The sequence below is a fragment of the Arvicola amphibius genome, chromosome 6 (genome assembly GCF_903992535.2).
Source record: "Arvicola amphibius chromosome 6, mArvAmp1.2, whole genome shotgun sequence".
Lineage (NCBI taxonomy): Eukaryota > Metazoa > Chordata > Mammalia > Rodentia > Cricetidae > Arvicola > Arvicola amphibius.
The window spans coordinates 89,432,259-89,554,154 of NC_052052.2; the positions used below are offsets into that span (position 1 = coordinate 89,432,259).

The 121,896-nt window shown below is 43.7% G+C and overlaps 2 protein-coding genes across 2 annotated transcripts; both read right to left on the bottom strand.

Moving 5' to 3' along the window:
* Window positions 1–17,113: 17,113 nt before the first annotated feature.
* Window positions 17,114–21,789, bottom strand: Bambi (BMP and activin membrane bound inhibitor). Its single transcript, XM_038333729.2, has 3 exons — window positions 21,442–21,789; window positions 18,294–18,578; window positions 17,114–17,891 (listed from the first exon to the last, which is right to left on the bottom strand). Exons 1-3 carry the CDS (start codon window positions 21,515–21,517, stop codon window positions 17,473–17,475), a joined length of 780 nt encoding a protein of 259 aa, XP_038189657.1. The 5' UTR covers window positions 21,518–21,789; the 3' UTR covers window positions 17,114–17,472.
* Window positions 21,790–72,338: 50,549 nt separating this feature from the next.
* Window positions 72,339–110,759, bottom strand: Cul2 (cullin 2). The gene is given in 25 exon segments (XM_038334832.2): window positions 72,339–72,908; window positions 73,680–73,796; window positions 75,472–75,573; window positions 75,922–76,124; window positions 77,567–77,633; window positions 79,936–80,013; window positions 80,245–80,397; window positions 80,667–80,753; window positions 80,841–80,932; window positions 80,935–80,968; window positions 81,409–81,426; window positions 81,428–81,469; window positions 82,652–82,759; window positions 85,441–85,565; window positions 87,201–87,363; window positions 89,196–89,251; window positions 89,254–89,289; window positions 89,292–89,304; window positions 89,392–89,488; window positions 90,378–90,460; window positions 91,046–91,154; window positions 95,355–95,449; window positions 97,420–97,522; window positions 98,417–98,557; window positions 110,584–110,759. Coding segments are annotated over 24 exon segments (2,232 nt in total). The 5' UTR covers window positions 98,536–98,557; window positions 110,584–110,759; the 3' UTR covers window positions 72,339–72,776.
* Window positions 110,760–121,896: the final 11,137 nt, after the last annotated feature.

Below are 121,896 nucleotides of genomic sequence, written 5' to 3' on the forward strand. Positions count from 1 at the left end.
CAAAAGCAACTTAGGGGAGGAAGGAGCTTATTTCATCTTACACTTCCAGTTCACAGTTTATCACTGGGAGAACTCAGGGTAGAAACCATGAAGAAACTCTGGTTGCTGGCTCACTCAGACTCATGCTTATTTAGCTTTCTTTTATGGCCCACCACCACCTGCCTAGCATGGTACTTTCACAATGGGCTGAACCAATGAGACAGCTCATGGGGCAAAGGTGTTTGCCACCACATTCAATCCCTGGGGCCTACAAGACAAAAAGAGCAAACAGACTCCCTCAAGTTGTTCTCCGACCTATATGCACATGACACACAGGGAGGGGATTTAAATACATAAACTACTAAGCAAAAATAAACCTTAAAATAAAGACACACAAAATGGATATCCATTTTGTTTTGTTTCCCATGTGTTTGGTTTTGGAGTTAGGGACTGGTGCAGGGCTGCAGGCATGCTCAATAGAATGGTGGACCTCCAGCCTCCGTTCTCTTTGTCACCAGCACTGCTGACAGACATAAAGATCACTCCTTCAAATTGCTACAGAAGTGCCTAAGTGATTTCTCTCAATTCTTGCACTTAGGTCGTGAATGAGTACCGGTCTGGAGCACAGTCCCAATGTGGTACACCTCACATCCTATCGACCTGTCCTGGTAAGTAAGGGCAAAGAAAGTTGGGAGAGCTATTAAAAATGATGATGGGGAGCCAATAGCCAAGTGATGGTGGCCTGCCGGGGCCTGACTTGGCACTGAATCCGTTTGAATTCCCGGAGACAAACCCTAGCTGAAGACTTTGCATGTCCTTAACTGGGATCTAAACTCAAGTCTCCCCACACCTATCTGCCACAGGAGTCCAAGTGAGACCGGAGGTTGCTTCCAGTGCCTGTTATCCGGTCCCATTTGTTTTCTGCTTCTAGGTCCAAGGGGAAAACTGATTTCCTCTTACTCTTCTCACATTCCTTCATGTTTTCTTTCTCTCCCCGCATCCCTCCTCTGGCTTTCTGGCTCTCCCCCTCTCTCTTCCCTTCACTCCCCTCATATGCATTCAATTCAAGTGAAACTTGGAGAAGTTAAACATTGACCTTTGATACAGTAGTCATTTCAGTGACCCTTTCAGGCTAGCCTCTGGGGGAATGTTCCATATCACCTGACATGTCATCTGATTCTAGCATTTTCTCAGTGCCAGACAATCCCCACCACACTACTGCATTGTGTTCTAAGATATCAACCTCTTCACTGTCTAGCGCGGCTCTGGGTTGCATGGCTCTGAGATGCGTGGCTCTGAGCTGTGTGGGCTGTGTGGGCTGTGTGGCTCTAGGCTTCATGGCACTGAGATGTGTGGCTCTGGGCTGCGTAGCTCTGAGCTGTGTGGCTCTGGACTGTGTGGCTCTGAGATGTGTGGCTCTGGGCCACGTGGCTCTGAACTGTGTGGCTCTGAGATGTGTGGCTCTGAGATGTGTGGCTCTGGGCTGCGTGGCTCTAGGCTGTGTGGCTCTGAGATGTGTGGTTCTGGGTTGCGTGGCTCTGGGCTGTGTGGCTCTGAGCTGTACATCTCCAGACAAACTGTTGATTCCAGAACAGAATACCATCTCTCCCCAAATTCAGCTTACTGTCTTCTGGAAGAAGATTCTTTGGGGTTTTGTTATCAAGAAAGTGAATGGATTGTTAAACTATGGCTGTAAAGGAAGTTATTTGAATCTCTTTTGTAAAAAAAAAAAAAATTGACTTTGGGGATGGAAATCCAGTGCCTGAGCACTTTGAAGATTTACGAATACAATTTACATCTTATGATTTGCAAACTGCATCCTGACACTAGTCACTGAAATTGTACCACTCTCTTATTTATTTTGATTTCCTCTATTTGTCTTTGACAAGATCTTACTATATTTCTCCGGTTGGTCTGGAATTCGATATGCAGACCAAGTTAGACTTGAACTTGAAAGACTCCCTTCCTGCCTCAGCCTCCCCTATGCAGGAATAGAAGCATTATTCAATACTCTGCTCTTCTTTCCTAGAAATTAAAAATCAAAAGCTAGGGACACAGCTCAGAGGTAAAGTACTGGCTTAGCACACATGAGGGCCTAGGGTCAATACCTAGATTAAAAAGAAAAAAACAAAACAAGCAAGCAAAAAACACACACCAAGACTCTTCTGGCCTGGGAACATAGTTTAGCAAGTATGAAGTGAGGGTGTATCTCCAAGAGAAAGGGCTACAACAGGACCGTGGAAAGAGTAAATCTAACATAGCATCCCTCCATACAGTTAACTCCATTTATTCCCACGGGGGAAATTTCATAGTTTAAAAAATGTCTTAACTGGGTGTGATGGCTCATGTCTATAACCCCAGCACTTAAGAGCCTGTAGCAGAGGGACTAACCCCAAGTTTAAATCCGGTTTGGACTGCATAGGAACTTTGAGTCGAACACAGGTGATGGTATGAGAGGTTCTCTCACCAAAGCAAACCAAGCCCTTGTCACAAACAACTTCACTCACTAATACAAAGAAGGAATGGCACAGAACCTGGTGCTTTCTGCCTCTTTGACTTGAGAGGCTGATATTCAATTCTAATGTTTTTCTCTCTCTCTCTTTTGATTTTTTTTTCAAGACAGGGCTTCTCTGTAGCCTTGGAGCCTGCCCTGGAACTAGCTCTTGTAGACCAGGCTGGCCTTGAACTCACAGAGATCCGCCTGCCTCTGCCTCCCAAGTCCTGGGATTAAAGGCATGCACCACCACCACCTGGCTGAGGCTGATATTCAAGAAAGAGGAAGTGACACTTTTTTTCTCTCTCTTCTTTATCAAGAGTTGAAAAAGAAAGGGGGAAAAGGTTAATAATGTCCTTCCCTTATCCCATTAGACAATAGCTCTTTCCCTACTATTACCAGACCAACACATAAAACATGGAACCTTCCCTCTCTCACAAACTGAAATTGAAGAGAGATTTCTTCTCATTCCAGAAAGAACAGAAGCAAAGAACCCCTTCCTGGTTGTCATGGTGGAATGGGACAAGAATTTGTTTGAATGCAAGGTGGTGTTCCCTTCCTAAAAGGTAGACACTATGATGAACCACCTTCACTGTCAACCCTGGCTGAACTTGGAGTCACCTAGGAGACACAGCTTTGTGGGTGTCTATGAGCATATTTCCAGATGGTTTCACTAAGGAGGAGAACCCTGCCCTGAATGTGGGTGGCACCATCCTATGGGTCTCATCCTATTGAGATCTTAGAATGAGCTTAAAAAAAAAGAGGATGGACAGGAACTGGATCCCAGCATTCACCCCTCTACTTCCTGGCAATGAGCAGAATGACCAAATGCCTTAGCTCCTCCCACCATGCTGCCCTACCTTGTTAGACAGTGAGCCACATTAAATCCTTCCTCCCTTAGGCTGCTTTTGTCACAGCTCTGAGAAAGGCAATTAATACAACACCATATGTCAGACAAAGTGCTATTGTAAAGTTTACACCCAGAAATAAAACTTTGTGAACCTGTTTTTTAACCTTCTCACTAGTTCTTAACATCTGTTAGGAAGAATGTAGCCAGCCAGAGTGTTCTTGGATAGAACCCAAGTCTGAGTTCATAGTATGTCTGTGGGTGAGTCACTCAGCAAGTGTTTTTTAACTTCCAGGTAGGCCAAATACTCAAACCTACAACTGCAAGATATAAGCTCCTGTGAGAAGCATTGCTGTGGAATAATCCTTCTGTACACACTGTGAATATATGTCACTTTGATTTGTTTAATAAACAAGCTGATTGGCCAATAGCTGAACAGGATAAACTTAGGTGGGAAAGCCAAACTGAGAATGATGGGATGAGGAAGGTGGAGTCAGAGGAGTCCCCAGCCAGACAGAGAACAAATGGAACATACAAAATGAGATAGATGTAAAAGTCACAAGCCTCAGGGTAGAATATAGATTAATAGAAATGGGTTAAGTTGTAAGAGCTAGCTAGTAATAAGCCTGAGCTATTGGGAGAGCATTTATAATTTATATTAAGTCTCCAAGTCATTTATTTGGGAAGCGGCTGATGGTTTGTGAGTAGGCAGTTAGGACAGGAAAACTTCACCTACGAAGTATTAAACATTTAGAGGGTGGAGGATACAGCATTTGCCACCTTCATGACCCTGGGTTTAGTCCCCAGCATTACAAAAACAAAAGAACAAACATTTAGATACACGCCATTAAGAAACACAAATACTCCTCCTTTCTGTCTTAGCCAAGCCCCAATGTACTAATCTTAACACTTCTGTTAATGGGAGAAAATTCTCAAATACAAGACTAGTCCATGGTCATAGAGTATTTGTTTTGTGTAGAAAAAAGTGTAAAAGTTGAAGCTATTTTTAAACCTAATTGTTGCTGTAAGTTTCTTTAGTTTGGTGGTATTTTTAAAAATTGTTTGTTTTGTTTTGGTTTTGAACTTCGTGTTTTGTTCCAGTTTTTATTCAAGAAAGTCTAAGAAAATCATCACGATTGTTTCAAACTATATACAATAACATTGTTACACTTCTGTTAGTTATAGAACTGGGAACATTCTCTCTTTTCTCTCAAGTGCTCTAGTCCAAATCCTGAGTCCGAGGCTTATTGTAAATGTAAATTCAATTACACACAATATTCCAAATGGGCAATGCTTTGTTGCTCAAAAGATGGCCCCAAGCATAGAACTTTGTATACCACTTTCCATCTTCTTAAAACAGACTTTATTAGTTTAATTATAATTAGAGAAAGGAGACATGACTCCAACCCTATATTGAATGACTAATGAGAGCTAAAAGTACAGAAGAAATAAAAGCATGAAAACACATGAGAAAAAGCTTATCTGTATTTCATAGTAGCATTTTAGCAATAATTTCTACTCTGTGATTTATTTCCCAAGATCAAAGGGCTCCAAAGGTGCTGGAGGATTCTTAAAACATACATTTGTGGTACAAGGAAACCACTGTGATTTCATTTTACAAGTGAAAAGGATGTTAGCTTTGGGTGACTATAACAAATACTTAGAAAATCAACTTCAAAAGAGAAAAGGCTAATTTTGGCTCACAGTTTCCGAAGTGCCTGCTGGCCCTGTGGCTGTCAGCCTGAGAAAGGCCTCACACCTTACTCATATGGCAAGCCATATGTGGGTGAGTGGATGGCTTGCTTAAGGTACCCAGGGAGGAAAGAGAAAGGAAGAAAAGACCAGAGTCTCTTAATTTCCTTTCAGGATGTGCCTTCCATAACCAGAGACCCTCCTAATTAGCATCCACCTCTTAGTGATTCCACCACCATCCAGGAGTACCAAATTGGACACTACCACGTGGCCCTTGGTGGCACAGACCATGCATGAACTGTAGCAAGCCGGAGGATACAGAGTGCTTGACCAAGTTGCTGCTCTTTTCAAACCTGGAAGTGGACTTCTTTCCAATCACACAGCCGTGACTATGAGCCAGGAGAAAGGCGCTGGTGCCATACGTAGGCTGTGGCGGCTTCTCCTGTATCATCTGTCACATAAGCAGTGGTTTGGGATGTGCGGGGAAGCCCTGCAATCCCCAGCTACACACAGCTGTGCTTCCTGGTAGCCTTAGACTGCTGCTTGCAGCCCAGCCCAGAGTAGAGGCACAACCTTCCTGCGGGAGTCCCACTTCAGACCCTCTGAAGACATCAGGCCAGGAGGGGCACACTCATCCCTCAGCCCAGGTGGAGTAAGTTGCCACCATGAGCACCAGTTTGGACAGAATACCAGGTAACCTTGTCAAGCAGAGAGTTAAGTGGCCCTGTTAATTTAGAGTGTAACAATAGTAAGTGGCAATTTGTGTGCCTTGGAGCTGTAGCACGCTCCCAGCTTGTGGCAACGGGCACTTGGTAAAGCTTATGTAGCAACTGTTGCTTACAACTCTCCCAGAGCCCTACCTTTGTTTCTTGACCATCTCCAATGATAACAGGAGAAGGGCCATGTTCATGTCCCCAAACCAGACTAGAGGTGTCCTCCTTGCTATTTCATTATGGAACTAAAGAGAAGGCTTTAATGATTTAATTATTGGTTTTAATTGTCAACTTAGCACAACCCAGAACTGCCTTGGAGGAGGGTCTATGGGGTGCTCTCTAGATTAGGTTGGCCTGTGGTCCTGTCTTTGGAGAATTAGCATGGTTGTATTAATTGACAAGGAAAGACCCAGCCCGCTAGGAGCAGTACCATTCCCTGGTTTGAGGTCCTGGACCAAGTAAGAGTGGAGAAAGACAGCTGAATAGCAATCACACATACTTACTTCTCTGTGCTCTTGATTTGGGATGCACTGAGGTGCTCCGGGTTCCTGCCTCGACTTCCCCACAGTGAAGAACTGGGAACTGGGAATGTAGCCAGGACATTTTAATCACAGCAGCTGGAAGCAGACTCTAACGGTAGGTGTTCATAACTTCTTCCCAAAGCCAGAGTGAGGGCAGTTATACAAGAGAGCAAAGGAAACCGTAGATGAGGTCCCTTAGTAAACATGTGTCAGCTTCCAGGGCTGGTGACACAGCTGCAAACCCTCGCTGGCATTTCTTCAGTCTTAACAACTAAGTCCTTTCTCTCAACATTGTCTTGACCATGGCACCGGCTGGCATCACCATGTCTACATTCATGGGCACCAATCTGCGTTACTGCTAGGTAAGAAGGTCACGTGAGGAAGCAGAGGGTCATATGTGTCACTGGAGCTTGTTGAAAGTTAAATTGTGACTCATGGTTATGTGTGACTGAGGCACACATGGGCAGAATGAACTGGGCTGGTCCAGACTGGCCTGCAAGCTTGATATGATGGCACCAGTGTTTACATGAGAACTCACAAGCAAAGTACAAAGTCAAAAGTCCATGTCCAATCCAGTCATTAGAAGACAAGGAGGCAGCTGTGTTCAGAACCCCAATGTGTTACAGGAAGAGAGAGAGAGCAGATGATATCAGAGCAGAAGCAGGCAGAATGGTCCCAAAACAGACCCTAAGAGAGGGCCTGAACAGTAGTCACAAGCAAGAAACATAAAGCCAAGGGTGTAGTCGAGAGTGTAGTGTCATCGGCACTAAACATGCCTGAGGAGGACAGAAAGAAACCAGCCAGGAGAGAGACAAAGACAAGAAATGCAACAACAGTGCCTTCTGTGTCTCACAAGTCCCATCAGCCCCCAGGAGTGGCTATAAGAAGACGTTGAACAAATGAGAGACATATGGGTCAATTCCTGGGCTTGGCAAACCCAACCGATGCATCAGTACCTTACCTAAGACACGTGAGGTTGACTTAAAGAACATGCATGCACCAATGCTCATGTTAAAGAGCAACCACACTGTGCAATTACACTTTGTTCTATTAGTAAACCTGTTGTTTTTAGCCCAACAAATGCCTTAGAAGCTCATGTTCTTGGTAACTTTTTAAATCCACATTTACTTATTTTAGTGTGTGTGTCTCTCTCTGACTGTCTGTGTTAGTGTCTCTCTCTCTCTGTCTGTGTGTGTGTCTCTCTCTGACTGTCTGTGTGTGTCTGTGTGTGTGTGTCTCTCTGTCTATGTGTGTGTCTCTCTGACTGTGTGTGTGTCTCTCTCTGTGCATGTCTCTCTCTGTCTGTATGTGTGTGTTTGTGTGTATGTCTCTCTCTCTGACTGTCTGTATGTGTGTATGTGTCTCTCTGACTGTCTGTCTGTATGTGTGTGTGTCTGACTAGCTGTCTGTCTGTGTGTGTGTGTGTCTCTGACTGTCTGTATGTATGTGTGTGTGTCTGACTAGCTGTCTGTATGTGTGTGTGTCTCTGACTGTATGTGTGTGTGTGTCTCTCTGGATGTCTGTCTGTGTGTGTGTTTGTGTGTATGTCTCTCTCTCTCTCTCTCTCTCTCTCGCTCTCTCTCTGACTGTCTGTATGTGTGTATGTGTCTCTCTGACTGCCTGTATGTGTGTGTGACTGTTTGTATGTGTATGTGTTTTTCTGACTGTGTGTGTGTGTCTGACTATCTGTGTGTGTGTGTGTGTGTGTGTGTGACTATCTGTCTGGATATGTGTGTGTGTGTGTCTGACTAGCTGTCTGTCTATCTTTGTGTGTCTCTGACTGTCTATCTGTATGTGTGTGTCTCTGTCTGTATGTGTGTGTGTTTCTCTCTGACTCTGTGTATATGTTTGTGTCTGTATGTGTGTGTGTGTGTGTGTCTCTGAAGTGGTGGAGAGAGCGATGGACACAGAGGTCAGAGAACAGTTAATGGTAGGTGGTTCTCCCCTTCCACCATGGGGGACCCAGAGAACAAACTCAGATCATCACTGGGATTGGTGCCAGACACCTTTACCTGAGGACTCCAGAAACACATATTTGCATCAGCCAGTCCTCATTAGCTTACAGGTTACAGGTATGGTCTGGTACATGTTTTTCTCTGTCTCTTCCTCTCATGCATGTGACTTTTGCCTCACCTGGAATACCAAGACAGACATCAAGGCACACCAATCACGTGAAGCTCGTCCATTCATCGAGCTGTGTGTGCACTAACAAGATGCGCAAAGCCAGGTGCTTGTTGCAGCAGGAAGAAGATAACCTGTCCCTCCTGATTTTGAAGCTTTCTGAGCTACCCTATGTTGGGTTTTGTTTGTTTGTTTGTGTGTGTGTGTGTGTTGTTTTGTTTTTCTGCAGTGGGTGTTGAGGTTTCAGTACTTTCTAATCAAAATGGACCATTCCCTCACATGGAAGTCAAACTGAGTAAATTAAAGACTCACAAATTTAAAAACAAATTTTAACAACACTACATCACAAGATCTGAGGTTAAGAAGAGGCTCAGAGGTTAAGAGCACTGGCTGCTCTTCCAGAGGACCTGAGTTCAATTCCCAGCAATCTCACAGTGGCTCACAACCACCTGTAATGAGATCTGGTGCCCTCTTCAGGCCTTCGGGCAGAACACTGTATATATACTAAATAAATCTTTTTTTTAATCAGTAGCTTCTTAATTACATATATGTTTATATGTATATATTCATTTCTTGTATTTTGTGTGTGCCCTTGGGAGCCCATTGGTGTGGGCTGGTGTGTGCCACTGCGCGCGTGTGGTAGTCAGAGGACAACGTGTGTTGTTCCTCTTCTTTCACCATGAGGATCACGCACTGGCCATCAGTTTTGGTGACAAGCCCCATCGGCTGTTGAGTCATGTCATCCACCTGAGATTTTTAACCTATTGTCTGTGCTTCTGTGGGGTCCACTGCTGACCTCGGCCACTATGGGTCTTGTCCAAGCCTGTAGATCAGTTCCACTTGCACTATTTCATACCATCCTCCCAACAAAGTGAAGCTATTGTTACCAAATGCCATTGTGTGAGGAAATTGAGAAGCTAATTACCCTGAGGTGATGCCTTTAATAACATTCCATGTGTGAACTTGAACCCAGATCCTTCAGAAACAAAAAACAAAAATTGTCTATACCCAGAGCAGGTATTTCATCTGTGAGAACAGTGTGGTAAGCACTTGCACAGCGCTTTTGACTAAATGAAGTTCCAGCACAGACAACCGAAGTTAGGGCTCCTGGCAGATTCTACTTCAAGCCGAGCAGGAAGGTACTTTTTGCCAGGACCGGGATAAAGAACATCCCAAAGAATATAGCCCATCCATAATTTTCTCCCAGCCAAGATATTTATGTGATATTATGTGAAGAGTTATTTTTGTTTTGATTGTTCCGTTCAGGCATGTGTTGCTCTGATGGCTCCACATGAAGCCAGAGGAGCCTAGAAAGAAGCGCAAAGCCTTGCTGTAGGCACGTAGCTTTCCAGCAGGATCCGGGACTTTTGTGCAGTGCTTTTCTGCTACCAAAGCCCCCACTTGCCCCTGCGGGAATCCTAGAGACACTAATACCTGCCAGGAGCCACGGGAAAGAGCTCCATTAACCTGCTATTGAGCAAAGGTTGGCTCCTTTGCGACAACAAATTCAGATTTTCAGAGCAACCGAGGGACCTCCTTGCTGAACTTCCGTTCAAATTCCAGCAGCAACTTCCCAGTCAGAGGAGAGGTGACGTACCTTGGCTCCGTTGTCCACCCCAGGGTTGAACACAACGCAGTCTCTGGGAGGATTTACCTCACCATCAGGTGTCAGCATGGGGAATGACCCTTGACAGTGCTCAATCCCGCAGGATGGAGAGTCATGTCTCCTTCCAGTTTAGGAGGTGCACGTGAAGATCCCAAGCAGGGCCAGGCTTAAGGTCAAGCGTGATAAACACTACACCAGGTCTTACAGAGACAACCTGCTAACTTATTTTCAGGGGGAAGCTTCCATTTTACTAAGTTACTTATTTATTTGGACAGGGATGGCATTATCAGTAAAGAAATATTTATTTTCTAGTTAGGCGCTGTACCTCTGAAAATGCTTCCTGCCACACGTGCATATTATCGCCCAGAGAAGAGAATGAACCAGTCCGGTCAGGGAGGCTGGGAGTCAGGAAGCCCCTGGGGGGTTGAAGTAGGCAGTCGGGCTGCCGAGCTCTCAGTGGCTTGTTCTTAACTCTTTTTTAAAAAATATTTATTTATTTATTTATTTATTATGTATACAATATTCTGTCTGTGTGTTTGTCTGCAGGCCAGAAGAGGGCACCAGACCTCATTGTAGATGGTTGTGGGCCACCATGTGGTTGCTGGGAATTGAACTCAGGACCTTTGGAAGAGCAGGCAATGCTCTTAACCACTGAGCCATCTCTCCAGCCCCTTATTCTTAACTCTTTAGGGCAACTGATGACAACTTTGGGCATAATCAAGTTCTCAAAGTAAAATGCAACTCTTTCTTAGTTTAAAGACTATTAGCTGCTTTTCCTTACCTTAGCTTGGAATCTGCACCAAATTTAAAAGACAGGCTGACCTATTTGGCTTTGTGGTAATGTTTCATTGAGTTTTAGGTTCATTTAATTTTTTTTCCCTCCCTGACTCCCTTAACTAGCAATTTGTTCTCTTTTAGACTTAACACACACCAAAAAAAAAAAAAAAAAAAAACCCTACCATTTTTGCAGTGCTAAAAAGAGAACTCAGAGCCTGGAGCATGCTCAATTTTGCCAGAACTTCACCTCAGCTTGCCAACACAAAGTATAACATGTAAGACAATAGGTTAGGATGAAAACAGAAGGAAAAGGACAGTGGCATATAATTACTGACAACACAAACCCAAATGCCTGATGAGCAGACTGCATGATCTGTCTCTCCTCCTATTCTCTCTCCACGTTTATAGAAATGTAAAGGTCACATTGATCATAGTTGCTTGCTGGTCAAACGCCAATTTAACCCTTTAATCCAAATGAGACGTAGCCTCTCTGACCAGGTCTCTGGCTATCAAAACCACATTCACTGAATTTAGTAAGAATAACATGGACATCTAACACACATAAAGAAATCAACACACTGCCATTAGAGATGTGGCGGCTTCCTACCTCAAGAGTCCAAGGGGAGGGAGAACGAATAAACAGCTTGTAGATTTCTCATGGACTTAACTGCTGAAACAATTTTTGTTCCATTAGGTTTGTAACATTATCATCTTCAGAGAGAATTTACACGACGCCTCTCAGTTTATTAATTCATCACATCTAACTTAGTCTTCACCTGCCCCAAAACAAACCAATTTCCCTCCAGCTCCAGCATCCACTTCCGCAGTCCTTTAAAGCTGCTCAATGTAAACTTACTGTAGGGCCACAAAGCCTACTTGATTAGCCCTACGAGTTTGTCCTGTATGTAGTGTGATGATCAGCTCGTCTTTCCTGAGTTCTCCACAGATGTGGTCCAAAGCAACCTAGTCCACAACTAGACATTGGCTACTGGTAGAATGGCTCTTCTGGCTGACCTAAGGAATGCCAAGAGCCTTGAGATGGGCTCTAACTGCCTCGCTAAGCATCCCCAGGCGGTGCTTATCCATCCCTTTCCAGCTATCCTTTCCACACTTATAGAACGGGAAAACTTTGTAGACACATGCTGATAGATTCTCCTAGCTGCAAATACATCTAACTTCTTTTTCTTTACTTTTAAAAATTAATATTATCTTATGTGTATGAGCATTTTGTCTGTGTACCACATGCATGCCTGGTGCCTGTGGAGGCCAAAAGAGGGCATTAGACTCCCTAGAAACAGAGTTTCGGATCATTGTGAGCCACCGTGTGGGTGCTGAGAATCCACCCAGGTCTTCTGGGAGAGCAGCCAGTGCTCTTAACCACTGAGCCAACTCTCGAGTTCCTGCTTCCAGATTTTTTAAAAGAAGAGCCATTGGAAAATTGCCTTGCTGCAGGAAAGAAAGTCCTATCTAGTTAAATTCCACTTCGCCCCTTTCCAAATTTCTCAAACAAGAAAAGCCAATCACAATGCAAGCTGCACCGTTAGCAGATCCAGGAGGACATGTTTAAAGTCTAAACCATAGCCCAAATAAAGGGGTGACATTAACTGGAAGAGGTGTAAACGGCATCCTGGATTCTCAGGTCAATGACCAGCCTTTATGAGTCTGCAGTCTGATCGAACGAATTGGGTATAGAATACAGAATAGAATTACATAAAATTGGGTATAGAAAGCAGAGGGAATTAGGGTGAGTTGACAGTCCAGCACTTAATTTTTCATTTATGACTATAACCCAAAGAATAACATACCAGACTAACACCCTTTCCCCCAGAAATTAATAATTCACTTACAAACCCCCCGCTCCATGACAAAATTCCAGAACCCAGTACAGCAGCTCCTTGTGTTTTGCTGAAAGCACCGATAGGCATGTTTTAACTGATGGTGGTGATTGTACAAAATTAACCCAGCATCCAGGTGCTACTGAGATGTTATCTGCACCTCCCTGACGTTAGCCAGTGTATCTGCAACTCAAAAAGAAAATAGGTGCACAAGATTAAAATACTCTTCCGGTAGCCATACAGTTATCCCCAAAGGACAAAATTACAGTAGGCTCGAGAAAAGCATACACAGACACAACACAAGTACTAACAATCCTAAGTCCAGCGTGCAGTTCACTGAAAAGCTACCCATCTCAAATAAGCAAATTTGAGACAGTACAAAATCAATTAAAAACAACCCACCATATAAAACAGTCATTCAGTCCCAATTTTTAGGAAATGTTAGTTGAAGCCATCTAGTTCATCTGTGTATTTGTTTTTGTTTTTATGGGTTTTTTTATTGGTTGGTTGGTTTTGGTTTTTTGTTTGTTTGTTTGTTTGACAAGGTCTTGTTATATAGCCCTAGCTGACCTGCAGACCATGTAGACCAAGCCAGCTTCAATTCACAAAGACTTGCCTACCTCTGCCTCCCAAGAGCTGGGATTAAAGGAGTCCAGCATTAACAGTCAGTTTCTTTCTTTCTTTTGTTTGTTGTTTGTTTTGTTTTGTTTTTTTAGAAACTTTTCTTGGTCCTAGAGATTTAACCCAAGGCCTCATACATATTAGGCAAGTATTCTACCATTGAGACTGACTCTTCCGTGTCTACTGTGGCTCTTGTTTGTACTTCTTTTTTGTTTTGCTTGTTGGTTTTGATTTTGGTTTTGGTTTTGTTTTATTTGAGACAAGGTCTCTCTGTTTTGTTTTGTTTTGTTTTGTTTTGTTTTGTTTGAGACAGGGTCTCTCTATGTAGCTCTGGCTGTCCTGGATCTTGTTACATAGACCAGGCTCAAACTCATGGAGATCCTCCTGCCACTTCCCCAAGTGCTAGAATTATCTGACAACTTTTATTCTTAACAGAAATAGTTACTGCATCTCGCTGTTACTCCTGAGAGACTGAACAGGGACCTGGCACTGTGCTTTTCACCCTGATCTCTGGAGTTGGATCACTGCCCCCTTTCTCCAGGCAACAAAATGAGCATCCACCTTGATTCCAGTTTCCTGAAGCTCACACAGCTCTGAAGGTTTAGAGCTATTTAGGTTAAGAGGCACAGAAGAGGACCAATTAGACATTCTAAGGGGAAAAAGCTGCCCTGGCCCCGAGAAGGCCATGTTATAGCTACGATACTAGATGCCACTGCTTTCAAGCTTTTACCCTATAATCAACCCATATTGAAACCAGATTTCCGGGTGCTTCAGAGAGCTTTGTGATTTTCTGAAGCAGACATGCTTAGTATTTGAGAAGGTCAAACCCCCTGTGGTGAAGTGTTTTTAATAAAATCAGCTCAACAGAAATTAGAGACACACCAGCCAATTTCTAGGAAGCCTCTGAGCCATCCAAAATAAGAAGAGAAAGAACATAAAAGACACAATCATGTATGGATCAATTTCTTTCCAAAGGGGCAGGACTTAGGGGTATAGATACAGAAACATGACAAACTTAGGCCCATTTGCGTCTGGTTTGAGCAAATTTCCACTTAGAAAAGAAAATTACTTTGGGGAGTGCTCTGTGTCGTTTTAAACAAGGGCTGTTCTGGGTAGAACAATCTTACACAGCCCCCTCAATGTAAGCGCACAAACCTCTGAGAGAAAAATGAACTAATGAACCAATCATCACGCCGTTCTTGGATCTCCAAAGCAGATAGGCAGCCCCGCCTCCTGCTGTGAGTGCTCTGCTCTCAGGAGAAGGAAGCCAGAAGCCAGTCTGCACACAGTGCCCAGTAACCCAACAAGCAGAAAAACCTCTGGTGCTTTTCATTGACAGGGCAAGCTGGGGAGAGGGCCAACCAGTGAAGACATAACACAGGGTTTGCTCTCAGGAAAAGGGGGGTTATGTCATGTGGCTAAAGCTGGGTCCCCAGAAATGTCAGAGGGGTCATGAGTTCCTACCCCACAGAACAGATTGGGGTAGACTCATGAGTACCCCGAAAAAAACAGGAGGTAGGTCAGCAAACTCAGAAACACACGTCACTGCACTCAGCTTCCAGTGAACTCTCCCACCGGACAGGCAGACCCACGCCTTCTGCAGGCCCACGTGCACAGATGAAGCTCAAGGCTTCCTTTGCTGTTTTTTCCTAATGAGCTGCTGAGTTGCTAATTCACTCAATGTCCCTTGAAATTCATGAACTGGGACCGAACAGAGGAAAATGCGTCACCCACAGAAAAGATGACTACTTAACACAGCAGTTCTCAGCCTTCTGCTTCACCCCTTTAATACAGCTCCTGCTGTGGGGACCCCACAACCATGAAATTATTCCACCGGTATTTCATCACTGTTATTTTGCTGCTGTTATGAACCATCATGTAAATTTCTGATATATGACCTCCAAAAGGTCAAGACCCACAGGTTGAGAAGCACTGACTTAAAAAAAAATCACTGAGTGAAGGGAACCCTGATGGCTCTTTGGCCTGGAGAGGGAGGGAGTGAGGGTATGGGTGGAGGGGAGGGGAGGGAAGGGGGAGGAGGAGAGGAAGAGATGGAAATCTTTAATAAAAAATGAGGGAAAAAAAATCACTGACCTAAGGCAGGCCCGGCAGTGTAAGGCACTTGAGAAACGGAAGCAGGACTAACATTTGGTGCTCCAAGATCTTAGGTCAAAAACGGAAGTGTTTGTGGAGGGGGCTACTGACGCTGTGTGACGTGACAAAGGAAGAACAATGTACGAGGTGCACAAACCTCAGCCTTTAAGCAACAAAGTCACTGCAGTCTGTGCAAAAGCGAGGGTAAGGATGGAAACCGCACGGCCTGCCCATTCAGGCCACTGTCTTCCCTTGCCAGGTCTGAATGGTGAAGTTCAAGTCTTTGATCCCTTGAAATGACAAACATGGGGAATGAGGATGTAACAGGATGCACATAAAACCTGAGTGTTTTCCAAAAGAATTGTCAGGAGTGTGGCAGAAAGAGCTGTCAACCTCAAAAAGCATAAGGATGCTGCTGTTTATTAAGAGAGGAATTTATTTCAGAGCCTAAACTACTTGTGCTCTTCATCTACCGGCAGTAAAATAATCTAAATAGAAACTGGTTATAGTGGTGCATGCCTTTAATCCTATCCAGCACTTGGGAGGCAAAGACAGGTGGATCTCTGTGAGCTGGAGGACAGCTTTGTCTTACACAGTGAGTTCCAGAAAGTCAGGACTACCTAATGAGACTTTGTCCCGAGAAAATCTATGAAAAATCGAGGTACTCATTTCTTTGCTAGTCATTTCTGCTCAAATTATTCCTCTTAAAAGTCTCAAATTATGCTCATCTTAAGTAGTCTAGTGAAAGTATGCAGAAATACAAAGAGAAATCTCATCTTTAAATATGCAGGTTCAATTTTAAAAACCCAGGCACAAAAGAATTGAGAAAAAAACCTGGCAAATTCTCACATTAAAGACAACAAAGACCCATTTTTAGGGAAAGGTTCATAAGCAAGTCTTACAGGAGGCAAATACTACTTTTCTGGCTAAAGATCATGTTCTGTCAAGTTCTATTTGGTTATATTAGTTAAATGGTCATTTTGAGGAGGAAACCTAATAGTTGTGCTATTAAAATGTCAATTGAATGACATTCACCACTGAAACCCTTCTTAAGGATTAAAAAGACATTTAGAAACAGATACTGTAAGTATAATCATGTTTAAAGACCAGGAGCATTGCATAATAAAGTTTGGCAAATTTGGGAGACAAAATATTTAATTTGGTTCGAGACAAAATAAACTGTCAAAGTAGACAGTGGTTGACTTAGTAAAGACACTCTCGAGCTGGGGGAGGTGCACGTAGTGAAAGGTCCTAGCAGAGCAGATGGGCCTGACAGGACATTCCTTTCGCTATGGCAATGTCCGAAACTCAAGTCCTATCTGGTCTGGCACAGATAAGTGAAGAATTCTTAGGGTTTGGGGTCTAGCTTAGTGGTAGAATGTGCGCTTAGCACAAACAAAAGAAGTTCTTAGATGAAAACTAAAAGCAGGATCATTCTGGAAAACAATGTAGGTGAGACTAGACAGTGGTCGTTACACAAAGACAAATACCAGTTTGTGTAAGAATGAACAAGATCACAACGAAGCCAAAACCTACATTTGAGAAGTTTGAGTAATAGGTCTCCATTCATATAATGTAACACGTCCTCTCTTACACTTCCAACCCAAACGTACTGTTGTTGGTCGGTTAGTTTCTGTGGTGCTGAGGAAAATCAGACCCAGGGCCTTATCTAGACAAGCATTCTAGCATTGTGTTAGACCCATCAGCCTCCCCACACCCCAATCTAGGTTTATAATTCTACCATTGTGTTACCCCACCGACAGCCTCCCCACACCCCAATCTAAGTTTATAATTTATAAAAGACACCACTAAATTTTCGGACAAAAATATATATATTTTAAAAAATCTTTACAATAAATGAGGATGTAGGAGCTTACAGAGAGCACACTATTTCGGTCAGTCGCGGCTCCCTGGGATACAAGGAACCCTGGGAAAGTGTGCAGAGTCCTCTCTTTGCTTTTTATAATTTCTAAGCAAATTATTCCATTTGACTGTATTTGAGTCTGTGCAAATAATCCTTCAGAAGAAATACCCAAGATTCTCTTTCAGAGGTCATTTTGTCTCTCCAATGACTAAGTGAGTTAGTTAACTAGTCTCCAGATAAAAGTGCTCCTGTCCAGCAGAACTCAGAAGGCCTTCAAGGGTTCAGTGTATAGTTCAGATACGACTGTGTCATACGAATTCCAGCTTCCCATGACCACTGTACATGCCCCAGTGCACGAGGGACAGGATCTTCTCATTACTGAGCTCCGCTTGCCTCATTTTGTCACAGGTCAGACAACAGTTCTCCTGCCCACTGACTGGCACCATGCACTCCAAGTCCAACTTGGCAACCTGCCCCTTCTTGGAATGGTGTCCGTGAAAGCTGTAGTGCAAACGAGAGAGCATCTGCTGCCGCTGATCCTGCAGCCTCTTGTTCTCACTTCGGAGCATTCGCAAGGCCAACATGATGAGCAACACTAAGATCAGTCCGCCGGCGATGGGGACCGCTATCACAGCTGCGCGGAACCACAGTTCTTTGGAGGAAGTCAGCTCCTGCACCTTAGTGATGAGGTTTCTGCTACTGTCGTGCTGGTACCGGTTTCCTTGTCCTAAGGGAGTACAGAGAAACAAGCATGAACATACAACCGCTTCTCTTAAGAAAGTCCATTTAAACAGCAAATTACCAAGCATGTCAAGAAATGACATGTTACAAAAGTATCCAAAGATGCTTACAAATGCATCTGTTCACAGGCTGTCATTACTTGAATGTAATGGTCTTTTAATGTCCTCAAAATGTTGAAATAACAGGCAAAGCCTATTATGCAGAGACATCTAATGCTCAAGCAGACATAAAAGCCACTCAGTTAGAGACGGCCTTTGCATCCAGCCTTGCTCTCCCTCTGGTGTCTCTAATTACATTAACAACAAAATCAATGGCAGACATACAAAGTCGCTGCTGTCACAGGCCCACAGATCAGGCCGGCCCTCGGGTCGGAACAGCTTGGACCTACCTGAGGCTTCGCTCTTGGGAGGAGAGAGGTCATGCAGCCCTCGGTAATTGCACATGTCTTCGTGACAGCATTCCAACGTGGGCATGGCGGGGCCAGAGTGGTTTTGGGCCTGCTTGGCTCGGCAGATGTCTGCTGTGCTTGCCAGGGAGTCCAGGCAGCCGTGAGTGAGTGGAGAATTGGTGTTCTGAGGGTCAAGAAGTCTGGAGAAGCACGCGCTCAGCTCAGACTTACACATGTAACCCGTTGCCACACAGTGAGCGGCGTCACAGTAGCACCGGATCTCTCCTAAAAACAAAGAAACCACGTAAGCACCGGCTGAACCCTGAACCCAAAGGCACTTACGGCCATGAGGACAGAAATGCTTCCAAAACAGGCAGCGACCTAAATGGTAGGAATACGAGACCCAATAACAGATTTCTGAGGAGTTAAGAGTAAAGAAATATGCTGTGGTTTGAAGCAGAGTCTTTGCTATATTATCTTTTGTTATAAGGTAGACTCATGTTATTTATACGTTCTTATGTTATACAACCACACAACATAAAAACATCAGGCTTTGGGGTTTTGTCTATATAAATATTTGATCGGAACTACTGAATTGTTTGGCATCCCAAAGGACTGAGCCAAGTTTTAAGAGCCTGAGCTGACACCTTATTAAGTTATTAACTAGACACACAACAATCTAGAAACTGCACAGGTCAGGGGGTTTTCAAACTATGAAACTGGGCAGCTATCTGCGATCTCTCTAGAAAAAGGCAAACTTTGCCTATAAAGATCCTTTCATGCAGAGGAGCTTTTAGTCCGAACATTGTAAAACAGGAACTAGGCAGTTTACAATTAGTGGTTTGCTTGCCAAAGTCAATTTCTTTCAGCCCAAATGGAAAGTCATAAAAGTGGGGGACATAAAACTGCAAGGGTAACTTCACCTCCTCCTCCCCCCCCCCAGCTTTACATGCAATTTAACATGTGACCGAAAAGGGGAAACTCGAAACTGAAAATCCTCTGCTGCTTGAAGGAAAAATCCTTAAGGAAACCTCAAATTTTTCTCCAGGAAGTGATTAAAGTTTCCTATGTAAAACTCACTTTGGGAGTGGCAAGGCTCTGTTAACATCTTGTCACAATGCAAAATTTCAGACTTGGATGTGGACCTGAAAGTTATCTATCACAAGAAACTGAGATGCCCAACAGAGTAGACACCCATCACTGTTGGCTGCCACAGCTCAGGCTACTGTAAACCAAACTAATGCACACCTCGTCCCAGGTCCCAATCAGAAGATCTGTCTAGTTACTGAAACCTCCACTCTGACATTCAACACTGAGAGCTGCGGCTTTTCCAAACCCACCCCCCACCTCACTTCTCTTCCTCCTTTCTGTGAATGCCTGAGTAAGGTGTCTCATTGAATTATCTGTCCAAATTCCAGGCCACCACATGGTGTGCTCAGTTTTCACCCAGGCTGCTCACACTTGAGCTGGAAGAAAAGCCTGCCAGCCCAAACCTTGCTATCCTGGTTGTGGGTCCAGACCCCTCTCCTGCCTCTTCCACTTCAAGTAAGCACCTTAATGCTGCAGCAGTCCCTTTCTGCTTTCCCCTCCTTCCAAGTTCAGCCTATTCTTTGCATAAAAGCACACCAGTCCTCGGTGATGATGACTACATATCCCTGGTCTCACAAACTCTATACAGATTTAAAGTGAAATAAAACAGATTAAAAGTCTACTTTGAGCCTATTAGTCTCAGATTTGATGCAGAAAGGGAAAACCAAATACAAGGAAAATGCCGCCCCAGTGTTTATGAGAGCCTATTTAAAATACTATATTTTCAATGACCTAAAACAGTCTTAATAAAATTCTGACAGGTAACTGGGAAAGTTCTAAGACTTTAAAGAAAAATTGGAGCCACATTTCAACAAGGAGAATGGACTTCTGTGTTACTGTATTAAAACTGTATTTCTGTCATTTCATAAGGTTCTTCCTGTGGCATGCAAAGGCCAAGAGGGGACTGGTATTTTAAAACAGTGAACAATGCTCTTCTGTTTGGTTACTGTATGTAGTGATTAAACAAAAATGTCTGCTTCAGTCAAGATGGCTACAGCAGAGGCTGCTGGCTTCTTTTAAATAGAGCTTTTGAAGTCCACAGCAGTCAGAAATCTCTGATCCCCTAATTATATCATTATCAGGCACATAGTTTCGGTATCTGTGACTTCATGTCAGCCCCGGTCCCTCCCTGTTCTGCCTGCCTTTGATAGGGCCAGGAGGCTCCCCTCTGTAGGCTGCAAGGGCTGTTATTTAGAGCTAATTACACCCTTCCTTCCAAAATAAATAAATACTGTAGCACCTCATCCTTGCTGGGCTGGCTTATCCTTTAACCTCAGGCCTGCTACATGGCAATTAGAGAAAAGTGTGTTTGGGGGTGAGGGTCAGAGACTAAATAATGCTCCCCATTAAAAAAAAACTGGGTTCGCAGAACAGGAGGCAGAGTCCTGGTGGGAGTGAGGGGAGCCTTGAAATCTAGGAGTTATGAGAATTTCCATCTAAAAGGTGAGCCCTACTGGAAAGAAGAAAAAAACCTCTCCTTTTTCCAGCAGTGTCTGTAAAAATACAGAGTCGGAAAGGGGGTGGATGACAGCGCCTACTCCTCCCAGCTAGTTTAGAGCTGGGGACACACTTCAGCAGCCACCTCAGACTCCTACATTCCCAGGGAGACCTCACACTCTTGGTCCACAGAGATGCGTACTCCGAGACATTCGGACACGCGAAGATACACAGGACACTAGCTAGCACTCACTCAGAAAAAAATAAGACGCATGTTCAAGAACACAGACAAAACCAGCTCAGTCACAGACACCGGCAAACTTAAGGGCACTGTTAGACACACTCTCAGCCATCTAAAAACACACGGAGACACTTAGCGGCACTTTCAGGTCAGGCACCGAAAAAAAACCAGAGACTCCTGTCCGGCCCAGTTGGGATTTGCGTTTTCTCGGGACCGTCCCGCTGGGACTTGAGACCATCGGCATCCGGCAATCTCCAGGTCCCGAGGTCTGACAGGCCCGGGACAGTGAGGAAAACCGGCGCAAAGACACAGGCGGGAACCTCGGGAACGAAGCCAGACGGCCAGTCCCGCAGTCCCGGCGCTCAGCCCCGCGGCACCCACCTTTAGTGAGCAGTACTGCCATGGCGCAGAGCTCCAGCTGCAGCCAGATGAAGATGTAGCTGGAGTGGCGATCCATTGACGCCCCGCGCCCCCGTCGCTCCGGGAGCCAGGCGCGGCTGCACTACGACCCCCGGGGCGCGCCGCGCACGAGCCCGGGCGCCGTCAGTGGCGGGGCGAGAGCCGGAGCATGGAGCGGGACCAAGACTTCCAAGGACACGTTCCCGGCCCCGTGCGCTCCCCGGAGGTCTTCCCCTCGCCCCGCCACCCCGTGCACAAGCCACGAGCAGCGGACGAGCGCAGAACTGACCCTCAGTGAGCAGCGACTGCACCAGCCAGCCAGCCCGCGTCCGCGCCGTAAATAGCGCCCGGCGCCGGGAGCCGTCCAAGCGTGGCCCCGCCCTTTGCCCCACCTCCGCTCTCCGATTGGTCGATGCCTCCAGCCCCGCGGCCTGGCAGCAGGGGGCGGAGCCAGACGCGGGGCAGAGCAGACCTGCCTCCCGGCTAGCGCTGGCGCCGACTTCTAGCACCGCGGACCCGGCCGCAGCGCTCCCCCTAGCGGACGTCTGCTAGTGCAGCCTCGGGGGCGCCGCGGAGCCCCTCTTCTAGGTAGCCTCTGGGTTTCCTACGAGATTCTCCTGCTGCAGTCTCCTGCCTGCTGCCCCCAGCACGTGGCTTCGCTTTTGTCTCACCTGAACCCTGCAAGAGACGCTACATTCTCAATGGTCAAGTACCGGAGTCCCACAGAGAGAGAAGCTACTCCCCGGCTGCCGAGCCCCGACCCCACCCCAGGGATAAAGACCCGGAGTCCAGGAGTTCCACAGGGACAATGGCCATGCCCCGGCTTCCGGGGCCGGAAACCCTCAGGAACAGTGGCCATACCCCGGCCACCCAGTCCTGGAGACCCCCCCAAGGATTTGTCCTGGCCCGGCCCTCCCGAGCTTGACCGAGGAGGAGTCGAGTGGGGAGCCAGGAAGGGAGCGGCCTGGAGTCGGAGTCGACTCTCTGCCGGCTCCCTGGCTCCCCGGGGCGCATCTGCCCCGAGCCGGCCGCCTTGTGATCAATAAAGCCCAGACAGACAGACTGTTGATCAGTTGGAGCCGCTGGGTTCTCCCGGGTAGACAGGGGACCGGGAGCCTGCTAGAGACACTTAACGAAAATTAGCAAATCCAAAAGCACCCGGCGCCAGCTAGACGACACTGGCCGAGACTCAATTAACCACCCCCCAAACAATCGCAGGCAAACACACCCGCTGACCTGATCAATATCAGTCCCACAGCGATCTCTTTCCTGAGATACTAAGTCATTTATTAGGGCTTGAGGGGCAGCCGCCCCAACGAACCTAAAAAGGAATGGGATGCTGTTTGCTTGTCTGAAGGGGAAATGGACTTAAGGATTTTATTATCAGAGGGAATGTTCTTTTACGTACCCTCCCCCAAGCAAAAGTAAACTATCTGCAAAATTCACTTTTAGGGTCAGCCAAGATTTACAACGAGGAAAGATAAAAGTCAGGTCATTTAGAATGGGAGGGCAGATGTGAAAACTAAGCTGGGAGGCAGGCCTCTAGCTCAGCGTTGCTGGCCTAGCGCTTGAGGCCCTGGGTTCCATGCCAGCACAGCAAAGCAAACAAACACTTAAGGGGAAAATGTCTTATGGACTGAAAATCTAGGAGGAGCCTTCTAAACACCTAACATAGAAAATTTGCTGGAAGTCTTCAGAGACATAGGAAGTTAATGAAGCTACCTTCAAAAAAAAGTTTTTGTGTAGAAAAAGTAAATAATCCCATAGTCTTATACTCTTTTACTTTGCTAGGTCAAAATTACATTTTAAACAGAGGGAGGGAAGCTCATACTTATAATCTCAGCACTTAGGAAGCTCTTGGGTGGCTAAAGCTGGAGAATTGGCAAGAGTCGGAGGCCAGCCACCAGTTATGTAGTGAGTTCCATATCAGCCTGGGCTATAAACTAGAACCTGACTCAAAACAAAGCACCAGATAAAATTTTACAAATTTAAATATAAAGAGGGAAGGAAATTAATTGTCAGATGCACCCTATAATCACACGGTTTGGAAGATGGAGGCAGGAGACTTGCAGTTTTGAGGCCTTTACTACAATCAAGACCGTGTCTCAATTCTCCTCTCTCTCTCTCTCTCTCTCTCTCTCTCTCTCTCTCTCTCTCTCTCTCTCTCTCTCTCACACACACACACACACACACACACACACACACACACACGAAATGGGGATGGTGGTACAAGCTCAGCAGAGGTCTTCAGAGAAAACTAAGCAGATAGGGCACGCAGTAAACAGCAGGTCTTTCTGTAGGGACATCTGACAGCCCCACAGGAAGAGAGTATCATCAGTATTTCCTGGCTATTCTTGACCATTAGAACTTCAGGGAGTTAATCTAAGGGCCCTGTGAACCATATATTCAGGTAATGGCACACTCTTTTAACCTTGGAAAGTCAATCATTTGCTAAAAGGAATCTTTTCGAGCAGACTCATTCAGCCACTTCGGGGTTCCCACCAGTAGGCTAGACTCACACAATGTCCAGAATCACAAAGGTTTGGACATGGAGACAATGTGTCACAAGTCAAATAGTGGCCCAGAATTGTGTGCCTGATATTATGGAGCAGCCTAACAAGGTGAGCCGTCCAGAGATGATCTCCTGAAAGCAGTGACCTTAAGGTTGGCTCCTACTGAGTAAAGACTATTGGAGGAAGATCTCTTCAAGTACAGAGGACCACAGAAATTTAAGGATGAAATGAGTTCATTGTGGAGGAAGACGGGTGGTAAAGGAAGGATGGGTAGATGGAATTGCTGGCAATTCTTCGTGTCTGGGATAAAATATGGAGCAAGGAACAGCCTAAAACCTACTGAGGACTAATTCTATTTACTTTTGTTTCAGATAAATACTTCATCAATTGTAGGCGATCTAAGGAAGTGTGTAAATGAACGCCAGGTTGTAGTAGCCACTTCCTGTGTTCCAGTTTGTTTCAGTTAGTGTCCCCTTTCACACTGGGAGGGACAGCAGGACCAGGCTAGAAGACACTGCCTTCTTGCAATGGCCAGTCACACAACCCGCAACCTAATTAGGTTTTTTCTCTGGACAGAGATGCTGGCCAAGCTCCGGAGACTATTTCAAGAAAGATGTAAAAGTAGAGATGAGGGGGACAGCTGGAGTCTATCTGCCTGCAGAGAAGCAGAAAATGGGGAAGATGTGCCCATAAGCTAAGTTTAAATCCCAATGGGTTATCAATCGCTAGTCTCATGTGTATGTGTGTGTGTGTGTGAGAGAGAGAGAGAGACAGAGAGAGACAGAGAGAGAATGAGAGAGAGAGACAGAGAGAGAGAGAGAGAGAGAGAGAGAGAGAGAGAGAGAGAGCGAGCTGCTGAGCTAATGTGCCATAGGGCAACTACAAATGTCAGTTTTTCCCTTCCATCCTGTTTGATGTGCTCTGGCTTGGCCAGCATCTCTGAGCTTCTTAGGAGTCTCCACATGTGGGAGTTGAGAGTATAGGAGGCCAAGGGAGGAAGGTTCCAGTTCTTTACTCAGATAACATGTTCACTACCACGCCTGGTTTTTCTGCAGTTCTGGGCACGGATCTTAGATGCTCTCTCTTGTGTGTCAAGCACTTTACCTCCTGAACTGTCTTTACTAAGCACTAAACCTGTCTTTACCCTTTGACCTTAATGTTAACTCAGGACTCTTGTTGTTGAAACAGTACTTCATGTAGCTCAGGCTGGCCCTGAACTTGCTATGCACTCAAGGATATCCTTGAACTCATGATTCGTTTGCCCCCACCTCTTAAGTGCAGAGATTGCACCCATGACTCATCAAGTCTAAGAAACTCAAGAGTGTTAGAAGTTCCTCCATCCCTCATGCCTCCCCCCATTTCTTCATTTTGTAAAGCATGGAGTTGTTGTATGCCCCAGGCTGGCCTTGAACTAGAGCCCTCTCTCCTCAGCCTCCTAAGTGCTAGGATTAGAGGTGTGCACTACCACAGCCTGCTTTAAAGAACACTTATTTTATCTTTTGATTTCTGTGATGTGGGGATCAAACTGCTTTGCTCACACTAAGCAGCTGCCCTTCCTCTGAGCTGCACCCCCCAGTCCATAAAACTCTCTTCCATTTACACTTCTTTCATGGCACATCAAAGGACCCCTCCAAAACACTTGCATTTATCAGATTACTATTTGCCTTTTAGCATTACATATTTGTTAATATTATTAACATCTACATTTTAAAGTTTACATTTATATATTGGTTCAAATATAATTCAGGATAAGAACTTGTGATTCATTTCTCAGACCATAACTTCAACTCTTTTATCCTTATTGCTATGGTCAAACTTCTTAAGTGGCTAAAAATTAGTTTTAAGAAAAACAAGCTTGTACTTCAGTGGGCTTTTTAACTGAGTGAATGAGAGTGTTTGAATCAATGAAGAAAGCCAAAATTGGGTTAGAGATAATATGTCAATCAATAGTCAAGAGTATAGACAACAATTTTAATTCAATTTAAGATGTTTAAGGAAAATTGCTTCTCTACAGAAGTTTGTCTGTGCTTTGCGCAGGCCTCACTTAAGTATTTTCCTACATTCAGTGTCCTCCCATGCAAACAGCTATGGAGGTGGCAGTCTACAGATGGAGCTCACTGCTTCCCACATGCAAACAGCTACGGCAGTGTAGAGATGAGCCCACCGCTTCATCTGCTATATAGTTTTCTGCCTACTAACAATCCACTTTGAATTCCCAAAAGTAGCTTGCTTTTTTAAAAAAATCACTTTCTTTCAGTAAAAATAAGGAGTTCGGATCTGAAAAATTGCTTTCAGGAGACTAAGGTCAAAGGTAAGAGATTAGTTCAGATGAAGGAACAGTTATGAGGTTAGGGGATTTTAGCTGTCTGTTTCATTTGGGATTTTCATTTTTCTTCTGTTATGGAAAAAGAGATAAAGGGGCAGACGCCTGCAGAAGGCTGGTTGCAAAGTCTGGGTGGTAATATGATAAGACATAGAAAGAAAGTCAGAGACTGAAACTCAATTTACATTCCAGTATGTTCTTACAGGATCAAGAAACGCTCGGGGGTCTTACAAAAGTGAGTTATTACAGCGTTAAGGTTTTTTTTTAAGTAAATAACAAAACAAGACAGATTATTACAGTTGTGGTCCAATGAAATCTTCCCTGAAGATCACTGGGAACCCGACAATGTGCATTATTCCATCAAACAGTATCGACTGTACTGAGTCCTCCTGAGTCTCCACACACGCCTATGTTCGATCAGGTTATAGAAAGTTCACCTCCCATCCACCAACCAAGATAAAGACCTCTCAGAACGTATCCAGTGAGGAGAGCTTGGGGGAATGGGATGGTTGGGATAAAGGAAGGGTGGATATGGGAGCAGGGAAGTATATATCTTAATTAAGGGAGCCATTTTAGGGTTGGCAAGAGACTTGACTCTAGAGGGGTTCCCAGGTGTCCAGGGAGATATCCCCAGCTAGTTCGTTGGGCAGCTGAGGAGACGGAGCCTGAAATGGCCCGATCCTATAGCCATAATGATGAATATCTTGCATATCACCATAGAACTGTCATCTGGCGATGGATGGAGATAGAGACAGAGCCCCACATTGGAGCACTGGACTGAGCTCCCAAGGTCCAAATGAGGAGCAGAAGGAGGGAGAACATGAGCAAGGAAGTCAGGACCGCTAGGGGTGCACCCACCCACTGAGATGGTGGGGCTGATCTAACGGGAGCTCACCAAGGCCAGCTGGACTGGGACTGTAAAAGCATGGGATAAAACCGGACTCCCTGAACATGGCGGACAATGAGGGTTGCTGAGAAGCTAAGGACAATGGCACTGGGTTTTGATCCTACTGCATGTACTGGCTTTGGAGGGGCCTAGCCTGTTTGGATGCTCACCTTCCTAGACCTGGATGGAAGGGGGAGGACCGTGGACTTCCCACAGGGCAGGGAACCCTGACTGCTCTTTGGACTGGAGAGGGAGGGAGAGGAGAATTGGGGGAGTGGGAGGGAAATGGGAGGCTGGGAGGAGGTAGAAATTTTTAATAAAAAAATAATTTAAAAAAAAGAAAGTATCCAGTGGCCAGATGGCTTGACCAACCTGATGTCAAATAATGAATTCAAATCTATTTTGGTTTAAAACACTGAATCAATGCCTTACAGTTGAGAAATCACCTTGAATCATTTTCTAATCAATGGAGAACTACCATGGACCTATCTATTCCAACCCTTTAGTGGGTAACGCTTTATTTTTTTAGCATTAAAATTCATTTATGTATAAGCCATTGAAATCTGAGAACTTTGATATTTTCATGAGCTAGCCAAACATTTAGATCCTTGCTAACATCATATGAAAAACTTGACATTATTTCCGTTGCCCACTCTGCTGCCTCTTCAGGCATGTCTTTGATGGACCCCATCCGACTTCTTCCAAGCCTCTATTCTACAAACTGGAATCTCACTGACATGAGAAATTGAGGCCTTTTGCAGTGGAACTTTGCAAATCTATTCGCCATCACATTTTTTGCGACTGTTATTGTGTTTTGCACAATATGTTTTAGATTATTTTTTAATTGGTAGGCAAAATTGCATATATTCATGGTATGTAGCATAATAGTTTAAAGTATATATATTCTGGAATAGCTAATTCTAGCTAATTAACAAACGGATCACCTCACATAGTTATCATTTTCGTGATGACAACACTTAATTTCTACTCTCTGCATTTGTAATGACTACAGTGTATTGTTACAGCTGCCACACTATACAATCTACCTCTTCAACTTGTTTAGCCTGTCTACTTCTGCATCCTTTGATCACGACCTCCCAGCTTCCCTTCCTTCTAGCCATTCCAGTCTGTGGTAAGCATGGTTCTACTTTTAATTTTTTTTCTTTAAAAAGTGTTTTCATTACATCATATTTATGTGGAGGTCAGAGGACAACTGATGAGAACTGACTTTATTCTTTTACACTGTGGTTCCTGGGGATTTAATTTAAGCCATCAGACATGGAGCCATCTTGCCAACCTTTCCGTTCTATATTTCTTACCAGACTGATGTTTTTGTTATACTCATATGAGTCAATCAGCATTTGTCTTTCCACACCTGGTTTAAAATCCGTGTTACTATAGGATTCCTTTAGCATTGAATGGTATTCATTTATATATAGGTATATATTATATATTAATGTATATAATATCTTCTTCATTAATTCATTGATGAACACTTGGGCTACAATAAACATGGGGTACAGATCTCTCTTTGCAGAGAGAAATTGCTTTGGTTTCATATTCTTTGCATGTGCATTGGGTTTTAGAGAATACAGGGGCACTTTTTTGTTTTTATTATTTTTAATAACATTACATTATTAAATATGGGTGCATATGAGTAAAGGTACCCAGAGAGGACAGAGGTGTCAGAACACCCTGGAGCGGTGTCACAACAATTGTGAACCACTGATGTAGGCACTGGGAATCAAACTCAGAGCCTTTCTTCTGAAAGAGCAGTACATGCTCTATATCTCTGAGTTTTCTTTCCAATCCAATAATTTTTTCTTTGGCCTGGGTCTTAGTACATAGCCCTGGCTGGCTTTTACTATGTATACCAGATTGGTCTTGAATCCACGAGATCTGTCTGTCTCTGCTTCCCAAGTACAGGAATTATCAGTGTGCACCAACACACCCAGCCTCCAGCAACACATTTTTAATACTTTGAGGAACTTCCATGATGCTGTCTTCCATAGTGATGCTCATTGACCTTCCCACCAGCCATGTACAGGAAATCTTGCTCTATCCACAGGGTAGCCAATGCTTGATGGCCTTTATTCTTTCATCAATAGCCATTTCACAGAAATAAACAGTCTACAGTTTTTAATTGTGTTTCCCTGATTGGTGATATGGAGCCAGCCTTCATTATACCTGCTGGTCATTTGTTTGTCTTTTTTAGGCTGGAATATCACAACATTGACTAGTGGGCCTTCAACTCTTGAGCACAAATGATCTTCTTGCGTCAGCCTCCCAAGTAGCTGGATGACAGGTGCACACCGCCATGGTCAACTGGAATGTTTTCTTTTCAGAACAAACCATTTTAAGACATCACATAATAATCTCTGAGAAGCTAACCAACGATAAAGTATCATCTTACTTTACCATCTACAAAGTATCATCATGCACATTAAACTCTGATGTCCCAGACAAAGGAGCGTATCTTCAAATGGTGTGTCTCTTTTCCTTTTTTGGTTTTTTGAGACAGAGTTTTTTGTGTAGTCCTGGCTGTCCTTGGTCTACAGAGTGAGGCTAGGCTCGAACTCACAGAGATTAGCCTCCTTCTGCTTCCCAACTACTGGAATTAAAGGCATGCACCACCACAGCCCAGCTTTGTGTATACAAGTTTATCATTGAAGTGTATGCCATCATTTAATATATAATAAATAATAAGTAAATAAGTAATGTAACCAGGTGATGATGCAGAACTTTCGAGTCCACTTTGGACTTGCGACCTATCTGCACTAACAGCAAACTCCAAGGCCCTGACTTTTTAGTTGGTTAAGGTAACTAAAAGTGGTTTTTGTCTGCTTTCTGAGACAGATGAGTATTTGGAGGGAAACTCTCCCTGGATTTTTCCACAGGTGCAGTGTGGGTTTATGGGATGCTGGGAGGGTGAGGTGCCTGCGTGTCCGTGAGCAGATGTGCTGCCTGCCTGTGTATAACACAAGAGCAAATGCACCAACTTTCCAGTCACTTGCCTCCTCAGGGTTCCATCCTTTGTGTCCCTCCCTGTACCACTTAGCCAGATCTCATAAACGCTCAGGAGTATAAAAGATTTCTCTGAAGAAGTCCACACAGTTACCCAACTTCCTTTTTCATTTGGCTCTTCAAAGAGATTATAAAGCCCTTCATGACAAGCAAACATTTCTATCCAGCTGGAACTTGGCTTATTGGTAGAGCACTTGCCTCATACAAAACGTGTCACACACACACACACACACACACACACACACACACACACACACACATACACACAGTTCGATGTTTAGCAGACCCCCCCAGTCAAACGTATTTCCACCTCCTTTCTATTCCTGTTGATGTTTCCACACTGTAGTCCTGCATACATTTTGCTTTGAATGAATTACTATTGGTGGCAGAATTTTGAACAGAATAGATGTAACTTTGTAGTTAGGTGTGGTGTGGGGGAGGGTGTCCTCTGTGCCTCAGATTCCTCTCCCATTAAATGAGGAGACCAGCAGTGGTAGGCAGCCCCATCCGCCACCCTGGCGATTCCCGATAGTGCAGATTCAGATACTGGTGTAGTTTATATTATCTGCAAAATCCCATAGAAAATGAAGGATATTTTCCTAGAAACAAAGTCTTTGCTCAAAGTAATGTCTAATTGTCTGAATGCATTGATGATGGCTTGGGGACTTCACAGATGGGTTTAGGATATTCTCCTCCCTTGAGCTGAAGATTTGAAGTGTGAACAATGCCACTGCCAATCCAGCCTCCAGCTGGGACAGCCTGATGGTATCTCTAAAGGGCTGAGTCTTGCCAAGGAAGATTTGCTTCCACAGCTGGTAGGAGTCCAAGAATCAGGCAAGACAAATTGGTCAGCTAACTTACCATTATGCAAGAAGCTTAGCTCTTCACAGGCGTCTGTAATTCATGCCTCTACACTGGGAAACTCATGAAGGGTCTCCCACCTGTAGCAGGGAGCCTTTGGAACACCCACATCCCATTCTATGACTTGTTTTTTAAAAGAAGTCTTCTGCTGCTTATTCACCATCAGAGCATTACACAATAAAGTCACAATTATCTAAGAACATACTTGCATGAACATGTCCTGTATTTTTTTTCTATCTGAAAAAAAATCTGTGATCTCATGTAGCCCAGGCTGGCCTGAACTCAATATGTAGCCAAAAATGATGACCATGAACTTCTCTCTCACCTGCCTCCATATCCAAATGGGATTATAGGCTTGTGTTGTTTTACATGGTGTTGGAGATCAAAGCCCCCAACATGCTAGGCGAGTCCTCTACTGTCTGAACTCCATCCCCAGCCTCCAGTTATTAAAACTAGTGAGGAAAGTCATGCCCTCCAATTGCTTATAATCCACCTGCCTTACCTTAAGGGGCTGCCAATTTTATTATATTTTAAAATTCTTGGCTATTGTTATTATTTGATGCCTTGGGATGATCAAACTCAGGGCATCTCACAGACTAGGAAGCCTTCTATGCTGCCAGCCCCAGACTGCCAGGGAGTGAGCACCTGATATTCTTTTTTTCTTAGCCTTCAGTCATGAGGCTAAATATCCAGTTTTTCCTGGAACTAGCCCTTCTAAGTGCAAACAACTCTGGGGGAAAGATCTGTGGTTTGATATATTATCAGAGGTCATGGGTCAGAGTCCAGCTCCAGCCAGGACATAGAGAAGGAAATAAAGGTTTGGAAGAGTTAAGAGGGTGATGAGCACACATCAAGAAAACTGACTCCAGGTCTCTCTCTCTCTCTCTCTCTCTCTCTCTCTCTCTCTCTCTCTCTCTCTCTCTCTCTCTCTCTCTCTCTCTTTGTGTGTGTCTGTGTGTCTGTGTGTCTGTGTCTCATTCTCTGTGTGTGTGTCTCTTAGCTGGTTTCTGTATTGGAATGCAAGAAAGGAACTGTAGATACTAATTGTAAAATAAATGCTTACGTGGTGTACCTATAAATTTTCATTGAAAATGCAAAAAATAGCAGCCACAGCGTGTTTAATCCAGTCACCACCCGATTACAAACAGACCCCCACCATATCCAAGAAGACGATAGACGGAGGGGCCAGCGAGCTGGGAGACAGATGCTCAACCTCCAGCAGCGAGCAAGGAAGTGGGGGACTGAGACGTGGCCAGCTCCCTGGGGGGAATGCGCACGCTGGAGAGCACCAATTATCATAATTGAAGGTAATGGTGCCGAGGCGCCAAGGAGCGCCGCTCTGTTTTACTTCACTCAACCCGACCCAGACGCCGGGCTCGGCTCCTCCCCGGCCGAGCACTCACCCTCAGGGACTTTTCGGGCTCGGTCCCACCTCGGCTGCGACTCCCAGACCCAGCCGCCCTCAAGTTCAGGTGCGCACCTCCCGCGCGCTGGCCAGTCCTCCCGCCCGCCCAGCTGCCCGCCTGCCTCTCTACCCTCTAAAAGAACGATGAACTAGGACAGATGCTTTGTTCAGGACAGATCTCCCAACTCATTCAATAACTTAAGCCATCCCTATGCAGAACTTATAAAAACAAACAAACAAACAAACAAAAACCAAGCGGAAAAAAAAAAGCCAAGGGAACAGCATTTTGGTCCCAAATGGTACCGATGCCCAGCCCTTCCCCTCCCAAGTCTGAGAGGACTGACAGCTTTTGACTGGGAAGCTGTGGTTCAGCTTTCCCCACTCCCCACAAACAGGTTTCAATCAGCACTTAACTCAGAGATTCACAGTGAGGAACAAACACAGGGTCTCACAAAGGCTAGGCTAGCCCTGTACCGTGAGCTACACCTCCAACCCTAGGGGATTTGAGAAGAGGTTTCAAAAACAGCTCAGAAACACAGGGTGGGAGTGTGGTGGGCACGGCCAGCTCTATTGAACCTTTGTTTTTCTCCAAGATGGAATACCTGAAATTTCAATTTCAAGGAGTCTGAAGAGACAGAGCAGCACTTTTCCTGGCATTCTGGGTTCAGAGACAAGCAGAGTGCGGCGTATTTGTTCTTTTTTTTTTTTTTTGGTTTGGTTTTACCAGTTTTCTTTTATTATTATTATTACTTGCTTAAACGATTGATTGGTTATTTTTGGTTGATTGGTTGGTTGCCTGACTGATTTCTAATTACAAAAGTAACACATCGCTGTAGGCAACTTGGAAAATTCAAGCAAATAAATATGAGAACTCTTGCTACAGTCGGGCACAAGCTCTTAGACAAGCTGCAGTTCCGGGGACCCATCAATCACAGTAAGGAAGTGGCGGGATGGCGGGGTGGGGCAGTGTTAGCTTGGGGCTCAGCTACAGACACACCTGCGACTTTAGGCAAACATCACAACCCTCTCTAGACTTCTGCCTGTCTTTGTGGGGAAGTGCGAGGGGGTGTGTTTTGCCTGCATGTGTAGTACACTATGTGTGTGCCTGGCACCCGCAAAGGCCAGAAGGGGAAGCTGGATACCCTAGAACTAGAGTTACAGGGGGCTGTGACTAGAGGACACAGGTTGGGATCTAGGTGTGGAGAGCTGGCCGTTTGGAAGAACAGCCAATGCTCTTCTTGACTGGCTCAGGAGTCCTCCAGCCAGTCCTCTGATGACCCCAGCTCTACCCCTGGACCCACACAGTAGGAGAACAAAACAAACTCTTGAAACCTGTTCTTTGAGTTCCACACAACTGTGGTGTGCACCCACCCACCCATGCACATATAAGAAGTAAATTAAATGTAATTTTTAGAAGATCTTTGAGAAAATAGAGTAATCAATTTGGTAAAGGCAGTTAATACTCCATCCAAACAACACACAGGAAGGAAAAGCCTTCAGGAAGAGAAAGAAGTTATTTACGTACTGTAAGGGGCACACGAACCAGTAGGCACCAGGTAAGAGGAGTTCGGTGGGCCAAAAGTAGACGGTGGGATGTGTGCAGTGTACATTACATAATTCAGTGAAAACACCCTTGTGCAACACAATATCACGCACAATGGGGACAGAAGAAAAGAAAGAACTTCCCAGAAATGAGTGCTGTCTGAGTAGAGAGAGGCTAGGACTCCCAAGTGACCAGTTATTCCAGGGGAGGACGCACAGAGTAATTATAACTTTCCAAGTCTCTTTCAACATCATGGTGCAGTGATTACAGCTACAGCATCTAGTAATCATTGCTTTTACTATAGATGACAATGCTGTGTCATTTTCTGAACAACGAACAGTGCTGGGTGGAAAACTCATCGAAGGTGGAAGAACCAAGTGTCACTCCCCTGAGCTACTCAAGATCAGACATGGCAGCTGTAGAGATCAGGGTAGTTTTCCACTCAGAAAGGACCATGCAGTCTGTGGCTGGGGCTGTTAAGGGACACCCCAGTGTCTAACCCACAAAGAAAGCGTGCAAGGGACTTTCCCAGACTGCGGCCCCACCGTTACTCTCATAAGTAGAGCTCATTGGTGTCTAATTACAGGCAGGGCTATAGAGAGCCTATGTGTTACCTTTAGACTGCCGAGATCCAGGATCCCAAGAAACTTGGAGACACTCTGGAAATTGATGTGGAGTCTCCAAACCTATATTGTGTGAGGCATGTGCATGCTTGTCCACGACCCCCAGTCAGGTGTCTAAAAGACACTTCTTCACATCCACCCTTTTCTGCATTACCTATGGGAATACTGGCAAATTCTGCTTGGCAGGTTCTGCCTCCCTTCCTCCTGAGTTATTTCACACCCAGAGCTCCAGACAAAAGCAGCAGCAGCAGAAGACAATCTAGTGGGTCTGTCTTTTTGTATTCCAGTGCCGGGGATGGAACCGGGGGCCCTGAGCATGTGGACAGGAGTTTTACAGAGCCCTGCCCCCAGGCCGCTTGCTCTCCTGCAGAGCTGAAGTTTGCTCTCTTCTTCTTGCTAACACCCTATTCTTTGATGAGCACATTGAGAGGCCCCCAGAACCAGACCTCCAGAGGCAGGAAGAGAATAACTGTAGCAAACAGTCTAGCGGCTTTTATCTCCTGAAAACACTGTCTGCCACTGCCCCCTCCACCCCCTTTGGGACAAAACCAACAGCTCTGGTAACAGAGGTTTTGTGTCAGGTCATCTGATCCTCTTTTGTTACATCTCTGAATTCTTACCAGTCCATAATTCAAACTGGGTGTGTGAGCCTGTAGTTCCGGCACTTGGGAGACAGAAGCAGGAGGACCACAGGTTTAAAACCAGATTGGACTTACATAGATAAACCATATCACAAGAAAACCAAAGCAGACAGTGGGGGACATCTTTCTATTTATTTAAAATAAAGTGTTTATTCTCTGAAGAATAATCATACCCCAAACTCCCTACAAGGTTGTGAACTACCACCTGCTATCAATCAGTCAAGATCTGGGTGTGCTGTGGGACACCTTTGGTCCCCATTACTCTGGGAGCTGGGACAGGAGGATTGCTTGAACCTGAGTTGAAGGCTGGGGTTACAGAGCAAACCCCTGATCTTGCCATAGCAACCATTCTTTCTTAAGTCAACACAGGGACATTGGTATCTGTTACCACTTTTATTTCCAAAGAACAAAATGATTACAGCCGGCTGTGTCTCAGGGCAGGCATCCTCCCAGTCAGATGTCTTACAACAGAACTCTATCACCCTCTTGTGGTGACAGGGAAGCTGTGCCCAGCTAGAAAACCAGAGCCACTGCTGTTGATGGAGCTTTCATTGGATGGTGGCAGTGAAAGAGGAGCCCCTGCCACCAGTTTTCAGGGCTTCAGAGAGTAGCAGTCGAGTTTCCCTGTATGCATTAGGAGGAGAAAACATTCCTTCTTCGTATGCTATGAATGGCAGCATAAATAAAATAAAATGAAAGTACAAATAAAACCCCCTTTCAAATGCATGATGGTCAAAATACAATAGTGGACCCAGGAATAGACTCTGCACAGCCCCAGGCACCTAACTTTCAAGGTGTATTTATCAAAATACACTTTGGAAATCAGAAAGCCTCATCAACAAATGGCGCTGGGGAAACTGGATTCCCACATGTAGAAAAGACTGAAACTAGATCCCTACCACTTTGTACGAAATCAATTCACAGTGGATCAAAGACCTAAACCGAAGTCTTGGAACTTCCAGAGGAAAACAATTTAAGTTACAGGCATAGTAGCATCTACCCCATCTAGGTCCTGCTGGAGCTCAGGAAGGGACTGGTTGTGTGGAATGATACCCACAAGATCTCCAAGACACAGGATACCCCAGAAGAGCTCCAGTGAAGATCCAGTGAGGACGGTGTAGCAAAAACCAAAGGCCTTGAAGCAGAGCAATAACTCAGTCAAGCTGTTGGGTCGAAGGGGTACACTATATGACACACTGGAGCCTCCAGCACCACCAGGATGGATGAAGAGGTGATGGAGAGGTAGGAGAGAAGGAAAAGCAGAGATTTTCTGGTTTTGGGTGTGGTTTCTTGTTCTGTTATGGTTTATTGGGGGTTTATTTGATTGGTTGGGTTTTGTTGTTATTGTTCTTGCTTTTGTTTGCTTGCTGCTTTGTTTTGTTTTATTTTGGGGAGGATGCCACAGGATATGGAGGAATATGTGGGAGCAGGAGGTGAACAGAATTGGGGTACATAATCTGAAATCCCCAAAGATTCCATAAAGAAGTTTAAAAAATATGGCCCACCATGTTCATGTGACAGGGAAATAAAGTGAACGGTTCACATTATGAAAACTGTCTGTGAGTTGTACAATTGGTTACAAATAAATAAATATGAAAACAAGTAAACAAATGAAAAGGATGCGGGAATAGGCAGAGAAGCCCAAAGCACAAGAAATAATCCCAAGGGACTGACCAAAGGGATTGCACAGGACAAAAGGCACTGCCCAGCAAGGGGACACAGGCAGGGTAAAGTAGCAGCCAACTCTGCGTTGGGGGGGAGAGAGCTGGTATTTAACTACACAAAGAAATACAAAACTTAAACACCAAATAAATGAGTTTTCTAATCAGTCGGTGGATTGTGCAGACAGTTCTCAAAAGAATAAATAAAATGGCCAATAAATGTTTGAAAAGTTGTCCAACGCTGAGTCCTCAGAACAAAGCAATTCCAGCCTGCTCTGATAGTTCCTCTTGCCCCAGTCAGAAAGGCTGTCATCAAGATAACAGGTCGCTACTGTGCTGGTGAGGGTGCGGGTAAGGTTTGCCCACTGCCGGCATTCAGGGGCCTCAGAAGAGAACATCAGATGCCCTGGAATGTGAGTTACAGGCAGTTGTGAGCCACTGTATGGGTGTTTGGAACTGAACCCAGCCCCTCTGCAAGAGCAGCAAGTATTCTTAACTGCTGAACCACCTCTCCAGCACCCTCTCCTTTTTAATGTTCATAGTGGGCATGATGGGCATAAACTAACTGCACCAAAGTCTGAATGTGTTCACTGATTCTGTAAATTGTGCTGACCAACTTCATCTTAAAAAGCACAGAAACATGAGACCCCCCAGATACACTGAACAGAGGTCCTCTCCTTTCTGTGCAGTACAAGATGGGTAACCAACTAAGCATGGTTATGCTGCTCGAACATGAAAGCCTGGCTCAGACTCACAGGAAAATCCAGCCTCCAGATTGGCAGTAGTCGCCAGCCTAGAGTGCTCAAACCCATCAACAAGTCCATCTGGGTACCTGGAGCTGTGGAAGGCCACATCCAGCACTGTAGCACTGTTTGGATAATGAAAGTTGTCACATTTATCTCTGACGGAGTCGGTCAGGTGACTTCCATGGAGTCAACGTTAGCTGTCATGAAATCTGAGCTCAGGACACCAGCTACCATACCAAGGCCTAGAAAGCTACAAAGTGTCACAAGACTCACTGACAAGGCCAGTTCCTCCTCATCCTCCTCTCCAGCGTACTATGGAATATGTTGGAAGCCAAAAGGAAAAGGGAGGGGGGGACAAACAGGAGAGGGCAGAGAGGGGAGAGAAGGGGAAGGGATGGGGGAGACGATGAACACAGGAAGGAGAGAAAGGAGGTAAGGATTTCTGAGAACGAGATTTGGGGTATTTTCTTAACTCTCAGTTTTCATTGGAGGAATCTGCCTGCCAGGTGCAGTTGTCAGTTTTCCCAGTGTCTGATCTAATGGCCAGGCTCCTGTTCAGACAGTGCCTTTCTCCTGTGGAAAAATGCTGTCTGGGAAACCCCTGCCTTGACCTCTCCACTCCAGTGTGTTCATAAACAGGAACAAGTGGAAATCAAACTTCCACTCGACACTGAGCCTCCCACTAATCAGAAAGAGGCTCCAACAGAAGGAAAAACTCCATGGTACCCACATTTGCTTCTTTTCCTTTTCAGATTAATTTTTTATTTTTAATTGTGTGTATGGGGGTCTGGTGTGTACACATGACTGCAGATGCCTGGAGAAGCCAGACAAAGGTGTCAGCTTCCCTAGAGCTGAGTTACAGGTAGCTGTGAGGCACCCAATATGGATGGCTGGAAATCTTTTTTTTAAAAAACTTTATTTATTATGTACACGGTATTCTGTCTGCATTTATGCCTGAAGACCGAATGAGGACCTCATATCTCATTACAGATGGTTATGAGCCTAATGTGGTTGCTGGGAATTGAACTCAGGACCTCTGGAAGTGGAGCCAGTGCTCTAACTACTGAACCATCTCTCCAGCCCCGGGTACTGGAAATTGACACAGTTCCTGTTATGGTTAAGTAAAATGACGCTGTTCCCCGAGTGCCCGTGGGCATGAGGGGCAACAGATCCAGGATGGGAACCACATGTGGGTGAGAGATGGAGATGGGGCAGCCAATTCCACAGGAGCTGCAACCATGGTGGATCAGAGACAGACAGATAGGCATGACATGCAGAGTACGGTTGGATTGCTTATTTAGTGGGTTATGGAGGAGAAAGGGGGGAAGGGAAGGAAGGGAGGACAAAGGAAGAAAGCAGAGAGCAGAGAGAAAGGGGAAAGAGACAGAGGGGGGGGGAAGGGGAAGGGAGGGAGAGGAGAGGAGCCTGGCAGCAGCTACTTCTTTGGGAGAGAGACAGAAAAATAAAGACTCACAGCAGGCAAGAAGGAAGATCTGCCTGCCTTGGTGAATGGGGAAGGGAGTGGGCAGGACTTGTCTCTTAAAGGGACAGGACAGACCTTACATTTCCATCTCTTTTTTATAATAAAAAGGCAGGAAGTTAGGCACAACAGGTTAAAGGAATTGGGGTGGCAGATTCTCAAGACTGCTTCCTGCTTATTTGTGGGTATCATCTTGTGGGGTGAACCTGAGAAAGCTGGGTGCTGATCACATCCTGGTGTAGCTGGTCTCTTTGCTCCTGTCTGGTGTTTGTGGTATGGAAATGTCTGGTGTCTCTTACACCTGTTTAAGGTATTGGCAGAACAGAGGACAAAATTAAGTTTAGGAAAAAAAAATTTTTAGGACCACAGAATTGAAAGGGGTGTATCTGACCTGTTTAAGGTGGATCCTTCAATTCAGCACCCTGGAACTCACAAGAATTTTTTAGGTTTGTGAAAACAAAGTTTATTTAAAACAGCAGCATATCTATATCAGAATGACTGTGACAGATATTTTTGCACAATAAAAAGTATTTTTAAGACTATGGAAGGCAGCTTGAGAGAGAATTTTGATTAACTTGTATTTTTCCTCACATCTTTATAACTTGTAGATATATACCTTAATAAATTTTTTTAAATTTGTATTTTACTGAAATTGTTTGATGAAGTTGTCCTTTTAACTAACAAAACATCTTGGCTGTCAAACTGCATCAGAGATCTTTGAGAAAGAACAAAATTTTACTTAAGTTATAATTAGAAACAACAGAGAACTTACTTGGTTGGCACCTAGAGCTACTCCTCAGGGTCCCTCCATGGTCACTGGAGGATCATATTTGCATTTTGCTGTTTAGCGCAGGGCCTACCAGGCTCCAGAAGACCCTGTGGGCTAAGAAATCTGTAGGAAGACAAGCCTACCTTGACCTGAGCAGCTAGGCTGTCGATTTCCAGCGATTCTGTCCACTGTCTGGTGATCTTCAGTTTAAATGAAAAGCAGTTTTCCCCGTGGTCAGCACTTGGTAGTTGAAGCAAATTTCAGATGGATGTTGTTTTGCACCCATTTGTCTTCTGTTTTCTTTCTTTCTTTCTTTTTTTGTTTTTTCGAGACAGGGTTTCTCTGCAGCTTTAGAGCCTGTCTGGAGCTAGCTCTATTAGACCAGGCTGGTCTCGAACTCACAGAGATCCATCTGCCTCTGCCTCCCGAGTGCTAGGATTTAAAGGCGTGCGCCACCACCCGGCTTTGTCTTCTGTTTTATTTGGGAGGAAATAGAGTGCTGCTGCTAGGAAACCAACCTGTCTCTTTTTGTTATGAAAAGTTTTTTTAATAATTAAATATTTAAATGTAATATTCCCCCAGATCTCTGGGCAGGTGAGGGCTGTTACTGGGTAGAGATGAGTTATAACTACAGTATACATGTGCCTGGAGAGCTGGGTCCGAGCTTGACTGTACTGGCTCTCAACTTAACAGGTAAGATTTACATTCGTAAAAAGACAGAACAGAAAAAAAAACTGCTGCTATAGAAGGTTATTGGCAGAACTGACAATAGTAGAGAACAGCTTAATATATTTTAAAGAGGGCTGTATTAAATATAAAGTATTTTTGTAAGAGACCTAAAAGTACAACAGTTTTAAAACAATGAGGACTTATTGCTTTGTAGTCTGGAATGAGATACAATGAACAGACAATTATAACATTTAACAGTAAACATAGGTACATTTAAGTTACATGTGTGCACACATACACAGAGAAAACAGGAATTGGGTGAAGTTGATGCTCTTGGTGGGCCCTACCAAAGGCATGTCACTGCACAAAACACACAGGTAACAGAGTCAGCAAGAGAAACTTGAAGACAAAACATAAATTAAACTGGGGGACCAGGCATAGCCTACTTCAGTAAAGATGGCGGGACTTGGTCCACCTGACCTGGCTCTCAGTTAAGATGGCAGTTTAAAGTCAGTTAAGATGGTGGTAAAGGTCACCTGACTTCAGTCCAAATGGCAGTGGCTACATGTTGTATGAAAGATGAGGACTTAGAGGCATGACCCTCTTGCCAATGTCACAAGCTTCAGCAGGGAGCCAAAGGCTGGAACTGAAAATAGCTGCCTCATGGATCTGATCAATCTTGTTGGGCTGTGGTTGGCAGGGGCAGTTTGAGGAAAGCTGAGCCAGTAGGACACCAGCAGAGCATAGTTTGAGGGTTTATACCATAGCTGAAAATGTGAAAACCCGTGAAAAAGACTGCAGGGTTTATCGAAGAGTGTCCCTCTCTTTACAGGCTATAAGTGTTAAAGCCTGACTGGCTTTGTTCTGGGTGACTCAGAAGCCAGAGAGGCTTGGGGCCTCTCCCAGCAGTCTCTCATGGCGGGGACCACTGACGAGTGGTCAGAAAAGAAGGAGAGAGAAAAAATTCAAGGAGCCCTGGGCCCCTAGTTGAACGTACCACACAGCATGTGCAGTGCTAGCACGGGAGGACTGACCCTGGGTTGTCCAGTCACGTTTTTAGCTATGAAAGCAGCGAAGAAGAGCTCAACTGTAACTGTGAAGGCTGTGGTTGGGGGCTGGAAGGGGAAAACTCACCACCGAAGCTGCTTGTGTGCATAGGAGGTAGGCGTTCAGACCAGGGAACATGTGGTTTGTTGTGGAAAAAATACCCAGTTCTGGATCCTGACCCCAGGAGAGGGGCAGGAGAGCCTCCCGAGTCTCAGGCACCAATATTATGGTAAAAATAAAAAATGACACCATTCCCCAAGTGGCCTGTGGGCCACGAGGGACAGCAAGTCCCAGGCAGGGGATTACATGGTGGGTGAGAGACCGAGAGCAACAAGTCCCAGGAAGGAAGGTGCATGGTGGTTGAGGACACCAAGACAGATAGGCACACCATGCAGAATGAGGTTGGATATTTAGTGGGTTATGGAGGGGAAAAGGGGAGGAAAAGGAAGAAGGGAGAAGAGCAAAGAGGGAGGGGGGGGAAGGGGGAGAGGAGAGGAGTCATGGCAGCAGCTACCTCTTTGGAGAGAGACAGAAAAGGAAAGACTGGCTGCAGGACAGGAAAAAAAAAATCTGCCTGTCTCAGTGGATGGGCGGGGGAGGGATGGGGTGGGGCTTATCTCTTAAAGGACAAGGACAGATCATTACAGTTTCCTCTACAGGAACAGTGGACATTCCTGTTAAACTATCTTTCAAGGCTCAATATCTGGTTCATTTTTCATGGACCACAAATGGGAAACACCATTCCAAATCAATAGAAATGAAGATAATTTCATCAACCAGACTGAAATAAGGAGGTCAACCATAATGTTGTGTGGTCCTTTCCACTCAACTAAATCTGGATCCATCATAGCCCAACCACTCCACCATGACCTCCACTCTGAATGCCAGAAAGGCACAGAAGAGCCTGGACTGAGAGTCGCCTTGACAGGAGCACTGGCTCTGGGCTTGTCAGGTCTCTTCCTGGCTGCAGATCCTCAGCTACAAGATGAACTCGGTGGAGAAGCGAATTCTCCACACAGCAGCCATTCAGGAAAGCTAAACTCTTTTGTACGACTTGATCACACTGGACAGGCTGAGAGGCTTACTGTTAAAGTCAGGCCTTTATTTCTGGTCCTTGCAAAGAGCCCAAGACCCAGCTGAGGGCTCTCATGCTTTGCCTGCAGAGATTATTAAAGCAGTTGGGAACCTCTGTCACTAGAGTTTCTGATTTGGCAGGTTTGAAAGACGATCTTCAAACTTGCGTTTTGAGTAAATTCCCAGGGACTGCTGCTGCCTGAAGCCTTAGGCGTTAGACCTATATAGGGGCAACCAAGTTCCCCAGAACAGAGACTGTAAATGAGCTGAACAACGCGGTTACAGACTTCTGACAGATTCCTCAGCCAAAGGACTCTCGAAGTCCTCTGTCAGTTAGTTCCCACAGTTGAGACAAATACCTAAGAAACAGTTTAAAGGAGGAAAAGGGGTCACTTGGGCTCATGGTTGTCAGAGTCTCCGGTCCACGAGCATCAGCCTGCTACACTTGGGCTCAGGGGCAAGGCTGCATTTTGGTGGAAGCTTATGCTAGAAAACAGCTGCTCACCTCCCAACAAGCTAGAAAGCAGGGACAGGAGATCCCCTTGGAGAGCAGGCCTCACTGACCTAATTTCCTCCTGCACTAATCCCCGTCTTCCGAATGGTCTGCCACCTCCTAACAGAGACACACAGGCTGAAGACCAAGTCTCAGAATATGACCTTAGGGATCATCTCAACTCAGAGTGTAACAGCCCCTGATGAGAAGACAGAGTTTCAGCAAGCTGAATGAGAGCCATCTGGAGTAGACTAACTGATATTTCGCTTGTTACCTTCCTGGTTTGCTTTACACTCAGCCTGCCTCTTCAATAACTGCATTGGTTTCATTAATGATTATGGGCTTCTGAATTATGGTCCAATAGTAAGCTTTCTGTCTAGAAACCTCCTGCCCTCACATTTACCCAAAGCATCTCTTTTTCTTTTCCTTTCTATTTTTTTTTTTTTTTGGTTTTTACATCTATTTATTAGTTTGTGTGTGTTTGTATACACAAACACACGTGCATACACCACTGCACACTCATGCTATGTTATGGCACTTCGGTGGAGATTAGGGGACAACTTGTGGAGCTGGGTTTCTCTTCTTTCCACCATGTGGAATTTAGGGACCTAACTCAATTCATCACGCTTGATGGCAAGCAACCAGCTAAGCATCTCACTACCCCCAAACTATTTTCTTGAGTACCCTGGAGGTGATGGACTAGGGTGGTGAAGGGCATAAGCTTTAAAGCACCACTTACTGGTGTGATTTTATTTTTTCCTAATAGCAATGAATTTAATGGGGTGGGTGGGGGTGGAGCAGGAACCACCTCACGGGTTATTTAGAGAGAAAACATGACGTCACATGCAAGGTTTGAGCACACTATCTGTGACGGAGAAAACTCTCCCAATGTGCGGCAGTTATTTTTTGTCACATTTTGTGAGAAAACTATGCAATCTGAGGCTTCTTGGGCAAGCCATGCGTTTTCAGGTTGTGTAATCTAAGACGCACCAGTATGTCATTAGTTTTCCCCATCTGTTGTCTTTGTTAGTGTTTCTATTGCTGTAAAGAGACACCATGACTCACGGCACAGCAACTCTTTTTTATATATTTATTGAGCTCTACATTTTTCTCTGCTCCCCCTCCCTGCCCCTTCCCTCCCCCCTTCAATCCTCCCTCAAGGTCCCCATGTTCCCCAATTTACTCAGAGATCTTGTCTTTCTACTTTCTACTCCCCAGTAGATTAGATCTATGTGAGTCTCTCTTAGTGTCCACATTGTTGTCTAAGTTCTCTTGGGATTGTGGTTTGTGTGGCTGGCTTTATTTGCTTTATGTTTAAAAACCACCTATGAGTGAGTACATGTGATAATGTCTTTCTCACATCATTCAAAATGTTTCTAGCTCCCTCCATCCATTTTCCTGGGCCTGACATGGGCTTTTGAAACTTCAAAGCCCACTCACATGACACATCTCCTCCAACAAGGCCATACATCCTGTCCTTTCCAAATAGTTCATCAACTGGAGACAAAGTGTGCACGTATATGAGCCTGAATGAAACCAGGCCATCTCACATGCTGATGATTCCTTCTACTCCTAAACTATACTTATCGGCCTCCATACTGGCTTTTGAAAAGTCCACCTCCCCAGACACAGCTATATCACTGGCTCTGGTCTATGTCATAGGCAACATGTTGATATCACTGCCCTCTTTATGGTGAAATACTCCCAACTTCTGCTCAAGTCTTGAGGTTGCTAGAGAGAAAACACTTGGCTCAAGAGCCCCTGCTCCAGCCTAGGGGTAGTCCATGTGTACGTCAGCATGGAGAGATGATGCTGGAGGTAGACTATGCACAGCATGCTTCTTGTTCTGCCAGGACGAGGCCCACTAAGACAGGGGGCTCTCTGGAGAGAAATAGACATTTTCTGTCATACTGAGAACTGACCTTTGACCACATAAGAAATGAATAAACACAAACAAAAAAGTTAGGTCATCATAAAGGTCCATTGTTTTTTAAAACGTGCATGTTGGAGGTCAGAAATACTCTCTGTTCTTTCCTCTTAACTCCCCATTAATAATATGAGCTCGGGAAATGTCAGCTGAATGTTGGCATTTGTTTGCACAGGGAAAATATTTTTGTTAAGTGAAATGTTCCAATTTATACTTCCTGAGACTCCTGAGTTAAATGAGTGTGATGAATTAAAACCAGCACCGAAAGAAAGGAAGGAATGGAGGGAGGGAGGGAGGGAGGGGGGGAGGGAGGGAGGGAGGGAGGAAGGAAAGAAGGAAGGAAGGAAGGAAGGAAGGAAGGAAGGAAGGAAGGAAGAGTCTTAGCTTCTAGCAGCACAAGGTCAAGTGGACTCACCCAAAACACTTAAAGCTGTATTAATAGCCTGTAGACTAAATGGGGTCTCTCCTTTCTCAGTGCCCACATATCCAATTAGGAGGTCTTTTGGTCTTCCAGTGACATGTGAATTCTAAGTTCCAAGCATAATCAGTCATGTCTGAATTCTTCCAAATCATCATGAAGCAGATTAAGCAGAGGACTAAAGATCTCAGTTTTCTCTGTTATTACCTATATATTATCTATATCTATATATGTCTATATATGGCGTATACACTATATTATATATACACCTATATATATATTATTCTATATATTATCTTAGTATTTCTATATTATACATCAATAAATATTAATACTACAATTACTACCAGGAGTGTGGGGATAAGAACTTACAACGTAGCTGGTCAGTGGTGACACACTCCTTTAATCCTAGAACTTGGGAGGCAAAGGTAAGCAGATCTCTGAGTTTGAGACCAGCCTGGTCTATACAGGAAGTTCCAGGACAGTCGGGGCTAAACAGAGAAATTCTGCCTCAAAAACAATATAAAATAAAATTAAAAAAAAAACTTCCAGTGGTCACAAAGACTTAAAACCAGGAAGAAGGTGAAGAAGTGGGCACTTGACGTGACCAGAAAGCAAGATGGAGGTTTGACAGATAAAACAGGAGAAACCAGGATATGCTGGGAAGTGGAGCCACATGGGTGAGAGCAGGGACAAGCATGAAGGTGTGGCAGATAGCACACAACAGGTATCAACAGAGCAGGTGCCGTACACCAGGAAGCGGAGAATATGAATACCTCCTAGAACATGCCTCCTAGAACATGCCTCCTAGAACATACCTCCTGCAGAGGGAAGCCGACCCCAATGACCTAGAGGTTCCGGATGGTGAGAGGAGGTGAAGTAGATAGAACTAGGAAAGGAAGGGTCTTGAACAAATGAAAAGAGTACTCCTGGGTCAGTGGGACAGCTCAGTGGATGATAAAGGTACTTCTACTAAGCTCGGTGGGTGATAAAGGTACTTCTACTAAGCTTGATGACCTGAATTTGACCCCTGAGTCCCACATGGTGGAAAGAGAGAACAGACTCACACAGGTTGTTCTCTGACCTCCACATGCAAGCCACAGCAAGTACAGTTACACACATGCACGCACGTATGCACACACAACATGTGCACGCGCACGCGCGCGCACACACACACACACACACACACTGTAATTAAAAAAATAGACTGCTCTTTTAAAATAGTGACCAGGCACGGTCTCTCTAGCAAACTGCTTCTGCAGGCCTGCAGGGGGTGAGAGAATAGGTAAGATGACCACAGAAGCGTGTTGTGGAAGAGTGTACAGTCAGTCTCAGTGCTCCGAGGACGAGCTGTATCTGAAGGTCAGAGCGTTCTCGGCTGGGAAACAGCGTTCCACAGAGATAAAACTCATTCCTGGAGAATGAAAAGGAACTCTTAATCTTCTGATAAGCGTGGCAAAGATGCAGATACAGAAGATAAAAATGTGTCTGTGCTGTTAAACTCTCTTGACCCAGGCAATGATAAGATAAAATTGGAAACTCTGAGAGTGGTGTAAGGTGAGAATTAGCTAGAAAGTAGCAAGAGAGGAAGGGCAGGACCGGAGCAGGAAGTTCAGGGAAGTGGTGCTCAGTATAATAAGCACTTGGCTTTTCTTTGGAATTCAGTTGGGAGTGGCTGCTCGGTCTTTATCAGAGGAAAGATTCTTTGGTTTTTCAAAGAATACGTCTGTCCTCGGCGAGGCCAGCAGGAGGATAGAGCTACTGCCTAATGTGGGAGGCAAAGGCGAAGGAGGAGGACGGTTGTGGTAAGAAGTGATGAGTTCTCTATGAACAGTCAGCCCTCTGTGTCTGAGTCCTGCATCTGTCAGCTAAACTCAGTGCAGAGCAAAGACTATTTTAAAAGTTTGCATCTGTAGTGAGAACATAGGCTTTTTCCTTTTCCTCCTCCCCTCGCTCATATAGACTCCCCCCACCCATAGACTTTTAAAGAGTTACTTATTTTTAACTTTATGTTTACATGTGTATGTGCACCACGTGTGTGCAGTGCTCTTGAAGGTCAGGACAGAGCTTCTGATAGGCAGTAACTGAAATGAGTTCTGGGAACCAAACCCAGGCTCTCATCAAGAGCAATAAGGGCTCTAACTATCGACCTATCTTTCTGCACCATGTGCAGACCTTTTTAATTGTCTTTACTGTTCAGCATCATGATATAGCAATTATGTACACAGGATTTCTGTTGTTTAAGCATATAATCAATCTAGAGATGATTTGTGTATACAGGAAGGTGTGCAAAGGTAGTACATAAATACTTTGTCATCTTATAGAAGATACTTGAGCATCTGCAGATTTTGGCATCCACAGGAGTTCCGCTTCCAATTCCCAGTGAATACCAAGTGGCACTGAAGATAGTACTAACAGGATATGTGTTATGTGGAAGAGTTGAGCATGAAGCAAGCTCTACCCAGAAAAGTATAAAGATGGTGGTTCCACTGCCTTAGAGGGAGACCAGCAATAAATAAATAAATAAAATAGTCTTTAAGTGGTAACAAGTGTTGTGGAGACTGATATAAATGGGATTGGAGGGTCTAGCTCCGTGGCTCAGTGGATAAAGACAGTTGTCATCAAGCCCAGTGACCTAAGTTCCATCTCCATAACCCACATGGTAGAAAAAGAGAACCAGCTCCCACCAGTTGCCCTCTGACCCCCGTGGCAGATGCCTCCCTCTCAAAGAAATAAATGTAGAATTTTTAGAAATGGGGAGGAGGAGAAAGAACCAGAATAAATTGAAAGCGGAGGACGTCAAAAGCTTCTATTTGGTACAAGTGTGAGATGACCATTTGATGACACAAAGGCAGATGCTGAGTCAGAAGCTGAGTTAGGAGGCTGCAGTTCTGGGGAGAGAGCTGGGCCAAGAATGGAAAAGCTGAGTATCAGACATAGCAACAGAGCTGCAGAGGGCTGGGCTGAGGGTGGGAAAGCTGAGTATCAGACATAGTAACATTGCCAAGGGCTGTGAACAAGGAAAGGGCAGATGAAAAGACCCCTAGGGTTGCTTCCATGTGGTTGAGGTTCTGAGGTTCCATTTTTGAATAGGGATGCCCACAGTAATCAGCAAAGAGGAAGAAAGAACTCAAACTATTTGCTGCCCTCTGCCTCACTAGCTTCGAGGTGTCTCGTGATCCCTTTGCAGATAGTGCATGGTTCACAAGACCCTAATCTCCAGGGATGCCTAGAATATCCTTTCCCTTCTCTCCCCTCCCCCCCCCCCCCACCCCCCCGTGGACTTGCACCAATGCCTAAGAAGAGAAGAACTCCAGGCCCCTCCCCGTTACTAAACAGTCAATACTAGAAAGACCCATTCAAGTAACAGGCAGCACCACATAATGTGGCCACTACCTATAAGTTAGGGTAACTGCACCAGGTGCACCCCACACTCTACTACAAGCGGCATGAGTAGCAGGGATATTTGGTGGGACACGGGGCACTAGCAAGTGCACCTGCTCTGCCTCAACCCTCCTGTAACCTGAAGCCTGAGTAGGGCTCTGAGGAAGCTGACACTCCAGTGCTCTGGACTCTGCCTCTCTTCCCAGAAGAGCCTCTGGTCCAGGTTGGCCTTGTTCCATGCACACCGTGGGTTCAGGTCTCTCTCTCCTAGAACCTGCCACAAAGGTTCTAGGAGAACCTTTGTACTGTGTTCTGTTGATTTGCCCCTGGCTGTTTGAAATGTGCTTCACCTGTGTCTTCCTCTGATTTGCCTTTGGAGCATGACCGTCGGTGAGCTGTTTGACTTTTTGTTTCTCAGTGTGTCCCCTCTTCTAGCAAGATCTCTCCTTCTCTGTGCTGTCAGAGCATTAACCGCCTTGCTTCTACTTTGGATATGGCGCTCCTTTGAACAAATCTAGTAGGGCTGGCCTAGCCAGCATGAATTCTCTTACTTTATTTTGAAAATTAGGGGTTAGCATTCTAAAGGATGGACTGGCTGAGTATAGTGATATGGACCTTGGGCCCAGGAAAGCCATTGGAAGGCCAACCAAAGAGGGACCCACCATCTGTCCCCATACAAGTCCATCCCTTCTCCCTCCCAAGCCGTGTGTGCTAGCTGCTCATCATTTATATAATCATTCACAGGTGGGCCTCAAATTATTTGAAAACTACAGCACATAGCCTGTTAGGTTCTTTGCAGAAGGAGTCCTGAATGTGGTATCAGGGACAAGGTAAAGTCACTGTTAGAAGTTACAAAGCATGAGAGCCATAGGAATTCCATTCAGATTACTCTTCACTCTGGGTCTCCCAGTCAGGGGTACCAGGCATATTCCACTGGTTTTTCAGTCCCATCAATCCAGATACCATATAACATCAACTTTCTCACCACGAGGCAGGATCACATACACTTGCTTGATGCCACTGTCAAATGGGAACCTCCTGAGGAGGCAGGCCATTGTAAAGACTGTTTTGGGTTGTGAGCATGTGGGAGGGTAAGCAGACCATTTTTCTCCCTTTCCCAGCCCTCAATAGCTCTGCTCTTTCTATGAATAACAGAATGAGCTGGAAAAATAAGTTGTCTAATTTGTATAGCTAGGAGGCTGAAGAGTTAGAATGCAAAAAAAAAGTCTGACTTTATAAACCCATGCATGCTGTTTTCACTGGTTGCATTGTTGCCTCTATGTGAACTTACTGTATAATTGATTCTTGTAGCAAGCATTTAAAGTTTATTGGAAAAATGAATATGTAGAGCCATACAAATTTGGGGGTTCAGCAAGCCAGCAGGTGATCCTTTACACCGTCAACTACAAAGTGATTTTTAGTGTTTCTAATGAATGTAGATTTAATTTTGTCTTCATAAATGAAACAATAGTTAAAAATTCTAACAACACTTTTTGATTGTCTAAAAACAGTAGGGAGACATTCTGTATGAGCATTATTTGTGTGTGCACAATGACAAATACCTCTAGAGGAGAATGCTATTGATTTAAACATTGTGTTGTCTCCACATGGGCTGGCAGTATTCCAAAAGTGAAAAAAAAAACATTAAAAACTACTTTATCATTGTCAGCATTATCCTGTTTGTAAAATTCATTTCTGTGACTTATCATGGTTGGTGTGAGAGAGACCAATCTTCCCACTCCCTCTTGGATACTCTTATTAGCTACTTTTTCGGTACTGCCATAAAACATCACAACCAACTCAACTTACAGAAAAAGAGTTTATTTGGGGCGTATGGTTTCACGGAGTAAAGCTCATGATGGCAGAGTGATAGCCTTGTGAGCGGAGCTGGTAGCCGAGAACTCCTATCTTGAACTACAAACACAGAACAGAGCTTGAATTCAAAATGTCTCAAAGTATTGAGCCCTTAAAGCACTGTAGGGGAGGCTTAGGAGGTGACATATTTTCTCCCAGTAAGGCCATACCTCTGAAACCTCCCATAAGGGGAGACCCAGGAAGCAGCCTCACTCCTTTGACAAAAAACAAGCAGAACATTGAATTCTGGCAATCACGCAACCAACAGTTTTAAAGTCAGCCCAGCAGATTCAGTTTGAAGAACCTAGAGAGAGCAAGATGTTTCTTGCTGCCTTCTGACTCCTGGAGGCTCAGGCCTCACAAAAAAACCACCTTGGGGCCTTGGTCTTATCTGGAGACTCTGGGTCCACACTCACCTCCAATGCCTCTGGCCATTTTCCCAAGAGGTAGCAAATGAGACTCCAAGCATCCAGGGGCAGGACCACACAGGCCAGGTAACCATTTCGAAATCTCAATTTTCCTAAATTTCTCTCTGGTTGTTTGGGAGTGAAAATGTCCAGGGAAAGGCGTAATGACAATGAGTCAATCAGCATTTTGCAGCCTGTTTGAACCATCTACACTGTTCTCTCCTCAGAGTGAGTCTGACCTGAGCCTGCAGGAGCCCTTTACAGGAACACACATTAGTGCAGACACTGTGGAGAAACTGGTCGACAGTCTGGTGCCTTCGCTGCTGGGTGGGGAGTTCTTTGTCCCTGCCTTCCTGTACACCTACCGAAAGTTTACTGTCATTCAGAACCTGCTGTTCCTGCAGTGAGTGCCCACCACCAAACCCAGGGGTCTCAGTCCCTCCTGGCTGGTCCTGAGGAGTGCTTTGTCCCACCTTAAACCAGAGTATTCTCTGGTCCAGCGGAGTGGTTTGTCCCCACTGTAAACCAGAGTATTCTCTGGTCCTGCGGAGTGATTTGTCCCCACTGTAAGCAAGTGTTTTTTTCTGGTCCTGCGGAGTGATTTGCCACAATCTAAGCCAATGTGTTCTTCGATCCTGTAGAGAGTGCTCTGTCTCACTCTAAGCTTCTTTAACACTGTTATCAGTACCCAGTGACATCAGCCTAGACAATGCTTCCCCCAGGTTTCATCCTGAGGAGTAGGAGTTATGAGCTGATAGTCTTATGTGTGTTGCTGTCCCCTGTACTAGGAGGAAGCTCTATGTTCTGAGCCTCATTGTCTGAAGCCTCACACAAAGCAATTCTCCCGTTTGTAAAGGAAGTTCTGGAATCTATATCAGAGGCACACAACAGAGCTATATACAGAGCAGAGACCCCTGGGAGGGAATCCGAGGAACCTGTGCCCCCTGAGATAGTTGGATAGAAATGTTTTGGCTCATTCATTGCACAAACATACCCTACTATATGCAGGTTCACTATCGATCCTGAGACTAGACAGAGCTCCCAGGTCCCTGGACTTTGTTTCTCTCCTGGAATTGTCTTGCCCCCTAGATTTATTCCAGGTGGGGAACCTGGGACTCTGCAGGTGACGTCCTTCCTGGTTTCTTCTAGATCTTCATACTCCCACCCTTATTGCAACAAGGATGGACAGGGAAAGAAGCGAGTGGGCTCTGGGTAATGAGGGAGGGCTGTCATCTCCAGAATGGGAATATTTGGGTACCAAGAGCAGGAGATGGCCAATGTCTAGGTCTCACACACCTTTTGATTTCTACTAGAGTGCTCAAATCTGGGATATTGCCTACAAAGGGAAGAAAGTTACAGGGGGCAGGGTTTTCGAAAGCAGGGGAAGAGAGGGAGTGTGGAGAACCAGGTCTGGCTCCATTAGAGCCTGGGCAGAAGCCCATAGAGCCCTCTGCTCACACAGACCTCCACCTCTACCCTCTATGCCCATTTGCATATGCCCTGAGCATCCTCTGCATGGGAGTCCTCCATGAAAGGCCCATGGGAGAGCAGAGCAAGAAGAGACCAGGCCTCTGACTCTGCTGCCTACACCCTGCCTCCAGCACCATCTGCACCTTCCTGGAGACATGGCTGGACATGTACCCTGAGGATTCTTGCCAGTCCTCAGACCTGTCCATTCTGAACCAGCTGATGGCGTACTTGCTCTGAACGCGCCCTGCTCAGATCTGGCAGTCTGTGCCCATATGCTCCTGACCCAGCTGAAGGACAAAGCAGCCAGTGAATTGAATCAAAGGGTGAGGAAGTCTCCGGTAAATGTCATCTTGTGAGGAGGGCTTGGGGAATGCTCCTGAGCCTGCTGTTTGCAGCTGTCTGTCACTGCACCCTGGCCAGGCCAGGTGTCCTTTTGTCTGGGATTCTCAGCAAGCATTGGAATTCCTTAGTATTTGGAAAGGCTGTAAAGGAGGTCTCATTCTGAGCACGTTGTCTCCTTCTGTACCTCCATTGCAGCTTCCCCTCCTACAGATACCCACGTCAGCAGCACATCTGTCTCCATTCTTAGATCTGGGGAGTCAAACATCTGCTGACCCAGAGCTTAAAGTGTGTTGACCAGCAGTGAAGACATCCACTCTGGAGCCAGAGAACACAAACATCATCAGAAGATTCTCACACCTCTGCTGTTGGAGCCAGATGTGGCAGCAATAGTCAGCAAACCTGTTCGCAGCTGCGGATCCTGTGTCTCTCATCATGCCAACAGACAATCCAAGTTCCACACATTTCATCTTTGCTGCAGTGGGTCTACCTCCCCAGAGAATGGCCCTGCCACCCCCTTTCCTCCTCTGGCGTCCCATCTTACACCTGCTCTGCATATAGCTCTAGCCCTGTACACCCCCCCAACAGCAGTCCCACCACCACTGCAGGCTCTAGCCCTGTGCCCCCTCTCCACACCTCACCACTGCTGGCCTTACTCTCTCCTAAAAAATCGTTATCTTTCCTGATTCTTTTCAATATTCACTTTATTAAGGATTGGTTTGAATAAATTCTTAGTGTTCATTTACATTGCACAAGTCAGTCATGAAGTCTACACACCAGGCTGAACAGGGTCTAGCAGTGTCCTCCCGTGGACTGAGGCTCCAAGCAGACCATATGGGTCCTGTGGGAGGCTGCATACCTGTCATTCCAGGAGGAAAAAGCCCCTGGCTCCACAAAGACCCAAGGAATCCAGACAGTGGAGGCTTGCTGCTGTGTCCTGAAGCAGCGGTCCTAATGGTTGGGGATACAAACGTTGTGGCCAAACAGGTTCTCCGGAACAGGAGTTTCTGTCTACTCTTGGGCTCCATATCAGATAAACTGGGCAGCTGTCACCTCCCAGGGAATGAGATAAAATGCAATGGGCAGGGGGCTGCTCCACTTGGCTGTGTACACATCCACCATCGAGTTTGCAGTGCACAATTTGAAGACAGGAAGTATGTTCTGCGTGGTTTCACTCTGTTAAAAAAAAGTCTGAACTATGACCACTTTCATAAACGATTGCCCAACCTTTCCACGGAGACAGAAGGTGGACGGGCAGTGATGAAGTCAAGACTGTGGGAACTGAGGGGCTCCTGAGGGGATGCCCTGGAAGTTACCCCACCGCTGTCACTGTATGCACATGGCTCTCCTCGGGCTTGCCATTGGCCACTATCTATATTGGGTCTGGCACATGACCCTGGCCAGTTAAGGGTAGTCAATATGGATAAAAGCTGTGTGTAATTTTAATAGTCACTTCAGGAATATGCTGAGCTGTAAAAGCAATGTAATTATACTCTAAAGAACTTCCCATTGAGCCTAGGGCATGTGTTCTGCATAGAACTGGTCATATCTCAACCTGCTGTTGGCATGCTGACAATGCAGTGTATGTACATCTTTGTGTACAGACGCTGTAGACTTATGTAGGTTAAGATGCTGTGAATCAGCTGAAGAAGTGGTTCAATGGTTAAGAGTTTGCTGCTCTAGCAGAGGTCCTGGATTCAATTTTCAGCATGTTGGGCTGCTCACAATCACCTGTAACTCCAGCTCAGTGGATCCAAGGCCCTCTTCTGGCCTCCACAGGCACCAACACACATGTAGCATACACTCATACAGTTACACATACATACACATAAAAGTAAGTTTCATGCTTTGTTTTTGTTTTGTTTTGTTTGCTTGAGGCAGGGTATCCTGATGTAGCTCTGGCTAGCCTGTAACTCACTACACAGACCATGCCTCACACTCAGAGACCTGCATCCTGAGTCCTGGGGTTAAAGGTTATGTAGCACCACAGTCAGTAACATAAGAAGTCTAAAAAAAATATGCTACAGGTGTACTGGACACTGGAGATTTGTCAGTTTTATCCCTGAACATTGTGGCCACTGGAGACATTTTTGAGTAGACTTTATGATACCTGGTATAGTTCCCAGAGCCCTGGCTTTAGAGCTTGTCTAACTTGGTATTTTGCTAATATCAAATTAGCAATTACTTTTTTTCATTCTTGCCAGTCCTCAGACCTGTCCATTCTGAACCAGCTGATGGCCTACTTGCTTCTAAACATGCCCTGCTTAGATCTGGCAGTCCGTGTCCATATACCCAACTCAGTTGAAGGGCAAAGAAGCTAGTAAATCAGAGTTCAAAGTTGAGGAAGCCTCAGTTCAGAACAGGGCATTCTAAGGGAAGGCTCCAGAGGCTGCTGTCTGCATCCTGGTTTGGGCAGATATCATTTTATAGAACAAGGTCTGGGATTATCCAACAGGATGGGTTTCCTCTGTCTTTGGGAAAGGTTAGAAGAAGGCTCTCTTCTATCTCCTTCTGCAACTCCACTGTAACCTCCCATCTCAGGCTGCCTCCATCCTTAGTGCATCTTTTCTGTCCTTAGGTCAGCAGGTCACGTGTGAGAGGCACATTCACTGGTGACAATGAAACCAGTCATTCTGGAGCCAGAACCAGCCTGTGTACCAGACACCAGGTGCAACAGCAGCCTGGCCAGCACACCTGCTTCTGTGGTGAGTCTCCCGGTGCATCAGCAAACACACCTTACCTTTCTCACATCCCACCTGTGCCGCAGTGGGTCTGCCTACTGAGGAGGTGGCCACGCCAGACCCAGCCCATCCACTCTGCAGACAGCACCAGTCCCGCTATCTCTCTTAGGCTCACCTTCTGAATTCTATCTAGGAATAGTCCCTATACCACAGCTGGTCTTCACCTCCCTTGAACACTTATCTTCTGCTTGTTTTAGATGCCTGTTAGACTGTTTTTAGTACAACTCCTGTGTTGATCTGTTCTCTGTTGTTTGACTTGGACAAATGTACAAACTGGCCATGCTGCAGTTCCCTGCAGTGTTCCTGTGCTACTGAAACCCTAAACAGACCACAGGGGTCATGCAGGAGGCTATATATATAGAGAGAGCGCATCCCACAAGGGGAGAGTGGGAGAGACGACAAGAAGAAATGGACTCCAGAGCAAATCAATCCTGCCTCAGCCTCCCAAGAGCCAGACTCACATGTGTAGCACACAGCAGGCTGCAGTATTGTTTACTGTTGCACATGAGCCTACCAAAGGCACTCAACACACAGAGCTAGGGGACTGATACAGACCTTCACAGCGCTATAGCATCTGTTCACTGAGAACTGTTAAGTCATTTTTCTCAGGGTCAACTTTTGCCAGCTACTAAGTGGAAGTGGATCATTCAATACATTACAATTACCTCTCTTGTACCATGGACTGGATGAAAAATCACAGCCCCCTTGAACAATCCAAGCTCTGTAGCATCTGCTCTTGCAGCCTGATTTTGCACTGATTACCGTGACAACATGACAAAGATGCTATTAGTTAAATCACCAGTCTGAATGGGTGAACCACTCTACTTGCCACCACCAGAGGGAGACAAAGATCTGTAGCCTGGCAGGGTGGGGTGAGGGGGGAATAGGATTGGAAAGTTAGGTAGGGGTAGTTTTGCTTCCAAATCCAGTTGCTCCCTGAACCCCAGCCTTTGCTGACCCTCCAACTCCTGGGAACTCTCTGGCCTGCCGTTGCCAGAGTCTAATAATCTCCATCAGACTGGACGCTACACACACAATTCTAGAGCAGAGTTCCAGACTGGGGCCTGAGAGTGGCGGAAACAGGGCTTGTCTTGAAGAAATGACAGCCCTTCAGATTTCGGAGTACTTTCAGGAAACAAGTTTGCACAATAGCCAAAATCTATGATGCTTTAGACAGAAGGAACACTTTTTCTAACTTTTGCTTTATAAATGAGGGCTGGAGGCCTCTCTCTTCCTGTCCCTTCCCAGCTTGCACCCAGAATCCTCCCCCCCTCCCCCTGCCTCATCCTCCCGTCTTTGGGGCCACAAAATCCCACAGCTCAGCCTGTTTGGGCTCTGGGGACCTGGAATTGAGTGCACCCAGGCCGGTGGGAGGTCCCCTCCTTCATTTGACTGCCCGGAGCAAGGTAGGCCTTTGTCTGAGAGCTGCTTGGCCTGCAAGGGGACCTGAAAATCTGCAGGAGGATCCATCGTTCTTTGGGGTGAGTGAGGAGTGAGTGCCCGAACCGCGGCAGCTGCCCGGTGAGGGACCACCGACTCTCCACAACCCCCCCTGCCACCAGCACACTTCCTGCTCTGCCTGCAGGGGTTATTCTCCCCGGATACTGCCTCTCTCTTCCTGTCCCTTCCCAGCTTGCACCCAGAATCCTCCCCCCCCTCCCCCTGCCTCATCCTCCCGTCTTTGGGGCCACAAAATCCCACAGCTCAGCCTGTTTGGGCTCTGGGGACCTGGAATTGAGTGCACCCAGGCCGGTGGGAGGTCCCCTCCTTCATTTGACTGCCCGGAGCAAGGTAGGCCTTTGTCTGAGAGCTGCTTGGCCTGCAAGGGGACCTGATAATCTGCAGGAGGATCCATCGTTCTTTGGGGTGAGTGAGGAGTGAGTGCCCGAACCGCGGCAGCTGCCCGGAGAGGGACCACCGACTCTCCACAACCCCCCCTGCCACCAGCACACTTCCTGCTCTTCCTGCAGGGGTTATTCTCCCCGGATACCGCCTCTCTCTTCCTGTCCCTTCCCAGCTTGCACCCAGAATCCTCCCCCCCTCCCCCTGCCTCATCCTCCCGTCTTTGGGGCCACAAAATCCCACAGCTCAGCCTGTTTGGGCTCTGGGGACCTGGAATTGAGTGCTCCCAGGCCGGTGGGAGGTCCCCTCCTTCATTTGACTGCCCGGAGCAAGGTAGGCCTTTGTCTGAGAGCTGCTTGGCCTGCAAGGGGACCTGAAAATCTGCAGGAGGATCCATCGTTCTTTGGGGTGAGTGAGGAGTGAGTGCCCGAACCGCGGCAGCTGCCCGGAGAGGGACCACCGACTCTCCACAACCCCCCCTGCCACCAGCACACTTCCTGCTCTTCCTGCAGGGGTTATTCTCCCCGGATACTGCCTCTCTCTTCCTGTCCCTTCCCAGCTTGCACCCAGAATCCTCCCCCCCTCCCCCTGCCTCATCCTCCCGTCTTTGGGGCCACAAAATCCCACAGCTCAGCCTGTTTGGGCTCTGGGGACCTGGAATTGAGTGCACCCAGGCCGGTGGGAGGTCCCCTCCTTCATTTGACTGCCCGGAGCAAGGTAGGCCTTTGTCTGAGAGCTGCTTGGCCTGCAAGGGGACCTGAAAATCTGCAGGAGGATCCATCGTTCTTTGGGGTGAGTGAGGAGTGAGTGCCCGAACCGCGGCAGCTGCCCGGAGAGGGACCACCGACTCTCCACAACCCCCCCTGCCACCAGCACACTTCCTGCTCTTCCTGCAGGGGTTATTCTCCCCGGATACCGCCTCTCTCTCCCTGTCCCTTCCCAGCTTGCACCCAGAATCCTCCCCCCCTCCCCCTGCCTCATCCTCCCGTCTTTGGGGCCACAAAATCCCACAGCTCAGCCTGTTTGGGCTCTGGGGACCTGGAATTGAGTGCACCCAGGCCGGTGGGAGGTCCCCTCCTTCATTTGACTGCCCGGAGCAAGGTAGGCCTTTGTCCGAGAGCTGCTTGGCCTGCAAGGGGACCTGAAAATCTGCAGGAGGATCCATCGTTCTTTGGGGTGAGTGAGGAGTGAGTGCCCGAACCGCGGCAGCTGCCCGGTGAGGGACCACCGACTCTCCACAACCCCCCCTGCCACCAGCACACTTCCTGCTCTTCCTGCAGGGGTTATTCTCCCCGGATACTGCCTCTCTCTCCCTGTCCCTTCCCAGCTTGCACCCAGAATCCTCCCCCCCTCCCCCTGCCTCATCCTCCCGTCTTTGGGGCCACAAAATCCCACAGCTCAGCCTGTTTGGGCTCTGGGGACCTGGAATTGAGTGCACCCAGGCCGGTGGGAGGTCCCCTCCTTCATTTGACTGCCCGGAGCAAGGTAGGCCTTTGTCTGAGAGCTGCTTGGCCTGCAAGGGGACCTGAAAGTCTGCAGGAGGATCCATCGTTCTTTGGGGTGAGTGAGGAGTGAATGCCCGAACCTCGGCAGCTGCCCGGTGAGGGACCACCGACTCTCCACAACTCCCCCTGCCACCAGCACACTTCCTGCTCTTCCTGCAGGGGTTATTCTCCCCGGATACCGCCTCTCTCTTCCTGTCCCTTCCCAGCTTGCACCCAGAATCCTCCCCCCCTCCCCCTTCCTCATCCTCCCGTCTTTGGGGCCACAAAATCCCACAGCTCAGCCTGTTTGGGCTCTGGGGACCTGGAATTGAGTGCTCCCAGGCCGGTGGGAGGTCCCCTCCTTCATTTGACTACCCGGAGCAAGGTAGGCCTTTGCCTGAGAGCTGCTTGGCCTGCAAGGGGACCTCACAGTCTGCAGAAGGATCCATCATTCTTTGGGGAAGAGATGGGCAGGCGCCAATGCAGGAGCTCCTCCAACAACATGAAAGGCAACATGACATCACCACAAGCCAGACATCCCGAAACAACAAGAATTGAACACCCTACCCCAGAAGATATAGAAGAAACCGACATTAAACAGTACTTTATAAAAATAATAGAGGACCTTAAACAGGAGGTAAAAAACTGCCATAAAGAAATGGAGATGACAAACAAAAAGGTAGACGAAATAAATAAATCTCTCAAAGATACCCAAGAAAAACAAGAAAAACAAGAAAAAGCAATCAAACAGGTAAGGGAAACAGTACAAGACCTGATAAATGAAATGGAGGTATTGAAGAAAACACAATCTGAGGGACGACTGGAAATGGAAACTCTGAGTAAACGAACAGAAACTTCAGAGACAAGTATTTCCAACCGAATACAAGAGATGGAAGAAAGAATCTCGGACTCTGAAGATACTATAGAAGAAATAAACTCACAGATTAAAGAACTAAACAAATCTAACAAATTCTTAACACAAAACATTCAGGAAATCTGGGACACCATGAAAAGACCAAACCTAAGAATAATTGGGGTAGAAGAAGGAGAAGAACTACAACTCAAAGGCCCAGAAAACATATTCAACAAAATTATAGAAGAAAACTTCCCCAACCTAAAGAAGGATGTTCCTATGAAGGTACAAGAAGCCTACAGAACACCAAACAGACTGGATCAAAAGAAAGCATCCCCACGCCATATAATAATCAAAACACAAAACATACAGAATAAAGAACAGATATTAAGAGCTGCAAAGGAAAAAGGTCAAGTAACATATAAAGGGAAACCTATCAGAATTACACCTGATTTCTCAATGGAAACCATGAAAGCCAGAAGAGCTTGGATAGATGTGCTACAGACACTTAGGGAACATGGATGCAAGCCTAGACTATTATACCCAGCAAAGCTTGCATTCACCATTGATGGAGAAAACAAGATATTCCAGGACAAAAACAGATTTAAACAATACGCAGCCACAAATCCAGCCTTGCAGAAAGTAATAGAAGGAAAATCACAAACCAAGGAGTCCAACAATGCCGACAATAACTCAGGCATCTAGCGACCCTTCACCAGCACAACTAGAAGAAGGGAAACACACAAACTCTACTACTAAAAATGACTGAAGTTAACAACCACTGGTCATTAATATCACTTAATATCAATGGACTCAATTCACCTATAAAAAGGCACAGGCTAAGAGACTGGATACGAAAACAGAATCCAACATTTTGCTGTTTACAAGAAACACACCTCAACCACAAAGACAGGCACCTACTCAGAGTTAAGGGTTGGGAAAAGGTTTATCAAGCAAATGGCCCTAAGAAACAAGCGGGTGTGGCCATACTAATTTCCAACAAAGTTGACTTCAAACTAAAATCAATCAGAAGAGATGGAAAGGGACACTTTATACTCATAACAGGAAAAATCCTTCAGAATGAAGTCTCAATCCTGAATATCTATGCCCCTAATATAAAAGCTCCCACTTATGTAAAAGAAACACTTCTAGAACTCAAGGCAGCCATCAAACCACACACACTAATAGTTGGAGACTTCAACACTCCTCTCTCACCAATGGACAGGTCAATCAGACAGAAACCTAACAGAGAATTGAAAGACTTAATGGAGGTAATGAACCAAATGGACTTAACAGACATCTATAGAACATTCCACCCAAATAGGAAAGAATATACCTTCTTCTCTGCGGCTCATGGAACCTTTTCGAAAATTGACCATATACTTGGTAACAAAGCAAACTTCCACAGTTACAAAAAAATATTAGTAACCACCTGTGTCTTATCGGATCACCATGGATTAAAATTAGAATTCAACAACAATGCTACCCCCAGAAGGCCCACAAACTCATGGAAACTGAACAGTCAACTACTGACCCACACCTGGGTCAAGGAAGAAATAAAGAAAGAAATTAAAGTCTTTCTTGAATTTAATGAAAACAAAGACACAACATACTCAAACCTATGGGACACAATGAAAGCAGTGCTAAGAGGAAAGTTCATAGCACTAAGTGCCCACTTAAAGAAAACGGAGAAAGCACTCATTGGTGACTTAACAGCACACCTGAAAGCTCTGGAAAAAAAAAGAAGCAGACTCACCTAGGAGAAGTAGAAGACTGGAAATAATCAAACTGAGGGCAGAAATCAACAAAATAGAAACACAGAAAACAATCCAAAGAATCAATGAAACAAGAAGCTGGTTCTTGGAGAAAATCAACAAGATTGACAAACCCTTAGCCAATCTAATCAAACGGCAGAGGGAGAACACGCAAATTAACAAGATCAGAAATGAAAAGGGGGACATAACCACAGACACAGAGGAAATTCAGAAAATCATTAGATCTTACTACAAAAGCCTGTATGCCACAAAATTGGAAAATGTAAAAGAAATGGACAGATTTTTAGATAAATACCATATACCAAAGTTAAACCAGGACCAGGTAAATGCTCTAAATCGTCCTGTTAGTCGCGAAGAATTAGAAACTGTTATCAGAAACCTCCCTACCAAAAAGAGCCCAGGACCAGATGGTTTCAATGCGGAATTCTACCAGAACTTCCAAGAAGACCTAATACCTATACTCCTTAAGGTATTTCATAATATAGAAACACAAGAGTCACTGCCAAATTCCTTCTATGAAGCTACAGTTACCCTGATACCTAAACCACACAAAGACTCAACCAAGAAAGAGAATTACAGGCCAATCTCACTCATGAACATGGACGCAAAAATTCTCAATAAAATACTGGCAAACCGAATCCAAGAACACATTAGAAAAATTATCCATTACGATCAAGTAGGCTTCATCCCAGAGATGCAGGGCTGGTTCAACATACGAAAATCTATTAATGTAATCCATCATATAAACAAACTGAAGGAAAAAAACCATATGGTCATCTCATTAGATGCTGAAAAAGCATTTGACAAAATTCAGCACCCTTTTATGATAAAGGTCTTGGAGAGATTAGGGATACAAGGGTCATTCCTAAATATAATAAAAGCTATTTACAGCAAACCGACAGCTAACATCAAATTAAACGGAGAGAAACTCAAGGCTATCCCACTAAATTCAGGAACACGACAAGGCTGTCCACTCTCTCCTTATCTCTTCAATATAGTGCTTGAAGTTCTAGCAATAGCAATAAGACAACATAAGGGAATCAAGGGGATCCAATTTGGAAAGGAAGAAGTTAAACTTTCATTATTTGCAGATGATATGATAGTATACATAAGCGACCCCAAAAACTCCACCAAAGAACTCCTACAGCTGATAAACTCCTTCAGCAACGTGGCAGGATACAAGATCAACTCCAAAAAATCAGTCGCCCTCCTATACACAAAGGATAAGGAAGCAGAGAGGGAAATCAGAGAAGTATCACCTTTCACAATAGCCACAAATAGCATAAGATATCTGGGAGTATCGCTAACCAAGGAAGTGAAGGATTTATATGACAAGAACTTTAAGTCTTTGAAGAAAGAAATTGAAGAGGATACCAGAAAATGGAAGGATCTCCCCTGCTCGTGGATTGGGAGGATCAACATAGTAAAAATGGCAATTCTACCAAAAGCAATCTATAGATTCAATGCAATCCCAATCAAGGTCCCATTAAAATTCTTCACAGAGATTGAGAAGACAATAATCAACTTTATATGGAAAAACAAGAAACCCAGGATAGCCAAAAAAATCTTATACAATAAAGGTACTTCTGGAGGCATTACCATCCCTGACTTCAAACTCTATTACAGAGCTACAGTATTGAAAACGGCTTGGTATTGGCATAAGAACAGAGAAGTTGACCAATGGAATCGTATAGAAGACCCGGATCTTAAACCACAAACCTATGAACACCTGATTTTTGATAAAGGAGCCAAAAGTACACAATGGAAAAAAGAGGGCATCTTCAACAAATGGTGCTGGCATAACTGGATGTCAACCTGTAGAAGAATGAAAGTAGATCCATATCTATCACCATGCACAAAACTCAAGTCCAAATGGATTAAAGACCTCAATATTAATTTGAACACATTGAGATTGATAGAGGAGAAAGTGGGAAGTACTCTACAACAAATGGGCACAGGGAACCGTTTCCTATGCATAACCCCAGCTGCACAGACTTTAAGGGCAACATTGAATAAATGGGACCTCCTGAAGTTGAGCAGCTTCTGTAAAGCAAAGGACATTGTCACTAAGACACAAAGGCAGCCTACTGACTGGGAAAAGATCTTCACCAACCCTGCAACTGACAAAGGTCTGATGTCTAAAATATATAAGGAACTCAAGAGACTAGACGGTAAAATGCCAATTAACCCAATTAAAAAATGGGGCGATGAACTGAACAGAGAATTCTCAACAGAAGAAGTTCGAATGGCCAAAAGACACTTAAGGTCATGCTCAACCTCCCTAGCTATCAGGGAAATGCAAATCAAAACAACTTTGAGATATCATCTCACACCTGTCAGATTGGCTAAAATCCAAAACACCAATAATAACCTTTGCTGGAGAGGTTGTGGGGTAAGGGGCACACTCATCCATTGCTGGTGGGAATGCAAACTTGTGCAACCACTTTGGAAAGCAGTGTGGCGGTTTCTCAGGAAATTCGGGATCAACCTACCCCAGGACCCAGCAATTCCACTATTGGGAATCTACCCAAGAGATGCCCAATCATACAACAAAAGCATATGCTCATCTATGTTCATAGCAGCATTATTTGTAATAGCCAGATCCTGGAGACAGCCTAGATGCCCTTCAGTGGAAGAATGGATGAAGAAACTGTGGAATATATACATGCTAGAATACTACTCAGCGGTAAAAACAATGACATCTTGAATTTTGCAGGCAAATGGATGGAAATAGAAAACACTATTCTGAGTGAGGTAACCCAGACCCATAAAGATGAACATGGGATGTACTCACTCATATTCGGTTTCTAGCCATGATTCTAGGACATCGAGCCTATAAGTTTGGGATCCTTGAGAAGATAATAAGAAGGTGAACTCCCAAAAAAGATATAGTAATCCTCCTGGATATTGGAAGTAGACACGATCCCCAGGCAAAATTGGGAACTTGAGGGTTGGGCAAGACTGGGCCAAGGGAAGATGGGGAGAGAAAAGTGTGAAGGGGAGAGCGGGGGGAGCTCGGAGGAATGGGGTGCTTGGGATATAGGAAGGGTGGATATGAGAGCAGTGAAGCATATATCTGAATTTAAGGAGCTACCTGAGGGTTGTCAAGAGACTTGACCCTAGAGGGGTTCCCAGGTTTCCAGGGAGACGCCCCCAGTTAGTTCCTTGGGCAGCTGAGGAGAGGGAGCCTGAAAAGGCCAGTTCCTATAGCCATACTGATGAATTTCTTGCATATCACCATAGAACCTCCACCTGACGATAGATGAAGAAAATGACAGAGCCCCACCTTGGAGCACCGGACTGAGCTCCCAAGGTCCTGATGAGGAGCAGAAGGAGAGAGAACATGAGAAAGAAAGTCAGGACCGTGAGGGAACCTCCAGCTGGCGACAGATGGGGAAGGTGACTGAGCCCCACATTGGAGCACTGGACTGAGCTCCCAAGGTCCCGATGAGGAGCAGAAGGAGCGAGAACATGAGGGAGAAAGTCAGGAACGAGAGGGGTGCGTTCACTCATGGAGACGGTGGGACAGAACTAATGGGAGATCACCAACTCCAGTTGGAATGGGACTGATGGATCATGCGACCAAACCCGTCTCTCTGAGTGTGGCCAACAGCGGGGGCTGACTGAGAAGCAAAGGAAAATGGCTCTGGGCTCTGATTCTTCTTCATGGACGGGCTCTGTGGGAGCCTTCTCAGCTTGGTCGATCACCTTCCTGGACCTGGGGGGAGTTGGGAGGACCTTGGTCTTAGCATAGAGTGGGGAACCCTGATGGCTCCTTGGCCTTGAGAGGGAGGGAGGGGAGGTATGGGTGGAGGGGAGGGGAGGGAAGGGGGAGAAGGAGGGGAGAGAAAGGGGAGAAGGAGGGGAGGGAGGGGGGAGGAGGAGGGAAGGAGATGGAAATTTTTAAATATAAAAAAAAAATAAACCATGAGAAAAAAAAAATAAATAAATAAATAAATAAATAAATGAGGGCTGGAAACCAGGCCTTGGTCCACTACTGATCTAAACCCTCAAAGGACTCCTGAAAGGAAAAAAAAAAAAAAAAAGATTTGCTTCATTGTGCAGGTGTGGCTGCAGATGCCCTGAGAATCCAGAAGAGGGCATCAGAGTTCGGGGAGCTGGAGTTATAGGCGGTATGGGTTATCTGCAAGAGCAATATGCACTCTTAACTTGTGAGCCCCCTCTCCAGCCCTGCTTTTTTGAAGTAGGGTCTCACACTGTTGCCCAGGCTAGCCTCAAACTCATGGCAATCAACATGAAAAGAGAAATTTTAGACATTCTTGTAAAGGTGATGGTTGGAAGAAAACGGTCCTACATTGTTTAGACCCTTGTGTCCTGAGGCCTTCATTCTAGAAAACAGGTTCCCAGCTACCTCTACAATGGCAGCCTGGGAAGAGGAAGAAGATGCCCTCAGTCCTCATCCATCTAGAAAAAGGGGGACAGCATCTGTTGACTTTCACACATTAAATCATCTGTAAATTCTGGAAACCCTTCAAGTGGGTTCAGAGAGAAAGACATATGGGAGGCTAAACTGATTTGTGTATTTTAGCTACACATGCTAGAAAATCCTCTATCAGACTGATTGTAGCATCAACAATTTAGAAACTGAGATAGGAGTATTGAAAGTCTAAGGCCTGCTTGTGCTACATGAATAACAGGCCAGCCTGGACCATACAATGACCCAGAAAAGAGATGGGAGAAAAGGAGAAGGTGTAGGGAAAGTAAGAGAAATTCCAAAACAAACTTTTCTGGAATTAGAACCTATGCTAGACCATAAGTCATAAGCCATGAGCCCCATCCCAGCCCAAAGCTGTCTTGGCATAGCCTCGGCATTGACTTGTGGATTCTAGTCTTAGAGGCAGTCGTGTACTTCTTGAGGAAGCTCATGGTCAACGGGTTTGTCTGTACAGCAGGCATTTCTCAGAGGTTTGGTCCCTGCTGCAAAAAAGGGATTGAAAAGCCTCTGTCAAAGAACACAGCTCACAGATGCAAGGCAGCAGGAATCACGTGTTCTCTGAAGCTCCAGAGAACCAAAGTGACCCAATGGTCTTGAGCATTGAGCACCAGGGAAACAAGGCGCCAGAGCAGTCTGGGGACAACTGGTAGAATCCAGAGTGGAAAACCATCAGTGTACCTGGTATCCAGTTCTAGCAAGGGCTGCAGACAACTCAGGACCCAGGGCCAGAGGTCAGAATAAACTCAGTACCAGTAAGAAAATTACCCTGCTAGGTATGCAGGCATCGGGGACACCAGAAGCTCTCTAAAAACCACAACCGGTGGTAATGTAATGTGGAGAGAGATGGCCTAAGAAGACAGGGCCCCCGTGAGCACACATAGGTTGTGCACTAGCAGACTCAGAAGATAGCTGGATAGTTTGACAGGAACTAAGGCAGTAGGGTAGAGCCCTGCCTGGTGTCCCGCACAGTGGACAGAAATGAGAAAGCACAAGAGATCCTCTGGACTGAGGGCACTTCATGGAGACCCTAGCACACTAGCTGTGCAAGGGTCCTGTGGAAGATATATAGGGTAGCGAAGTGTGTGCTACTGGGGGTCACTGGAGAGCCAGGAGAGAAAACCAAGTGAGGCACCTAAGAATATAGTGATTCAAGATTCAGGATAGTTTTGCAAAGCCCATTGGCTGCCAAGCATTTTCAGTGTAGGAAGGGCTGGCTTAATTTCTGTGTGGGAAGGTATGGTGTGCCTGTGCACATGGAGGCTAGAGGCTGATGCCAGGTCTCTTCCTCATTTGCTCTATCTTGTGCACAAGCACTCTACTGACTCAGCCATCTCCCCAGCCCAGCAAAAGTTAGAAAATGAGTGAAGCAGGCTTCTGTGGCAACTCGTGTTACAATATGGGTAGGCCAGCTTGCCTTTTTCAGTTGTATCTCTCAGGCCTCCACATTGAGTCCGTCTGTTGTCCCTCTGATGCCTGGTCCGGGCCAGCCTCCAGGATCAGCAAATTCAGGGACTTAAAGCAACAGAAACTAGGGAGTGGAAAGTCGGCACAGTAGTTAAGAGCACTTGCTGCTCTTGTAGAGGATCCCAGCTCTATTCCCAGCATACACATGACAGCTCACAACCAATTGAAACTGCTCTGACAACCCATGTTCTATAGCCACTCTGCAGACACTAGACGTGGAGATGGTACACATACACTGATGCATATAATAATAACTCTTAAAGACCAGACATGAGCCTAGCATGGTGGTATACACATTAGCACCAGCACTCAGGAACTGCGTGCGTTTGAGACCAGTCTGGTCTACATAGTGAGTTCCAAGCAGTCAGGGCTACACAGTGAAACTTTGTCTAAAACAAACAATAAATTGTCTCACCATTCTGGAGCGCAGAAGTCTGACTCAAGTTGGTGGACCATGCTATTGAAGGTTCCAGAGTTCCTCATCTTTTGGCTTATGGTAGTTGAATGGAAAACCCCTGGAGTTACTCAGCTTGTGCCTTCATTACGACAGAATTAATGTCTTCAGAATGTCTTTGGTGTATGTCCAATCTCCCTTTCATATAAAAGTCCTTTATATTAGTATATTATTAGTAAATTATACTAGTATAAACTCAATTACATCTATAAAACCCATGTTTCCAGATGAGGTCACAGCCAAAGGTTCTAAAGAGACTAATTTTAGCTGACACACTTATCGTAAAATGTTTAACCTAGATGTAATGTTTGACATGTCACCTTGAGTAGACCAAGATATATTAAGATGCCTAGCTAAACATTCTTTCTTAGAATCTGAGGGTGCTCTATGATGGCTTAGTATGTTGATCAGCTAGCTGAGCAGATGTCCTGTGCCCCCACCCCGACCAGTAACAAGCTATGCAGCATTTACTGAAAGGAACAACCACTCCCAGGGAAGCTGTTTAAAAAACAGAATGATCTAAGAAGTGAACACTATCCTGTAAAAAGCTGTATGCTCTAAAGCCTTGGTTCTCCATCTGTGGTGTCTGACCTCTTTGGAGGGTTGCATATCAGCTATCCTGCATATCAGATGCAAATTGTGCAGTGCAGGTCTCCAGCTTTTGTAGAGCATCCTGGGGTGGGCTAGTGATGGAGCTGTCATTTCGCTTCTGTAAAGAACTCCAATAAAGCTTCCTGGTTCACCAAGCTGAACACTGGCGGTATCTGTACTTCCATCTGTTGCTGGTACCCTATTTGTTCACATCTCCCCAACAGTGTGACATAATATAGCAGAGTTCAATCTTTTGAGAATCAAAGAGGTCAAACAGAATTATCTTGGGGCTGGAGAGATAGCTCAGCAAGTAAGAGCACTTGTTCTTGCAGGGGACTTACATTAGATTCCCAGCACCCACCCACACGGTAGCTCACAACTGCCTTTAACTTCTATTGCAGGGATCAGATGGTAGCTTCTGATCTCTGTGAATACAAACCACACACGGTGCACACACAGATGCAAGCAAAATACTCACATAATATAATAAATCTAAAATATAATTCTCTTTCACTGGTGTTCAGTAGTACACCCATGGCCCCAGTTCTTTGACTTGTCTCTTCTGCCATCACCCAACCCAATACACTACCTCAAGAGAAAGTCACCTGCTTGGTCCCTCAGGAGATACTGTTTTCACCACTAGTGTCCCGGGTTACTGACTTTCACACTACCCATTCACTCTAGTGTGGTTCCTGGGAGGAACCAGCCACAATTCATACTGAACATTTTATAGAGTAATCAACTGATTGGACGACAGTGGAGATTATAATGTCATAGGTCCAGGGGAAAATGTCTTATCCCTGAATAGTCATTTATTGCCCATCTCTGTGTGACTTAGCACCATGTGACTTCTCTCATGATCTTACATACATGTGGTGTAACAGTGTTTTAGTTGAAATGTAACCAACCCATTCCCCCAATTACATACAGTGTACAGAATTCAGCCACACTGACCTGTTGGTGATGTGTTCTAGCAGTTCACCACAGGTTTTTGCTGTTACTCGTACAGAACACGCCCCCACCTTCCATCATCCTTTCAAAAATCCTTCTTGTGGGATCTGGGGCTCTCCATCATTACTTACCTACATTAGAGATTTATAATTGTTACCAGACTAAGCTCCAAATGAGCAGAGACCATGACTGGTGGCCACTGAATCAGTATGGTGGACTGGCACTAAACAATGTCTGTCAGGTGATCAAAGGAGGGAATGACCTGAGACTGTGGGTATAGAGACAAGTGAGAACCCAGGCACTCTAAGTGCAAGCCAGCATTCCTCCCCATCAATCAGCATAGCTGGGCCCTAATCTAATCTTATCAAGGCTTACACATTGTTTTGGCCTCTGATTCCTCAATTAGTTTCAACTTAGCCACAACCTAAGTTCACAAGTTTTCAGCACCAGCCATTTTCGAGTTTGTTTTTATACTGATGTTGCTCAACAAGTAATTTTCCTTGGAACAAAACATTAAGAGCCAAATAATTACCTTTGCTATTAGATACTTCAAAATTTTAAGCTGATAGCTTAAGGATATATAGATTAGTTTTATATTAACAAAACTGAACCACTGATGTACATAACATCTTAGGTAAAAAGATCACACATGTTAAAGATCACATACAAAGTTAAAAGTCAGGTATTTTTCCACGTGTATGAGATGGAGCTTTTTTCTCTCTCTCTCAAGACAGAAATTACATGGTTGTGGCTGGCCTGGGAACTATGTCGATCAGGCGATCTGCCTGCCTCTGCCTCCGGAGGTAGAGACTGTGGGCTTCCACCACCACAAGTCTCCAGAGACAGCGAGTAGGTCTATAGCGTTAAATGAGATTTCATTCAGGTTCAGCTTAGACTCAGACTCAGAAGTCTGTATAGTTTCCAGTTCTAGGCAAGGAAGAAACAGAGGTAATCTGAAAGTTAAACAAGATAATATGTTTATTATCTTGCTAGTTTGTATTCAAAGGTTAAAATAGCATAAGAAATGTTACAGCACTGTAGCATGTATCAATTATAAAATAAACAGGGTTAAACAAAACGCTGATTATTTACCAAAGCAAATCATTATAATGGCCTAAGCCACAGAAAAATTCTACATGTTATTTCAAAAGGAAAGAATACTGATAAGCTATTTGTAAACTTGTTAGGACCCAACATTACAATTAAAGACTTAAAAGTCTTTGCATCGCAATGATTCATGTGTGTGCGAGTGTGTCTGCGTGAGAGAAAGAGGAAGTCCAAAGACAGCTGTGGGAGCGGGCTCTCTCCCTACAAACAACTGGTCTTGGGAATCCAACTTACCTGCTGAGTTAGAGTCAGAAACTTACTTTTAAAAATGCCGAGAATTTGCTTATATTACCCTATTTTTTAAACATAAAAGCCCTCTTTTCCCTTCCTCTTACCTTCTTGTAGCTGATGTGGGCGGTGACCCCCGACAGTGACCTCTGAGCCACTAAGGCCAAGCTGGAGCTCTTGCCTGGGGCTCCTTGAGGGAGAAAGGGTGCTGGATAGACTCAGTGGGCACATTTCACTTCCTCAGGGGGGGGCCTCAGCAGAACTTAACCTGACCTTTCTCATCCCTTCTGCTTGTCAGGAAATAAGGAGAAATGAGAAGAGACCTTGAATCCATCACAAGTATTCTGTCTACTTTTCAACATAGCATTTCTTGACAGTATCAGGTTCTGGCTTAATTTAATATTTATAAATTTTGAAAACCTAACAAGTTATGAAAAAAGGACCTTGTTTCTTGACCAAGAACATACAACAGCATATGCTCTGCCGTTATCCTTAGAAGGTAGAAAGGCAAGATAATAAAGACAGCAGACGTCATTAGAACCCCAGTAGACTTTTTGAATTCTTTAAAACAAGAAAAGGTGTAATCAAATCAACCAGTCATTAATTTAAATATGCACCACATGAGAATGTAAATTAAGTACTGTTTATTTATTCAGCATATTATCATTGTGGGTTTAAGGCCTTATCTGTTAAGAGATATAAATTGAGTATAAACAAAGTATTTGTATTGTATATGCTTTAAATACTCTGGCTTTAAAAAAAGCAATGATATGGGGATGGCAGATGGAATATGGTAGACCAGAGTATTTTAATGCCCCTGTTATCTGCAGTAAACAAACTAACGGGAGATTTCATGTCCCTGTACAAGGTGGTGGTGGAATGTGTCAGAGCGTTGAGGGACACTATCGACTTACGATGGGGAGTGACCTGCACTGGGGAAGGGGTGCTGGGGGTGGGCAGGGCGAGGAGAAGGAATTCACTGGAGTCAGAGTCTCTACAACTCCGGGAGAGCAACAGTACCCATCATGTCAGCGTTAATGCATCGAGAAGAGCGAGTCGAGGGGGAGCAGGTCCTGCTCGGCCAGGCTCAAGTCACCACAGTGGCCACCACTCTGTTTCGTGCACAGCACATCATGAAAAACATACAGAATTACATCTTCAGTTGGCAAAATCGCTTATGCCATTTAGCTCAAATTCACAGAAGAGAATTTTACACCAGATGCAATTTTATGTATCCAAAAACAATAATGAGGAAGTCTTAATTGAAGGTTAAACAGGAGCCCAAGTGCACCTCACCACCAGGATGAAATGCTGCTGGCTGCTTGGAGGTCTTATTTTCTGTCCAACCTGATATTCCATCCACATAGAAAAAGGCATTCTGTTTCTTTATTTTTTTATTTGACAAGCAGCAACATCATGTTTGTCATTTTAATGTAGATACAATTATTAGGTTATCTGTCATATTACAATATTTAAGTTTTTATTTTATGTCCTTTAAGATACATTTAAAAAAAAAACACATCAACTGCAAACGTGAAGGGGAGAAAGCATGGTACCCAACCGAATCCCACATTTCAGCAATACTTCACTCATTCTTCTAGTTTTAAGTTTTAAGAAATGTCATCCTGACATGAGCTTGAAATATCGCTAGGCATTTTCTCTGACGCTCATGACGTGGCACTGGTGATGTTGTAAACAGCAGAAAAACAGGGGCTGCCAAATAACCGAAGTATGGAGGCACAGGCCTGCTTTTTCCCACAGGAGCACACCGAACGGTGATGGCAATGACCTCACACCCGCACCGGAAGAGGGTGTCACGCGACGTAACTGTATTCATCTGCAGAAGCCTGGCTGCGCTCAATGTACTGCTTGTCTATCAGCACCTCTATGCACTTCTTAATCATGCTGATACTGGGGTTGAACCTGGCTCTTGACTGGCTTATTACCTGCGAGAGACAGGGAGTCAAGCTCTAGTTAGCAAGCATAAGCACCCACTTCCAACCTATCAGCTGTAAGGAGATTGACATGAACAGGCAGTGCATTTAGAGAATGCAAGGGAAATCGGTTTTTACGTGATGATAGAGGAATTTAAGTGCAGAATATAAGATACAGCAAAATAGTAAAATTACCAACATTGTCACCTACCTACATTGTTCAATAAGCCTCCAAGTCTAATGCTAACTCTACTTTTCTTCTAACACACACACACACACACACTTTTTGTTTTATTTTGTTTTGTTTTGAGACAAGGTTTATGTCACAGCCCTAGCTTTCCTGGAACTAGCTCTTGTAGATCAGGCTAGCCTCAAACTCAGAGATCCACCTACCTGCGTCTGCCTTCCAAGTGCTGGGGTTAAGGGCATGTGCCACTACTGCCTGGCTGATGCACAGTCGCGATACCAAATTTTTCTTTCAGTGCAAGTTGATATCTCTGCACTGCAGAATAGCTTTAAGGTGTTTTGTCCCACACAAATATTAGTGTGTAAAGGGAATGAAGGAACACACGAACGCTTGAAGTGTTCCCTTTTTCCAGGTGGAAAGGCGATTTAGCAAATTGGCAAGTTAGGATCTCTAAGTTCAAAACAGAGCAATGCTGGTTCTACCACCAAAATTGTAAGAACTCTTTAAAACCAACATTTCTTTATGCCGTTTGGTCAATATTAGTTGTCTCAGCTTTAATGGGGCACACTACAAAATCCCGAGGACTTCCCCTTTACCTCCTGGATGAGGGCGTTGTGCCGAAGCACTTTGCGAGCTTTCATGATGCGGACGATAGCAGCCTGGAGATACATCTTCCGGTCCTCATCGACGGCACTCCTTGTCTGCTCCAGCTCCTGTTTGCATGGACAGCAGCGGTGACCCACACATAAGACACGGAACCTTGTTTTCAAGTTTCCATTAGCAAATTTTTAAAATTCCAGTTACTAATTAGCATCAGGGGCTAGAGAGATGGCTCGGTAGTTAACAGCTTTGGCTGCTTTCACACACAGACAACCCAGGCTTGGCTTCCAGTATTCACAGTGGACCAAGTCCTTCTCTTCTGGACATACATGCATGCAGTCAGGCAAAACATTCAGAAACATACAAAATAAAAATGTCTTTAAAAAACAAATTAAACCCTCAGAGGGTCAGGGAATCAGATAAAGTGGGTTATACATATATGCAAGATAAAGCTAGGCTACTTATGAAATTTACACTAAACTATATCTAAACTATACTGGAATATAAATAAGAAAAAAAAATAAAAAGGACTTAAGTTACTTAAGAAAATTTTAAGACTGTTGGCTTATCAGTTAGCCTCTGTGCTAAGATGCTTTCAGATGAAGTTGTAGCATGCGCGGTGCTCAGCACAGACTGGATAGGATAGGGCTGGAGCGGGATAGCGGGGCTCCTTTGGCTCGTGAAGAGTATGCAGGGAAGACAGGCCAGAAAAGGGTGATCAACAATGAAATACAAGGGCTTGAGGCAGAGAGGCAGATGATGCCAGAAGATTAGGGATTACACAGCAGTCTTTTAAGGACAAATTCCTTAGACTGTTGTTCACTCTACTGGAAATGAGACCTTGGTTACATTAGGGTTCAAAACTCATGGCAATTGATGTGTGTGTCTCCCCTCCTCCAAGAGCCTGATATCTTATCTACTTCCCATCCCAGAATCTAAAGGGCAGTCAGCAAAGTCTGAATGAAGCCTGGTGATCAATACTGAACTCACCCAAAAGCCAGCCACCCTGCTTCATCCAAGAGTCTCAACCACACTCCTGCTGGCTCAATACCAGACAAACCATGTAGGGCAAGCTGTGCATCCACACATAAGAATCCCCTTCCTTCTTTAGTTTCTTTTAGGGACTCACGTGCTAGGCAGGCACTCTACCTTTGAGCTACACACACAAGCCCAAACTATGTTTTAAAATAAACTACTGGCTTGGGGATATAGCTCATTGTCAGAGCATTCACACAGCATGTCCTAATGGCTATATTCATACATACATACATACATACATACATACATCCTTTCATTCACTCATTAATATACTCTCTCCCTTATGCACCCACAGTCCCCAACTCATGAAGTTACTGTTTGCTAAGAAAGAAGCATTTTGCTCAATAGTGTAGACACTGGTTAAGTTGCTCAGTTTCTTTAAGTAATCTTAATTAAACTTATGGAATCATTAAAAATAAAAACAAAGAGGGATCGTTTGGCAAGAGGGCATCAGCAGAGTGAGAGGGGATGAGAGAAATACATGGATACACAGATGAAAATTGAACAAAACCTACCACTATTTATAACTGGCATAATTGCTGAGTAGATAACTGAACTGGAGCTCCCCTGAATAAGCTGCCTATCTTCAAACACTGACATACTGGCAGACACATAATTGTAAGGCCAACAAATTGAATATTTATTATTAATTTTAGAGTGCAAAGGTTTGCTTGATCTAGGTATAAAATGGACTCATTCAACCACTACTTAAATATTTCTAAAAGAACTGGCATTCCAACAAGCACTTACTTGTGGTGTGTCCTTCTGCATTGACGTAGTAATTTTAAATTTTGTTCTCTTACTGCTGAAGCTCATATTTAAAGAAAATGACGATTCTGCATCAATATCCTCCTATATTTAAAACAAAATTTTTTTTCTGATTTCACGTTTACCAGAACTTTAAGCAGTTTCTATTTAGAAAGTAACTATTTCCAGGCCCAGCCGTTACATATACTAACAATGCTGAGGTAATCATACTGCAGACAAGTGAGCCAGCTCTAAAGGAAGCTATGCTTCCAAGGTTCTGAAGGTCAATGGACCCCCCTCCCCAATAGTATTTTGTTCATCTGTGGAAAAGCCAGGGGTCTTTTTTCATAAGGGGCTAATTTACAGAGTCACGTGGACGACACCACATCCTTAAAACCAATACCCGTAAAAGAACCTTCATCAGGTATAGCTTGGAGTCCCTTGGGAAGTTACCTTCTCTGAATCATAGTTTATCATTTTTACATCAAGTAATGATTTGATTGTTTTGGTCAGCTCCTTTTCATTCATCTGAGTGCTGTCTTGGAGTTCTTTATAGCTGACAGTCTCACTGTTGTTAAAGGCAAGAAGAACCGCCATTTGGTAGGTTGTGACCATAGCCACATATGGTTTTCCCAAATAGTTCATTTTAACCTCGCCTACAAATAAAACAAAAATTGACAATATACTGATTATCCAAATGATTTTCATTTCAAAGCTGTCATAAATGATAGTTTGTTTTTCCCTAAAAAAGTAAACCAAAGACATCTTAAAGCTCCTGGGAAGGCATCCAAAGTTCTCGTTTGCAGGACATGGGGCTGTCGTGTGCGAGTACTGAGTACAGGCAGGGCTGACGGGCAGAGAGAATACATAGAAGGAGAAATCTGGGAGGAGAGGAAGGAGGAGCAAGAGAGATCAAGAAGTGAGAATAAAAGGCCACCCAGCCAGCCATGGAAAAGAAGGGATGAAATATCTATAGAATAAAGAAAGGTAAAAAGCCCAGGATAGTTTAAGAAACATTGGCTAGAAACAAGTCAAGCTAACGCTGGGAATTCTTAAGAAAGAATAAGGCTCTGTGTGCATTTATTTACAAACTGGGTGGCAGCCCCCAAAGAGTAAAAGAGTAAAACCTACAATACCATACCATCACTGCTTGTGTGTTCTCAAAGACTGACTGCCTGAGTTCAACCCTGGTACCCACACTGTGGAAGAAGAGGACCGATTCCCACAGTTTCCCTCTGATGCCCCCATGCCACATGTGGCAGAATTGGGTACACTTCACGAATGCACAGATACAGACAGACCACATGGTCTCAAATTCACTAATTTTGCCTCCCAAGTGCTGCAATTAGTTGTCAGGCAACTCTTCAAGTTAAAAACAAAAACAAAACACTAATAAAACCCTGATGGGGTAATGTACTCGCTGCACAAGTGCTAGGACCTGAGTTGGAATCTCTAGCCACCAGACGGCCAGGGCCAGGGCACACGTCTGTGATCAAGGACAGCATGGGTAAGCTTGCTGGGTAGCTCTAATTGAACTGGTGAGCTACAGGTAATGTCTCAAAAAGAAGGGGGAGGAAGTCAGCCAGTGCTGACCGTGATCTCCATATGCACCCATAGGGCAAGCACACCCATGCATAACTCAACACAAATTAACCAAGTAAAATAATTTGAGCCTAAGGAAAAGAATACGTGCCTTTGCTTTGGCTGAACATCTCCACGGAACCAAGAAGAAAGGCAATCTTAGAATACCTGCTTCTATTCTGACACTTCATGACAGCACTGTAAATAAAAGTCAATGTACAGGGCTCAGGAAACGTCGGAGAACAGCTATTCAAGAATATCTAACCCATTAGTCTGCCTTTCTTAACAAATTCTCTAATATTTATAAAATGCTACAAAAATGCAGTCATACAACCCAAAAAATTTAAAAGGAACATTATCATCAGGGTTATAAACATAGTTCAATGGTGGTAGGCTTCCTTAATAGTACCAAAAAAGGAGGTGGAGAAAAACTATAATTAGACTACAAAAATTATTATTCTAAATGAATACAAGCAGGTAAATATCATTGAACAAATAGTAATTAAATGTTCATTACCTGTACAGAGATAATGTAACCACGTCAGTTTCCTTCCACTGAAATGTTGGCTATAAAATAATTCAAACTGTGAAAGAGAGAGATGTTAAGCTATTTTTAGGTCCCATAACTTTTTACCTGTAATTTATTACCATCCTGACAAGATAACGCATCTCAGTTCACTTAATGGTGTATACCTTGTCCACAGTGCCTGCTCAAGATCACGAATAATCACTGCTATGTGCTGGCACCAACCTGTGGTGAATCTGCTGAGTCGGCAGTGGCTTGCTCTGGGTTCCTGCATGTAAAGCATCCCACCCATAAAGTAGAGCAGAGAAATGCTATGGTGTGTGCACAGTCACAGAGACATGCAAAGCTAAGGCAGAGATTTACTTGAGCCCAGGAATTTGAGGCCACCCTGGTTAAACAGCATTAAATGAGGAAGGGCAGAGAGTAACTCAGGCAACAGGCTGCCTATGTAGGAATCAGTCTATGGAAATATTTCTCTGCTACAATCTGAGTTACCACGACATGTCAGCATGCTATTTAACTATCCCAGCTTGTGTATACGTGAAGGACACAAGGTGACATGGACATGTCTTCCTCAATGGTTCACATTATTCATCACTGAATCCGCAGCGTGCTATCTCGGTTGCACTGGCCAGCCCAGAACTCCAGTCCTTGTGTCTTCTCCCCGCCAAGGCAAAGAGCACTAGAATCTGAGCACAGGTCCACTGCACCAAAGCCCTTGGTCCTATCCCAACTCTTCACCTACCGCCTGTCCAGTTTTCTCAAACCTCAGCACCTGCAAATTTTACATCTTTGCATAAAATCAGAAATATATCAATTTATCACTACTAATATTAATCTAGACTTAAAGATTCTGTTTAAACATATGCCATCATATACATGATGGTCACACCTACATTTACCAGCACATAGACTCCCATAGTTTACAAGCTGACCAGTGCATGTGTGGTTAATACAAAACAGGGTCCATGATGTCCGTGTCAACAATGACATCAACAAAGTTGTGGGGTTCGAGGTACCTCTCTATCCATAGTCTTTTGTTGATATTGCACTTAGATTTATAATTGTATGGACACTAAAGAGATGAATTTGACAGTTAAGAACACATACTGCTCTTACAAATGACATTTTGATTCCAAGCTCCCACAAGAAATGGCTCACAGCTGCATATTACTCCAGCCCTAGGGGATCCCATCACCTCACTGACCTGTGGGAACCTGCACTCACACACATACCCACAGGTAGATGATACGTGCTAGATACACACACACAATTAAAGAATAAATTAAAATGTGGAAAATCCCTTCCCTATAATCAATGTGTGAATTTGAGAGCACAGTCTCAGAGAGCCCAGGTGGCCTTTAGCTTAATACACAGCTGTGAAGGACTTTGATCTTCTGGTCTTCCTGCCTCTATCTCCTGCATGCTAGGATTACAGATGTGCACCGCCACGCTTGGTTTTGTGATGGAGTGGAACCCAGGGCTTCCTTCATTTTATTCTATATTTCACTTTTATTTTAAAAAATGTTGGGCATGGTAGCATATTCCTTTAATTCCAACACTTGGGAGGCATTAGCAGGTGAATCTCTGAGTTTGAGGCCAGCCTAGTCTACAAAGTGAGTTCCAGGACAGCCAGAGCTTTTACACAGAGAAACCCTGTCTCAAAAAAACAAACAACACACACATACACACACACACACACACACACACACACACACACACTTATTTGTGTGTGAGTGTAACAGACTTTCACTTGAATATGTAGCATACATATATATTTTGTTTTGCTTTTGTGAGACAGGGTTTCTCTAACAGCTCTGGCTGTTCTAGAACTCCCTTTGTAGATCAGACTAGATATGAAATCATATAGATCCATCTGCCTCTGCCTCCCAAGTATTGGGATTAGAGATGTGTACCACTACCGCCTGACTCCATATTTTATTTTTTGGTATCTCACTTTGCACATAACATTTGCTTAGATTACAGGAAAATTAAAATGTTACTAGGACTAAATGAAGCACAAACATGACCTCAAAATTCAATGGAGTTAGAATGACACTGAAGCTTCCTTTTGTCCTAAACTAATGTGCGTTTATTTATTGGGGTGATGGAGTACTCCATGTTATGGGCCATGCGTGAAAGAGAGAGGACAACCTGAGGGAGCCAGTTCTCTACATCGACCATGTAGAGCCTGGTAACTGAATCCAGGTTGTCAGGCTTAGTGGCAGGTGCCATCACCCACTGAGACATTCAAGTAGCCCTAAATCTTCATACAATACCAGAATAACCAATACTATGAATCAGACATACACAAAGTCATTACAATGCCTTTGTTTACTGCATCTTTCCTGCACACTTACCATCTGTACACTTTTTTCTAACTCTTGAGGAATCGCAAATGTGGATGAAGGAGCCTGAGTGAGAGGCCATGCACCAGCCTAGAAAGGAACAGTGAAATAAAAAGTTCAACAGCTAGAGATCTACTGGGCCAGCAGCAGCTGAAACAGGCCTTTTCCCTTTCTCATAATGCTGACAGTGCTATGGCCTTCACCATCAGGACACATTTTATTACAAGTCTATAAAGTGTGGTCCACAGCTGACCATGCATTGCAATAGGAGTCATTTGCTCACATTGTCACATTCACAAATGTAAACAAGCACTGTCATACCTGAAGGACATATATTTGGAAACTAATCCCCAAATCTATCACCGTGTCTTGGTTTCTGATGAAATTGTTGAACTTATTGTTGAGATCAGCACTGACACTCATGTCTGTGTACATCCGATGCAGCTTGCTGGTGAACTCATAACCACAGGCTTGCTGGAAAACAAATTAATCAGCCAGGATGAATCGGGAGACCAGAGATGGGTTGTTTTGTTTTGAATTAATACTGAACTTAGAGAGATCATTCTAAATCATGGAAACTTCTGCTTCTTTGAGTCTCATACTGACATATAGCATTGTATGCAAATACATTTACATCTGACCACTTATATATGCACACACAGTAAGAAATGGGACTTGCTGTGAATTATGCAGTCAATACATAAAATGAGCTATTTGGCTGTTGGTACAATGATTTGTGTTACCTTTAATTTATTGATCATGGCTTCTTCCGAATCCATAGACATAGACAACCCATGAATTAGACGTTTTGCTAGCATTCTTGCATAGAACTGCATGAAAATGTAAACGGTTATTTTCATTAGGACTTCAACTCCAAAATAAAGCCAAATACTAACTAAATACTCTGTTCGGCTTACCTTCTGAAAAACGTCTTTGTCATCGATGTATTTGAAAACGGTGATGAAGCTGGTGAGTTTGTCCTCCACTTCATTCTCAGTCATTCCTTTGCTGACTTCTTCAGCAAGTTGTCACAGTACTTAGCAAGCTCAAAAAGAAATTGATAATAATCTTACAAGAGCCCTTGGGACAGACATGGTAGCAACACAAAACATGGATGGTGGGTCACTTAAAAAGTGACGTAAGGACCCAGCCCTGAGAACAGGCCAGGAATAGTTACCAGCAACAGAACAAAAAGCAAGCAAAGTGCCTCAACAGATGTTCTAAGCTGTTAAAAAATCTAGCCAGTAATTAGTGACCATAATAAGCACTAAACGTTTCTTTTATCATGCTATATGTGAACTATGTTCTCCTTTGGTTAAGAAAGGGCACATGGTCTAATGCATTCTGGACATAAAATTAAGACTATATATAACGCAGACAGTTTCATCTTTTGAAAAAAGTACACAAAAACAAATTAATTTTGCCAGTCTACCAATTTTTCCTTACTAACGTTGCATGAGATTACTTTTAAGCAACTAAACTTACCAGTTCAGGCGCTTTGCAAAACTGACTTGGGCTCTCTGTAATTTACAACAGATGTAAGGGCCTAAACAAGAAGACAGCCCACGATTAGTTACCAGAAGTAGGCGAGAGCACACAGGAGGCTGAAGATCAGCTGTAATCATATCTATAATACCCAGCTATCTCTCCCTCTCTGTCTAGTGCAAGGGAGAATACATGCACCTGCACATGTAGAGAGGCAAGGTCTACCTTGTTCAAGAGCCATCCACTTTGTGTTGAGGCTACCCTGGCTGGACGGCAAGCCCCAGCTGCCCTTCTTCACCTCCCCAGCACTGGGACTACGCTGCTACACTTGTTTTTCACACACGTACTGAGACTGAGCTATTTCCCCCAGAAGTTCTTAAGGTTATGTGTTAAAAGGATATTGGCACCTCTGGGCCTTCTTTTCCCCCTCTCTCTGCTACTTCAGGTCACCATTCAGTGAACAGTTTCATCTATCTACCGTGAGAGGTAGCATGTAGCATGTAGCATGGTCAATTAGAAAGCCAGAAACATATGAAATTTTGAGTTAAAAAGAGCCAGGCAGTGGTGACACACCTTTAATCCCAGCACTTCAGAGGCAGAGGCAGGTGAATCTTGGTGAGTTTGAGGCCAGCCTGGTCTGCAAAGTGAGTTCCAGGATAGCCAGGACAGAGACACTCTGTCTCGAAAGACCAAAGGAAAACAAAGAATTTCCTTCTGCTTAGCTCAGTATTTTATCATGCTGACAGAATGGTAACTTACCACATAAACCAAAATATTATTATAGAATTACCTATGCCCTTCCTCATTATAAGATAGTATCTGCTACTCATCAATGAAATGTTAGCGGTACTTTTTGATATATTATAATCTGTAAGTGAATTTCTTATGTCAAATACCAATTCAAATTCCTGGTGTCTTTCAAAAAATGAATACAGCTGAAATATGGCAAAGATTACAGGAAAATACCAGCCCTACCACTCCTGGGACTATACAAAAAAAGTATCAGTTCTAACAGACATTAGGATTATGCACAACAGTGTACTAACATCAGTAATACTGACATAGGAAACTCTATGGAGCTCACTAACCAGTTTAAAATTACTTAGCCTCTCAAATTCAATGTGATTATTTAATGAGAACTTGAGTGTCTCAGAGATCTCAAACTTATATGTCTAACCAAGATGCCTAATTAGAAATTTTACATTACAGGTTAAAAAGAATTATGTACATATACCATTGTTACCTTATCTAGAGCACTCATAAAATGCTGATCGCCATTCAAAACAGTGTTGATAAGTTGAACAAATTTGCCATGTACTTCCAAAACTGATTCCACAAATAGTGTTGGCATCTAAAAACATAAAATACAAAGTATAAATCCACATTTTAAGATATTCAAGAAGAGTAATGCTTAATCATATTCCCCCCATCCCTTCATATACACACTCCACCTGCCACCTCTAGCTACAAGGTCTAATATTAAATGGGACTGCCATTTGTATCAAATGGAACTGCCATTCAACACCAGGCCTAACAAGTCCTCTGCCACACAAATCTATACACTTTTCTGTTTGAACACCAGGAGGCTATAATGAAAGACTGAACAGATTCAATGCAATGCCCAGCAAATTCTTCACAGACCTCAAAAGAACGGTACTCAACTTCATATGGAAAAGCAAAAAACCCAGGACAGCCAAAACAATCCTGTATAATAAAAGAACTTCTGGAGGCATCACAATCTTGACTTCAAACTCTACTACAGAGCTACAGTACTGAAAACAGCCTGGTATTGGCATAAGAACAGACAGGATGACAAATGGAACCGAATAGAAGACCCAGATATCAATCCACACATCTTCAAACACCTGATCTTTGATGAAGAAGCAAAAAATATCAATGGAAAAAAGCACATTTAACAAGTGGTGCTGGCATAACTGAATATCACATGTAGAAAAAATGAAAATAGGGGCTGGAGAGATGGCTCAGTGGTTAAGAGCATTGCCTGCTCTTCCAAAGGTCCTGAGTTCAATTCCCGGCAACCACATGGTGGCTCACAACCATCTGTAATGAGGTCTGGTCCCCTCTTCTGGCCTGCATACATACACACCACAGAGTATTGTATACATAATAAATAAATAAATATTTAAAAAAATGAAAATAAACCCATATCTATCACCATGATGGATCAAAGACATCAACAAAAACCCATCCACACTGAACCTTATAGAAGAGAAAGTGGGAAGTACACTTGAACACATTGGCACAGGGAACCACTTCCTAAATAGAACCCCTGCAGCACAGACACTGAGAGAAACAATTAATAAATGGGACCTCCTGAAACTGAAAAGCTTCTGTAAAGAAAAGGATATGGTCAACAATACAAAATGACAGCCTACAGAATGGGAAAAGATCTTCACCACCCCACATCAGACAGAGGTCTGATCTCCAAAATATACAAGAACAAGAAATTGGACACCAAGCACACATAATCTAATAATATAATAATAAAAGGAGTACAGACCTAAACAGAACTCTCAACAGAGGAATCTAAAATGGGCTGAAAGACAGTTAAGGAATGCTCAACATCCTTAGTCAGAGAAATGCAAATCAATACACTCTGAGATTTCATTTACACCTGTAAGAATGGCCAAGATCAAAAACACTGATGACAACTTATGCTGGAGAGGTTGTGGGAAAAGGGAACACTTCTTCATTGCTGTGGGAATGCAAACTGGTACAACCCCTTTGGATGTCAGTGTGGCGATTTCTCAGAAAATTAAGAAACAACCTTTCTCAAGACCCAGTAATACCACTTTGGGTATATATCCAAAGGATGCTCAATCGTACCACAAGGACATGTGCTCAACTATGTTCATAGTAGCTTTGTCATAGCCAGAACCTCGAAACAACCCTAAATGTCTCTCGACCGAAGAATGGATAAGAAAAATTGTTGTAAATTTACACAATGGAGTACTACACAGCAGAAAAAAAAACGACATCTTGAACTTTGCAGGAAAATGGATGGATCTAGAAAACATTATTTTGAGTGAGGTAACCCAGACACAGAAAGACAGTTATCACATATACTCACTCATAGGCGTTTTTAAAACATAAAGCAAAGAAAACCAGCCTACAAAACCACAATCCCAGAGAAAGACAAGATCTCCTGAGTAAATTGGGAGGCATGGGACTTTGAAGAGGGGAGGGGGAGAGGCAGGGAGGGGAGCGGAGAAAAATAGAGCTCAATAAAAATATCAGAAAGAAAGGAAGGAAGGGAGGGAGGGAGGGAGGGAGAGGAGAGAGGGAGGGGGGGGAGGGAGGGAGGGAGGGAAGGAAGGAAGGAGGAAGGAAGGAAGGAAGGAAGCAAGCAAGCAAGCAAGCAAGCAAGCAAGCATGCTGGGAGAAGTAGAAAGCCTACGCCTGTGGGAATAAGATCCTTGCCGTGGGCAGAATTAACCCCCTAGCTTAGAGGGGCACAATACTTAAGAGTTGCTGCTTTCCCTCTGAAAGAGCGATGACTGAATTTGAGAGTTACCACAAATGCAAAGTCTCACATCTCAGCCCTGAAAATGAGGCTCAGTTTTTTGTTCAATGTCACTCAATATTCTGAATAATCTAGAAACCTAGTAATAAATTTTGAATATCCCTAGTACTAACACCAACAATACTTGGTCACAGGGCAGAAGCTGAGGCTTTAGGGAAGTTGAGGGAGAGTGACTGGCATTTGGAATGGCATGCACAGAGCGGGGAAGCTTTTAAAATTTGCCACTTACAAAGAAATACAATTATATACAAACTACAAATAGTTTCCTGTCAGAAGTTAACAAATGCTCCACGGCAATCAGTATTGTTAGGGGGCAGCCTGCTCACAATTTAAATAATCCCAAGAAACTCACTAAGTTTGAGATTTAAAGATTTGAATATAAATTTCTTAGTTTCCTGTGACAACCCTTTTTTTTTATAACCATCAAGGTCAGAAGCAAACCTCTCTGTCTGGCTAAGAGAGTTGTTTTAAGTCTTCTGTGCACTCACGTGTTCCTGAGTAAGGTTACTGGTTGCTCTGAGGCCCTCATCATGGATGTGATTCTGGAGCTCCTGAATCATATGAGGTAAGCCAGTGGACACAGCACGGAGCAAGACATACATATTTGCCATGTCTGAGGGGAAAAAGAGTTCATCAAGCTTCCAAACAACCTTACTATGTAGTAACACTTTAAAATGCAGACATTAAAGAAATACGTGGACAAAGACACGCCCCACTTGAACACAAAGGCACCCCTCAGTTCCCAGTCACCTTACCTCCTTCAATGCTGTTGCCTGTTATGCGGTGATAATGGATGAACATTCAAGAAAACATATCCTCTTCCCCTGTACTCACTTGCTATTGTGCAATATGTGCTATTGGCAACTTCAGCAGATCTTAACTTAAAAAGTATTTTATACTGGTGCATAGAGCAATCCCACATATTTCACAACTTTATTAAAATTACTGGGAAATGATGTTCTAATTATTAATATGGGGAAGAAGATCTGTAGCATAAAAACCCCTAGAGGTGCTAGGGTTGTGTCAATCTTGTAGGGAGATTCTTCTAAGCAGAGAACCAAATAGCAAGAAACTATTTGGAGTGCTACTGAATGGTGAGAAATGATGCCTCTGTATATTACGTTTACTTTAAACATCTTGCTGAGGTGTTAATATACATGCAGATAGCTGTCCATATCTTAACTATGACTCCATGAATTATTACACAATGCCTCGTATACGCAGATTAACTATACCTAGAAATGCCTACATAGTGATATGATCTCCTATCACTATTGTCACTCCACAAAAGTCACCACAGGCTGAGCTCACCTGGCCTCAACTATGAACACAAACAATTACACAATGTTTCTGACTGATTTTTTGTTTTTAGTTTTTTGTTTTGTTGTTTTTCTCGAGACAGGATTTCTCTGTGTAGCTTTGGAGCCTGTCCTGCAGCTCACTGTGTAGACCAGGCTGGCCTGAGCTCTACTGGGATTAAAGGTTTGACACCACCATTGCCCAGCTCTGACTGATTTCTCTTGTCAACATTTATTTATTTATTTATTTGTTTGTTTGTTTGTTTCTTTATGGCTCGTCTGTGCTGTGTTTAGCTTTGGTGTGCTCATTTCTCTTCTGTAAGTCTCTGGTATAAGCATCACTGGACATAGGGGTTGATTCTAGTCATTACAAGGAATGTTGCTACAAAGATCCTTGTAGAGTTTTGTACACAGGTACACGTATGCATAGGGAAGGTGCCCCAAGCCTGAGACTTGTTGGATCATTAAATATACATATATACTTGCTTTGGTACTCAGTGGTAGCTTTGCAACATGGCTGCATCAATTTATATTCCCATGCCAGAATACGAAAAGTTCCATGTATTCTGCATACTTCCTAATGTATTCTTTATTTGTTCTGATTACACAGCAGCTGAGTATATAAAAAAATGTTTTCACTGTTTATAGCTACTATTTCAGTGTACTTTGCTTTAAATTGAGTTAGATGGAGCACCCTGTTCTATCCTTCCTGATTCTATACTTCTTTCCCAATCTGATTTTCTACTATAGATAAGGAATTCAACATATTAAGCAAAGAAACCTGAGCATAATCATATTCATCTTTTTACCTTAGACTGTACTTTGAAAATGCTCTTCCAAAAGTCTAACTATATCGAGTCAGAAAAGAATATATAATATGCCAGGGAGTATAGAAAACTTGGACGGACACATCATTTACTCCCCACTCACATGCCACTGGGAGCACTTACCGTTCTTTCTTTCTTGCCGAATGATGTTGTGGCACTCTGCGTGTAAGAACTGCAAGTGATCTGCTACCATTCGTTGCTGACACTCATGAATCACTTTAGTATATGAACTTGGATGCAAGTATTTTCGACATCTAATTTCTTCATCTTTTAATCTACCTAGAACCTACAGAAATATATCCTTATAATCATGAACTACGATGAAAAGTGTAACATCAGTCAACTCTTATTGCCTCTAGGGAATGCAGGTAAGGTTATGGAAAAGCTTTATATAACCAATTTCAACTCAAAAAATGTCTAAGTCAGCCGGGCGGTGGTGGCGCACGCCTTTAATCCCAGCACTCGGGAGGCAGAGGCAGGCGGATCTCTGTGAGTTCGAGACCAGCCTGGTCTACAAGAGCTAGTTCCAGGACAGGCTCCAAAGCTACAGAGAAACCCTGTCTCGAAAAACCAAAAAAAAAAAAAAAAAAAAAAAAAAAAAAAAAAAAACCAAAAGTCTAAGTCACTTCATATCTACTTAGGTTACCGACTCTCACCTACGTCCCCCACTGTACTCTGAACAAGAACTACCTTTACTCATCAGCCTAAATCATCTGCTGTATTGGGAAGCCAACACTAAACAGGAATAAGTGTAAAGATCAATATGTGAAGTAAATTCTTCCTCCTTTCCATTTTATGAAATGGAAACTACATAAACCACCCTTAACTGTCACATTAAAGATTCCTTCCCCGCCTGCCTGCCACAAAGACAGGGTTCTCGATTAACAAGCCTTGGCCTGTCCTGAAACGGGAGGGCCGCCAACTGACAGAAGTCTCTGCCCTGCCTTTTTTCTCCTGAGAGCTGGGATTGAAGGTATGCGTCACCACTGCCTGGCTTAAGGACAGACTTTATAGTGAGTCAAATATGGCAACCAGACCTTTATTAATGATTATCAATGTATGGAAAGGAATCAAATCCAAATAAATGCAGTTCAATAAAAAGTTAATAAAGTGGAAGGTAAATAATCTGACAATTCTTCAATAAAACAAAACTACAATATTGTAGCCATGAAGACTATGCTAGCGGGTACATTTACATACAATTGTGTAGACTAGGAAACACTCTGATAGGAAGCGAAGGAAAGGAAGTTTCTGGACTTCGACCCCAAGGAATTACATAAGTGTGACCTTTTAAAGACTGGTGGTTATCTGTCTGGAAATATGGAAGGGAAATCATTGGAAATATAACAATCTCATTAGAACACTCAATAAGGCTCTATTCTACTGGATACCTACTAGTAATGACAAGAGTTCTGGGTAGAGAAAATAAAGGTCTCTAGATTTTAAAAGGTGCTCGTTATGGCTAGCTCTTACAATGTTTTATCTTCCTGGTTAAACTAACAAAAATCACTCAATAACAAGAGGCTTGACCCTTAACACTGCAAACCAAAAGCTGCTAAACCAGACAACAATGCACACCTATGATCCCAGGACTCAGGAGGTGAAGACAGGAGGTCCTCCTAGGCTATAAGACTCGGTGTCAAAACAGCAAGAAACCAATAAAGCCTAAGGCCCTAAGATGGATTCTCAGAACCCACATGATGGAAGGATTGAATCCGCCCCAAATTGTTCTCTGATCATCACAGCTGAACAGTAGAACAATATCCATTTTATATTAACTTTTTAGCATGTGTCTGTATGCACCTGTGTGTAGGTATGTGCACAGGGTACAGAGTGCCCATGGAGTCCAGGAAAGAACATCACTAGAGCCTCTGGAACTGGTGTTACAATGGTTGTTCTGGGAACTCACCACAGGTCCTCTACAAGAGCTGTATATGCTCTCAATCACTGAGCAATCTATCCAGCCCATATTATAGTAAATTTTAATAATGTAACTAAAATAGCATTTTCCCCCTTAGGAGAAATGTTACAACAGAACCTTTTCCACTAAGGCAATATTAAATATGTATGCTGTTAAATACAACCCTGCCAGATGTGTAACATGAAGTGTTTCTTTACCTTTTCCATATACTGTGAGCAATTTGATTCTTGTAATAAATTTGAAGCTTCTTGCTGTAATATTCTCCTGTTTCAGTCAAAAATGGAGACACAAGATTCCCTGATAAAACTGAAAATCAATTAAAATTTTATTAGTAAAAACTGAAATAATTTCAGAAACTAAAGGTCTCATCATGTTTTGAAGTAGACTTTTTACCTTTAAGGGAAATTTTTTCTTATACTGTTCAACATGAACAAAGGAGTTAATAACCCCATGGATTACTTTCTGGTTTGGGTCTTCTCCACCACGATCACTGAAACAAAGCATAACACAAAATATGCTTGAGAACACAGAATCTGTGCATATACATGCCAATACACAGCTGCTAACTTAGTGCCTAATAAAAAACTGGGAGGTCAAAACGCAGGCATTAAGTGTGAAAGAGCCTTTCGTTACCATCATCATTATAGCTAACACAGTGATGGAACGGTGTGGCGTGACCGTGACTGCAGCTGTAACCAGACACCCGGGCTCCAGGCTGCATCACACCGCACTGAATGGGGAGGACAGAAAGCCTCTCTAAGCCGCAGCAATTAGACAGGAAGAACTAAATAGCATTCCAACTGGAAGAAAAAAAGGTAAAGTATTGGTTTACATGTGGCCTTGGGGGGCATATACCACAAATTTTTATACAAAAATTATTAAGACCAAAAAAAAAAAAAAAAAAAAAAAAAAAACAAAACCAAAAGCCGGGCGGTGCACGCCTTTAATCCCAGCACTCGGGAGGCAGAGGCAGGCGGATCTCTGTGAGTTCGAGGCCAGCCTGGTCTACAAGAGCTAGGTCCAGGACAGGCTCTAAAAAAAAAAAAAAAAAAAAGCTGCAGAGAAACCCTGTCTCGAAAAACCAAAAAAAAAAAAAAAAAAAAAAAAAAAAAATTAAAGTAACTGAATTCATTTACAGAATAAGCATACAGAAATTAGTAGTATTGCTGTTGGCCAATAGCAAACTACTTAAATCAGAAGAAAGGCAACCCAATTTTGTATTTGCTATGAGAAACAACCAGAAAAACCTTAATGAAAAACTGATGAAAGAAATTAAAGTGAACTCAAAATTAATCAGAATTGACAGAAACAACCACTACATGATAAGAACATAATAGTCAGTAACTACGCACTAACTCAAACGGAAAACCCATACTCACTTTTTGATTTCTCTGAGCAGCATTCGGATGAGGATATTCTGAAGGGGTTCAACCATTAACTTCCTCCACATATCCAATGCTAGCTGCCAGGAACAACAGAAATCAAAGGCTGAATTAGGTAGTTTTCCCCATTCATTCTAGCATTTTTTTAAAATAGAATAGAAATAAAACAGAAATATTGATATTTAAATACAAGTAAAAGCAGAAGGAAAATAGCACAAAGGAGCAGTCATCACATCAGAATTATAAAATTAAAAAACGCGTGTTTGTGTAACATGTGTCTGGGCCTGTGGGGCCACGGTGCACACATAGGAGTCAGCACAAATTTCTGAAGTACTCCAGGGATCAAACTCAGCTTGCAGTCTTAGCAGGTCGGGAGGCAAGCACTTGTGCCATAGCCACTCCACCTCCTCTATGGCTTTAACAGTCATGGAAAATCTTCCTAAAGCAGCTGCTTTATAAAATCCTTATTGATTAGGAAGTATTTACACACTAGGTAGAGATGAGCTAACCCTGCAACTCATACAGGTAGAAAGGGAGAATGATATCAAAATTATCCTCTGGCCTCTATCATGCAACGGGGCAGATGTACATCATGCATTTATACACATAATAACAAATTTAAATTTAAAAACAAATTGTTTGCAGTCACTTAAAGAATTTCTTACCTCTCCTATTTCCATAAGTGGTTCATTCATATCTTCTACTCCACCATAGCCGTATTGTAAATCGGCTTCCGTCAATTTATTTTTTTTAATATATTGGGTATTGAGATACCTGAAAAATCAAACACAAATGCACAAGATGTAAACTCAAACTTAGGTAGGAAAATAAATAATTTATGAATCTAGAATAGTAATCTTGGGATCATAAGTTTACAGACTAATTCAGTGCTAACTCTAAAAGAAATTATATACAAGTTAGAAAAAGTGAAAACAATAAATTACTAGCCCTGAACTTTCTACAAGGGCCACTCCACCAGAGTCCACCTAGCATTTTCCAGCAGCAGGATTTCCCGTGTGCTACCAACCCTGGGTGTAAGCCTTGGTACCGAAGAAGAAAATATGCTTTCACCCCAGTTCTCTTGTTTTATTGTTTTAATTTATATATATCACACCCCTTCCTTCTCCCCTTCCACTCTTAAAGGTGTGCACCAGCACCCAGCCCTTCAAGTTGTATTTCTAACAATACAACTTGAACAATAACAACAAATGCCTTTCAGATAAGGACAGGACAAAGGTGGATCGATCACCAAGTTCAAGGACAGGCTAAGCTAGCAAGACCCTGTTTTAAAACAAATAACAAAAATAAAAATTTTAAAGTGGATTATTTAATAATTTTTAAATAGTTATGTACCTGGTGAGGCTAAAACAATAGGGAAGCCTGTGCCAAAGATTCCAGATCAGCCTGGTGAACACAGTGAGATAGATTCCCCTCTTAAAAACAAAACCACTTGGTGAAACTAGCATTTCTCTGTTTACATTGACTTCATTATACATAGTCTTACAGACTATGACTAGTCTGTAAACAAGGAATGGCCTAGATGAAATGCCCAGTTTAAACCCAAGAAAAACACTATGTTTATCTAAGTAAACAATGGCCTCTGTGAAAAGATCTCATTATTACAAACCTTACCGATAAAACTAGAATGACCATCAGTTATAGGACACCAATACCACAGAGGACAATTAACTGACTCCCACAGTCATCAGCTCTATGACTGTACTACATACAGTGGCAAGTTAGTGATTTTAGACTGCAATCAAGGGCACTGTTAGTAAGATAACATAAACCAGATATGGTGGCATACACCTATAATCCTATCGCTTGGGAAGTAGTCAATTACAGACTGAGTTCAAGAGCTGACAAGACTTTGTTAAATTAAAAAAAAAATCAATTTTTTTAAAAGCATGTAGAAACAGTATAGTATATAAAATCAATGAGCTCTGTAGTCTGACTGATGGGGTTTCCATCCTACCTCAATTACCGACAGGCTGACCTCAGAGTCACTACTAACCTCACACGGCCTGACATGTGCAGTGCTTATAACTAGTACTAACACAGCCAGGCGGTGGCACAGGCCTTTAATCCTAGTATTTGGGAGGGCAGAGGCAAGTGGATGTCTGAGTTCGAGGTCAGCCTGGGCTACAGAGCTAGTTCTAGGAAAGCCAGGGTTATGCAGAGAAACCCTGTCTCAAAAACAAAACCAACAAATAAATAAACAAAAAAACCAACCTAGTACTGGCATAATTGCATTAATTTAAATAAAATTCAATTGTCAATCCATCTTGATGAATAGGACCACAAAACAAATTACAATCCAAGGAAAGTAACAAGAAGAAAAGCAGCTCTTTCCCAAGCCACGTCAGCTAGGGAGACCCCCTATGGCACAGTATGCTCTGCACTAAAGGCCATGCGTATAAGCAAGGGCAAAAGCTGATGAAGGAGGGTCATCTGTCTATGTGTTATTTTAATTGGTTAATAAAGAAACTGCCTTGGCCCTTAATAGGACAGAAAATTAGGTAGGCGGAGTAGACAGAACAGAATTGTAGGAGAAAAAAAGCAGAGTCAGGCAGTTGCCATGCTTCTCTTCTCCGAGACAGATGCAGGTTAAGATCTCTCCTGGTAAGCCACCACCTCGTGGTGCTAACAGATTACTAAATATGGGTTAAAGAGCAAGATGTAAAAATTAGCCAATAAGAGGCTAAAACTAATAATTACAGTTTCCGTGTAATTATTTTGGATGAAGCTCGCCGTACAGGAGCCGGGTGGTGGAACACAGCCCGCTGCTCCTTCTACAAAAAGCATGCACACACACTCACTCACTCTCTTCACATTCCAAAACACTACAATTTAGCTAGGGATTACCTTAATAAAACCTCAGCGTCTAATGTACAAGAAAGTGTTTCACAGATTTAACGCCACAATAAACCTGTACTTCATAGTAAACTGATCTTTTCTTTCCTAAACAGGGTTCTCTGTAGCTTGGAGTCTGTCCTGGAACTAGCTCTTGTAGACCAGGCTGACCTCGAACTCAGAGATCCACCTGCCTCTGCCTCCCAAGTGCTGGGATTAAAGGCGTGTGACATCACTGCCCAGCAATCTTTTAAATTATGTTTTTGCTTTTCTAAAAGCCACCGTGCCACTGTGTGAAGTCCAGTTTCTACATTGGTAACTTAGATAAAGTAAATTATACTTCTATTGAACCAGCAAGGCAAAGGAGTACACCAAGCCAGGAGAGCTGAGAGCTGCTTTGGCACTATGGTAAGTACTCTAGCCAAGCAGGGTGGGAGAGCAGACTATGTCTGGAGAGCTAGCTTCTCCACAGTGAGATGCTGAAACTTGGGTTCATCTGTGGCCAAGCCACAAAATACAGGATAAAATTATCACTAAATCCGTTTCAGAGGCCATAATCATTGTAAGAGTGGACTCTCTAGGCCCAAGAGGAAGAGCAACACATACTTCATGTCAGTGTCTGGTATTTACTTACTATCTGTCGATAAATGTGGTAGTTATTTTAAACAGTAATGTATATGCTGTGCCATTTTATGTTGGAAGTATGTGATCTGTTATTTTGATTTTATAGGGGATTATTGTTAAGAGATTGCATGAATCTCAGTAGAAACTTTCAACTTTGAACTTTTAAACATTGTTGAGACTGTGATAGACAATACGGACTTTTGAAGTTGGACCAAATGCATTTTGCATTATGAATTATCACAAGCTTATAAGGGCCGGGAAGTGTAATATGGTGGTTTGAATGTAACTGCCCCCATAATCTCATAGGACATCGTGACATTATTAGGAGGTGTGTCCTTGTTGGAAGAAGTGTGTCACTTTAAGATGTAGAATTCTTGGCTACTTCTCCAGCACCATGTCTGCCTGCATTCCACCATACTCCCAGCTACCATGCTCCCTGCCATGATGATAATGGGCTAAACCTCTAAAACAAAACCTCAAATAAAAATGTTTTCTTTTATAAGAGTTGCCATGGTCACAGTGTCTCTTCACAATAAAAACCCTAATTAAGACAAAAAGTCTGCTTTACTGAGCAAGTCCTAGTCATTTTCAGAGGATCCCTAAGACTATGGTGCTCAGTTACGGCACAGCCATGTTAGCTTATGTCTAAACAATCAATGACATTTATTAGAATTTAAGATCTGTCATTATGCAATAGACAACTGTTCTATTTTTATGGCCTACGAGACTGAATCAAATAGGAGCAGCACAGAGAACCATAGAAATACAAGACCTAAGCTGGAGATGATACCGAAAAGGGAAATTGGAAAGGGGAATAAGAAGAGCGTGCCAGAATTAGTCATCCAGTGTACAGCCAGACGGAGCAGTGGGGGGAAGACAGGAGGAGAGGAGAGCAGGGAGCACAACTATGGCTGAATCCACATGCCCAGAAGACCTTAAAGAAAACTACCAAGTATTTTAACAGTGGCAAAATAAAGCCTGAAAAAATGCACATTAGTCTTCTCCAAATGTACGTGGGGACATGGCTTAGATTTACCCTAAGCTTCATCCAATCAGAGCTCCTGCACCATCCCTGCTGAAATTTACCACGTGGTCCACACAATTTGAAGGAACAGACTCAAAACAGTTCTCTTTTCCATGGGTTAAGTGTCTACATACCTACCTGTCTCAGACTGTAGACCTATCTAACAAAGTCCCTATTAGTAATCCATATTCCACTGGGAAGTAATATAAATTACTCCTTAATAATTAAATCCATTAGTATAATATACACTAAAAATAAATTACTGGGGTAGAGAGAGAGCCCAGCGGTTAGGAGCACTGATTGCTCTTCCAGTCCTAACAGCCACAACCAAAGGGATCTGATGCCCTTCTGGCCCCAGGACACCAGGCATGCAAATGCTTCAGAGACACATACAGGTAAAACACCCATATACATAAAAATAATCTTAAAAATGAGTTATGAATGCAGGAAATGGTCAAGTCTAAAGCACTCACCTATATAAGCAGTCCATATAGTCGGCACCCTTGCTGTACTCTTCCCAATACCTATGATACATAACAAGCACTTGTTCTTCAGACTCCAGAACTCTCTAAACAGAAAAAACATTTTGCTTTGAAAGTACTAATCATTTTCATCACAATGAAATTATAGAAGGTATGGAATCAAACTTCTAAAGATAGCATAAATCAAGCATTATCATCCACATTTATAAATTTCTTTTTAACTATCTTTACTACAAATCAAACTGGGAAAAAATGTGAGCCTTAGAATAAGAAAGTGACTATCAAAGATTTCTCCAAAATAAAAGGAAAAATGATCATAGCTATGTTTGTTTGCTTGTTGTTGTTGTTGTTGTTTTGGTTTTTTTGCTTTTTTTGGTTTTGAGACAGGGTTTCTCTGTAGCTTTGAGGCCTATCCTGGAACTACCTCTTATAGATCAGGCTGGCCTTGAACTCAGACACTGGCAAGTGCACTGCTGCTGCCACCACCACCTGACTTAGATTTTTCTATTTGAGATAGAGACGACATCAGCTGAGATTCTAGATCAGTAGTAGCATGCCCACCTAGCATGAGCAAAGTTCTGTGTTCAATCTGTAGCAACCATAAAAATAATAAACAATCCTACTATATTCATGGATTTCTGCATAAAAGTTATTTTAAAAATTGTTTTTGAGATAGGACCAGGACCACTTACAGCTTAAGTTGGCCTGTAACTTGCAATGCTCCCTTAAGCTGGGGCTACAGGTGTGCAATAGTACAACCAGTGTGTGCACTGCTGGGAAACAAACCTAGTTTTCATGTTAGATAAGCAGTCTACTGAGTTAGGTCAGTCTTCAACTCTTCTTTAAGATAATGTGACTTTGTAGGCTAGGCTCGTCCAGAACACTCTGTAGCCTGGGATCACCTTGTACTCACAGAAACCCTTCTATTTCAGCCTCCCCAGTGATGGGATAGGCTTGAGCCATAAGCAGTTTCAATTCTAATTAATTCTCAAAGAATTTGTGCTGTGCATGGTGACATGCATCTTTAGTACAGTTCTCTGATTTCTAGGCTAACTAGGGCTACAGAGAGACTCTGCCTCTAAGGAAACAAACAATATAAATAAACAAAAAATCCCACATAGCCTAAACAGTATACTCCTATCATCCCAGTACTTAGGAGATAGATCAGGAGTTCAAGACTTAAGACTATTTAATAGCTTAGACAATTTAGCAGTTTGAGGTCATCTTGGATAACAAGATACCTTGTCTCAAAAACAAACAAAAAAAAAACCAACAACCAATCACAGCCTAACTTAATAAATTCCAACATTAATAATATCTTACATGGTTATAAATTATCTATAGCCAAGCTCACTAGCTTATAATAGTCAAAACTTTGACCTAATGCAACATATTAAACATTGAAACAATGTTAAAGTACTTGCTATCAAAACCACTGCCATGATAAATACACACTAAAGAATATATGCAATGGATAATAAACGTGTTAAAAGCAGTATATTTCTTCCACATGTCTTAAGAGAAATAATTGTTCAGCTCTCTGGATCAACAGGGTAATCCATTCCATATCAAGGGAGAGGCTTGTTTGTCCATGAAGACCTGATGGTCACCCAACTACTAATTAAGACAGATGGCAAATTCCAATTTAGGTTGCAGCTGATCTCCATTTCCAATGGTCTAAAGAGACCATTCAGGGTCGGTGAGATTTGAGATTAGGTAGCAATATAAATAACCCCTGAAATACCAAACTGATTTCCCCTGTTAACCAAATAACACTGCCATTTAAGAAATTTAGGTCAAGCCGGGCAGAGTTGGCGCACGCCTTTCATCCCAGCACCTGGGATGCAGAGACAGACAGATCTCTGAGTAGAGGACAACCTGGTCTACAGAGCTCCAGTTTCAGGACAGCCGGACACAGAGAAACCCTGTCTCGACAAACAAACAAAAAAAAAAAAAACCACCCTAATTTGATGGCTGTTTTCCTCTGGAAATCAGTGAGCTAGTCAAATAACTGCAGCTGTAAGCACAGGCATATCAAAACTGTATCATTTCTTACCTTGTGCAAATGCCGAACATGATTTCCAAAAAAATCTTTGTTTTCTGCATAAAGTCTTTCTCCAAGTGGTTCAGGATAGGCCACGCATAAAGCATAGATATCTCTAGATTGATTATTAAGGTTCTCATAGTCAAAACATGATACTTATGTATGACATCAAAAGAAGAAGCATGAGCCTGGGTGCTGTGGACCCTGTAATCCTGAACTGCTATGTCTGCATCTCTACTGGCTGGGATATAGGCATACACCATCAAGACCAAAGATACAGGTAAAAAATGAAAACTTAGGGCTATTAGTGTGGATTCATGCATATGTACTTTAAATACAAAGAAACAGGAAATATGACAACATAGAAAGGGCTGGAGAGATGTTCACTGCTGTCAGATGACCTGAGTTCGGTTCCTGTACCCAATGATAGCTCACAGCTGTCTATTAACTCAGCTGCAGACATCCTTTTCTGGACATGAAGCATGCTATGTGCCACAACCACACAGGCAAAGTAAAATCACCAATACACTTGTGTTATCTGTAGTATATAATAACCTTATAAACTAAATTACCCTGATTAAAAGACACAGTATGGGGGGGGGAGGACAGAAGAGATGGCTCAGCTGTTTACCCTGTTCTATTTTCCTTGACAATAGCTATTAAATCATATTACTAGAAGCACTGACAGATTTGTGCTGTTGTTAAATCCAGGCATGGCAGCTTACATCTAAGATAACAGCACTTGCAAGGCCCCTGTGAGTTTGAAACAGTGTGGGCTGGAGTGAGACCCTTCGCTAAAGATTTTATGCTTTTAGGTTCGTCTGCTACACTCCCAAAGACCACAGTAGTGCCAGAAACACACACTCAGGATTGTGCTCGGAATTTGTTGGATAGAAGGCTGTGAAATTAATCTAAATATACCCTAGAACAGTTACACCTAAGACTTTAAACCTGTTTTCATTTAACAAGCTTTGATTTGGTGTTTCTTGTGGCTTCTACTAAAGGATACGAGAAGCGGTCGTTCCATGTTGCTCTTTCAACATATTCCAGCATAACAACAGCTTTGATCGTAGTTAGGAGTTTGTTCCATGTCTCATCAAAATCCACTACTCTTGGTTTTAAAGACATTGTGCAACTTTAGTGTTGAAACCTGTTAATTAAAACAACAACCATGTTAGCAGGAATCCCACTTAATGTGGGCTGGGGATATGGTTCAGACACTAAGAACATGCAGTAAGTACTCTGGAGGACCAGAGGCTGGGTTTCCAGCACCCATAACAGGTAGCTCACTTCCCGCAACTACTCCAGTTCCAGGATGATCCCATGCCTCTGGCAACCCACGGGCACCTGCATATGTGCAAATACTCAGACACATACACATAACTAAAAATAATAAAAAATAAATATTTAAAGTATCACATAATTGAATCACATGATAGGTAAAAGGAGTAGAAATACAAATGAAGTCAGGAACACAATGAACACAATAATCAATTGTTTATGAACAGTATGTGCTTTGAAAGATTGTTGCCGGGCGGTGGTGGCGCACGCCTTTAATCCAGCACTCGGGAGGCAGAGGCAGGCGGATCTCTGTGAGTTTGAGGCCAGCCTGGTCTACAAGAGCTAGTTCCAGGACAGGCTCCAAAGCTACAGAGAAACCCTGTCTCAGAAATAAAAAAAGATTGAATTAGTATACTGCAGAAGAAATTAGTTAAACAAGACTTTCATAAAAAATATGCAAGACATTGAATAAAGACTTTGACCACAAATTCTGCTGCCTGTAGTCTTCATACTGGAGAATGATTTATATAATAAGACAAAATTAGGAGTCCAAAATTCGTAACATTAGAATATTAACAGCAAATATAAAATATCAGAAGTAAAAGGGTTTATCTTCCTAGAAATATATTTAGAAAAAGATTATTTACATTTATATAATTAAAACAGGAGGAGCTAAAGAGATGATTCAGCAGTTAAGAGTTCTGGCTCCTCTTGCCAGGACTCACAAGGCTGTTCATAACCACATCTAACTCTCTGATTCAAAGGGATGTGACACCCTCTTCTGGTATCCATTCGCAGCAGGCATGCGTGTGGTGTGCATGCATATACGCAGGCAACGCAGGATAATAAATACGCAGGGAAGAGTTTAGAGTAAAAAACGCAAAGCTCACATGAACTTTAAGACTTAGCAGTGTCAGGTTTGCCCAAAAGAAAGCTTGAACAGATTCTCAGGTTGCACAGCAAAAGTACTAGAAGTAAGGTTTCAGCATGTGGGGTCAAGTGAGGCTAGAAGATGCTCTATGCCTGGCAAGACAGCACTTATGAGTTGCTTGTAATGTTATGGAAAATTGGCATTAGCAAAAAAAAAAAAAAAAGCCCAGTATGGGTGTAAAATACACCATTAATTCCAACCTGAGTTTGATACCTAGGACCCAGAAAATCAATGCTCACAGGTTATCTCTGATCTCCACACATCTACACACACACACACTTGAGAAAGCAAGCTTGACTGGACACAAGCTAGACTCAAGCCCACATTGTCTTAGTCAATTTGCTGGGATTATAGACATAAACTACATTTCTTTCGTCCTAAACCAATAAACCTAGTAGATAGATCCTATTGGCTCTTGCCATTTTCTGGATAAGAGTCATAGGAACATTGAGAAACACCACGTGCATCAGGAGATGGTGCCTGGGTCAGGTCCTTTCTTTCAGCTCTTAAAATGGCTTCCACTCCAATTTTTAGAAAATACCTACCCTTCCCAATTCATCATTCTGGGTTCTGTGGATGCATTGTAAAAAAAAATCTAAGCTCTGGGCTGGTGCTACAGAGTTCATTGGTAGTGTGCTTGCTACCGTGATTAAGGCACCAACATGATGATGATGATGACAAAATTAGGAGTCCAAAATTCGTAACATTAGAATTCAGATCTAGACCCTGAGAGTAGCAGCACTCAGATGTGCATACTCGTAAACACATAGTCGCAATTTTTTTAAGAACCTCAGATCTTGGCCCGGGCGATGGTGGCGCACTCCTTTAATCCCAGCACTCGGGAGGCAGAGGCAGGCGGATCTCTGTGAGTTCGAGACCAGCCTGGTCTACAGAGCTAGTTCCAGGACAGGCTCCAAAGCCACAGAGAAATCCTGTCTCAAAAAACCAAAAAAAAAAAAAAAAAAAAAAAAAAAAAAAAGAACCTCAGATCTTGCTCTTAGCAGAGATAACCTAAGCAAAAAGTTGACGACTCACTCCTAGGTCTAGTCATGCCCTGACATAGCCCACTACAGGAAGCAGTTTAGACTCCTTTACAACATGATACTCCAAGCTTCCATGAAAAAGCTCCAGATAAGGCAGCTTCCTCTGGCAGGAGCTGTGTCTTGACACAGTCACTTCTCTGCTTAGAGGTCACTGACTGACTCACTAACCTTGCTCATAAATCCTGCCTTGATCCTTCCTGATTCTCTACCCAAAATAACTCCCCTCCACACATTCCCCAAACTCCTTTGACATACCACCTGGATCCATGTCCAACTGCTTTTAAGAAACTGAGTCCAGACTCACATTTGAGTGTCCTACTTCTCTTCACCACCTTTCTTTCAACCTCCCTGTTGAAGCCACATGAAAATGCTTTTAATAAAATTTCCAACTCCTGCTTCATAAAAACAACAAAACTTTCCTGGTGAGGGCAATATAGCCAGTCATGTAAACTACTAATGTGCAGTTTTAATGGCAGCAGCCTGCACTCCTCTTTACAGAGCCGAGAACTGAGACCAGCGCTGAACATGGGGAGTAGTGATAGTGATAAGCCATGCCTGCAGGGACCACCAGCATTTTCACCAACCTAGTCCAACACCGAACATGAAAAATGTAGATGGTTTATCCTCTAAAAAACCTCAAAGAACACCTTTTTAAGTTGCTTCATATTCTCCAAATCCTTTAAATAACATTCAAATTCAAGGGAAATTTACACTAAGATGGAACACAGGGCAAAGAAACGAATCAAAATCACAACCACAATACTAGTTCCCACCTTCCAAGCGACTGAAAAGCTCATATAAATATGGGCTGTGTGTCGGGCGGTGGTGGCGCACGCCTTTAATCCCAGCACTCGGGAGGCAGAGGCAGGCGGATCTCTGTGAGTTCAAGACCAGCCTGGTCTACAAGAGCTAGCTCCAGGACAGGCTCTAAAGCTGCAGAGAAACCCTGTCTCGAAAAAACCAAAAAGAAAAGAAAAAAAATATGGGCTGTGTACTTTTCTAGCATGTGAAAAGGCCCTGGGCTCAATCTCCAAAGATACACTCCAGAATACACACTGTTCGACAGTGTGACCCTCATATGGCATACTCACACAAACTAAGAAGGCTATGATGTCACAGGGCAATATACTCTCCAAGAGACCACCACTGCACATCAATCCATCCCTGGCTGAAACACGGTTTAAATACCCGTCTGGCCGGGCGGTGGTGGCGCACACCTTTAATCCCAGCACTCGGGAGGCAGAGGCAGGCGGATCTCTGAGTTCGAGGCCAGCCTGGTCTACAAGAGCTAGTTTCAGGACAGGCTCTAGAAACTACAGGGAAACCCTGCCTCGAAAAACAAAAAAAAAATAAAAAAATAAAAAAAAAAATAAAAAAAAAATAAAATTAAAAAATAAATAAATAAATACCCATCTGTGTGAATTCTCCATTCTTGTTCTAATACAGGACACAATACACTTCCCATTCTCAATCAGATTGTTTCCTACTGAATGCCCTCAGAAATTTTTTTAGCTTTCTTTTGATTTTATTCTTGAATTGGTGAGATGGGATTTTTGTTTGTTTTAATTCATAACCCAAGGGCCCCATGAACACCATGGGCTCTAAAACACCCTCCAGATCCAGAAATGGTGGCACATGCCTGTATGTAATCCCAGTACTTGGGAGGCTAGACAGTCTAGGCTACATGATGAGTTTCAAGCCATTCTTAGTCACAGTGTGAGAAATCATCAGCTACAAATATTTCCAAATTATTAAGTTAGATGTGATAGCATGCCTGTGGCACCTCTCTAATATCCATCACCAAGAGCCAGTCTTGGTCACATAACACGACCCCCAAAAAGAAAAAAAAATAGGAAAAAAAGCTACAAAGATATTTAATTATTTCTAAAAGTCAACTCTAACATAAATATAAAATTTTATATTATATTTTATAACACTTCTATATTAAATTTCCATTTATAGCACTATTTAAATATGCACGATGAATTAATATACCACAGTAGGTCACAGCCAAGTGGTGGTGGCACACACCTTTAATCCTAGCCCTCAGGAGGCAGTGGCGGATGGATCTCTGAGTTTTAAGGCCAGTTTGGTCTACAGAGTGAGTTCCAGAACAGCAGGGCTACACAAAGAAACGTTATCGTGAAAAACCAAAACCAAACAAAAATGCTAAGTCACTGATTTAGTAAAATATAATTCAATAAAGCTTTTCATTATGGACTATACAAGTCTTACCAACCATGTTTGAGCCACCTACTACGGTCAGGTGGGAAAGAGTCCATTAGCATAGCACATAGCAGACAGTTCTGAAACTGTCTCCCTTGTCCTCCTGTGTTCTAGTTAATGGTTGAGCACACTCGCTGTGCTTGTAGAACCCATTTTCAGTGCGCTCTGTAGACCAGGCTAGCCCTCAAACTCAGAAATCCAGCATTAGTCTCAGAAATGAGCTAAGTGGCAGCTGTATAAGTAATACTATCAACAGACTGCTGGTTCCACCTAGCTGCTCCTGTATTTTCTCCATTTAACAGTATAAAAATAATGAAAAAAAGCAGTATTTACAAGTATAACAAATGTATTGTTCAAAGATGAGGTGGTGTTTTCTACTGTTCTCTGCAATCTTATTTTTCTATCCACACATTCATCTTTTAAAAAAAAAAAAAATGAACACTGCTGGGCAGTAGTGGTGCCCGCCTGTAATTCCAGTGCAAAGTGCGGGCCATTCTCAGATCCGGCCTTAACAAGCACTCTCTACCACATACACAGTTTTAAAAAAAAAAAGTGTAGTGATATTACATTTGTATTTTAATAAATAAAGCTTGCCTGAAGATCAGAGAGTAAAACAACCACCCCTGTTAGTCTTACAGACCAGGCAGTGTTGGCACACCATTCATCCTACTCAGTAAGGCTGTAGTAGTACACACCTTTAATCTCAGCCCTAGAGAGGAACATACAATGGCAGGAGACAGCTCTCAGGCAGTCTCTTTCTTTTTCCTGGAGGCCATTTTGGACTGAGGTAGAGCCAGTGGCTGGATGTTTGCCTTCTTTCTGGCCTTCAGGTTGAAACCCGATTATCTGTTTCTCTGGGTTTTATTAATCGTGCTATAAAGAAAAGCTTCTATTAGGGACAAAGATTTTACTGAGTTAATATTCTTACTGAATATTTAGTGTATATCGATTTCCAAAGGATGTTGGAGATGTTGCAAAACTTAAGTTTAGAGCACTCAGAGAAATAAAGCATGAAAAAACTGTCAATTTGTTCTATGATAACTTCCAGCATACCTTAATGAGGCTATGATTCAATGACTAACAATGGTTAACACTAAATGTTTAAGTCTATAAACAGAAAAACTTTGCTAGGTGGTGGTGGCGCACGCCTTTAATCCCAGCACCCAGGAGGCAGAAGGCACAGGGATCTCTGTGAGTTCGAGGCCAGCCTGGTCTACAAGAGCTAGGTCCAGGACAAGCTCCAAAGCTACAGAGAAACCCTGTCTCGAAAAACCAAAGAAAAACCTTAATTAACTGAAACTTTCAAATTGGAAATTAAATACCTGAGCACTTGAGCATTTTTTAAGCATAACACAATACACTTAATAACTTTTTTCTTCTTTCTGGTTTTGAGTGCGGGGATTAAAGGCATGCACCACCACCACCAGGCTACATCTGTCTTATCTTATATAGTCACTGCTGTCTAATGCTTTAAAAACTACTATCAAATGTATGGTTCTCTGACCTAGTGACTGTTTAATCTCCTCGCATAAAACAAAAAAAGGCAGCATAACAAGAAAAAGTCCATATGGACTGAATAGTTTTTTAGTCAAGGACTACCTTGAGATGGGCTGAAGCTTAGTTGGTAAGAGTGCTGTTCTAATTGGGGCGGTGGTCATAAAACCAGGTGTGGCAGCACAGGAGGCTGAGCTTGAGCCCAGCTTAAACTACACATGACTGGGTAGAAGAGAGTGGAGAGATCCAGCAGTCTCAAAAACTAGATCAATTCTTTACAGAAATATCTAAGATAGCTAACTGAAAAAAAAATAGCAAACATAATACAGAGAAGAGTCTCGATTAATTCTTCAAAATAATAAAACTTGCAAGCATCTAGCTGCACACACCTGAGATCTAGCCCCTAGAGGCTGAGGCAGGAGGATGAGTGTCAGGTCAGGCAAGTGTGATTCTGGGCTAGCCTAAGTATAGCACAATTTTTTGTGGTTTTTAGAGACAGGGTTTATTTGTAGCTTTGGAGCCTGTCCTGGAACTAGCTCTGGTAGACCAGGCTGGCCTCGAACTCACAGAGTTCCCTGTGCCTCTGTCTCCTGGGTGCGGGGATTAAAGGCGTGCGCCACCACCGCCGGGCTTAACACAAATTCTAACTGGTCTTAATATTAGAGTGAAAGCTGAAGGTTCAGAGAAACAGAGCGCCAGCCACCAGAGTTCTTACCTCTACCAACACTCAGACCGAAGGGGCGATCCTGTCCTCAGACTGCACTGCTCCGGTCTCCTCTCACCTTATATTCCTCTCTCCACCCAGGCTTATCACCCCTGCCTCCACCTCCCAAGTGCTGGAATTAAAGGTGTGGAGCCCAAGCCGGGCGGTGGTGGCACACGCCTTTAATCCCAGCACTCGGGAGGCAGAGGCAGGCGGATCTCTGTGAGTTGGAGACCAGCCTGGTCTACAAGAGCTAGCTCCAGGACAGGCTCTAAAGCTGCAGAGAAACCCTGTCTCGAAAAACCAAAAAAAAAAAAAAAAAAAAAAAAAAAAGGTGTGGAGCCCAAGTGCTGGGATCACCTTTGTGTGAGCTGTTTCTCTTTTAGACTGATTTCAGGTAGCCCAGCGTGGCCTTGAACTCACAGAAATCCTGTCTCCTGAGCTCTAGGATTAAAGGTGAGTGCCACCACTCCTTGACTTCAGACAAGCTTTATTTGTTAAAACACAAACAAAATATCCCTACTTCTAGGCTGTTCAGCAAGACCAGATCTCAAAGTAAAATAAATAAAGCTTAAAGCAACTATCTCCCCTCTAAAACATTTAGTTGACAGAATTCAAAATGGTCAACAACATTCCAGGAGAGCTAAACACAACCAGAGACAGGCAGGGTAAAATCCTGCAACTCCACTCCAGAGGTGGAGGTGGGTGGGGAGGTGGGGAGAGGGGGTCAAGGTTACTAGTCCCAAATCAGGTCACGCCAGAAGAAAACCCAGGTCTCAAAACACCAAAAAAAAAAAAAAATTAAAATAAAAAAATTTAAGAATCTTAGGTGGTCATGTAGAAACATCTCTTTTATCCAAAGACTCAGTGGGAAGAGGCAAGCAGATCTCTGAGTTTGAGGCCAGCCTAGTCTGCATAGTGAGTTCCAGGACAGTGAGGACTATCAGAGAAACCGTGTCTCAAAAAACAAGCAACAATCTCAAGCAGTGGTAAAGGTGCTAAAACTTTAAGGCTTATAATATATTCTAAAATTTCAATAAGTCTGTCCCAATTAAAAGCTAAATAACAAGTAATGACCACCAGATGTATCTAATGCTTTTTTTCCCCTGAGGTAAGGTCTTATATAGCTCTGGCCTCCACCTCCCCAGTGCTGGGATTACAGCCAGCAGTGTTAGGGATCCAACCCAGGTCTTCACGTATGCAAGGTAAAAGGCTAACAAACACATCTCCAGCCTAAATGTTTCAAGAGCTCTTAAATACAGCACCACAAGAATTATGCTAACTTCTGCAATTTAACATGATACATCACCAAGACTTAAAATCTAAACAGATCACTCTGACCAGGTCATTGACTAATACAAATGAATTCAGGCCTAGGTGTAGTGGCACGTATCCTTTAATCCCAGAACTAGGCAGGCTCAGTGAGACAGGCAGATCCTTAAGAGTGCCAGGCTAGCCAGGGTTACATGGTGAGCCCTTGCCTGGAACGAAAAGGAAAGAGGGAGGGAGGGAGGGAGGGAGGGAGGGAGGAAGGAAGGAAGGAAGGAAAGGAAGGAAGGAAGGAGGAAGGAAAGGAAGGAAAGGAAGAAAAAAAAACTGTAAAAGCAGATCAGCCACACATCCACAGCGATCACCTACACGGCAATTCCCTTCTTTTCCAATGCTCCTATGACCAGAGGCCTAGTAAGTGTACCACTGAATCAGTTCTCCCAACTTCCACCACGCCAAAAGTTCTGCTTTTATCTTTCCTTGCTTTTACCCAGTAGTAGGGATGGAACCCAGGGCCCCAGACATGCTAAACAACCACTTTACCAATGAGCGATATCCAGGCCCATATTTACTATTTATTTGGATTTTTCAAGACAGGGCTTCCCTGTGTAGTCCTGGCTCTCCTGGAACTCACTCTGTAGACCAAGATGGCATCGAATTCAGAGATCCACCTGCCCTCTGCCTCCCAAGTGCTGAGATTGAAGGAGTGCACCAACATCGCCTGGACTAATTTTTATTTTAAAGCGGGGGTCTGTTAAATTCAATTGACTTGAGGTCTAATATGAACCCTGAGCGGGTCCTCCTACCTTACTCCTGAGTGGCTGGAATCAATCGGAGGCCGAGCCCACCTACCCTTTCCCCACCCTCAGGGCTCAGGTGTTAGCCTTTTTTTTTTTTTTTTTTTTTTTTTTTTTAACCTTACCAGTCTTTCTAATACTGACCTCCAGGGGCTGACCCTGTGATGAAATTACTGTAGCAGGTAGTACACATAAAGAAAATGTTCCTTTTAATAAAAACCTAACACTTTCTGACACATTTGAAGAAATGGCAGGCAAGGTGGAAAAGTATGAGTTTCTTATAAATAAAGCAATGTTCTCCTCAAGAACATACATCCAAGCAAGCAATGTGAACACACTAGGAATCCCTGTACTTTCGGAAAGGGGCCTATGCAGGAAATACCCAAACATAAAGACCAGCCTGAGACATAGCACATGTGCTAGGCCTGGGTTAGCTAAGTACATACACTCAGCCTGCCAGAAATCCCATCTGTAAGTCACATACTCAACCACGGCAAAGAGCAGACCAGAAAATGGTGCAGATCCCTGCAGGTTCTCCATTTCCTCCCAGGCTTTCTTCAGGTGTCCTTAACCTGTTCGCAACTTTTAAAGGACTATCTAATTCTCTGAAAACTACAAAGTATCAAAGTAAGGTGCGCTACCATTTTTGCAAAGAATATATACACACCCGTTTAAAGGCATAGAAACATATCTTTGGAAACATGTAAGAAAGTTAACAATATCTGGCTCCAGGGAAAACTAAGAGACAAGAGGGTTTCAATTCTATGCCCTATTGAACCTTTCCAGTTGTGAATCTAAGTTTGATTTATTCAATGGACCACCAGTTAAAGACTGCTGAAACTCTCGACCCATCTTTCCCACTTCTCGTGAGGGCAGAGATCTCTCAAACTGTATGACTCCTTAACTTCCGCACTGTTTCACACTCAAGACATTCACTCCAACTCTCTCACCTTTTCCCCATCCCTTACATGGTACCGTCATCCTCCGTTTCAGCTCTAAAACCCAAGAGACACCCCTATCTCCTCCACCAACTTCACTCTTATCCAAACTATAACAAGGCGTTCAACAAGTATCTTCAACATAGCTGGAACCTTGTTACTTGTCTTTTAAGGATCCAAGGCCAAACTCTAACCCCGGGAGGGGGTATCTTTTGACATTTACTCTCCAATCTAAAGACTATAAATCAGATACTACTCTTGACTTTCAAATTCCAAAATCTATTTTTTTTTTTGAGACCAGGTTTCTCTGTAGCTTTGGAGCCTGTCCTGAAACTAGATTTTGTAGACCAGGCTGGCCCAGAACTCACAGAGATCCACCTGCCTCTGCCACCAAACTGCTGGGATTAAAGGAATGCACCACCACCGCCAGGCCCAGGGTTTGGTTTTTAAAAAAACATTTTAGGTTTTGGAATTTGATAGCTGGGCCAGCCTGGGTCTATATACAAGAGCTAGTTCCAGGACAGGTCCCCAAGCTACAGAGAAACCCTGTTTAAAAAAAAAAAAAAAAAAAAAAAAACCAACAAAACTAAACCCTGGCCCTGGCTATGGTTCAAGCACCCCCACGGGGTCTTCCTTTCACCGAGCTGCTTCCAGTTGGCTAGACTCCACTCCACCTCAGGGCTTTCCATTTGCACTTCTTTCAAAGACCTGTTCTTGCTGGCTCTTTAAAATATGTCAAAGGTCACCTCAGACAGGCAGTTCTCAACCACAGACTCTGAAAACCACTTCTCCCAATCACTTCCACTCATTTCCTCCAGAGCACTATTATTCCGTGTTTGTTTCATTTTACTGTGTCTCCATCTCAGCAGAACTAACTTTATTATTTATTTATTTGTTTGTTGTTTGTTTAATGTTTTTGTAGCTTTGGTTGTCCTGGAACTCATTCTGTAACTCAAACTCATAGAGATCAACCTGCCTCTGCCTCCCGAGTGCTGGGATTAAAGGATTAAGGCGCCTCCCCTGCCTGGCTAAGGACCATTATTTAACAAATGACTAACATCATAATCATAAAAGATTCCAGTGGGGTCTATGAAAGTGTTTAATTGGTAAAGGCAGTTGGGGTGGAAGAGGCAGGTGAGGCCCCTCTGGTCTCCACAGTGAGCCCCGTGTAGCAGTCTCAAAATACAAAGCAATCGCCCGGCTGTGGTGGCGCACGCCTTTAATCTCAGCACTTGGGAGGCAGAGGCAGGCCAATCTCTGTGAGTTCAAGGCCAGCCTGGTCTACAAGAGCTAGTTCCACGACAGGCTCCAAAGCTATAGAGAAACCCTGTCTCGAAAAAACAAAAAACAAAAAAAAAAAAACAACAACAAAAACAAAAAAACAAGCAAAGCAATCAAGCAAGCAAAAAAATAACCACCACCACCCCCGCAAAAATAAACACACACACACAAACCAAACAGTCCCACTACTCATAAACAACATAGGGGAGAAGCAACTAAAAAAGAAAAATGTACACTACTGTTAATTCATTTGTGACTTTTTGGGAAGGGACTCCAAATACTGTATAGGGGAAAAAAAGAACCAAATTTTAGCTAATTAGATCACTTTTATGTCATGGAATGACACTAAGATTAAAGAGAATAAAGTGATCTTTCATATTGTATATCAATGTGGGTTTGAGGTAAGTTCTAGGTTTGCGAACTTTTCTATTGAAGTCAATAAAGAAACACACACGCGCACTTTTTTCTTTTCTTTGCAGAAGGCGGTGCAGGAGTTGAACCCAAGGCTTCTTGCATACTAGGCAAGTGTTGAAGCACTGAGCTACAGCCCCAACTTAGTAGTTTACATCTTCAAAATAAAACTTAGAGGGTACTGCCATCCAACCAGTAATAGTAACCAAGGAGGACGGGGGTAACTTATAACAATAGAAATTCAAAGATGTACTACTTGCACACACGTAATGGTAGGAAAGGGTTCTAGACTCTAGTATGTAAACAAGTGCTGGTGAGAGTCAAGAGGCTCTTATTTCACCACCCCAGAAGTGTTGAGGCAGGAGGTGCAGCATGCACGTAGAATACTCCTCCCCAAAGCTATCAATCTTCACTGTCTGCGGAAACAAAAGTGAAAATACTCGTGGCTAGGATGTATGAGATTGATGCCACCCCCCTTCAACAGAGACTTTGGTCTCCGAGTGCGCACGTAAATAAGCCGGAGAGCACACGCTCACCTTCCCTCCTTAGGAGGAAAATGAGGCCGAGGGAGGGGCGGCCGGTAGCGGATCGGGGAGGCCTGGGATCCGGTCCAGGCTTAAGGGTCAGCAGTCTGGGGAGCCGAGGTCACTCACAGGACACCATCTTGCCAGGCCTGCAGCCCAGTCCCTCCGCCAGGTCGCCCCTAACTCCGTTCCTCCCGCCCCATCCTCGCCACCCATTCGCCGGGAAGGGAAGTTTCCCTGCGCCCACAGCCCAGCTCCCCAGCTTTCAGCAGGGTTACCTTCTGCGGAAGCAGGGCGAGGGCAGGGGCCCGGGGAGGGAGGCAACCCGCAGGCGTGAAGGACGAAGCCCCCGGCTCGGAGGGTGGGCGGCGGCGGCTGTCAGCTCGCGTTCCCCGGCTCACAGCGCTGCCATTACTGTGCGCCGAGGCCGCCTCCCCGGCTGGCCACGGCCACCGCCCGGGGGCCACGGGGGTGCCCGAAGCAAGGCGCCGCCACTCACCTGCTCCCGAGGGAGCCGTACCGACGAGGCTGCTGCCGCGGGGAGGGACGGGGTCAGGGGAGGAGGACGGGCAGTGGCGGGCTCGGGGAGCCAGTCGTCCTCCAGGGCTCTGGGCTTTGCCCGACACACGCCCTCCGCTCTGCCTCTCCCAGCCTCTTGCACTCACACACCCGCAGGATGCAATGGTCCAGTCCAGGTTACGGCAAGCGTAGGGAGCCACGCTTCGAGAATCGCGAAGCCCTTGCACTTAATTGTCAAAGTAATTCATCAACCAGCACACTTGTCAATGAGGCAATCACAGTTCCCTGAGCTCAAGCCCTACCCACCAAATTGGGGACTATTGATATCCAAATCACTGGAGGGGGAGGGGGTCTGTTTTATTTGTATGTGGTTTTGAGTTTTTGAGACTGGGTCAAGCTAGGTGACTCTTGCAGGCCTGGACTGCTTTTACAGCCTGAGCTGGCATTGAACTAGCAATCTTCCTGTCTCAGCCTCCCCATTAAGCCACCACTCTGGGCTCTTGTTGGTTTTTGTTTTGTTTTTCAAGACAGAGTTTCTCTTTAGTTTTAGGAGCTCGTCCTGGAACTCTCTCTCTATAGACCAGGCTGGCCTTGAACTCACCGCCCGGCCTCTTGTTTTTACTTCAGACAAATTAAAAATTATTAATAATAATAATAATAATAATAATAATATCTCTTTACAACAGTAATAGCTGAACTTCCCCCTTTGAAATACAAGGTGGGGCTGGGTCGGGTGGTGGTGGTGCACTCCTTCAAATCCCAACACTCAGGAGGCAGAGGTAGGCAGATCACTGTGAGTTCGAAGCCAGCTTGGTCTACAAGAGCTAGTTCCAGAACAGGCTCCAAAGCTACAGAGAAACCTTGTCTCGAAAAACAAAAAAACAAAACAAAGAGAAGAGAAGAGAAGAGAAGAGAAGAGAAGAGAAGAGAAGAGAAGAGAAGAAGAGAAGAAATACAAGGTTAAAAAAAAAAAACGAAATACAGGTAGAGGGTGGCAACATTCGCCTTTGTTATTTAGTTGCCTTTCTTATAGCAAAGGTGTCCTGGCTTGGGGACGTGAAGGAGTCATCTCCATTTCTACCTATGAATGAATTTATCCCTCCCAACCTCTCCAATCTGTGCCAATCCTTTAAAATACATTTAATACTCCTATCCTCTACCCAGGGGGGATCCCCCCGGTACATGCTCTCACCTTGTACTCCCAGTGTCTTTAGGAGGCTGAGACAGTAGGATAGGAAGTCCTGTCCCTCGTCCGCAAGGCTCATCCCCGAGGCTGTAGGTGAGGACCAAGCTAAAATAAATCTTATTGTCCAGATATGATAAAAGATATGATAACAATCTCTCTTCTCATAGCACTCTGAATTTGTACTTTATTTTCTTTTTTTCTTTCCCTTCTCAGGCTGGCCTCAAAACCTCCCTGTGTAGCTGAGATGCTGAGACTGGGTTTTTAATTCATGATCCTCTTGTATCTATGTAAATGATGGGATTATAACTACAGCAGCACACTCCGCCAGTCTCTCTCTTACACAGGAATCCTCAGATTCCAATATCTGGACCTCTGGAAATTCCTAAAACGTTGGTTGTTTTACTCTTTTTACTCTTTTGGCTTTGGGGGAGGGGGTTCCACCACCCAGTTTCTAAATAAATCACACACCGAGTCTTATTCTTTCTTAGAAATGGTCGGCTTTAGCTTGCTTTTTCTAGTCAGCTTTCTTCATTATCCCACCTCCATTTCGGCTCTGGGCTTTCTGCTCAATCTTACTTCTGTGATCTTGTCTCACTCTCCCTCCATGGCTGGCTGTCCCTGTTTTCCCCACTCCCTTCATCTCTTCTGCTCTATTTTTCTCCTCCTCCTTTTTTCCCAGATTTCTTCTTCTATTGATTCTCTCTGTCTCCAGCCCCGCCTATCCCTTCTCCTGCCTTGCTTTTGGTTTTTCAGCTCTTTATTAGACCATCAGGTGTTTTAGACAAGCAAAGTAACAGCTTCACAAAGTCAAACAAATGCAACATAAAAGAATGCAACACCATCTTTGCAACAAACTAATGTTCAACAGCATAAACAAATGTAACACATCTTAAAATAATATTCTACATTCCCCTTTTTGCCTAAATAACAATGAAAGATTTTAACTTTAACATAGTAAACATATACAACAAAAACAGTTATCAGGTAAGAAGAGTTACATTTACAATATTCAGTCCATTTGTACTTAGCAAACCCAGAGATAACAGTCCACTGTCCATCCCATCTCAGTTGACTCCAAAGTTTTTCTTTAATATTTATTTATTTATTAAGTATACAATATTCTGTCTGCATATATGCCTGCAGGCCAGAAGAGGACAGCAGATCTCATTACAGATGGTTATGAGCCACCATGTTGTTGCTGGAAATGAACTCAGGACCTTGGAAGAGCAGGCAATGCTCTTACCACCGCTGAGCCATCTCGGCAGCCCCGACCCCAAAGTTTTATACCTAATTTACTTTCTATCAGTAGGAACACTGAAACTCTAATTATTAGTCCTTAACCCCATCAAAGTCGCAGAAGGATTGTAATATTACCTAACAACAGAGACACTTGCTGCCTGGACAGGCATCCAAAGTTCCTCTGCAATGTTGGGGCATCCATCTTCAGGCTACAGGCCTAGAATATATAGCAGACTTTTCAGTAAAGCAGGAAATTTGAGGGACTGTTCTGCCTTGTCTTGGCAAGTTTGTCAGTTGCTTTCTTTCTATGTCCTGCAGAATGTCTGGCAAATTCTTCTGTAAATCCAGAATTTTTTAAGAACTGTCTTACCTTGTTTTGGGCAAACTTCAACAATTTTTCCCCCGCGTTTTGTATGTCCAGTCTGCACAGCATATTATCATCAGGCAAAGGAAAGAGCAGTTTCTTTGCCCAGTGGGCTAAACTTTCCACAGTGAAAACAAACTCTATAGGAGATTTCTTCAGTGCCCATCATCTCTGAAGTAAATTGGTACTACTGCCAGGAGCAGATGTGTCTCGTTGTCATATAAACACCTTATGTTAACAAAACATTTTAAATGAGATATTCTATAGATCTTTGAAAGGTTTGAAGAACATTTATCTATCTAAAATATACCAATTTAACCCAGAAAATGTACCTAATATGACTACTGGTTTGATTATTATAGATTAACTGCTGATCTAATTTCTTATTTATATTGTATTTTTAAATGAACTGCATAAGCACAATAGCCCAAATAAGAGTAAGAAACAATATATACAGTATAAGAAAAATAACTAAACCAGGGTGTTAGTGGCACATGCCTTAATTCCAGCACTTGGGAAGCAGAGGTGTGTGGGTCTCTGTGAGTTCAAGGTCAGCCTGGCCCTACAAAGTGAGTTCCAGAACAGCCAGAACTAAACAGTAAAGCCCTGTCTTGAAAAACCAAAAAAAGAAAGAAGAAAGAAAAATAACTTTAAATTGTGTCATTATACCAAAATCCATGTCCAATACAAAAATATCTGAGATTCATAATTGTCTTTTTAATCCTATATTCCTATATTCTAATATCCCCGAAATTATAACAAAATCTACAACCCACGAAATAGCCAAAAGCCTCCCAGAGCCCAACTCTTGGGAATGTGGACATCATGTTCTCTAGACTGCTTCCTGTTGAATGTGGGTGAAGGCATCTTTAAGGTCCTTGATGAAATTTGAGATAATGATCAAGTCCAGGGAAGACCAGCTATAACCCTTGTTGATAGCTATTACCTGTAAAGATTCAGGAAGTCTCCCTTGATCAAACCTGATCTATATTAACCCATAATAATCTACAATCTCTTGTTTCCTGTGAAAACAAAAGCAACCAACCTCTTCTCCAAGAACATTTTTAACTTTCACTTGATAAATGCGTTTTTTTGACTTTTTGTAAATTAAGGCATTCCTGAAGTCTATGGGCTGGTTTCTCTCAACAGTCCTCATTGTTCCCAGGTCTCTGAGCAGCTGTTCTTTGCTCAACACTCAGAAATTCACAATTAACACAATACTATATAGGATCCAGACTTCCTGTGTATTTCCCATCTCTTTTTAAATTATTATTTTACTTCTCTTTAAAGATACACACACACACACACACACACACACACACACACATATATATAATATATAAGAGAGAGAGAGAGAGAGAGAGAGGCAGATCTCAGACACAGCATGATTGTTTCTGAAAAACATTTTAATAATGATACAAATGTTCTTTGTATTTTTACTGGTTTTATAATTTGAACTGATGGTGATACAGAACAACTCTATTGGCAACCTGGCAAGAATAACCACAGAAACATCCAACTCTCCTCTTGCATCACATTCACCTGCACACGTTTGGTGTTTAGGAACAGAATGCTGTTGGCCGGTCTGTAGCAACATGCCTGTCTTTCCAATATTTTGGGAAGTCAGGTCAGCAACACCAGCAGCCTGTCTACACAGTGGTTTTCCAGCTCAGATAGAGCTATATATGATACATCAAAACTTAAGAGCCAGGTAGTAGTGGCACATTCCTTATATCACAGCAACTTGGGAGGCAGAGAAACAAGTGGATCTCTGTAAGTTCGAGGCAACCTAGTCTACAGGACCAGCCAAGCCTAAACAAAGAAACTGTTAGACCCTAACATTTCGGGGTGTAATTACTCGGGTGGGCTAGCCCTGCAAACTCAATGACCAGTCAGGAGATTTCAACAGCAAGAGGTTTTTTATTGTAGCGTCCTGCGTAAACGGGCTCCCAAAACTGTCTCAGCGAAGTAGAGATCCCTGAATAAGCTAGCATTCGGAGGTTATATAGAGCAAAACCATAGAATTATCATAAGCATATTTGTGCTAACACAATGATTGTGGTCTAGCCCAAGGGCTCACAAAGGGAACAGGGTTTGGGGACTTTCTATGAGCTCATTTCCTAGGGGGAGAGGAGGTATTTTCCTTTTCTTGGAAAACCCACAGGCTATCCTCTGACCATATCTGAAAGCCCAATCTGTTCTTGGGACGATTAGAAGTTCCTGGTTCCCACTGGCCCTAAATTAATTTCTTCGAAAACCCTGTCCCAAAAAATCGAAAACAAGCCGGGTGGTTGGTGGCCATGTCTTTAATCCCACCACTGGAGGCAGAGGCAGGCGGCTCTTTGTGAGTTCGAGACCAGCCTGGTCTACAAGAGCTAGCTCCAGGACAGGCTCCAAAGCCACAGAGAAAACAAAACAAACAAATAAACAAAAAACCCAAAAACAAACAAAACGCCCCAAAAACAAAACAAAATAAAAACTAAAACAAACTGGGAGGTGAAGGCGCACACCTTTAACCCCCCAGCACTCAGGAGGCAGAGGCAGGTGGATCTCTGTGAGCTCAAGGCCAGTCTCGTGTACTAGTACCAGTTCTGGGACAGTTAGGACTGTTACACTGTTACACAGAGAAATCCTTTCTCAGAAAACAACTACAAAAAGTGAATTTTTGCCGGGCGGTGGTGGTGCACGCCTTTAATCCCAGCACCTGGGAGGCAGAGGCAGGCGGATCTCTGTGAGTTCGAGACCAGCCAGGTCTGCAAGAGCTAGTTCCAGGACAGGCTCTAAAGCTGCAGAGAAACCCTGTCTCGAAAAACAAAGAAAAAAAAGTGAATTTTTTGTTTAAGAAGTTGTCCACGCCAGGCAGTGGTGACACCTGCCTTTAATCCCTGCACTCGCCAGGCAGAGTCTAGCGGATCTCTGGGAGTTCAAGGTCAGCCTGCTCTACAAGAGCTAGTTCCAGGAAAGGCTTCAAAGCGACAGACAAACTTTGCCCCGAAAAAACAAAACAAAACAAACAAAACAAAAAAAAAAAAAAAGAAAGAAAGAAAAAAGGGGGGCGGGGGAGAGGTGTCATTTAAACTTTGAACCTTGTGGGGATTCATTCAGCCAATAGTTTTTTGGGTACCAGCCTTAGGGCGTGGCTTCTGCATAAAGGACTTGAGGGGAGAGGAGGGGGCTCTCTAGCTCTCTTGGGCGGCTTGGAGCAGACCAAGGACAAAGCTTGGTGGATTATTCACACTCCCCAGGGCAGAGCTGCTGGGACACTACGACTCCACCTCGCCCTACATTCTGTGTGAGTCAGAGCTCCCTTTGAATCACCATAATAAAGACAATGCTGGGGGTAACTCACGTAGGAGGGCTCCCTTTAGACTCTTGTTTTCTAGTGTTCTCTGTGAACATGAGAAAGACCCGCGACCATAACCTTGTACATACCAAAGTAGGAATAGAATGCTATCTTGAACTACTACGACTGAGGGACATAGTTTTTTTTTGTTGTTGTTTGTTTTTAAGGATTTTGCACGCACATATACATATACTATAAAATAACATATGCAAATAGTTTATTATTACTTGAAATAAACTCGCGGAGCGGTGGCTTGCACATGCCTTAATCCCAGCACTCAGTGGATCCGTCTCAAAACACACACACACACACACACACACACACACACACACGAAAAAAGGAAAAAGAAATAAACTAATATTTCTATAACTTTGGAATTTACAAATATTCTCTCCAAAATAAAGTACATAAACCCAACACTCAAAGCTTAACTTGCACAGGCTCTGGATTTGATCCTCAGCACTGCAAATAAACAATATGATGGGCCATTATTTTTATTTAAGCTTTTAATTAAATTTATTTATTTGTTTGTTTGTTTGAGACAGGTTTTGTTTGTTTTTTTTTTTACATAGCCTTGGCTGTAAAAAACAGCCTGGAACTCACCTGAAAACCAGGCTGGCCTTGAACTCAGAGAGATCCACTGGCCCCTGGTTTTTGCCAGTACCCACATGGCATCTCACAACTCTCATTAGCTCCAGTTTCTAGGGATCTGATGTTCTCTCTGATCTTTACAGGCACCAGGCACGCAAGTGGTACATAGACATACAAAACACTAATATAATATAAAGTACATAGACATACATTCAGACAAAACACTAATATAATACAAAATATATAAATAAATCTAAAACACAAAACAATTCTATCTTTTAGTTCATTGGTATAACATCACTATTAAACTCCTTGAGCTGGGGACATAGAGCCAATCATTAAAATTATAGGGCAAGTAAAAGATTATCTGAGCCAGGTATAGTGGCACATGCCTTTAATTTGGGAGACAGGGTTGGGCAGAACTCTAAGGTTAAGACCAGGTGGTCTACAAAACAAGCTTCAGGACAGCTAGGACTACACAGAAAAACTCTTGTTTTAGAAAAATTTTTTAAAAACAAAGAAAGAAAGGCAGGGCAGGGGTGGGGGCGTGACTGCTATCTGACAATTTCCCTGTCTAAATTTAGAGTTTGGCACCTGCGAGGCCCTGGGGTTGAGCTGGTGTGGCAAGGTTTTACTACCAGCCCAACAGAGGCAGAGGCAGAGGCAGAGGCAGAGGCAGAGGCAGGAAGATCTAGGAATTCAAGGCCTAAGGAGTTCCAGGCCAACCCAGGGCTCAAAAGTGAGATCCTATCTTAAACACACAGCAAGCCCAAACAAACAAACAAAAGCTCAGGTCTTTGTTCGGATTTCTATTGCTGTGAAGAGCTGCCATGACCACTGCAACATTTAATTGGGATGACTCGTTTATAATTCAGAGATTCAGTCCATTATCAACATGGCAGGACGTGGCAAAATGCAGGCAGACATGGTGCTGGAGAAGCAGCAGAGAGTCCTACATCTTACAGGCAACAGGAAGTGGTCTTTCTTACTGACATGAGTTGAACATACATGAAACCTCAAAGCCCGCCCCTACAGTGACGCACTTCATCTCACAAGACCCCACCTACTCCAACAAGGCCACACCTCCTAACAGAAGCACTCTCTTTGGGGGCCATTTTTTTTTTTAAATCACAGCAGGCATGAAGGCACAGGCCTTTAATACCAGAACTAGGGCAACCAAGGCACATGCAGACCTCTGTGAGGTCCAGATCTATCAGGGCTGCAGAGTGCTGCCTTCATGACAGGAAAATCAGGTATTCAAGGTCATCCTTGGCTACGCGTGGTGTTTTGAGTCAGTCTTGATATACATTTTATTTTATGTGCATGAGTGTTGCATGCATGTATGTTGGTGTACCATGTGCAAGCCAAGGCCCACAGCCATCTATCTGTCCAGCACTCTGTTTCCTGAGTCTCTTTTCTTGCATTAACTCTGAGCATTGCTGAGCTCCAGCCAGTGTCTGGCTAGTTCTAAGACTAGTTCTTACTTAGCCCTACTCCACCTTTTTTTATTGGGGACGGAGCCCAGGGTCTCACTTATGCTGAGTGTTAGAAAAGAATATTCTGGATGTTGTACAAAGAAACACTGGAACAAAGAGACAATAACCTGGCAAAGCTACTTCTCTTTGTGAAAAGGGCTCAATGCAACCTAAACCAGACAAACAAACAAGCACACCAAGGCAGGGAGTTCATTCCGTTTGTATTCTGACATAGGTGGTAACTGTCTTTCATTCCATTAATGGGAGCTTTATCTCACAATCTAATGTGATTGGTTAATTTATAATTGGTGAACAGGAAATGAAGGGAAGAGGTGAGAGGTTAACTGCTCAGGGTCGTCAAGTTCTGGGAGTGTAGAAAGGCCTTCATGTAAACACACATTTCACCAAGTACGAGAAATCAAAAAATTACATAAAAGGTTTTGCAAGGTTGGAGAGATTTATGAACTATTGGCCCTTGGCAGGCTAGCCTCCTTTGATAGAAAAAAAACTCATTTCCCAAAATAGGTAAGGCTCTATCACTGAGCTATATCCAAAATTCAATTTTTTTCTCATTTTTATTTTGTTGTATTAAATAAATACAGCAAATAAAATGAAATAGTCCAGGAGGTATGTATCTAGAAGCTCCTTCTAGGGCATGGGCACTCTGAAGAGTGCTAGCCTTGCATACACAAAGCCCCAAGTTCAATCCTCACAAACCAGGGTGGTGGCACCAGCTGGCAATGATAGTGCTTGGCAGTGTAGGCAGGAATATCAGAAGTTCAAGGTCATCTTCAGTCACTTAGGGAGCTGGAGGCCATCCTGGGCTACAAACACACAGAAGGAAGCTTTAAAAATTCTAAAGCTGTATACAAACATATACATATGCAAACATTCACCCCTAATCCTACTACAAAGTCAAAAGGAAGGGTATAAAAAACACGTAACAATAAAATCCATACATTTAGACGCAACACTTTGAAGGAAATGTACCTTCTCAAACCTGCCAGATGGCTTTTGGTATGTGAATAAAATAAACTCGATAGGACTGAAGACCCTGGAACAACGTCCAAAAATATACTTTCTAGAATATTCCTGCACCCTGTTGTATGATAAAACTTTTCCTTAGGAGACACAACATAAATGTCTACTAACCCTGGATAGGGAACCCACGAACAAAGTAAGGGTACTACTGAAGCCCAGCTTGGTGAAGCAGAGAGTTTTACTGGGTTTTCTTTGAGCAGAAAAGACTCAAAGACAGCTACATGACTAAAGCCCACCCCAGCATGAATGACAGCTCACAAAGCTGCACAAATAGCAGGCAGCTCAGCATGTTGGAGAGCACCCTTTCCAGCTGGTTTTAAACCTCTTCCAGGCAGTTAGGAGGGGTTTGCTTCTACCAGGTAGCTGGGTCTGGTCTCATAGTCTTTTCAGAGTCCTTTGTGTAGCTCAACCCCCTTTAGTCTGAAGGGGGCTCTCATAGCTGCCTGAATCTCCAGTTCCAGGAGAGTCAACACCCTCTTTGGCCTCTGAGGGTACTCATATACACACACAAAAAAAGAGGGTAAGGCCAGGACAGGCCTGGTGGCACACAGCTTTACTCCCAGCACTCAGGAAGCAGAAACAGGTGAATTCCATGCTAGCCTGGTCAATAGAATAATTTTTTTCGCTTGACAAGGGTATGTAGTGAGACCCTGTCTCAAAAAAAAAAAAAAAAACCAAAAAACAAAACAAAGCAAAAAAACCTGTCATAATGGTTCACACCTGCAATTCCAGCACTCAGAAGGCTGAGACAGAATTGCATGGGTTTGAGGCTAACCTGGGCTACATTGTGAGACCCTGTCTCAAAAAAAGACAAACTAGAAGGCCTTGTTCCTACTTTTATACTTTTACTATTTATTACTAAAGTCATTGCTCCTTTAATTTTTAAATTATCATTATTATTATTATTGTGTGTATATGTATTAATAGTAATGGAGATGACAACTTTGGAGAACTGCTTCTTCCTTCCATCTTGTTGTGTAAACATTTCCTCCAAGACAAACTGTGGAGGGGAGCTACCTTGTGTGTATGTATGTATATATACACATACATACATACACACACATACACACACGTTTGTATGTATGTATGTATGTATGTATCTTACATTTTAAGAGGCTGTAACTTCTTCTACGGGACTTTACAGCCAAAGTTAATAATACATGGTGAGGCCACCTAAAACCTAAGACTGCTATCCCAGAGTGTACTCAGCCTGTTTGTTTAACCTACCCTTAAGAGAACAATGTAACAACGAGCTTCACTTACTTTGGATTTCCCATGTAATTAACTTTTACAACTTCTAAGGTAATGCATACTGTAATCTTAAATTATGTATTTTCATGCACCTAGATCCAGAGTAATCTATGTGTATATGTATGTTGTGATAATAAAGCTGGAAACAGGAAATGTATGCTAAAATAAATCTTATAAAATGAACATTTGCCATAAATGTTGGGGATGACATACAGGTATGGCTTCACAGTGTCTGTCTGTTATTTGGGTCAGTTGGTGTCAATTGGAGTCTGTGACTTAATCACTTGTAAAACTCTGTTAAAGATTGCTATAAAGTATCCCTCATCCCTTCCCCATGTGATGGTTCCTATGTTGCTCAGTAAAAACAGAGCAAAGCCCTTTTTTAGGGACACACACACACACACACACACACAACAGTGGGAGTGGCTTAGCTGATTTCTTGTGCATTTTCAGTCAAAGTACAAGGATTCCTATCCCTTGTGTGGAGGAGAATCTGTTTCCAAATTCATTTGCTTCACTGGTGGCAGGAGGTCTCCATTTCTCAGCAAATGGTGGCAGGAAACCTCAGCTCCATGCTGTCTA

Coding starts and splice junctions, on each gene's coding strand:
- Bambi (XM_038333729.2), bottom strand. CDS start 21,517: ATGGATCGCCACTCCAGCTACATCTTCATCTGGCTGCAGCTGGAGCTC. Junction 18,579..21,441: donor GGCAGTACTGCTCACTAAAG/GTGGGTGCCGCG, acceptor CTTTGTTTTTAG/GAGAGATCCGGTGCTACTGT. Junction 17,892..18,293: donor TCCCAAGAGCGAAGCCTCAG/GTAGGTCCAAGC, acceptor GTACTCCCTTAG/GACAAGGAAACCGGTACCAG.